This window comes from Miscanthus floridulus, chromosome 1 (genome assembly GCF_019320115.1).
Source record: "Miscanthus floridulus cultivar M001 chromosome 1, ASM1932011v1, whole genome shotgun sequence".
Classification (NCBI taxonomy): Eukaryota; Viridiplantae; Streptophyta; class Magnoliopsida; order Poales; family Poaceae; genus Miscanthus; species Miscanthus floridulus.
This window is the reverse complement of record NC_089580.1, coordinates 24,290,143-24,432,820: the sequence shown is the minus strand read 5'-3', so window position 1 is coordinate 24,432,820 and position 142,678 is coordinate 24,290,143. Positions and strand designations below refer to the sequence as shown.

Sequence of the window (142,678 nt, the reverse complement as noted above, 5' to 3'; positions counted from 1 at the left end):
TCAGAAGAGCTTGAAAGCAAATGACGATGCGGTGCCCCCGACTACTAAAATAGAGTTGCAATCTTTGCTTGGCAAGATTAATTTCATCAGAAGGTTTATTTCAAATTTGTCAACAAGGGTCCTTCCATTCTCTCCCTTGTTGAAATTAAAGAATGATCAAGAATTCAGATGGGGTGACATACAACAGAAGGTGTTTGAAGAGATAAAAGAGTATATGAAGCGTCCACCCGTGCTAGTTCCTCCGTAGCAGGGTAAGCCTTACAAGTTGTACATATCGGCCGATGACAAGACAATTGGATCGGCCCTGATGCAAGAGTTTGAAGGAAAGGAGCGAGTGGTTTTCTATCTAAGCAGGAAACTACTAGATCTAGAAACAAGATATTCTCCCACCAAAAAGTTATGCTTGTGCTTATATTTCTCTTACACCAAGTTGAGGCATTACTTATTATCGGCCGAATGTACGGTTGTTTCCAAGGCTGACGTAGTTAAGCACATGTTATCCCTGCCAATACTAAATGGTAGAGTGGGAAAATGGATTCTCACGTTATCAGAGTTTGACTTGAGGTACGAATCGGCTAAAGCAGTCAAAGAGCAAGTAATAGCCGATTTTGTCACCCGACATCATAAACCAAGCATGAATTATGTAGAGCCGGTACCTTGGACGTTATTCTTCGATGGATCATCTTGAAAGCAAGGTGGTGGTATTGGTATTGTTATCATTTTGCCTCGGGGGCAAATTTTGAGTTTGCCTTTCCAACCGAGCCAATGGTTACCAACAGTCAGGCAGAATATGAGGTTGTTCTAAGAGGGATTCAACTTCTTCATGAGGTAAAGGCCGAAGCAATTAAAATATTTGGAGACTCACTATTAATTATTAATCAGTTGATCAGCCTATATAAGTGCAAGGAAGACACTTTGAGGAGATATTATGACAAGTGTCAGAGGTTGCTCAAAGAGTTTCATCATGTTCCATTTTAGCACATTCTGAGGGCACAAAATCAAGAAGCTATCCATTTGGCTCAAAGTGCATCAGGTTATCGAGTAATTCAAGAAATCTTGAGCAATGAAACCTTGGATAATGACTGGAGAGTTGAGATAGTAGACTACCTTAGAGATCCGTCATGAAAAGTTACCAGAAAGCTAAGGTATAAATCGACTAAATATGTTTTGCTAGATGATCAGCTATATTACAAAACGATCGACGGAGCCCTACTCAAATGCCTGAATCAAGAAGAGGCTAAGGTGTTGATGGGCGAAGTGCATGAAGGGACATGTGGAGCTCATCAATCGGCTTATAAGATGAAATGGATTATCTGTAGAACTGGATATTTCTGGCCAACAATATTAGAAGATTGTTTTGAATATTACAAGGGATGCCAAGACTGTCAACGTTTTGGTAATATCTAGAAGTCGCCTGCATTGGCCATGAACCCAATAATCAAGCCATGACCATTTTGGGGCTGGGGAATTGATTTAATTGGCTAGATCTTTCCACCCTCGAGCAAGGGACATAAGTTCATATTGGTAGCAATAGATTACTTCACCAAGTGGGTTAAAGCAGTCCCCTTGAAAGCAGTAACTTCAAAAAACATGGTTGATTTTATCAAGGAGCATATTGTGTATCGTTTTGGGATTCCTCAAACCATCACTACCGATCAAGGGACCATGTTCACATCAGAAGAATTCAGAGATTTTGTTGCCAGTATGGGGATCAAGCTGCTAAATTTGACTCCTTACTATGCTTAGGCTAATGGTCAGGCAGAGGCGTCCAATTAGATTATGATTAAGCTGATCAAGAATAAAGTTGAGGAACAACCCAGGAAGTGGCATTCAACGCTTAATGAGGCACTATGGGCATACATGATGGCCTATCATGGATCAATTAAAACATCACCTTATGAGCTTGTTGAAAGCTCTAGTTTGGTTTTGGATAATTGATGAAACCCTAAGTGCTAACCTAATTTATCAAGATGATTATGAGATAGGTAGCACTACTCCAAGTGATGAAGCAATGGCGAAGATCATGACAATGGTGATGGCATGGTGATGGTCAAATGCTTAAACTTGGAAAAGAAGAAAGAGAAAAACAAAAGGCTCAAGGCAAAGGTATAAAATGTAGGAGCCATTTTGTTTTAGTGATCAAGACACTTAGTGAGTGTGATCACATTTAGGATAGATAGCCGTACTATTAAGAGATTGTCTCTTGTCATTTGTATTCTCCCGGTGATTGGTTTGATCTTCATCTTGTGATTGGTTCATCCCCTACATGGTGGTATAATCACCCTACTTACTTGATTACATTCTTGCAAACTAGTTGATATAAGCTCTTTAGTGTAACTAGAATTGAGAGCTTGCTTGATTATTTACATTCATCTAGTTGAGCTCTTTAGAGTAGCAAGTTTGTGTGCCTAAGTAATCATTGCAACTAGAATTGTTGGATAGGTGGCTTGCAACCCTTGTAGAGCTAGAGCAAGTTTGCATTACGCTATTTGTCATACTAATCAAATTGCTCTAGTTGATTTATAGATTTTTTAAATAGGCTATTCACCCCCTCTAGCCATACTAGGACCTTTCAAGTGGTATCAGAGCCATGGTCACCGTTTGATTAAAGGCTTAATAACCTCGGTGTCAAATTATGGCTCAAGTTGTATTCAACCATGTGGGGGGCAAACCACCGTTCTTTGATGGCACATGCTATGGTTATTGGAAGAGAAAGAAGAGAATGTATCTTGGTTCAATCAATGATCAAGTATGGGAAGTGACCGAGAATGACTATGCTATCATTGATCCCGATGATCCAACCAATAAAGATAAGATCAATAAGCAATGCAATACAATGGCTCTCAATACCATATACAATGCCATTGATTCCAAGGTGTTTGAGCAAATCAAGGATTGTGATAGAGCAAATGAGGTGTGGAAGAGATTGAAGGAAACATATGAGGGCACACCGGCGGTGAAGAGTGCTAAGTTGTATATCCTCAAGGATAAATTGACAAGCTTCAAGATGAAGGAAGATGAGAGCATTCCGAAGATGTTCCATCGATTGCAAGTCATTGTCAACGACTTGAAGGTATTGGGAGAGAAGATCAAGGATGATAATGTCTCCCATCGATTCTTGACGTGCTTACCTCCAAGATTTGAGATGTTAAGATTACTCATCATAAGAGGAGGATTAAAGGACATTACCCCCAATCAAGTACTAGGTGATGTCATGACACAAGAAACATGCCGTGTGGAAAGGGAGGGGAATGACAAGGAGGACAAGAAGGAAGAAGAGGACAAGAAGAAGAAAAGCATAGCATTCAAGGCTAGTTCATCATCATACAAAAACAAGGGCAAGTCTAAGAAAGAATCAAGTGATGATGAAGATCTAAGTGATATTGATGATGAGGCTATGGCTCTCTTTGTGCGCAAAATGGGCAAGTTCATGAAGAAGAAGGGCTATGGTGCAAGAAAGAGAAGAGATCACACCAAGAAGAAAGAGTATGTGAGAAGATGCTACAATTACAAGAGCCCCAATAATGTAGTAGCAAATTGTCCATATAATAGTGACAATAATAAGGATGAGAAGAAGAAGCACAAGGAGGATAAGAAAGAAAAGAAGGAGAAGAGAATGACCTTCCAAAAGAAGAAGAAGGGTGGAGGCTATGTAGTCACTTGGGATAGTGATGGCTCATCGGATAGTGATGACTCTAGTGATGATGACAAGAAGTCTATCAAGAGAGCACTAGCAAGCATCGCCATCAACGACAAGCCCTCCATCTTCGACACTCCATCAACATGCCTCATGGCAAAGCCTACCAAGGTAAAATATGATGAGAGTGATGATGATGAATGTGAAAGTGACTCTTGTAGGAATAATAATGATGATGATGATGATGAGGAATACTCCAAGGAGGAGCTCCTGGACATGTGTGAGCAAGTGCACGCTTGCAATAAGATGAAGAGAAAGGAGTGCAAAGAATTGGGCAAGAAGCTAAAATCTCTTGAGCAATCCTTTGATGAGCTCAATGCCACTCATGAGAGGCTAATGGAAGCCCATGAGAAGCTTGGCAAAGCTCACTCTAAGCTTGAAAAGGCTCACTCCTCTCTCATTGAGCAAGTCAAAGTGGAGGAAGCCAAGAAGGAGCAAATGATCATAACATGTGATGTGGGACTAACATGCGATCTTATTAATGAATCTATTTTTGTTGCTCCTACTAACACTTCTTGTAGCACTACCACCTCTACTCCACCTATGAATGATACATCACTAATGGTGAAAAATGAGAACCTCAAGAAGGAGGTAAATGAGCTCACTCGTGCCTTAGGCAATGCCTATGGTGGAGAACCCACTTGCTAAAGTGCTTGGGTAGCCAAAGATTTTCTCTCAACAAAGAGGGATTAGGCTATACCCCCAAGAAAGGCAAGGCGGCCTTTGTCACTCCTAAAGCTAGCTTTGTGAAGGGCAATGGTCGGTTTTGCAATAGATGCAAGCAAGTTGGGCATATAGAGCAAAGTTGCAAGACTAACAAGAACAAGCTATCTAATGTATCCTCAATCAAATTTGATTCTTGTTACATGCTTTATAAGGGTGCCAATGGTGTGAAGGCTAAGTTCATTGGTACACCAATTGTGGGCCCAAAGAAGAAGACCATTTGGGTACCAAAGACCTTGGTGACTAACCTACAAGGACCCAAGCAAGTTTGGGTACCTAAAAAAAATTGATCTTCTTTTGTAGGCAAATTATAAAGCCAGAGAAAGGCATTGGGTGCTTGATAGTGGGTGCACACAACACATGACCGGTGATTCAAGAATGTTCAATTCAATCAATGAAAGCAAGAGCAATGGGATTGATAGTATCACATTTGGTGACAATGGCAAAGGCAAGGTCAAAGGGCTTGGTAAGATTGCAATATCTAATGACTTGAGCATTTCCAATGTGCTACTAGTAGAGAGCTTGAACTTCAACCTATTGTCGGTAGCTCAATTGTGTGATCTTGGTTTTAAGTGCATATTTGGTGTGGATGATGTAGAGATTATAAGTGTAGATGGCTCTAACTTGATATTCAAAGGATTTAGATATGAGAATCTATACTTAGTTGATTTCAATGCTAGATAAGCTCAATTGTCAACATGTTTGATCACTAAGTCTAGCATGGGTTGGTTATGGCATAGAAGGCTTGGTCATGTTGGAATGAAATAGTTGAACAAGTTGATTAAGCATGACTTAGTTAGAGGCTTGAAAGATGTCACATTTGAGAAGGATAAGTTATGTAGTGCATGTCAAGCCAGAAAACAAGTTGGTAACACACATCCTAAGAAGAGCATGATGAGCACATCTAAGGCATTTGAGTTGATGCACATGGACTTGTTTGGACCAATCACATACACTAGCATTGGTGGAAACAAATATGGATTTGTGATTGTGGATGATTTCACTAGATACACATGGGTGCTCTTTCTTGTTGATAAGAGTGATGTGTTTGCTATATTCAAATTATTTGTCAAAGGCATTCATAATGAGTTTGAAACAACAATCAAGAAAGTTAGAAGTGACAATGGTAGTGAATTCAAGAACACTAGAGTTGATGGGTTATGTGATGAATTTGGAATTAGACATCAATTCTCGGCCAAGTATACTCCTCAATCAAATGGGCTAGTTGAAAGAAAGAATAGAACCTTAATTGATATGGCAAGATCAATGTTGAGTGAGTACAATGTGAGTCATTCATTTTGGGCCGAAGCAATCAACACGGCTTGCTACTATAGCAACCGACTCTATTGTCACCCATGATGGAAAAGACACCTTATGAGCTATTGAATGGAAGAAAGCCCAACATAGCATACTTCCGGGTCTTTGGTTGCAAATGCTATATATTGAAGAAAGGCACTAGATTAAGCAAGTTTGAAAAGAAATGTGATGAAGGTTTCTTGCTTGGTTACTCCACTACTAGCAAGGCTTACAGAGTTTGGAATTTAGCTAGTGGCACTCTTGAGGAGGTTCATGATGTGGAGTTTGATGAAACAAATGGTTCCCAAGAGGAAGAAGAGAATCTATATGATGTAAGAGGCACTCAATTGGTCAATGCAATGAAGAACATGGACATTGGTGAGTTAAGGCCTAGAGAGGTGATTGATGTTGAAGATGACAAGAATCAAGTGCTCTCTAACTCAAACATGCAAGCTAGTGGTTCTCATGATCAAATACAAGCAAGCACTAGTAATGGCAATGTGCAAGATCAACAAATGGCTAGTTCATCATCTCAACCAAGTGATCAATCAAATGCTAGCAATCAAGTGCAAGTGCTTCAACCAACCAATGTTGCAAGAGATCATCCATTGGACACTATCATTGGTGATATTTCAAGAGGTGTGCAAATAAGATCAAGATTGGCCTCATTTTGTGAGCATTTCTCATTTGTGTCATCCATTGAACCTAAGAAGATAGATGAAGCTTTGAGGGATGTTGATTGGATCAATGCTATGCATGAAGAGCTAAACAACTTCATAAGAAATCATGTATAGGATTTAGTTGAGAGGCCTAAGGATCATAATGTGATTGGAACTAAGTGGGTCTTTTGGAACAAGCAAGATCAAGATGGGATAGTAATAAGGAACAAAGCAAGATTATTGGCTCAAGGTTACACTCAAGTTGAAGGCCTTGACTTTGGAGAAACATATGCCCCGGTTGCAAGATTGGAAGCAATTAGGATCTTGCTAGCTTATGCTTGTGCCCACAACATCAAGTTGTACCAAATAGATGAGAAAAGTGTATTTCTAAATGGGTACATCAATGAGCTTGTGTATATTGAGCAACCTCCCAGTTTTAAAGATGAGAAGAAACACAACCATGTCTACAAGTTGAGAAAGGCTTTATATGGATTGAAACAAGCACCTACAGCATGGTATGAGAGATTGAGGGATTTCCTACTCTCTAAGGGATTCAAGATGGGAAATGTTGACACCACTCTCTTCACCAAGAAGCTTGGAAATGACTTGTTTGTAATGTAAATCTATGTTGATGATATCATCTTTGGATCAACAAATCAAGAATTTTGTGAGGAGTTTGGCAAGATGATGGCAAGTGGGTTTGAGATGTCTATGATTGGAGAACTTAGTTACTTCCTTGGTCTTCAAATCAAGCAAATGAAGAATGGCACATTTGTGAGTCAAGGCAAGTATATCAAGGACATGCTCAAGAAGTTTGAAATGGATGTGAGTAAAGCTATTAGTACACCAATGGGGACAAGTGGAAGCTTAGATAGTGACGCTAGTGGCAACATGGTGAATCAAAAGATGTATCGGTCTATGATTGGAAGCCTACTCTATGTGACCGCATCAAGACCAGATGTGATGTTTAGTGTATGCATGTGTGCTAGATTTCAAGCCTCACCAAGAGAAAGTCATTTGAAGGCAATAAAGAGAATATTGAGGTACTTGAAGCATACACAACATGTTGGATTATGGTATCCTAAAGGAGCAAGATTTGAGTTGATTGGATATTCGAATTCCGATTATGCGGGATGCAAAGTTGAGAGAAAGAGCACATCAGGCACATGTCAACTATTGGGAAGATCACTTGTATCTTGGTCATCAAAGAAGTAAAATAGTGTATTACTTTCAACCGCCGAAGCAGAATACATTTCGGTCGGTAGTTGTTGTGCTCAATTACTTTGGATGAAGGCTACCTTGAGTGACTTTGGAATTAGATTCAAGCAAGTGCCATTGCTATGTGACAATGAAAGTGCTGTGAAGCTCACCAACAACCTGGTTCAACACTCAAGAACAAAGCATATAGATGTCCGTCATCACTTTATAAGAGATCACCAACAAAAAGGGGACATTTGCATTGAGAGTGTGGGCACCAAAGATCAACTTGCCAACATATTCACCAAGCCACTTGATGAGAAGAGGTTTTGCAAGCTAAGGAATGAATTGAACATACTTGACTTCTCCAATATGTGTTGATGCACCCCCACTATATGGCATGCCTCTCCTTTGAGCAAAGCAAGGTAAAGTTGATTGACATGTCATCCATTCATTACTAAGGACGTGTTTAGTGCATCTAGTGATTCCCATCATGTCCTAGGCTCATTCATGAAAATCAAATGAATTTGATACTTGTATGGTACCACTATTGCTTATATATTTGAAATGATCTAGTGGTAGCATATGACCTGTTTGTGGGCTTGTAAACCTAGTGTTTGATTTAGAAAATGAGCTATAAGTATTTAACTCAACATGGTACAAGATAACCCTTATTTGGAGGTGTGAAGAAGCTTGTCCTTGGATCAAACCGAGTTAAATATCTTGTGCAAGTAATCTAGATTGAACCAAATTGGGAAAATGATCCTCATTTCACATGGTTTCACCCCAACCTATCCATGATTTGAGCTCACCTTTTGTGCTAATTGTTGACAAAGGGGGAGAGAAACAAAGATATGAGTGATAGGGGAGTATTGGACATTAGGGGAGAGATATGCTAAAGGAAAGGGATCAATTAAAATTTTGAGCACACAAGTAGGGGGAGCAAGCTCATAAACTTGTATGGTGTATTTGAATGAGCATTACATATGTTTGCTTGCATGGCATAAGTTTTAATTCCAAATATCCATGCTTGTGTGGTGTATGCTAGTTGTAAGTTTGACTGTTGAAATGAAAAACTAGCATGCATAGGCTAAGTAACTAGACTTATGTTCTTTCTATAGAAACTAGACCCTTGCATGTAATGTTGATCTCACGAGGTATTCTAGTTTTTTTGTATATGTCTAGTTACTAATGGTGCTAATGATGGTATATTGGTGCACTCCGATTGGTATCACGCTTCAAAGGCCCATCTCTTATACCTTAGCATCATTTGGTAGAAATTGACTCCTATATTTCCTATCTAAGCATATGTGCAAGCTACAATCCAAACTCTTAGCACATATGTAGGGGGAGCAATTACTACCATTTAGAGTTCATAAAACTTGTCCATTACCTTTACACATGGTAAATATGCTTGGGCAAGCAACATGGATTCAAATGTACTTTAATTCATATCTTTGTATAAGGGTTGTCATCAATTACCAAAAAGGGGGAGATTGAAAGCTCTAGTTTGGTTTTGGATAATTGATGAAACACTAAGTGCTAACCTAGTTTATCAAGATGATTATGAGATAGGTAGCACTACTCCAAGTGATGAAGCAATGGCGAAGATCATGACAATGGTGATGGCATGGTGATGGTCAAATGCTTAAACTTGGAAAAGAAGAAAGAGAAAAACAAAAGGCTCAAGGCAAAGGTATAAAATGTAGGAGCTATTTTGTTTTAGTGATCAAGACACTTAGTGAGTGTAATCACATTTAGGATAGATAGCCATACTATTAAGCGGAGTGAAACTAGTATCAAAATGCGGTTATCAAAGTGCCACTAGATGCTCTAATTCATTGCATATGCATTTAGGATCTAGTGGAGTGCTAACACCCTTGAAAATGTTTGTGCAAAATATGCTAACACATGTGCACATGGTGATACACTTGGTGGTTGGCACATTTAAGCAAGGGTGAAGAAGATAGAGTCGAAGAGGAGGTAGTCGTGCTGGTTACAGAGTGACCGAACACGTCCGGTATGATGACCGGACACGTCCGGTATTCGGTGGCAGACTCAGCGACCGAACGCATCCGGTCGCCACACCAGACACGTTCGGTATGACTCAGAAAAACAGTGTTCTGTAGTGAAGTCGATCAGATGCTGGTAGCGTCCGGTCCGGTGTGACCGGACGCGTCCGGTCGTCTATGGGTGCTTACTGTACTCGACCGGACGCTGAGGCTCAGCGTCCGGTCAGTCTCTACCAGACGTGTCCGGTCGACCCTGGTGCTTGCTGGACTCGACCGGACTCAACGGTGGAGCGTCTGGTCAATTGAGTGTCTGCGTCCGGTGTGAGCGTCTGGTCATCGGCAGTTTGCACGGCAACGGCTATGATGATTTGAACCGAACATGTGGCAACACGTCCAGTATTCACGACCGGAGCGTTCGGTGCTGCGTTCGGTCAGTTGGACTGCAGCGTTCGGTCGGCCCGCGATTTGCCCAGTGAAGGGGTATAACGGCTCTATTTGATGGGGGCTCTATTTATAGCCCCATGGCCGGCTCAAGGGAGAACCTCTTGCACATTTTCATTGACATAGCAACCTTGTGAGCTTAGCCAAAGTACTCCCACTCATCTCCATCATTGATCCATCATCATTGTGAGATTGGGAGAGAATCCAAGTGCATTGCTTGAGTGATTGCATCTAGTGGCACTTGGTATTCGTGTTGCGCTGCGGATTTCGCTTATTTCTCTTGGTGGTTGCCACCACCTAGATGGTTGGAGCAGCGGTGGAGGATCAGCACGAGTTGGTGATTGTTCGTGGCCATCTCCGGTGATTGTAAGGGGAGTTGTACCTCCCCGGCGGAGTGCCGAAAGGTAACTCTAGTAAATTGCTTGTGTCATTGAGTTACCTCACTTGTGGGTCGGTTCTTACGGTGTCCTATTGTGTGGATGAGGTTTGTGAAACACCTCTTAGCCACCGAACCACCAAGTGTTGGTCGACACAACAGGGACATAGCGTGTTGGCAAGCACGTGAACCTCAGGAGAAAATCGATTGTCTCTTGTCATTTGCATTCTCTCGGTGATTGGTTTGATCTTTATCTTATGATTGGTTCATCCCCTACACGGCGGTATAATCACCCTACTTACTTGATTACATTCTTGCAAACTAGTTGATACAAGCTCTTTAGTGTAACTAGAATTGAGAGCTTGCTTGATTATTTACATTCATCTAGTTGAGCTCTTTAGAGTAGCAAGTTTGTGTGCCTAAGTAATCATTGCAACTAGAATTGTTGGATAGGTGGCTTGCAACCCTTGTAGAGCTAGAGCAAGTTTGCATTACGCTATTTGTCATACTAATCAAATTGCTCTAATTGATTTATATTTTTTTAAACAGGCTATTCACCCCCCCTCTAGCCATACTAGGACCTTTCACTTGTGTATGGCCATAACGCAGTCCTTCCTTGAGAAATGCAGACCAGATCGAGGCATGTTATGTTACAAAATTATTTGACAGCTGAAGTCTACAAAGATCTTATGATGGACGACTTAGAAGACTTAAGTTGCATTCGGCTGCGCGCTCTTGAAAATATTGAAGCCAATAAATTGAGGGTCGCAAAATATTACAATAAAAGGGTCAAGAATAAACAATTTTTTGAAGGAGATTTGGTGTGGAAAGTGAAATTGTCTATCGGGTCAAAGGACAGTAAGTTCCACAAATGGTCACCTAATTAGGAAGGGTCTTATCGGATTAAACGTTGTGTGCCCGATAATGCTTATGTTTTGGAGACACTAGGAGGAGAAGAAGAGTTCGGCCGAGCAATCAATGGGAAATATCTAAGGAAATATTATCCCAACATTTGGATTAACACTTAAGTAGCTGATTTGTTCGGTCAACAACTCTAATAGCCGATATCAGAAAGGTATCGCCTCTAGTATAAAAAATGAACCCAACGGAAAAGAAGCCGATACGATGCGTATCGCCTATAGGGGGAAAGCAAACACTAGAATAGCTTTGCGAGCATGGAGAGAAGACTCAGGTGGTATCACAAGACTTCTTCTAGCCGCAATAGCTGATCCTCTTGCTCGATAAGGCGCTAGAATGAGCGACACAATCGCCCTATACATAAGAATTCTTCTAGCCACTCAAAACCTTCATAGCAAAAGATGGACCATGGAGGGTCTGGCAAAGTCAGAGCTCGAGAGGGTAGGTAGAAGAGAAACATAGCTAAATCGTTAAGCTGCTCTCACCAGGGGTGGATAGGTATTTTATAGCCGGCCAGGGAGGATGAATCCAAGTGCCCGTGAAGCGATGATGCTCTCGTAAAAGTTATGAAGCATGGGCTCATGAGCTGACATAGGCAGCGACAAATAGTAGACCCCAGATCAAGATTCTCTACCCATGACTGTAGACCCATCGAAGATGAAGACATGATAATTTTGAAATAAAATTACTTTTATTCCAAAATTGGGGGGCATGTGTTTACACCAGAATTTGGAAGAAGAGTTACGGGGGTTCAAAAGCTCCCAAAAATCATGTCATCATCAAGGAATCAGCTGCGTAGAGATTAGAACTAGTTGATTTGGATGCACTAGAGTTGGCTTTCTTCAGATAGCGCCAGCAGATGACGACAGAGGCTACGATCGGCGCTGGGATGAGACATACTGGACTCTACAAAAAGGGAAAGATTAGAGTCCAAGTTATCTTAAATTAGGAATATTTTCATTATACCAAAGATTGTATTGAGTCGTACTCGAGTAAGGTTCATGTTTAGACTTCGGGTATAATACCAAACCCTGGCTATTGTAAAGAGAACAATCAATCAAATACAAAGTCAATTACTTTTTTCGGCTCCAGCCACCCCTTAGGAGTAGGAGTAGAGTAGATCTCGGCGAGTTCTTTAGTGAGTATGGCTACATCGATCCAGTCAACCTCCACTGCTTGTTTGTAAGTACCACCATGGTTTATACCTCTGTTCGTATGGCTGCATCGATCTGGTCAACCCCCACTGTGACTCTGGTATAGGCTAGTTATCGATTCTTGTCTAATTCAAGTATAGCCTATGTGATTCTGCCTCACACCCCACTGCTTGAATTAGATCAAGGTCAAGTTATCGGCTCTACCTTAGTATGGCAGTCTTTGGTAGATTCATTAAGTTACCGATATTGCTTATTGCTTTCATTGTTTATCTAATTACAGCAATATCACTCTGCCCGATTGAGATTGATCTGGATCGGCCTTATATCTTGTTTAACTCATCGTTTGCTAATCTAAAACTGATCTAATCTATATCTTAAGCGATGAGTTGTGTTTTTTATCGGCTGTTTTGCGTCAATCTTAATCGTGCATAGCGTGCGGTTAAGGCATGTCCGATCTTGAGTAGATCTATTAGTTAATGAAAACCATTCCATGGCCCATCATCATAGCCTGTAGGATTCTACCTCTCACCCCACTATTGGCATCGTGGAGTGGGGATCGTTAGTTAGTAGACCTGTTCCTAAGAAGGTGTGACCTCAACTGTGCGCTATGCCTAAATCGGTTGTTTAGCCGATATCGAATGCTTTCACGAACAGTTCACATTATGAGATCATTGAAGTAGAGATAAGTTGAAAGATACGTTAGCCCCATAATCTTGTTATGGTATTACGGCCTGCATGATTCTACCTCATGCCCCACTGATATTAGTAATGAGTTAGGGTCGTCGAGTCGATTGTTGTTTCTGTGGCCTGCATAATTCTGCCTCATGCCCCACTAGTCATGGCGATAGATGAGATCTAACATATTCATTAGATTTACCTTTATTAAATGGTTAAGAGGTGTTGATTTGTTTCTTTAAATAAAAGGAGTTCGATTACTTGTAATCATTGGTTCAGTATAAACCAATCATCATTGATATCTTATTGCCATTAATTAATATTTGCTTAAATAACATTTATCCTGAATGATAACCGATCCTTCTTATTCAACCCCATGAGCTTTAATTGATTCATTCTTGTGAACATGCTGGGATCAGCTATTTAGTCGATTTCCTCTCATATCGGCTCTCAGAGCCGCACATTCGAGACTGTCTGGCAACACTGACACGTTCCGCCCTTAATTACTGATAAGCTTTCTCTTCTTGTCAATTGCAGGGTTAAATTGACTGACATGTGTCGGGAGGATTATGTAGGATCGACCACCCTTGCGCTGAAGCTAGGTGGATCTGCTCCATTGAGCGGACCCTTCCGGCTTGCTGCGTGTGTCTTCGGCACGGAGGCAAAAATTCTGTGTTGACAGGAGGTCCTTCACCGCACTGAGTTTGGGACTCAGGGGCGGGGGCTTGGAGTCCTAGTTTGGATGGGGACCTAGACACCCAGGATAGGAGGGTGATGGGTTGGTCCTGCTTGTACCCAGGGTACAAGCGGAGCGTGTGTTTTTGAGGTACCTAGCTAGGGGCATTGATTCGTGAATCATCGGACAATCCGGTACGGCTTGTTTTTGTGTCTAGCACCATAGTAAGAACTGAAAGATGAAAGATGGAAGATGGAAAAAGGAAATCTGATTGCTTACCACCTGCTTGAAAGTAGCACAAGTGCTTACATAGAATGGTTAGTTAATGAACCAATGTGGCTATTAATAAAAATCAAATATAAAGACGCACTTTTAGTAATGCTCCTGCATATGCAATAAACCCACAAGCCAGATCGCCTTGCATATCCTTGGAGTCTTTTCTTTCCTCCTATCGGGTAAGTCTTGCTGAGTACAATTGAGTACTCAGGGTTTTATTCCCCCTATTGCAGGTGACAGGTGGAGGCTAGAGCCGACCTTTATGTGTGGATTCCTCCTAGTGGGCTTAGAGAGGATTTCCTTTACGCTGTGATCGTAGTTTTTATTTATAACTCTCTCTAAATGTTTTATAAACAAAAGTTTTTATAATCTGTTGTCATAGTTCATTTATTAAAGTTTTATCATGCTATGAATAGATAGTATTTCTGCTGTAATTCTGATCACATGTTTATATTCTGCTGTTCAATTAAATTGTTTATAACGCTGATAATATGATTACATTCTGTTGTTGTAATAATAAATATTATACTCTGATGTTGTATTAAAAGTGATGTAAGAAATGGTTAAGAATGATGTAAGCTTTATTCTCTCATTTGTGATCCTGATGTAAAAATATGGATTTTTGGGTTCTCCCTAGGGGTGTGCCAGACAGAACTACGTAATTTAGTGTTCTCCCTTGAGTGCTTAGTGTCTAATGGAAGACGAGTGCTCCTAAGAGACATTAGATTAGGTGGTGCTGCCATAGGTGGTATCAGAGCGCAAATGAGGAAATAAGGCTTCGAAAACCTTTTCTAAACTAAAATTTGATAACCTATTTTTGCAAAAAGTTAGGGTGTTCAACTGCGAAGTTATATAAGTAGCCCTATTACTACGGTTATATATCCAGGATAGATGGCACTCTGTTGACTTAGGTAGGCTTAATCAAGTTTTTTGTAGGTACACTGACTCAAGCATAGTCCGATAGTATCGACTAGCTACAAGGAGAGAACGATGTGCCAAAAATCTAAGAATGGTTGCCCTATATGTTGGCAACAGTGAAAGGACGTATAGGACGTGCATTGATGCATATCCTGTTTGTGCATTGTAGCGCTCATATTTCTTGTAGATACGCCATATATAGGTGTCACGCATGTCGTATTGTGCATGACTGGCTCGTTTCTGTTTTAGAGTTAGGTCTGCACTATGGCTTCATGCTCCACACTCGCCCGTGGTTCACGCCTGTCATGACCCATGTTTTCCTCGTACTCTTTTCTGTGCTCTTGTCAGACACCTGCCCTATAGTCATACTAGTCAGTAATGGCAACACACGTAGCTCACCTCGAACACGCAGAATTTAGTCAATTCGTCATAGTGATCCCACGCGGGAACCCTGGTTGACCGCGCTAGGACCACTGAATGCTCCTCCTTTAAAAGTAGATCCTAACTTAGCCCTTAGTACCACCACTCGGTGTACTTTAGCTCGCTTAGCTTTTCCTTTGAGCTAGCTTTTCGCTCAGCCTTCCTCACAACCACCGCTAGAAATGGCAAGAGCCTGGGTTAGTAGTTACTGCCTGAACATTGAGGATTTTCCTAGAATCCTGCATGCCACCCTGCAAAAGCTCGGAGTCAAAGATCATCCTGAGTATGAGGGCTGTGATTATGAGGAGCATGGCACCGAATGGTGTGAGGTTACCGTCTACATCAGGAAGAGTGAAGAGTTCCCTAACCTCATTAAAGCCTAGAGTGTGACCGCAACTGGGTTTAACTTCATCGACACCTACCAGGTTGTGGCCCGCAAAGCCTTACAGTACCTCTACCAGATCTTTGAGGAGCCCATTGCTCGTACCCCCATGAGGTTCTTGCCACCTTTGGACAAGACTCGGTAGGCATGGAGGGCTCGCATGGAGGCCTTGCAAGGGAGGGATACATAAGAAGATAGTCCTACCATGGTGCACTTGACCACGTACCTGCTTCCTCTGGATGAGCAGTATGACCAGCAAGCCTTGGAACTGAGGATCTGCCTCCATCGAGCCAAGGAAGCTGAGATCTTCAACTAGATGCTCTAGGTGCAGCTCGCTGAAGCGCATGCCAGTGCTACAGCTGCTGAGAGCCAGGAGACTGCCATGTCAGAAGCTTTGAAGGAGGTTGAAGATCGGCATGTCCATTAGCTACGGGTGGCCTATCTTGTCACCAAAGCCAAGCGAAGGACGCTGGCTGCTGAAAGGCAGGATGCCCTGATCTTGGAAGGGATCCCTATCCACCCACCACAAAGAAGGAGAATCGGTGTTGTAGTGCCTCCAGCACCTCCACCTTTGAAAGTGTCAGAAGTAGAGCCCTTGATTCCTCTCACTCAGCCATCGCCAAGAGAAGATGCAGATCGATAGCCAGGGCAGTGGAAGAATCCACCACGCCTAGGAATGAAGATGTGTGGCTAGAGTAGCTTAGTTGCCTTAGAATGTTGTACCCGTAGTAGTAGTGTTTTCCGTCGCTGTCCTCCGATATTGTACTCTTGCCGTTGTTGTCATCTGCAGTTATTGGAATCGTCCGACATAGGGAAGGTGAATGATGTGTCATGGATGGGAGCCTAAATGCCTGTATGATATACTCGTATAAGACCATTGGAACATGCATTTTATTTATTTCACGATGTTTATTGCGTTCATCTACCCTAAGTTTCTTTAGACATGCTTAAAGTTGTTAAGGGTGATGTTAGGTGGATTATAAGAGAAGTTGCCATTCAGATATCAGCAAACCAGTCATGATTGGTTGACATAGGACACTGTATCGACAAATTATGGGTGTCTCAACAGAACACTTGAATCTTTTAAAAGCAAATCCATCATTGGATTTAAATTCCTTGTTCCTTGTTATGAAGGAAACCCTTGTTGTTTGAATTTTCTCTGGCAATACTCCCCTTATTCTATGGTCTATGACCCCCACTGCCTTCATGGCGTGCAAGTTGGTAGTAGTTGCCTAGTTAATAGCTTATGGTGCCATGACGAAACCGAGGGCTCCTAGTGGAACAGCTGCCACATGGCGACGTTGCTCGGCACGCGCTGGTATCAAGGTTGTTAACCAAGGACCTTTGCCAAGTTACACCGCCATACCGCTTTTGCTATAAATAATTTCCATGGAAATATTCAGGTGTTCAAATGGGAAATCCACAATGGGTTGGTGAAATAGTGTTCTTACAAGATGAATAAGAGGAGGTGGTTTTGGAGGAAGCATGTATGTCATGATTTCAGTTCATATAGCGGTTGGTATGTATTGTGGACAAGGAAGAGAAAGAAAAAGAAGAGTAGTAAGGAAAGATAGTGATGTAGACTAGGTCCGATCTTTTGAAAGGTATGATAGCGTCGATTGGTGGAGACTCAACATTCACGATCTAGGCTTCGAACCAAGGCTGATTCAGACCCCCACAACTGTTACACCACTGCTCTATTGGTTATTAACCACACGAACACGATTGACCTCGCCGAGAAGGCTTTCTTGCAAGCGAATCGAGAACACAAGCAAGAGCGGGATGAACGCAATCTAAAATTGCAAATAAATATGAAGCTTATGATAACAAAAAGGAGTTCAAGCCTTTATTCAATAGGACTAATCGCCACAGGTGAATAAGATCAAGAACTGGGGCCCTAGTTTACAGCAAGCAACCTTGGCGGCACAGTTGCAGCAAAACGATGTCTGTTTCACAACAAAATCAAGAACTAAACAAAACCCCAAACCCTAAGGAGAGCGACGGCTGCTAATTATAGAGTCTTGGGCGTCACCCCCCTGGACACGCCCCCTAATGAGCCCAAACATGATACACGGTCCAATGGATCAAAAGATGGTGTCGCAGCACCCTGACACATTCTAGATGTTGACTTGTTTTGACAATTTCTGTTGATTCTAAAGTTCTTTTGATGTGAGACCACTTGGATTGGCTTCCTTATTAAATTAGCTTTCCAACCATATGTGGATTGTTGAAAATAGAGTCCGAATACGTCCTGGGTGACCAGTTTAAGGCAGACTGGCCCTGGAGGCTGAGGCAGACTTGAACTTGAGTTGCTTTGGGCCTCCACCTCGGGGACTAGAACCGAATTAGCCTCGGACCTTCTTCTTGACTTGGACACCCTTGCTGGCCTCCTATCCCTCCATACCATGCACCAAACATGGTCATATGCATGGGTGTCATGTCCTCATCATCCTCCCATTCTTGACGAAAAGCCGTCCTCGGCATCGATTGTGCTTGAAACTGATCCTGCACAACACAAAAGAGAACAGGGTTGCGAAGATAAAAGAAACTAAAATAATTGTAAAAAGGAATGTGACCATGTTTCAAGTTTCTAGCATGTCATCTCGCATAAAAATTCCAGCAAACATATAGACTCCATGATCCGAATGTACACGATGTATGTCAACACTATCCTACAAAAGATTAGAACTAACCAAAGACAATGTAGGAATAGATGGTCTAGCAGATATAGATAGCAACCAACAATGCTCCCCTTCTTAAAAGTGAACTTGTTTCTTTGAGGAATATGAGAAAATGTTTGTATTATTATGGCTACCCTCTAAACGATCATAATTTTGTACAACAAAAAGAAAATTCATATTACTACAAATGTATGCTCGATGTATCATATATTGTCCCTTATTGTTATAATTGCCAATAACATGATATGTGTTTAGAAAACCAAGGCAAATCAGCATATTTAAAAAGGCTCTCCTCCAAACAATATAGGTTACAAAAAATATCAAATTCAATGTAACCCAAAGTATGTAAAGAAGACAACAGTTTGAGCTCATCAGTTTTAGTAGCAATATGAATAACACGTTTATTTTCAGCACAAGTGGTTGGTTCCAAAACATGTAAAACTGAAGCATCATCAACCAATTCATCTTTATCACAAGGAACATCAAGCAAATTATCGTGCGACAAAGATAAATCAAGAGAGGGTTCCACTAACAATTGCTCTATGATAGCATGGTTTGTGAAAGAATTTTGTACATTAAAACAATTATCACCTTTCGTGAGTGTAGCACCATGGGCATTACCTATATTTTCAGTAGGAGTAATAGGTGCATTGTGTAGTGATGGTTCTGAATTTGCATATGAGGTTGTGAGCTCCTCATTTTCTTCCATGTCATCCTCTCGCTTATGTACATTATCCTGCAGAAGGTTAGTCATAGCAAGAGGAATAACAACAGACTCTTCCTCTAAATGGTGCACTTTAGCATATGAAGTTAAAATAGGAGGTAGATTAACAAAGGTTTCTTGCATAAGGAGTTTCATAACATTCCAAGTTTAAGGTTTATCAGAAGGATCTAAAGACTCCCACCAAGATAAAGCAGAATGTCACAAAACACTAGCTGCATTTGTTACCTTCCTCCTTGGACACATAAAGCGAGTAGCAAATATGTTATCTATGGCAATTTCCCACTCCATGTACTCATCAGCACCTATACCATCATAAGTCGGTGGATACGAACAACATATCATTGTTAGAAGACAACAAAAGACAACACAAAAGTATTATCCCTATCAACTACTTAGGTTGTGGACAAGGAAAAACAAGGCACTCAACTCTCAAGCATCTTACCATGGTCTTACAAGTGTTCTTACCAAAGCAACAGGCGATGTAATCGGTCGGTGACTGTGATACCGTTGTAGCTTGAGTGTAACAGTTGCAAGGCGAACCTATACTTGGTTAGAAGAAAGTGGAGCTTGGACAGACACAATATAGTAGCAAGGAATAGCAATAATTTAATTCAGAAATTGCAAGATTGAAAAGTAGTCCCAAGCTAGTCTATGTCGCTGGCCTAAACTCGTCCTGGACCTAGTTCAAGCAAGCAATACAATACAACTTAGCACAAGGACACAAAAGGATGCAAGCACTTCTAAACTTTTTTTCACTTTCTTTTTCTTTTCTTCTTTATTTTTCTCTCTCTCTCTCTCTTTTAGGTGCAGGCTTTTTTTCCTTCTTTTGGTTTTTGCACCTCTTTGCCTTTAACTCTTTCTTTTTTTACTCAGAAAAGTGCTGCAAAAATAATTGTAAATAAAAATATCAAGAAGCTGCACTGTAGCATGATCTAAACTCTTGGCCAGCAAAGCAATATTAGTAGTAGGACTGCCTAGGCGTGGACACCCTGACAGGAACTTTCCTTTTGGATTAGCGCAAGGAAAAACCAAAGAGATGCCCAACAATCATCACAACTAACCAACAGTAGAAAATCTTGTGTGCATATTATTTCCAAAGGAGACTATAACTGTTAATTAATGCTTTCCTTTCTTTCTAACTGTGCACAAGAATAATCCACCAGCTATAACTATGGAGATCAGATGAGATATCCTTTTTAAACGTGGAAATAAGGATCAGGATAGAGATTTGTACTATATGTCTCTCTAAACTTGACTTATTCTTTTCCCTCAATTTGCTCACGTAACAACCAACAGGGATGCAAGATTTGGCGAAAAGGAATAAACTATCACTACACTAGAAGACAAGACTTGACACTAGACCAAGAACAAGATTAGAACACAACGAACACTAAGACACGGTGAGGGACGATAGTTCAATAAAGCAAACTAAATTAAAAAATTACAAAGGCACAACGAGGCTATAGGACAAGGAATATGTGGTGGTGTATATTTTTTGGCTTTTTGTGGATGATAGGTAATGCAAAAACAAGTAACAATCTAAAGGGGAAAAACAAAGTTATACCTAACGGACAACAATGTCTCTGATACCACTTGATGTAGACTAGGCCCAATCTCCCGAAAGGTATAATAGCGTCGATTGGTGGAGACTCGACGTTCACTGATCTAGGCTTCGAACCAAGGCTGATTTAGACCCCCCCTTCGCAACCATTACACCACTACTCCGTTGGTTATCAACCACGCGAATGCGATTGACCTCACCGAGAAGGCTTTCCTATAAGCGAACCGAGAACACAAGCAAGAACAGGATAAACATAATCTAAAATTACAAATAAATATGAAACTTATGATAATGAAAAGGAGTTCAAGTCTTTATTCAATAGGACTAACTTGCCACAGGCGAACACGATCAAGAACTAGGGGCCCTGGTTAACAGCAAGCAGCCTTGGCGGCACAGTTGCAGCAAAACAATGTCTGTTTCACAACTGAAATCAAGAACTAAACAAAACCCCAAACCCTAAGGAGAGCGATAGCTGCTAATTATAGAGTCTTGGGTGTCACCCCCCTAGACACGCCCCCTAATGGGCCCAAACACGATATACGGTCCAACGGACCAAAAGACGGTGTCGCAGCATCCTGATAGATTCTGGATGCTGACTTGTTTTGATGATTTCCATTGATTCTGAAGGTATTTTGATGTGAGACCACTTGGATTGGCTTCCTTATCAAATTAGCTTTCCAACCATATGTGGATCATCGAAAACAAAGTTCAGATACGTCCTAGGTGACCAGTTTAAGGTAGACTAGTCCTAGAGGCCGAGGCAGACACGAACTTGAGTTGCTTTGGACCTCCACCTCAGGGACTCAAACCGAATTAGCCTCGGACCTCCTTCTTGACATAGACACCCTTGCTGTCCTCCTACCCCTTCATACCATATGCCAAACATCATCATATGCATGGGTGTCATGTCCTCATCATATAGTCCCGGGTAGTAGGGAGTGCTTGGAAGAAAAAATCCTGAGTGGATGTCATGTCTCAAGCCTATGTTTAGTTGACCACGCTACGTGTGCTGGGTCAGTTCGTTGCGTGCCCTATGCATGTTGTCTATATCGGGCCTTTGGCTTCCCTGTTCTCGCATGGCCACGGCATCGTGCCACACTCACCGTCTTTGTGCATTGTGTGTTTCTCCTTTTCCCAGCATCCGGTCGGCTCTCAACTCTCATGCCTCGTCCCTCGTACTAGACCCCCTCTTCCCTCTCCTTTCTTTCTTCTTTTGGGAACATGGCCGCCCGCACATTTCCCTCATCGAGTGGACCCCCTCTTATCTCCACTCCTTTATTTCCCATCCGCTCGCTTGTGCAGGGAGCGCACCTTGGCCATGTTTATCTCCATTGCATCAACCGTCTGTGTATCCCATTCCTACCGCCTCCACTTATGGTGTGTTGTGTCCCACCTCCAGTTCACCTCTATAAAATGCCTTTGGCCCTTGCTCTTCTATTTCATCCCCATTCATCTCACATTTGGAGTAGAGCTACAAGATCCAGTCGTCATCCGAGGAACTAGGATCGTCGGTCTGAGCTGATGGTGTAATCTGAGAAGAAGAAGGATCTGGTTTTCGAAGAAGTTCAAGTTTCCTTTGATTAGTTGGTCTTAGGATTCATGATGTTTTACTTCTCAGTCGACTGTTTTTGGATCTGTTGGTCATACGCCATATTTTGGATACTCATTATCCTGTTGTTTCTCCATTGCCCTCGTCTATCTCGACTTCTGGATTAAGTCTTGGTTGTATTAGGTTGCTCTTAACCATGTATCTCTAGATCCCCGTGTGGTTTAGCATTCGTGGTCATGTAATCTTTCATGTAAACCCTGATCTATGAAATGTAACCGCATTTCCCCTTTTTTGGTTCTTGCTTCGAATCTCGGGATGAGATTCTTTTTAAGGGGGGTTGGTTGTAACACCCTAGTGTTACGATCTTATTTAGCACTGTGATTTAGGCCTAAGTAAATTTTTGAAACGAGTTTCTTAGAATTTTTGGATTCAAAATGTACTTGATGCGATAAGCGAATTCCATGTGACTTAGTTTTGTGGACTCAAATAAACGCTCAAGTTAAATTACGTCGTGCGTAGAAATATTTAGGAATGTCCGATAACAATTCTAGCGAACAGTTTATTCTATTAGATTAAGCATGAAAAGCAACTTTTATAAATAAAATAAAATCCATTAATAAGTAAATAAAACGATATATATATACATACTCACGTGTTTATTTTGATAAAGCACGCTCAGTTGAAAAGCTTTGGTCTAGTGACATGTTTATGTTTACGTATAGACTCATTTTAGTCCCTAGATAAATTGGTAACGTACCCACGATAGCTACCGTCCTGACCGCTTGAATCACCCAAATTATTGTGTCGCACCGCGCCATCGAGTCGGTTGCTTGCTCTTTCTTTTTCCTTGTCTGCTTCTGTGTCAGTGCCGTAGCGCATGGAGCACGTGGCCCTGCTCCTGCCACGCCTTGTCCACTCCCTGCCTATACGTGCACCGGCACCGGTCCATGCTGTGCCGTGCGTCCATATCCCTTGCCCTATCCTTGATGCCGTCGTGGCCCGCTGCCGTTGTTGTCTCACCGGCTTGTGCACTCTCTTTCTCTCCCTTTCTTTTCTTTAACCAAGAGGAGGCGTTCCAGCTCCTGTCCACCATAGTCGCTCCTCCTTTCCCTGCTCCTTACGAGAGAGCATGCGCCGCCCCATTCTTCCTGTGCTGGAGCCAAGGTCTAGCGCCTTCTTTTTCCCCCACGGTGCCGCCGCTGCTCCTTCCATGTGTAGCCCACAGCCATCTCGCCCTAGAACTCTGCCCGGCTCTCCTTCACGAGCATCCGCGCGTCCCCTCCCTTCACCCTCTGCCTCGGTCTGCCACCATGGCCAGGCGCTCATGCCCCACTGCCTCTCCTATGCACGAGCTCCTCGGCCACGCTGGTCCTTTAGTGCCTGCCTTGGCAAGTTCTCACAGCGCCCTCGGCCCCGTGCGCAGCTCCGCCTCACCGCACCGCCACGTGGTGAACCTCACTGGGGGTCGACTCTTGGTCACGCCCTCCTCTTCGACCACGCCTGCTCCTATGCCTCACTCCCAATGCCATCCGCGCTGGGAGCCATCGATGCTGCCGAGCCGTGTTGCCGCAGTGCACCCGCCGGTGCCGCTCTTCCTTCCCCGCTGCTCGGCCACTGTACATGCGCGTGTCCTCGGTCCTATGCTGGACCCGCTGCTCTGCCCCTCAGTCACACCATTCCATCCAGCTCGGCTGCTATGGTTTGTGGCTACCGCCGTCGATGCCCCCTTGCCCGGCACACCGCGACCACCGCATCCTGGAGCGCCACCGCTCTCCTCCCACTCATCGAGTTGTGCACGGCACCTCCTCCGCACGCCACTGCTCCACGGTGCCCGCGCGTGTCTCCACCATGCTGCCGCGCTGCTATGCACCGGCACCCCTCCTCTTCTTCCCCGCGTCGTGCGTCCCCGCCGTGGCCGTGATTTGTGTCACCATCGTCCAGCCCCCTCATGGGTGCGCACGCGCACGTGAACCCCACAGTGTTTCCCCTCCATGGCTGCTCCCGTTCCTCTGCATAGCACCAGCGCTGCTCCACCTCCGTGCTCAGCCACCGCCGCTGCCGTGCATCCGCTACCATGCCCCACCGTCGCCCCGCGGCTGCCGCGTGCGTGCGTGGCCAGGGTGCTGTGGCCCGCCTCTAGCCATGCCACCGGCGCTCGCGTGCGCGGCCGGGTCCGCCGCTGCCTCGTGGCTAGTTTTCCACCGTCGTCATGCCCGCCCTGGCTAGGATTGACTGCCGGTCAGTGCTCCTCTGTTCCTCCGTTCGTAGAAGAAGAGGAGAAGGTGAGAAGGTTAAAGTAGAAAGCGAATTTTGGATCTAAATGTAAAACCTGTGACTAAAATGAATAGTGTTAATAGTCGTAACGCGAATTAGAAAGACAACGAGGCCTCTTTTGCAAATAGACGTCCGCGTTGGGCTAGCCTGCAGCCGTCGCTGGGCCGTCGGCTATTCTGGCCCTGGCCTGCATGGGCCGCGCTCGCGCCGAGCGCTGGGCCGGCCTATGGCCGCTACGGCTGGGCCGCATGCACCCCACCCGCCTAGGCTGCATTGCCGCTAGACCAGGCTGAACAGGCCACTTGGGCCGATAGGGTGTTGTCACCGGCCTTTCCATTTTTAAATACGTTTCCAATATAGGGTTCTGGTTAACTCGTAAAATCAATATACAATAGTAGAGGAATCCAAAAATTGTGAAAACCAATTTTGTTAGTCTCCTAAAATCATGATCTATCTATTAGCGTAAATGGTTCATTTAGTCTGAAAATATTTCCAGGGTTGCTCTAATTATTTTAGAATGTTTAATATTATAAAAATATAAACTTTTATGAATTGTGGTGATAAATGGGTAATAGTGTTGAATCTAAAATTTTTGCAGTAGGCTCCTAGCAATATTAGGTACTCACTGTAATTTTTGTAGCTCCAGAATAATTAGTTACTAGATTAATAATGATGTCCTATTTCAAATAAAGATTAAATTGATAGAACGGGATAAAGTAACAACTTGGGATTATATAACTAAAACTTTGGTTGGGAAGTAACGCCTGATTCGACAACATGGATACGTAGACTAGCGCATTAGAACTATCTCGCTAGCTTACGAGATGTAATCAGATTTCTAAGCATTTCGGCTATCGTACGATGATGGATCAACGGATCAATTGAAGGATGATTGGGAATCCAAAGATGGTGTAATGGTATTCTCTCTAGGAGATGATGCAATGAGATTTCTATTCAGTTGATGGTGGATAATCGGAAGATGCAGATACTAACTTTTTAATATATATCTTACCCAGGTAAACCCCTGTGCATAACCCATACTTTTCCATGGTTTAAATTATAATTGTGCATTAAGTTTTAAGGAGTTGAATAAAACCCACTTGCATATATATATATATATATATATATACACTATTGGTCTTACTGGTATGACAGGATCGGGTAGATTGTTATGCTACATGACTCCGGTAGAAGTCGTGTGATGGCTGTCACTCACGAGAGATAGGAAATATATTATTGGATTATTATCACTTAGAAAATATAAATGGTGAAAGAAAAAATGATGACCGGGCAGGGATATGATTTGGGTATTGGTGGGTGTAAGAGGTTGTGTCACCGCGGACGTGGGGCATGGCTTGGTTACACTACTTTTTCCTAGTCCATGTCGGTTAAGGACCGGTCATTGCATAAGTCTCGAGGCAAGTCACAGATTTATTATCCTGAGCATATACTTATGTTTGGATGCTTGGAAGACTTGTTGCTCTCTTGTCGTGGATCTAGGCTCTTTTCGGACCGAACTATCTTGATGGTTTTAGGGTTATGAGGTCCTTACACCGCACTGAGTCCGGGACTCAGGGGTGGGGGCTTGGAGTCCTAGTTTGGACGGGGACCTGGACACCCAAGACAGGAGGGTGATGGGTTGGTCCTGCTTATGCCCGGGGTACAAGCGGGGCGTGTGTTTTTAGGGTACCCAGCTGGGGGCATTGATTCACGAATCGCCGGGCAATCCGATACGGCTTGTTTTTGGGTCTAGCACCATAGTAAGAACTGAAAGATGAAAGATGGAAGATGGAAAAAGGAAATCCTGATTGCTTACCACCTGCTTGAAAGTAGCATAGATGCTTATATAGAATGGTTAGTTAATGAACCAATGCGGCTATTAATAAAAATTAAATATAAGGATGCACTTTTAGTAATGCTCCTGTATATGCAATAAACCCATAAGTCAGATAGCCTTGCATATCCTTGGAGTCTTTTCTTTCATCCTGTCGGGTAAGTCTTGCTGAGTACAATTGAGTACTTAGGGTTTTATTCCCCCTGTTGCAGGTGACAGGTGGAGGCTAGAGCTGACCTTTGTGTGTGGATTCCTCCTAGTGGGCTCAGAGAGGAATTCCTTTACGCTGCGATCATAGTTTTATTTATAACTCTCACTAAATATTTTATAAACAGAAGTTTTTATAATCTATTGTCATAGTTCATTTATCAAAGTTTCGTCATGCTATGAATAGATATATTTCCGCTGTAATTCCGATCACATGTTTATATTCCGTTGTTCAATTAAATTGTTTATAACTCTGATAATATGATTACATTCCATTGTTGTAATAATAAATATTATACTCTGATGTTGTATTAAAAGTGATGTAAGAAATGGTTAAGAATGATGTAAGCTTTATTCTCTCATTTATGATCCTGATGTAAAAATGTGGATTTTCGGGTTCTCTCCTGGGGTGTGCCCGATGAAACTGCGTAATTTAGTGTTCTCCCTTGAGTGCTTAGTGTCTAATTGAAGATGAGTGCTCCTGGGAGGCATTAGATTAGACAGTTCTGCCATAGTCGAGCACTCCCGTGATGGAGCCAAGAGGTCTTGCAGTGGTACCGACCACTCCAAGACTGAGGCTGAGCACTCCTACAGTGGTGCTGAGCACTCCTATAGAGGAGTATTGACGAGCTGTCCAGAAGTAGGGCCAAGCACTGCAGCCAGGGTGCCGAGCACTCCAGGTGTTGTGCCGAGCACTTTGGTGGAACAGGGAACTCCATCAACGTCGATCGAGTTCGCCTCACCTCAAGGTGACATCACTGAATTCGTGGATGCCTTCCACGAAGATGACGAGGTGCGGTTCCGCAAGCTGGACAACATCGTCGGTGGCATAGGACCCTCAGGACTGGCTGGTCGATTGCTCAATGACGTAGAGCTACTGCTCGTCAGTGCAGAGGAACCACCCATGTTCACGCTGGCCGAGCTCGACGGAAACTAGCGACGGGCGATGCTGGAGGAGATGAAGACGATCGAGGAAAATGAGACATGGTAGCTCATCGATCCACCTCTAGGATGTTGTCCGATCAGCCTGAAGTGGGTGTACAAGGTCAAGTGGGACGAGCTCGACACCATTGTTAAGCACAGGGCGTGCCTCGTTGCCCGAGGCTTTGTTCAGCGCGAGGGCATAGACTTCGAGGGTCTTTGCGCTAGTAGCCCGCATGGAGTCGGTCCGTTTGCTACTAGCCTTAACAGCAGCAAAGGACTGGCACGTCCATCACTTAGACGTTAAACTGGCCTTCCTCAACGGCGAGCTGGCGGAGACGGTCTTCGTTAGGCAACCTTCAGGTTTCGCAGTCAAGGGAGAGGAGCACAGGGTGCTCTGACTGCGCAAGGCGCTCTACGGGCTGTGGCGGGCCCCACGAGCATGGAACGCCAAGCTTGATGTCACGCTGGGCGAGCTTGGGTTTCAGCAGTGCGCAACCATGCACGTGCTCTACACGCGGTGATGGGGGAAGGAGGAGCTCGTTGTCGGCGTGTATGTAGATGACTTGATCGTCACCGACGCGCGTACGGAGGACATCAACGGCTTCAAGCGCGAGATGGCGGCTCATTTTCGAATGAGCGATCTCGACGCACTCTCCTACTACCTCGGCATCAAGGTGAGACAGGGGAAGGAGGAACTCACGCTTGGTCAGAGCGCGTATGCCTGCAAGCTATTGGAGCGAAGCGACATGACTGAGTGTAAGCCATGTGTGACTCCGATGGAGGAGCGACTGAAGCTGACGAAGGCCAGCACCGCGGCGAAGGTGGATGCAACACTCTACCGGAGCATCGTCGGTGGTCTGCGCTACCTAGTTCATACGAGGCTAGACATTACGTTCGTCGTGGGTTACGTCAGTCGCTTCATGGAGGATCCTAGAGAGGATCACTGGGCTGTGGTGAAGCGGCCATTACGCTACGTCAAGGGGACAGTAGATCATAGGATCATCTTCCCAAAGACCGGCGGGGGTAAGCTACAACTCATTGTGTTCAGCGATGCAGACATGGTGGGGGACATCGACGGACGACAAAGCACCTCTGGCGTGCTCGTCTTCTTCGGGTCGGCTCTAATTTCATGGCTGTCGCTGAAACAGAAGGTGGTGGCGTTGTCTACGTGCGAGGCAGAGTACGTAGCGGCAGCCACAGCGGCATGCCAAGTTGTGTGGCTACGCCGGCTGCTGGGCGAGCTGACCGGTGTGGAAGCTCATCCCACCAGGACTGATGGTGGACAACCAGCCCGCCATCGTCCTCTGCGAAGAATCCGGTTCTGCACTGACCGGAGCAAACATATCGACGTGAAGTTCCACTTCCTCAGGGACTGTGTTGATGGAGGGCAAATCGTAATCGAGTTCAGTCGAAACTGGTCAACAACTCGTGGATGCCCTCACCAAGCCGATCGGAACGTCTTCGACTCACGGAGCTGAAGAAGATGATCGGCATGGATGGGGTATAAGGGATAGCAGTAGGTTTAGAGAAAGAATTGTTAGAATAAACTACTACTTACTTGTATGAACACACAGTAAGGGGAAGACGACGCCGAAAAGGCTCTCTGCTATGATACTGTAGCCGCTGCAGGTGCAGGTACCTGAACGGCCCACCTGCAGCACTAGTAGCCACATGTAGAGGACCGGCGCAGAGTCAGCTCTGCTTTGTTATCTAGTTACTGTTGCAGCATATGCTGTGTACTAGGACTAAATGGATATAGTTGTATAAATAGACTACCACGGCAACTCTCGGTCAACGCTGATGTCTTGTACTGTGTGTGTATGCTCTGTTCTCCCTCTTCTTTAACCTCTAGCCATAGTGTGTGGGGACAGACAACGCTTGTTCGTGGTCGGCTTAGCTAGTGGGTGTTCGACAACACTAAGAGATGGTCAACAAGACTGGAGAGTGATTTACTCACGCCCGTGATGTCGTAGGTAACAGATGCCACACCGTGGCCTCTGCTGAGCTCACGCGTTCGGACCCACGTTTCCTGCACCTGTTTCCTGAGATCTGGGCCCGTCAGAGGGTCCGTAAGAAGAAGAGAACGGTCTTGAGCAAGGACGTTGTAAGCTCACGCCCTACACTGGACACGTATCATGATGATACTGTCTACGTGACGTCCAAGTTGTTTAATTTTCGCGAGCTGAATGGTTGGCTGTTTGCTGTTGACACTAAAGCCAGGAAACTGGAAAAGCTTGTGCCCTTCTCTGAAGAAAGGGAGTCTTGGCAATACTAAACTGCAGCGTGCCTTCTCCAAGTACCTCAACAAGGAAGGTAATTTTAATATTTGTTCTCCTACTGCGCATTTATTTGTAGGAAAATCCATGTCCTGGTTAGTTAGGTTGCTTTTTGTAATGTAAGTATTTAATTTGATCTAAAAGTAGAACTTGGCTTATGCAGGAAGAAACGTATCTACACAGGACCTGGACAATCCAGATCACATACAGCCGACACAACAAGAAAGCAGCCAACAGCAGAGTCAACAATCCAATGAAGGGTTGTGCAATGTCAGCTCCCCTTCACAAGGTATGCTTGTTTCGATGCAGGAACAAGTGCAGCAAGCCCGGATGCAGCAAAGAAGACCACCGGCCAACCATTCAGCAAAGACGACACAAAAAGCACAACAACAGCCCATCCAACAGGGAAGACCTCCGGACTACAAGATCACCATTCCTGCGTTACTTCCAGGTCCTAGATGCTTAACAGATGCTTCAATAGCCACGGATCAAACTACAGCACCACACAGAGCCGCAGGCCTTGGGGTTCTAATCATCAATACACAAACCAACCAAACACAAACTATCACCATTCAAGGCAGCATCGATAACGTATCATCAGTGATTATGACAGAAGCTGCAGCAATGGCTCAGGCAGCGAGAATTGCCCGTGCTCTAGGTCTTCAGCAGGCAAATTATTTGACAGATAATCAACTCCTGGTGAATTTCTTCAACAGCAACAGTTTGTCCACGCCACCAGACCGGAGAATACAACCGCTCACCCAAGACTTCATACATTCTCTTGAAGCGAACCAAATCAAAGTGTACAAGATTGAAAAAGAAATAAATATAACAGCGCATTCTCTAGCTAAGCAGGCACATAGACTTCTGTCTCAGCCTCCATCACAGCCTGTGTTTTCTTGCACAAATCTTGCTCATGTACACCAGTGCCCGGTTAAGAATGCATTGGCCTCTGTAAATATGTCGCCTTTCAGGCTGCACACAGTTCGTTGTGCTTAATGAAATGTCGTTTGTTATCCAAACAAGAACTAGTAGAACTTTGTTGAGCGACTATTTAATTGAACCGAGTTGGGGAGCAGATAATGTTAATGGGTTTGCAATTTCACGCAAGTGTATGCATTGATTCATGGCAAGCATGCAACGCAATCAATGCCCAAAACAATGTGAAACAAAAATGAACCCGCTCATTAAGGTAACATGAGCTCACATGAGCATGAGAACACCTGCACACACACACGAGACACGACCACTTTTTTGATATTTCAGTTTGTAAATATGATATGATGCATTGATGTCAAACTAGGACCGACTGGTCGATCTGGTTGTCGACTAGTCGCCTGGTCGGTACCATGGCAAGTAGGGTTGCCTAGCCGATTCAATAACCTTAGATTTGCAACTTGGAGATTGTTCACATGACCCACCCATCAGCATGTGGTGAAGCTGTGAGAGACAAAATTGGCCTTGCTTGTGCTCGTAGCGCTTTTCATAAGTACGGGAACGTGAATCGAGATGTCTGTTTCTTATTGTTTCAAGGATTATAACAGTTGCTTATTCTTCTATCTTTTTTTATCTTATTATTATTCCAGATAATGACACCATCCGAAACGCTGAACTCAGGGAAGAGACTGCTAAACGCTGAACTCAGGGAAGAGACTGCTGAAAAGTTTGATTTTTTTCAACCAATCCGTATAAAAGAAAATGACCGCCCGAGCGTCAGGTCTAAGCCTATTATCTTTATAACGATGTAAATTGAACTGGGTTTAAGCATACTATCTGGAAATACCGAAAAAATGTCATTCAGCTATAGTTGCAAATATTTAATTTTAAAAGATAAAAGATATCCTAGATTGCTCTGAACTTCTACTTCTTTGTATGACCGTAGAAAAAACGTGGAAAAGAATTGTAGGTCGTACTTTCAAGTGGCCATTGGCCGTTCATCGGATTGATAACCGGTTACATAGATTGTTGCAGAGATGAAGTAGATTGGTATAATAGATGGTAGCTGAAAAGGCTTTTATGCATGTTGTTTGTTTTCCTGGATGTCTATTGAACTGTCATCGTCAATCTCAAATCCAGTGGTCCACCTCCTTGTATGGGTTCACAAGTTTGTGTGTGCGTCAACATTTGTGACTACAGCGTGCTTTGCAAAGATGAAAACTAAGTGATATTTCAGCGCGCGCTTTGAACCTACGTGATACATTTACCAAGTTTTATATGTATCACAGTAGCAGTATGCAGTATGCAGTTTCAAAGTTTATAGATGTATACGACACATCACGATAATTTCGAGACCTGGTCAGTTCACCGGGAGGATTCTGGTTCGAAGTTTTTCCCAGTTCAGGGCCTGTTTGGAATGGAGGATTTCCAAAGGAAAATCAAATGAACGAATTCCATAGGAAGGTTTTCTCAACTTGTTGTTTAGAACAAAGGAAACCTGCATTCCTTTCCAAAGAAAAGACTAACCGTGCTTCACAAAACGTAGGGAAAAAAAGCATCCAAGGAAACCTAAAGGAAAAATTCCTACAATGTTTTGTCAAGTTCTCAAGCATGGAACCTGCTTCTTGGGCACATGTAGCATTTTTGTTTTCCTGTGATCCAAACACCCCAAAGTTTCTATTCCTGTGTTTTCAAATCCTGTAGTTTTCTACTTTTTGCTCTATTCTATTCCTGTGTTTTTTTCCATTCCTTTGTTTTGTATTCCCGCGTTCCAAACAAGCCCTCAAAGTTTTTTCTAGACTGTTGCATATTAATTTTACTCCAAAGGAGGACCTATTAGCAGATCCGTCAAATACAACCGCAGCCATGTCTCGATCTAGTTCTTATGTACTGAAACTTTATTGTGACAGGAAAAAAAAAGGTGGACATCTGATACGCACGAAGTTTGCATCAACATGACAGGAACCCGCCATCCATTTGGATTTGAAAATCGCTCATTTGATGTCACTCGAGCTGAATCATATATCATGCGGTAGCACTGGGCACTGGCATGTGTGTTGTATCGACCCTCTGGATCGTCTCCGGTCCTTTCTTTGTTGAGATGCAACCGGCCGAGAGAGCAAGCTAGCTAACCGCTACTTACCCCTGCAAGTCTGCAACGGTAAGCACGCATCTGCCACCGACCACACAGGATCGAGCACGCATGTGGCGAGAGATTACGCGCGCCGCCGAGCTCTTGCTCGCACCCCGGCCGACCGCATCGGCGAAAAGGGATCTCCGGCTCGTGCTAGGACCGCCGGCCGTGCATGGCAGATCGACAGCAGCGAACGGCAGCGGAGATCCTCCCTCCGATCCCACCGTGTTGGTTAGGCGACAGGGGGTCGCAGTGGGTGGTGAGCGTGCTCCTCACCAGTCCTTCTCAGCCTCATCAGTCTCTTCTCAGTCTCTTCTCAGCTTCGTCATGGTTCCGGAGGTCACCGTCCGGCCACTGTTCATCGATCCATGTCGCGCTGCGTTTGCACGCGGCTATGTGGGCCGACTGACCGGGCCCTCGATGTGTCACGCTGATGTCGACGCTGTAACATGCCAACACAAGAGGGAGGGAAGATAGAAACAGCGTGCACTGTCTGCTAAGGTCTAGAGAGAGAAGCAGGGAGTATCCGATCCGACCACGATGTGTTTTGCCAAGAATGTACTGATGTGCAAGTGGGCGACATTAGAAACATCCAAGTATCAGAACCGTATCGCCGGACACTCGGACCGGGGATTTCACTGACTTTCCGCGATACGATGCATGCAGAGGCAGGGCATATCTGTTCGGTACACCGGTATGGAGCACATGCATGCACTGGTATCCCTACTAGCAGTCTGCACAGTTTTTTCTTACCCGATTGCCGATTCGCAGTCCGCCGAACCTCCAAACCGTAGGGCGTGGTCCGTGTGAACCAGTCGGAATGTATGGCAGTTGGATCCTATGCAGAGAGCACTACCGCTGCTGCTGGAGCTGGAGGCAACATCTGCAACTGCTCGTGCTCTGAACTCAGCAGTCATCACACACGACCGAATCGATCACTCACTTGTCTGCAGGAGCTGCCCGCTGCCCCGTGCTCGGACTAGTAGTCAGCATCTGGCCAGCCACGCGCGCGGGTACTCGACGCCACGCCATCAGACGTCAGCGCCGCCCACAAACCGTTGGATCGAGAGAGACGCACAGCACGGGCCATGGGCCATGGCCTGCCAGCCCGACTGGCCTGGGTATATGGATCACTGCAGGCCAGCAGGTGTGCCAGTGTTCGGTACCGTTGGTACCGTACTATGTGAGCTGCTGCAGCAGCCTGCAGCGATCCAGGTCTCGGGTCTGGCCAGCCGAGAGCAGACGATCGACGCGTCGAATTCTCTGGGCCCCGGCCCCCGGCTGCATGCAGCCAATGCCACCGGATCGGAACGTCGTCTCGTCGCCCTCTCGCTCCCTCTCTGTGGTCCACGGCAAACGCCTGCACTGGCCGGGAGTGGCAGTAGGCAGTAGCCCATGCCCGGCAGGTTATGGTCCATTTATGGACGCACGTGGGCGTGTCCCCTCGCGCCCGCCGGCCGGCCGGCCAGGCCGCGTGGGACTTCGGCTTCACGTGCCCTCGCGCGTCGGCGGTCGACCGCGCCCGCCCGTACGTCGTCGTCGGCTGCGACCGCTTTCTTCGGGCCACCACCCAGCCGTCGATCGAGGATTCGAGGTGGTGTGGCGTGTGGGCGCGCTCGCGCGCGCCGGCGGGGCCGAATCCCAGTTCCATGATCAGTTCGTCGTCTCCGCTCGCCCGCGCGCGCACGGCGCGGCGACTGGCGAAGCGCCCCGCCCGTATGTACGATGCGTCCGTGTGGACGCCGCGCGTCTGGCGCGACGCGGGGCTTGATGAGCCCCGCTTGCACTTTGCATTGCACGCTCGGGTGTTGCTGGGATGGCCGGATGGGTGCACGGTAGGGTCGCGCTCCGGGGGATTGTTCATGTGCCCGTGCTGGTTAGGAAAGGTGCACTTGCACGCAACACGGTCCGGACTCTCCGAAGTCGTCGCGCTCGCCATCGCCGGCGCGCGGTCCCCCTCTACAAAGTTCTGTTCCTGGCCATGCGCGTGCGCCCATGCCATGTGTGGTTTTCACGCATCCTGGTGGAATTCAGGCTCGCAGAATGGCAGATATAGCTGCAGTAGATGAAAGCAGGCCAGCAGTGTCCCTAATCTTGGTACTGCATCGGTTCCAAAAAAAAATTATAGGTTTCTAGAAAATAATATCAACATTTATATATCTCTAAATAGGTCTATTATAAATATGTTACGTGATTAATTTGATGATATTCATTACGCATCATAAATACTCTCTTTGTCCACAAAATAATACAATTATAGCACAATATCGAGTTAGCAAATCTTGAGTTTGTCTAACTTATAAATAAAAATATAAATATTTATAATATCAAATAAGTATTATTCGATTTGTTATGGGAGATATTTTCGTACTATGCTTATTTTGTGTCATAAACATTAATATTTTACGTATATAATTGGTTAAACTTTAGACACGTCAACCAAGAATGCATCTACAATTGCGTTCTTCCATGGACAGATGTAGTATTTGTCTTTTTATACATATTTAATTAAACCTAAGATTGATTGACTTATTGCAAAGCTGGAACTATATCTATTTTGTGATGGAGCGTACGTAACTAGTGGATGCTGCCAGGCATGCACAGGAACTACTCCCTCCGTTCCATTATAAGTTAAACTTTTTTGGAGAGTCAAACAATTTCAAGTTTGACCAAAATTATAAAAGAATTATAAAGATTCATGACATCAAATAGGTATACTATGAAAATATAATTAATGAAAATCTAATGATACTTATTTGGTATCATAAATATTATTATTTTATATAAATTTGGTCAAAGTTGAGATTCTTTGACTCTCAAAAAAAAAGTTAAAATAATTTATAATTTGGAATGGACGAAGTAACTTTTTCTCTTACCGCCACCCAGGAGAGAAAGAAAGTTAGCAAAAAATGATGCAATGGTTATATCTTGCATAAATCCTAAGCGTGGGACCCATGCTACATAAATGAATAAAACAAAAAAACAGTGCCCCTCCTTTTATTGGCCAGCTTTGGAGAGAACTGTAGCAAATAATGTCTTTATTATTCTTTTAGTGCCTTGTCTCTCTGGCACCTGAATTTGCTCCGGTTCTATAGTCTTTTTGTTTCTTATGTGTGCAATGGTTTTAGAAGGGTGTTCGGCTGGCTGGCTGGCCGGCTGGCCCACTCATGAACTACTGTTCACGTGAACAGTATTTTCAAATAGAATAGTACTTTTCTCTCATAACAATCGACCGAAATAGTATGTTGGCTTATTTTTCAGTCCTGCCGAACAGGCTTATAGCCTCTTTGAGGCATGGGCTGCATAAGTTTGTTGTTTGGATTGCAGGAAGAAGAGAGAAAGCAAGATGCTTTCCTTTGAGTTGGACCGGATGTTCTATTTCCTATAAAATGCACATTCCCATGCTTCCTTTCCAAAGGAACAGAAACTAGAGTTCCTCTAATCCAAACGCTATTACAAGAATCCTTTCCAAAGGAACCGAAGATTCCAATTCCTGTGAAAAAAAAACTATCTCTAATAGGCCCTAAGTAAATATATATAATAATGTGTGTTGCACGGTGAAGTCGAACATCACTACTACTAGAAACCATGCGCGGCTTCGCCGCGCTCCTGCCTGTGCTGGGCCAGTCGCCCAATCCGTGATGCGTGCAGAGACTATGTGGAGACCATCAGGGCGGGCGGCAGCTCATGCTCCTTCGCTGCTTGGATGATATATAAGAATATCCAATAATATTTTTTTATTTTGAATGAGAAAAATATTGTGATGTAAAATGGTAATAATTAAAATAACAAATAATTACCTATGACATTACGATGATAAGAATATGCAATTTGCAACTTTCGTAGCAAGTACAGATCTTACTTTGAGTGTGTAAACAAATAAACAATCCAATTCACAGTCCCTTATCCTTGTTAGAGCCCCCAGCCAGATATAATTGTCTTATGAGCCGTATTGTTTCAGCGAAGGAACAATGTTTTTCTCTCACAACAAATCAGCGAACAATACTTTCATGGCTTTTCAGCGAAGCGAACAGGGCCCTTTGATGTTGCTGGTGGATCAATCTGGACTTGAGGACATGAACTCTAAAGTTTTTGGCATATAGTAGCAACAAGTAACTAAATGTAAAAATATGTGCAAGTTGATAATGTTGGCAGCTGAATATTCACTTATGTAGTTCCAGCTTAGCTGGCACACTTTTAGCAATTACATGCTGATAAAAGTTATAAATAATTGAATTTGCACAGACATTGTACTAGCATCGTTTGATCTGTTAACCATGCTTTAGAAATAATCTTGGTGAACTTTAATAGGGGTCACTCCTGATAGATCTCTTATATAGCTAAATTTGTCTTTCTTCAACTCAATCATACCACCAGCAAGATATTGTAAAGCAAAGGATGATAAGAAAGGATTTATGTAAGTAGACATCAAACTTGAATATGTTCTACAACTAAATTTATAATTATTGATCAAGTTGGCTGAGTGTACGAAGATAGCGCCAGCTGCCATGGCACGACACGACAATCATTTTCACAGTGTGCATATCGGCATGGTACACAGATGTGCAAACGGTAGCTGCATTTCCTTGTAATAGAAATGCACATAGTACTCTGTACATTTCAAAAGGGTACAATGAAATGTCATGATGGTTAGGTCATTTAACTGATGAAAATAAAGATAATGGGAAGCATCAGTATAAAAAAAGTGAAAGTTAAACATGTTTGAGCAGGGCTGAGGGGGAAGTGGCACAAATAGAGCTCCATTTGAATCAAGATGTCACATGTTGGTAACTATATCCAAGCTGTACGTGAAAAAAATTAAACATCATAGGCATGGAACAAGGTATAGATATGGATCAGCTAACACTTGGTTACTCCAGCAGATTTATTAGTTAGTTGTACCTATGCTTGAATTCATTGCCCTTGATTTTGTATAAAGAGCAATACACCATACGACACACGCATTGACAGATAAATTTATAAATACAGTTGCCCAAATTGCAAAAAATACGATATTTGGCATTCAAGTTGTTGTATGCTTTACATACTAAATTTGCGTATAAAAATGATAATAATCTTGAATACTGTCTTTTTCTTGGCCCTATAATGAGTAACTAGTCATGTTAATTTTTTTGCCTAGATCCTACATATGTTTAGCAGCACTACAAAATATGAGTATACTAGTTTGTCAGTAATATGACACTAAACAAATGCTCATGCACAAATATCATTCTGTTGTTTTAATTTCTACATATTTTCTTTGATAGTTTAGCAAACATCTGAAGTTAATTAAAGCCTGAAACTAAACACGTCAAAAGGAAAATTGGACCGGGAGCTGAGTAGCTGGCACATGTGCTTGTCAAACTAGCAAAACATATGGATATGTAAGTGTAGAGCACAGATTAAAAAGAGAGAATTCAGAATGGGAAGAAATATGTGTTTGATACCTGAAGTTGCTTGGCATAGTGCAGTAGTTTCTTGGTGTTGTCAGTTGTCACCTTGTCACGCGATGCGCCCTTGATAGATGCACTCGGAGATGACCGGAGAGTGCCAGCCCCTCTACATCACACTGAAAAGCTAGTTCCTTGCATTAGCATGCCGCCGTGCGTACAACTGGTGAAAATAATATTCCAAGCGAAGAATGTCTGTTGCGGCATTTAGTCAAATACCTTTTGAGCATAGGAAGGGGACTCACTAATGATCCAAAATCAACGGTAAGAGCACGGCTCTTCTCGCTGCAGCAGCAGCCATGCGGAACTCTATCTCTCTCGCTCTATTTCCTCTCTCTAGAGGCGGCACGAAGGAAGCATGTGCGAGCCTCGGCGTGTGGAGGCAGAGGAGGTCCAGCGTCGCTGCCCCGGTATGCGACGGTGTACTGGTCTGGTCAAACAGCCGGACATACGGGCGCGGCGACGGTGAGGAACCGGCGGCGCGCGGCCCCGGGGACACGGAAGCACACGGCCCCGGTGGTTTGGGAGCATGCGCGGCCGGCGCACAGCCTAGGCGGGCACGCGAGCGTGTGGATCCACCAGTGCGAGAATCGTGGCCCCGGCACGTGAGGGTCGCGATTCAGCCATGGTACGCGCAGGCTCCGTGGGCGGGAAGCGTCGGCGCCGGTCCACGGCGCTTCGGCGAGGCCCCCCGCGTGCTGCCCCGGTTCGATCTCTTTCTCTCTTGTGGTCCAGGTCCCTGGCCATGGCGGGGCGGACCCGCTCCCTGGCGTGGCGGCGAGATGACCCTGGCCCCAGCGCGACTTCTCCCTGGTGTGGGCGTGGCCAGCTCTCCGGTGTGGGATGCGGCCAGCGGCGACGTGCACCTTGCGATGCGCAGGCAGAGGCGAGGGAGCGGGCAGAGAACTGCGGTACGCGAAGGCTCACGATGGATTGGTCGATGTCTAATCGGGTGCGAGACCCGAACCGACCCGTATTGGACGGACCAGATCGCTTGACTGCTGGATCCAATGGCTGTGAGGTTAACGGGCGATGTGGCCCTATCCATTAGCCCGCTTTGATGTAGGAATCATTTTTAGAGGTACGACTATTGCACTAGTGTTATTACGAGCACAACATGCCTTCTTTGTGACCAATTTACAAAAAGTCGAGCTCTTACCTCCCTAGCAACTTAGGGGGTACAATCTGAGCAATGGAGCTTTTTTAAGTTATCAAAGTGTTCTACTATAATGAGTGAAAAAAATCTCTCCTAATACACTAATTCTCTTATTCATATCCTCTATTGGTTTACAAAAGAGCGTGCCCTCGAAGGTGTTGTATCAAAAATAGGCTATTTGTCATAACCAGATAGAACGAATCACATCTTCCTAAGGAAGCATAGTAGGACAGAAATAGTTTGCTGTGTTCGAGGATAATATGCTTGCATTAGGTAGGAACATGTCTCGACGAACCACCTCTTACGGATCTATCTCTTGTATCTTGGATAAGACGGGGGCAGAGACATGAGTCAAAATCTGATTCTTTTTACTTTTGGGGAGGGGGCAGCAGTACAAATATTCTTAAAATGTTAGTCAAATTTAAAAGTTTCTAATGCATTTGTGGGGGCTTAGGGGATATTGCCCCCCCCCCCCCCCCCCCCCGCCTGCCCTCACCCCTGTCTCCACTACTAGACCAGGGACACAATCTTGTTAAGACTAAATTATTTGATGTCTTTTTAGGAATGATTACTTAGGGTGTAGTTTACATATTATGGCCTCGTGCACCTCCTATTATCGCAGGAAGCGGAGAACGGTGAAGGGGCAGAACAGAACTACCACTTCGCTCAGATCCTTGAAGAAGCAATTCTCGTCGACGATGTTTTGCAGCCTACCAAAACGACTGACGAAGAAAACAAGCCCCCAAGAAGCGATCCTCAGTCTAGCAACCAGCGGCCGGTGCCGGATGCCAGTGCCGACGCTGCCACTGTGCGAGTTTGATTTTCCTGAGTCTCCCGTCTTTGCAAGGAAAGCCCAAGCTGATGCGAATTAATCGAGCGGAGCAGTGGCCCCTTGTTCTCATGCAGATGCAGAGAAGGGCAAACTAGTCCAGATTAGAGAAAAAAACAAAACAAATTCCTTTAGGCACCTTTGGTTCTAAGGCTAAAACGACTTTCTTTAGGAACATGGAGTGAGTACTCTTTTGTTGGAACTATAGTAGCTCAACACTCCTTTGGGATATAGGGGCATATGTCCCCATTCCTAGATTTTGAGTAGACTTAATGAAATCACATATGGATGGATTATGTGCCATTTTTAATAGTGAAACAAAAGTGTCTATCACAACTCCATGACTAAATATAAATTTAACATAAATTCCATTATTGAATTGCTCTAATCGTTCTACAAGCAATTGATTGTGCATGCACTTCAAAGATTTTTGAACAAAACATTGTTGTTTAATAAATAGTAATACACTTGGAAACAAAAAAGAAAGTCAACCCTATTAGCGCTAGGTGGTCTAAAGGTACAAATGAACTAGGTCTGGGTTAAAATTTTAATGGTAAAAGTGCACTTATTACGGGACGACGAAGAAAGTAGGGGAAGAAGACGATACAAAACCTATTTGAAACGTCCACTCACCGCATCCAAATTAGGGACGAAAATCCTACCCACAACTATATATATGATACACACGAGTGTGGTATACCCGTTGGTGCAGGTACATTTATAAGATACTACCCCTGGTATCGTTTCACCCGTTAGTTAGTGGTCCATCTATTCTAGTGATATCTAGCTCGTGGCTGCAAGTATCCACGGGTACATACTACCTGAAAAATATTATCCGCAGTCACATGTTTTGGTATGAAATGTCGTCTATTAGACAATTCATCGCAGGTGGTTAATTATTTTCCTCCACACACATACCTTACTCGATTCAGTGACATCTATAACTCAAACACACAAACCTATGTTTTAGAGCAAACTGATCTAAGCTACAAAAGACCACTGACCTACAGAACATCTCCGACAAACACACAAAATAAATATCATTATGGGGCATCTCTAATTAAACATAACATGACTATTATTAGCGTGTCTCTTCATTCAAAACTACAAAGTCTACGCCGTTTGCTCCATGCCCATGGACCTGTTTTCCTTAAAAAGTTGGTCAGTTGATTGTATTTTTTTGCGTGCAAAAGATCCGGCATCACTGTAACTGGATCACCACCGAAGTGCTGGTTCGCCATCGCCACTACCGCAATGATGGTGGAAAGCCACACAAACCTAGGTTTTAGAGCAAATTGATCTAAGCTACAAAAGACCACACTGCCCTACAGAACATCTCCGACAAACACACAAAATGAATCTCACTATGGGGCATCTCTAGTTAAACATACCAATATAACATGACTATTAGCCTCTCTCTTCATTCAAAACTACAAAGTCTACGCCGTTTACTCCATGCCCATGGATCTATTTTCCTTAAAAAGTTGGTCAGTTGATTGGATTTTGTTGCGTGCAGAAGATCCGGGATCACTGTAGCCGGATCACCACCGAAGTGCCGGTTTGCCACTACGTACCGCAATGATGGTGGAAAGCCACACCCCCCCTCGGCGGCAGCTGGTGGGCGTCGACGGCGACAAGAGGTCCCGTGGCACGGCACGGCCGGCGGTTTTGGCGCTTGCCCGTTGGCCGGCTCGAGTGCCCGCACCTACGCGCGCGTCACGTCGATCGGTGGTTTGCCGTACGCCCCGGTCTCGGGATCCTTCACGGAGTCACGCGCGCCCGAGATCGCGCAGGCATGCGCACCGGCACCGGAATGTGCCATGATATATGGAGTCGCTAGGCGAGGTGCGCGCCGAGCGAGTGCGGACGCGTGCTTTTGGGGTACGCTAGCTATTGGCAGGCAGGCAGGCAGGCAGGGCAGGGCGAGTCGGCCATGCTTGCTCCATTCCACTTCCACGTCTCGCTCCACTCGCTCCATGGTCCACGCGCCATGTTTCTCTGTGGATCGCATCGCGTCGATCAGTTGAGTGCTCCATCTCCTGACTATGTATGTAGTAGCTAGTGGTGTTTCTCGTACCTTCCCATTTCCAAACGGACGGGGATCATGTTTCGGCTTAGTAATGGAGTATTTACGAACTCGATGTTGAATCCAGAATTTTTGGTCGGGTTACGTCTAAAAAAAACCCGAGACTGCTCTTTCTTTGTTTCTGCAATTTGCAAGGAGGATTATATCCGTTGTTCGAAACTAGCACCGGCAGGTAGCTGGTAAAATAATATTCTCTGCGATCTCGACGTGTGTAATAACCAAGACAAGTCTGGTGACCGGCGACTTGGCGAGAGTGAACCGTTGGCGGCTTGGCGCGCAGATGCCTTGTTTTCAGTTGACCTGTCGATCCGAACCACAAACAAATTATACTGCTACTGTACCATCATTAATTAATTACCTCTACTGGCGACGACAGCGAACTTTTCTATATCCAAGTCAATAAGCAAGAGAGAGAAAGACAGATAAGAAAACTGAAGTGGTCATGGTACACACACTGGAGTGTAGGCACGTACGTACAGTATAGTAAATTCCTTCGCGGAAGAAGAAATCCAACAGGACGGTACAAGGCGCGTACGACGTCCACGGATATGATGGAGCAGTGGAATTTTTGCATTTTGGTCTCTTTTTAAAATATTTTTTACAAAAAGATCTCAGCCAAAACTTTTGCTACAAATAGACCATTTTTAAGCGTCTTAGGAAATCACGCCGAGGTATGAAGGTCGGCGTCGACTGACACGACGCCGAGTCCTTGCCACGTCACCGACGAATCCGGGGCTGGCGCATGGGGCCCAGTACGTCGGCGTCGTGTCGGCCAACGCCACAGGCCTAACTTCGGCGCGGTGGGGAGTCACGCCGAGCTCTTGGCATCATCCGGCGCGCGGCCCAGGCGGCCCAACAACGCTTTGTGGGCCAAGAGGTCGGCGTGCGATCAGCTGACGCCGAGACGCTAACCTCGGCGCGTCCCGACTCAACGCCGAGGTTCGGTCAGTTGAGGCCGCGCCGCGGCCCCCTTCTTCCTCCTCCCTCCATTCAGAACCAACAGGTGGCCATTTCCCACTCCCTCTCTCTTCCCACGAACCCTAAATCCTAAATCCAGCTCTTGGGAGGCCAGATCGAGGGTTTTGACGTTTTGCCAAGGTACTCCTCTTTCCTCTCTTTCATTTCATCCATTTAGATTCGGTTGTTTGTGTTTTTTTTTTAACTTGGCATTATAGGTTTGATTCATGTTCATGTCATTCGTGCAATGTATGGTGGTTAAAATGATTGAATGACCCAAATGTATGGTTGTTGTTGTTGTTGTTGTTATATATGTTCTGGTTTATAATCATTGAGTTAAATTTTGTGTTTGTTGGGATTCAAATTTGCTTAGGGTTTGTAATGAAAAGCTTATTTGGGAGGTATGGTGATTTAGTGTTAGTAGCTTTACATTCGTTGCAAGGTACTTTGGATTGATTTTTTTCTACGTAATGTTAGGATGCCAAGGCGTGGTAAAGCTCGTATTCCAAGGTAATCCCAATGTTTATTCATTATTTATGCAACAAATAGAAAACCCTAGGTTTAGGTTTGGTTCTCCGTTAATATGACTAAATTCTTTCAATTGTAGCTATGGTCGCCAGAGGGCAAATCCGTACGACCTAAAGCCTCTCCTTGAAGGTGTTCCTTGACCCATGTGCTTTTGTGGTGATCCTTGTAAGGTAGACATCTCTGAAGATGAGGAAACATATATACAGAGGTACTGGATGTGTCCCAATTATGCATGGGAACCTACAAAGCAACAGCGCCGTGTATCGATTGTGAGAAATTTTTATTGTGTGTTAATTAATTTTATTGTGATATTAAGTATTGCTTATTTATTTGTTTTGTAACAAATTGTTTTTCTTGCAGACCGTTCCATCACTGTGTGACTTTGAGCAGCGGATTGACACTGAGATCAAGGAGTCGGACAAGTAGCATCTAGAAGGCCTAAAGAAGTGGGATGCGGAGGTTAAGGAGAGGTTTGAGCAGAGACGCAGACAGGAGGCTATAGAAAAGGATCATAAGGAAGAGGAGGAAAGGAGGTGTGTTGCTGCGTATAGGGCAGAGAGGGAGAAGAAGCTTGAGCGTGTGCGCCGAGCGAAGGCAGTGATGGAGGAGAATCCCGATGCCCAGAGGAAGGGAAAGTGGCATCGTTGCACTCAGTAGATATTTGGTTTATTCATGAGCGATGTCGTGTAGCCCTGGACTTTTTTTACTATGTTGTAATGTACTCTGCTTTTGTTTCAGATGAACTTATTCCCTGAAGTTTTTTTTATTATATTGTAATGCACTATACTTTTATTTCAGATGGTCTTATGCCCTGTACTTCGTTAACTATCCTAGGACTATAGTGCTACTGTTTGTATCACTGAAAAGGCTACTTGTGCTATTGCAGTCACTGAAAGGGATACAAGTACTGTTGCAGTCAATGAAAAGTCTATTTAAAAACTCACTGAAAAGCCTAGATTCGTTTACTGTTGTATCCGTATACGCAATGAATTAATATTAGAGTGGTGTACTGTATTTAGATAAAGTGACAAAACATAGATGTAACCTTTTTAGATGAAATGACCAGTCATGGTTGTAGGCTTTTCAGATGAAGCATCTAGCCTTTGCAGATTCAATAAATGAGTACGCACACAAGTTTTTTGTCAAGTAGCATTCATGGTGAACCTGCCTTCATCTCTATATATAGTGCTCCATGTCTTGCTCCACATCCACACAACTTATTTTCTGGTTTAGTTTTAGCAAATGTCGAGTGGAGGTTCCTCGAGTGGAAAGGGTTTCGACGGAGGGAGAGGAAAGGGGGTGAGGAAGGCACCTCCGATTGTGTGGGAGGGTTCTCTGGGTCCTGATTCTTTTGAAGAACCAATAGAGGAATTTCCTTTGGAGAGGAAGAGTGACTTCACCCGTGAGAGACCTCTTAGATCATATGACAAGCGCATTGAAGATTGGCCAAAATGCCGCCACGGTTTGGATTGCGTTGTGCAGATGTACAACGACTGTGACGGTGGAGGCCGTCGTTTCTCCTTGAATGAATTGATAACCCTAAAAGATCGGTTGTGTACAATGGAGTACTCTTGCAACCATGTTTTCAACTCATCCATGGTAGCAAACAATATGCCCTTTCGTATGATGAGGCAACCGCTAACATCAGGCATTGTTGTATCACTTGGCCCACCATCAGCTACTGCCCTGTGACCATGGCTAAGGTCCTCGAAATCACCAACTAGTGGATCTCTACAAGGCAAGACCCTAGACAATATCTCTATTTCTCTAAAATTGAGACGACCAACAGGGTGATCGTCATCAGAGTCTTCAGCTATCTCCTCTACGAAGGATTCATCATCTCCAGCTATCTTCATGTCAAAATGGTTCGTAGCCCTAGCATCACCAAAGTCTTCTTCACCACTAAGATCATCTTCGTCGCTAAGCTCATCCTCAATAGAAAAGTCTACGCTAGCATCGTCCAAACCTTCTTCTGCATCACCAATTGCATAATCATCATCCTCTTCATCACTATCATGATTGCCCTCACCATCGGCAACCGCATTCTCCTCCTCATCTCCACCGTAGCCTAGTTATGTGACAAGTATTTTTTCTTTAGACAAAGGACCATAACATATGTGAGCGGGGGAAGATGAGCATGCTTCGAAGTTATCATTTCCTAAGCCGGACTCCTTACTTACTATTAAATTCAAAGATCGCACTTCTGAGGCCAATACAACTGCCTTGTAACCATTCCATTCAGACTCGCTTGTAATTTTGAGTAACCGTTTGATCCGAGGACCCTTCGACGACCCAACATCTATGACACCTTTAAACTGAACATGCACGTCTCCTTCATTCCAGCCTAACTTAACCTTCACTCGCTCCACTAACTGGGTCAAAGATGGTGTTTCAGAAAAAAATCAACAACTCCTCACATATGTCCAGAAATTCCAAACTATCATCTCTTGTCCTAACAATACGGCCTCCATGATGCAACTTCACTAATTTATCCATCTACAGCCATCACACAACAAGTAGTGTCACATATCAATATATCATGCGAGTTTCAATTCAATAAGTAGAAACTAAAATATATCATTTCATCTTTTTTAACCCCAACAACATAATCATTTTTAGTCATAAAAAATTAAAATCTAATGACCAACAAATAACTAAAATACATACTAACCCTAATGACCAACAAATAACTAACCCTAATGACACCTACAATAAACAAAGAACCCTAATGACCAAAATAACTAGAAACCAAACTAACCTAACATGTTCAGCACATAAAACAGTTAAACAACAATGCACCCAATCAACCTAAGCCATACATTTTGCAAATGCAAATACACATATACCAAAACACCATACACCCATGATTCCACATGATCAGAGACAATGCAAGCACATCTACGCGGATAGATTGGAGAAGAGGAGGGATCATTACCTCGAGGAAGCTTCGGGAGACGAGATCTGGGCACCTAGGGTCGCATTTGGGGGCTAGGGTTTCGTGGGGGCCGTGGGGGGGAGAAGAGGTAAGAGCCGGCGCTTTTCGAATGGAGGGAGGAAGAAGAAGAAGGGGGCCGCGGCGCGGCTTCAAGAGTCCAGACCTCGGCGTTGAGTCGGGCCGCGCCGAGTCTGGTGGCTCGGCGTTAAGTGACCCCGTGCCGAGCTATTGGGCCACGAAGCGTTGTTGGGCCGCCTGGGCCGCGCGCCGGATGGTGCCAATATCTCGGCGTGTAGTCCCACCGTGCCGAGGTTGGGCCTGTGGCGTTGGCTGACACAACGCCGACGTGTCGGACCCCATGCGCCACCGTGTCGCCGTCGACCGGGGTCGTCCGTGACGTGGTAAGACCTCGGCGTCGTGTCAGTCGACGCCGACCCTCATACCTTGGCGTCATGTTCTAAGACGCCTAAAAAATAGTCTATTTTCAGCAAACGTTTTGGCATAGATCTTTTTGTAAAAAATATTTTCAAAAGGGACCAAAATGCAAAAAATTTCGCTGATGGAGCATGGGTTCCCTCCTGCTCCGATCTGCCAGCCCGCCGCGACACCGGGACGTGGCCCCTGACGCCGGGGCGCTCGGACAGAGCGCACCTGCGCGCCCCGGCCGCCAGCCGGGTCAGCAGCTAGCCGTGGTGTAAAAAACCCCGTCCGGGAGTCCCCGTTTGTAAATCTGAAACGGCGACACGTTCCCCAGCGCGTGCCGGCCGGCTACTGCCGTGCCAGGACAGCTTCTGCCAGAGAAGTAAAAACTTGCTGGCGCTCTCCCGGCCGGGCTAGCTGCAGCAACCAGCTGGCCATGCCAGTAGTAGGGTTTCCTGTTTCCTCCGTCCCTTGACATTTCTTGGATCGTGCTGCAACTGATCGACCAGTGTGCACAATGTGTAGCCGGCCGCTACCTAGCTTGGTAGGGTAGGAAGAATCGGGCACATGCGATGGACGGGCTGATAGGAGCAGAGCATATTTCTAGACCACGTATAGTATTAGGCCCCGTTTAGTTCCAACCCAAAAACCAAAAATTTTCAAGATTCCCTGTCACATCGAATCTTGCGGCACATGCATGGAGTATTAAATGTAGACGAAAAAAAAAACCAATTGCACAGTTCATCGAGAAATTGCGAGACGAATCTTTTAAGCCTAAATAGTCCATAATTGGACAATTTTTGCCAAATAACAACGAAAGTGCTACAGTAGCCAAAAGCCAAAAATTTTCGGAACTAAACACGCCCTTATTAGATGCGTGGATTGCCTAGGGGCTAGGGCTAGAGGAGCTCGCGCGCTCGAGAGTCATGCAAGTGATAGGATATGCATGCATGTGTCTCTAATCCCAACCACACCGTCGCTCGCAAGTCACAATGAAGAGGAAGATGATGAGATGCCAATCATGGCCATGATTATTTGGCCTCAGGCCTCGTTTAGTTACCCGCGGATTCGGCGCCCCCAAAATTACTGTAGATGCAGTATATACGGTAGTATTTCGTTTGTATTTGGTAATAATTGTCCAATCGTTGACTAATTAGGCTCAAAACGTTCGTCTCGCAAAGTACAACCAAACTGTGCAATTAGTTTTTTATTTCGTCAACATTTAGTACTCCATGCATGTACCGTAAATTTGATGTGACGGAGAATCTTTTTTTGCATAGCACCAAAGTTTAGATTTTGGTGGTAACTAAACATGGCCTGAGTGAGGTTGTGCTCCGGGTTCTATAGGAGTGTCCCCTGTACCAAACAGACTCACCATCTCAACGGTTTGCTTACGTGGTCTCGGTCCTGCGAGATTGGGAGAGTAGTACATGTACACTGTCTGTTGTCACAGAGAACAGACGATAGCAGTCTAGCACATAGCAGTATACCACTGATGGTTAGCTGCTTTCCTGTGGGTATGTTACTAGCTTGTACTACCTCAGTCACCAGGTCATCGCCTGCAACTTAATCAAATGATTAGTACTCCGATCAAAGTAAGTCAAACAGTACACAAGGTTAATTAAAAACATAAAACGGCGTAGTACTCGAGCTGACTGCGGCAGCGAGGACAGCAAGCGAGACGACGACGGCGGGCTCCAAGGCCGCGGAGACGAGAACGGCACGCGAGCTGACTGTGGCAGGTTCAGTTCGACGGAGGCTGCGGCGGCAAGGAGACGAGGACGACAACATTTAATATTCTCAGAAACTGACGAAGAGCAATTAAGGTCGAGCAGTTTAACCAGGGGTATTATGGTCGTTTCTCTGATTCACTAATCTGTCGGTAGGAATTGATTCGATGGAACGAGGGAGTAGTATATATATAAATTCCATTCACCGATGACTACTAGTGTCAAATTGTCACTGATACTATAATAAGAGCATGGTTAATAACCCAGTCAGCAGCGGGCTGCTGCAATGTCAGCTATAGGCATCTTAAGAAACACTCGTATGATAGGCTGATTGATAAGCTGGCGTTTAGCATGTTTTTTTTAAAGAATTAGCTATTTGATACTACCTTATATATAGGTGCACATCATCTGCTGTGGCTATATCTTTGTGGCCATTTCATCAAACATGAGAACAGCATAACGAAATACTGTGTCTCTCTCTATTCTGATTTTTTTAATCGCGATGAACCGATGCAAGAATATGAGTCGACTTCTTCTCTCTCATTCTTTGAGTCGATTAGTGCAGTGGTATGAATCGATTCATGGTGGGACTCATGAGTCGCTTTTGGCTTGCTACTGGAGAAGCCCTAATCTTGTGGTTGTTTGCCCATTCATCAGGCATCAGGTATGGAGCTGACAGGAAGCATCCAAAGAAAATAGGAAAGAAAGAAGAGCAGCTAGAACCTGGAGCAGCCGGTGGGCGGCAGCCGAGCGAGCCTCGGCAGCCCGTCATCCACTCATCCTGCTCCCCGGCTTCATGTACTCTTGCCGCCGTAGAAGAACGACGAGTCGCGTACCCGTCCTACTGTCAGTGCTAGTCTGCTTCCTTGCTGCCGCAAGAGCGCCGCCGGCGGTAGTGCGCGCGGTCGAGCGAGACTAGGGGGTTCGCACGGGATCGTTCGGTGGGGAACGAAGCGCCTTCTTTTCGCCCGCAGCTGGCTGGATGCGGGCTGTGTCGTCAGATTCAGCCCGGCGAAGAGTAGAGCGCCGGCCCGTTTTCTCTCTCCTTTTCTCTCTCTGCCAGATCATGCCTTTTTGCCGGCTGACTCAGCCTTATAATTATAATACTTGCTCTAAGGTGATGACACAGGATCCCTGAAAGACAAGGTTGGAGAAAACTATGCACATCGGGATCTGTTTATATGTATGCTATACATGCGGCAGCAGCACTAGGCTCTAGACCCGTGCAAGCATACTAGCTGCATAGCATAGCCCTAGCATACGCATGGATGCGCGCGGGCACGGAAACGGAAGCCGGGGAGGGGTTCAGGGGTGGTGGGGCGCACCGGCCCGGGGCACATGGCCCTGGCCCTGGGTCTCTCCACGCGCCGGCGCCGGCGACACCGCCTACATGCCGGCACCCCCCTTCGACTTCCCTTCCACTCTTCCACTATACCCCACCCGGCACCGAACGTACCGTGCGTTTTTGTACGAGCCAATGGCCCGACCGTCGCTGCCAATAATCTATACTCGTGTGAGCGCCCATCCAGAGGGCATCCACCGGCGGTGTCTTTGGTCGCTTTACTGTGCGTGATCATGGCCGCTATTATTATGCTAGCCGGAGCCGGCCGGTGTGTGCCTGTGTTAAAGGCTTTCCATCCAGGGGACATCACCATTTCCGCCACGACTTCTTTGCGATCCATCTATCTATCTATATGCTGCTGCCGCTGCAGCATATATTATGTATATGTATGCACTTGATTAGTTGATTTAACCATGCATTGTCCGTACACCTGCTTCATCCATGTGACCATGTCCATGCCATTTTCGCCGTCTGCAACACAGTGATCTTTTAGGGAAGTTACTTAAATACACAGTGATCTTCTAGGTTACGCACCTAAATATACATTGTCTGCATACGTACTAAAAACTATATATGTAGAAAATGCAGAACAACTTATAATTTGAAATAGATGAAGTATTTTTTTTGGGAGGTCTGCTTGTTCGAACTACCCATGTAATTTGAACTAGTAGTGAAGTACGTCGCGTAAATTGCAACTACAATTTGACAACACTATAACCTGAAGCATCCTCTAGGTGTCAACACATTTGGACCTCACATTGAATCACTTTCTTTGTGAGGGCACAATAGTTTTGGCTAGATCGATAAACGAGAATGCTTATATTTTTTCACAATATAGATAGATCATTAATTTTTATATAGTGTATTATCTCCTTTCATTTTTTTACTATATTTTTATTGTTTTGAAATCTCACATTGAAGTATATATGCATTTTTAATATTGTTACATCATTTTGATCTCAGTCTTTTTTTTTTACCAAATCAGCAGGGGAGCCCCCTACCTATATTTTTTGCCTTTTCAATTAAATGAAATAATAAACAGTACAGGTTGAAGATTTACAAGGCATCTAGGCCCAAAGAAGAAAGGAGAAAAATACATCATGTTAAGCTATCTCTCCACAAATTAAGCAAAGTCTATCTTGCTGGCTTGGCTTTTGTACACACATAGCCAAGTTCTTCCTTGAATCTCCTCTTCCATACATTGATATTAATATGTTCATTATAAAAAATAACTCCATTTCTGGTCAACCAGATGACCCAACAGGCAGTGATGAGAACTTCTCTGAAAATGAAAAAAGCATCTCTAGCTTCTATCTCAATCTTAGATGTAAATGCATTAAGTATGACGTAGGTACCTGATTGCCTTCATATTTCTTAACTTTTTATCACCTTCGATTTATCAATAATGGCAAAATGGTTGATAGTGGAATATATGTGATATCTTGGTCTATTTTTTTGTTCCTTTTGTTGGCCAAATCAAAGAGTTTTGTCCATTTTCATAAAGAATGTTGAAATCTGAGCGTGGTTTAGTTGGTTGAGTCCTTGTGTTGTGGTGAAATATGTTCATCTAGTTTCAAGTCTTGACTTAACGCGGCTGTGTACCATCCACGGATGATAGAGGCTGGAACTTTATTCTATTATCTAAAAAAAAGTATTGACTTAACGAGGGTGCCAAGCCTGAATCCTTTAGAGGTGCTCGTAGAAGTAGAGTATGCGTATACATTGTTTGTAAGAGTGAGTGTTTACACGTATGAATGTACTTCCAAGTGCTGCATCCTTACTACGACGACCTTACCTCTTTCAGCAAGCATTCTGAGCTGTGTCAGTAGTCAGTACAGTGCATTTTCTCTGCTGTCTAGCAGGCTGTGATTTATTTTAAAGCTTTTCGTTAGCGCGCGGGGCCTCTGGTGGGCTGGAGAATGATTGGAACCCAAGAAATGCTGCTAATCCGCGGTGCTGCTGCTTCCATCATGCTAATGCCAGATTAATTAAAGTAAACAACCATTCCGGAATATGGTCGCGTGGAGCTGGGGGAATCCGCTCCGTGCCCACATGCACGCCGGCGTGGGGCCGACACCTGAGTTGACCTGCCCCCAACCCTCCCGGCACGTGGGCCCCACCGACCCTGGAGGCCTGGGAATCCAAGCCACTCCTGCTGCTGCACACCCGCCACCCCCCCCCCCCCCCCCCCCCCCGCTCTCTCTCCCACCCACTTGCTGCTGATCGGGAAAGGCGTTGTTCGTTTCACCCTCCATCTGTCACCGTCAATCCGTTGTCTTGGCTGGTTACTGGCAGATCAGATTGCTTGTTTTTTTTTTCCTTTTGCCTTGTTACCAGTAAGTAAAATTTTATTATTTTTAAGAGTGAATTGGAGAAGTTAGCGGCTTTATTTTGTTGTGGTCATGTAACCAGCAGTGTTTTACGGTGACACCGACGGCTACGATATATCGATCAAAGAGCAGTGGAGATAAGATAAGGACGAGCCAATGAGTCATCAGTTTCTTCACCATTTGACCATGGGTTCCATAGCAATGATGGTGATTAAAAGCCGTTTTCCTGGGCGGTGTCAAGTCGTAATGGCCATGTTGACGGTATGGGAATCGCATATCTCGAAGTGGACGGCATAGAACCGAAGAAATTAAGCAGGTTTAGTGAGTGGAAAAATACAATTCAAATACTGTAAGGCTCTGTTTGGTTCCCCAGAACTATGAGGAATTAGAAAGTAATCTAATAATACTAGAATAGGAAGTACTTCCTAGATATTGGTTTCAACTCATGCGACCCAAACAGGCTCTAAGAGACTATTTCTATTAATTAGGGCTGTAACATTTTTTTAGAATTAGTAGGAGTAGCTTAATGCTCGTCCATTTGAAAGTATAAGTCGTTTTAGCATTATACATACTAAGTTATATTTTACTTTTAACTAGATTTATAGAAAAAGCACAAAATAGTAGAACATCAAACAAGATTCGTTCATTGACACACTATGATATATATTTTGATAATGTGTTTTATTTAATATTATACTCTCTCTGTCCCTAAATAATTGTCATTCTCGTTTTCTAAGAAATAACTTTGACTAATTTTATATAAAAAGTATTAGTATTTATAATACATAATTAATATCATTAGATAGATTATTGAATCTATTTTAATAATAAATTTATTTGAAGATATAAATCCTGCACATATTTTTTATAAATCTAGTCAAACTTATGGTGCAGAACAAAAAATGATAATTATTTAGGAGAGAGGGAGTAGATGTCAAAATTGAACAAGATCCACAAACAACTTAGTACAATTTAAAAAGGAATTAGCTGTGCACAACTAAACTCAGAAATTCGTCCAATTTCCCTTCTTCATAGAACCAACCGACCTCGTGGTCGTGGAGCTGATTCGGACGGAGAAAAAGGGAAGAGGTAGATCCTGCTGCGCTGTGGGCCCTGACGGGTGGACAGATCGGCATCACCGAGGGGGCCACATGCCGGGTGGCCCACCAACTCACGCCCGCGGGGGCGGCGGTGAAAAACCATCCAATTTCTGCAGGGAAGGACGGTGACGTCAGGCATCACGCAAGGGGAGCGGAGGAGGCACACTGGCACAGTGGCACAGGTGCCGGGCACCGGCAAAATCGGCTCGGCACCCCAGCATGCAAGGTGGCCCAGGCTCCTTTCACTAGCCAGCCGTGCGTGCCTACATGCACCTCTGTTTCCTCCCCTGTTTTCAGGGGAACCTCTCGTCATCTTTTGCTCATATAAACCGTGCAATTAGCATATGTTTTTGCAAGAGTGCTTTAGTATTCATTGGATCGGTTGGTATTTAGTTTATGGGTTTAATGTTAGCTAAAAATTAGGCTAATATCTTGTAAGTTTGTGACAGAGATATTTTATACGACAGCTGGTTATATGTGATATTGAATGCAGACTCATCTCTTCCAACACAAAGAATGCGCCTTGATGGATGAAAGTTGGGAACAGATTCTTGACACATGCAAGTACTAGAATTGAGAGCTATGGAGTTCTTTGCGTCGAATGTTTGGTCTTTCGTTTACCATATTGTCTTTAGTTATGAACCTATAATAAATTTAAATGATAGGTGTGTGATTGTAATAAACGTGGATTGACACTTTTCATATTAGAAGGTTGAAGCCGTATGTTTTCTATTATCTAAAAAGAAGGGCACCTTGATTTTTTTTTGGTCTAGATATTCAATTTGACTTGTTGTTTTACATGTGTTATATACGATATTTGATAGTGGCTCATACACATGAGCAGTATCTATCCACAAGTACAATCAGTTAAAAATATAAACACCCCAAATAGCAAAAACATCATCATAAATCATATCTTCCTTTAATTGTCTGCGCTTATCACGATTCCTATACTTACTAAATTTCACATTATCTCGCCATGTTGTGAAATGGAGGAAGTTCACTTTATAAAATTCATTGTAATACTTTCTCTACTATTTCAACATTCATCTCGGAAGAAAGACTATTTCAGCCAACGAACAATATTTTTTCAGCCAACGAACAGTATTTTTCTCTCACACCAAATCTTGGGTGGAGGTGGCTTATAAAATTCACTGTAATACATTCATCTTGAGTGCAGGTGGCTTATAAGCCGTACTTTTTCAGCTAACGAACAACATTTTTCTCTCACACCAAATCAGTCAACAGTACTTTCAGCGATGGCTTATCAGTCAAACAAGCCCAAGCGAACAGGGCGTATACTATTTTGTACGGTTTTGGCCTCCTTAGCTATTTTCCTCTCTCGTTTCAGTTTGAGGACATGAATTTAAGAAATTTCACTAAAAAGTGGTTCGATTCATGGAGGAGCTACAATTCTTTCTAAGATCCAAATTAAGGGTTCAATATTTCCCTTTTGGGCAAGTACTATAAAACAAAGAGAAGATACTAGATAAATTAAATAAATGCAACATCATATTTTTTAGCTTCAGCATCCAATTAAAGTTTTACACATGAACTTGTTTTTAAAAATAAATAAATAATAGTACACATAACACATGCAGTGCTAACAAGTTGGCCTCTGCCCATGAATAGGGAATCCAAACGGAGGAAACATGGAAACAAAAATTATTGGCTCCAACCTCCAACTAGGCTCACTCATGCCCTAACTAACTGCTATCGTATAAGTTGCAACCCCACTTCCATCTCCCTCTCTCCTCCTGCCATCTAGAATAGGAGTATTTGCCTCAACTTTAATCTCTCTCTCTCTCTCTCTCTCTCTCTCTCTCTCTCTCTCTCTCTTCCATCCTCCTCCTCCCTCCCTCTATATATACACATCTCCACCCTGTTCCTGGGTCCTCTCTTCCACCCACTGCTACTCCAAATCTCTCCTTCCTCACATACGCGCAGCAGAGGAGCCGAGACCCAAGAAGAAGAAGAAGGAGAAGAAGCGAGAAAGCAGAAGCTTAGCTAGCGTGGAGGTGCCCAAGGCGAGAGGGACAACGACGGCCGCCGCGACAGGCTAGCCAACCAGCTGCTAGCTCCTGCGGAGCCGAAGCCGATGGCTGGCGCCGACGTCGACGTCGGGACGGAGCTCCGGCTCGGCCTGCCGGGAGGAGGCGCCGAGGCGGCCAAGGCCGCGAAGAGGGGCTTCGAGGACACCATCGACCTCAAGCTGAAGCTGCCCACCGCCGGCATGGAGGAAGCTGCCGCCGCCAAGCCGGAGCCGGCAGCCGAGAAGGCCAAGAGGCCCGCCGAGGCGCCGGCCGCTGATGCCGAGAAGCCACCTGCACCCAAGTACGTATACATCTGGAAGCATGTTGATTTATCTGCATGGGTTATAGGCTTAAATTGACTGCTAGTAGTATCAGTTACCGACTTACCGTGGCTATTTAATTACCGCGAATCCGCGATGCTAACCTTTTTAAACTAATGATTAGGAACGTTATTAACCATGAAATTCCTGTGAGTGCCATATAAGGGACTATTTTTTTCCCCTCTTTTTTATGTATGGAATAAAAAAATAAAAAATAGCGTAATGGCATTTGGTAGAAAGCGTGTGCCTGACTTTATGTGCATGTGCTGGTTGTTCTTTTTTCTCCTTGCTTCCTTTTATTTATTCAGGGTTTTGTATTTATAGTACGCCGAGTAATCTTAGCATATCAACGAGACACACTTTGAGCAGGGCAAAATATCCATAGAACAGATCCTCTGGCAGAAAGTGCATACGGAGAAACTATTGTGTATGTTCCTTGTCGCTCGCATAGCGCGGCGCGAATTATCATCACCTTTTTAAAATCAAAACACATACCAGTATGTTCATTTGATGCCTGCCTTTGTCGGTCGATGTCTGAAAAGAATGATGTACTTACTTAACCTTTTGGCAGATTCCATTAGGAAAAAGTGGCCTTGTAGGTTGTAGCTTTTTCCTCCTTTTATACTGAATAGAATGAACGGTTATGATTAATGGAATATCTTGGATATCAGGAGAACCACACTTGCACCCAAGTGATTTCTGAATAATAATGATGGTCATGATTCATGTGGCCTTAACCAAATCAGTGTCATTATACACATTATTAGAGGAAAGCTGAGCTGGTCGCAAATAAGAATACAAATTAAACAAGCATGATCTGGCTGAATCGAACTCTCAATGGATCTTCCAGTTACCATAGTAAAGAATATCAATTTCAAGCTCTGGCTAGAGCAATTGTTATCCACAGAATCAAGTGATCGTTAACTAGAACTCCGTGTTGCATATCAGGGCACAAGCTGTGGGTTGGCCACCAGTCCGATCATACCGCAGGAACGTCATGACCGTCCAGTCTGTCAAGAGCAAGAAGGAAGAGGAACCTGAGAAGCAGCAGTCCGCTGCCAATGCCAGCGGCAACAGCTCCGCCTTCGTGAAGGTCAGCATGGACGGTGCGCCCTACCTGCGCAAGGTGGACCTGAAGATGTACAATAGCTACAAGGACCTCTCCATTGCTCTGAAGAAGATGTTCAGCACCTTCACCACATCTGGTAAATCAACTCGTTGGCATAGGAATCTGCAGCATACAGTTTGTGAATTGATACCAATCGTCTTTACGAATTCGGCAAATGCAAAGTTGACATGAACTCATATAAGCTGCATCCATGATCCATCTTACCAGGGAACAACATGAATGAGGGGAAATTGGTTGATCCAGTCAGCGGTGCTGATGTGGTCACTACTTACGAAGACAAGGATGGCGACTGGATGCTTGTTGGCGACGTCCCATGGGAGTATGTTCTCCATTCTAGTGTGCCATCATCTGCTTTCATATTTACTGACCCATAATTAGGATGTGATCAGGCAAATGTTCAGACTTCAGTTTCTTATATGTTGCCTTGTTGATTGATGTCCCTGCAGGATGTTTGTCGAGTCATGCAAGCGTCTGAGGATCATGAAGAGTTCTGAAGCCATAGGTCTTGGTTAGTGTCTCCAGATAAAATTATCTTCCATAGTTTCATTATAAGATTTACACGTCAACTCTAACAGCCTATGTTTTCTTCATTAAAAAATACAGCACCAAGAACGAAGGACAAGTCCAAGAACAAGAGCTGAAGAAGATGCAGCGTTAAAGATGCTGCCCATTGTGTCAAAAGAATGGTGCCCTTGCAGTGTGCTGCGGTTTTTCTAGAAATATAATGCGTTTTAATTACTAGTTGGAGGGAGACCTGTCTTGTTCAATTTGTTCATGGACCAGAAGCAATAATAATCTATCTGTGTGTAGCTGGATTGGTGTTATGTGATGTCCCCTACGTGTGTCCCAGAATCTACTTGGTGATTTTATTCCAGTGTTGTTAATCAAGCTTGTGTGATTGTTAAGTAAAGGGCATCAATGAGACTATTATTATTATGGTACCTTGTAAGTTAACCTGTTTGTTAATTGTCAATACAATATTTGGCAACCTGTATGTGGTCAAGTGGGGGGGAACAGGCCATGTGCCGGGTGATGGGGAATCCATTAGTATAACCCTAGTCTATCTGTATATTTGAGTTATTGGCTGGGTCTTGAGGCATGATGGCATGATCACAGCATGAAGCTTCCTTGCTCCTGCTAGAGCTGTGGTCATACCAAAGCCAAGTACATTGCATAAACAAACTAAACCATACTTTATTCAACACACATTTATGAGTCGAAAATGTAACCGGTATATAAGATGGCATACGTGTTTTGGTCTGCACGGTATCTAAAATATGATAATATCTTGAAAACGGTATCAAATAATGGGTGTCCTTTTGGGATCACACAACAATTGAATGCAACCTTCCAATGATTATGTGGAAGTTATGTGGTGAGAACGAGAGGAAGGCTATATTATCTCTTTGTGTTGTGCTTAAAGCCTTAAAGGGCATACCAACTAATGAGTCTACAAAACAGCAACTACCCCCCATAAAACAGAACAGTGGTGCCATTGGATATCACATAGCCAGAACAGGAAGAATGCACAACAATCATTTCTGGAGAAAATCCAGCATTCCCAGCGGATAATACCACATGCTATACAAAACTAGTAAAATGTAATTGGCTTACATCAAACTGGAGCTTGAGCAATGTACAACTCAGGGAGATCTAACTCCTCCAGGCAGTAGTAGAGATCCCCAGTATTTGCAAGTGAGCAGAAAATTGCATATAAATAATCCACATGAACATGTTAGTCCTGCGCAACCAATTACTGCAAGTGTACAATAAAAACTTGCAAGTAAACTTCATCTGTGAATATGAAGTCTGGTCCCTCTCAAAGCCATATCTTCAGGATCTTAAATGGACCAAAGTGGAATAGCACAGACATGGTCAGGCTCCATGACTTTCTAGCCCTGAACAGCCAACTCCTGCAAGTGTTCAATAAACACTTGCAAACTAACATCGTCGGTGAAAATGACTTCAGATCCCTCTGAAAGCTGTGTTTTCTGTGTCACAGATGGATTCAACCGAGCGAGCAGGAACCTGGCCTGGCTACCATGCTGGTCACACTTTATGAGTTTTGGCACAGGGAAACGGTCTACAAGTAGTGCCTCTGCATCTACTTCTGGTGCTTCAAGGAGCTTCCTCAAATTTTCATGGTTTGGGTCCTTATGATAGCCAAGCTTCCTCCATTGAGCAATCTTTGAGCCATAATGAATCACGATATAGAAGTATGAATCAAATAGTAAAATGACATCAGGAGAGATGGAGCTGACATCTAACAGCACAGGAATAGGTGGTCCATCGAATGAGTACTGGAATAGAGTAGGCTGTATCATGATTAGAGACCCCACAACTCCCTCCCTATTCAGCATCAACCTGAAGAAAGCAGTTTCATCAGGAGAGCTGTTGAAAACATCAATGAACTGTGATCTCCGCAAGTAGTACATGAACTGCGGATACAAGGAGAAGTTTGTTGACAGCCGAAATGTAGATGGATCTTCAGGAACATAGTTTCCAAACTTAGCAGTAAAGCGGATAAGCATCTTGTCAAGCCATCGTATAACATCTCTAACATGGTATGTCTCTGCCCTGTAAACAGCAAGCCTGGCCATAACAGCTGCAGCAGCTTCCTGATCAAACCCTGAAGCAATTTCAGGAGATCGAGGAGCAGCCCACCTTCTTGCAACGGTCGTTACCCTTAGGCGATAACTACCATCACCATGTCGGTACCTTGTCATGAACTGAATAAAGAAGACAGTCGGGGGCTCAGCTTTATGACTGCAATCAACTCGGAAAAAGAAAGCAATGCTGGTCTTGCTGCTCAGTGAACTAGTTTTCCAATAATTTGTCCCACCTTCACCAATTTCCTTATCACTAACTGAGCTATTTTTCCTGTGGAGGGAAATGCAGGGACCAAGGGCACCACAAATCTTCACCTCCTTTGATGTCACTATTTCAACCGTCGCATTAAAGTTCATATTAAGGTAATTGGTGCCTTCACGCTTGAACATATGCCTAAAACAGCTTTTGAACTGCTCAGACTCAAATGACTCTGTATGCACCATTAAACCCCCTGACACTTCAATTGGATTCCTCAGCTCTGCAGCCCCAACCTGATCAAGAGAGCAGGCGAATAGATCAAGAACTAACGCATGGTCTGTCAACCTCTTTGCAACTTTCTTATAGAAATCACGTGCTTTGTCAGTCAGTGGTGCGTTGCTATTGAATATGTCACGATGAGAACGAATTGCTTTCCCAAGATCAGTTTCCACCACACACCCTGGACCAACTGTTGCAGGACCAGATGTAAAGACCATAATCCGACCACCGGTACTGGGTGAGCAGCAACCCTCTAGAAGAGCAATAGCAGTGGAAATCGCTGTGCCAGTTGCTCTTAAAGGACGATGCCCACGTGGACACGCAGACATGGAGTTCAGGTCCTCTATTGCAGATGTGATGTTAAATTCACATTCAGAAACAGGCAGCAAAAATCGCTGCGCTTCAGTGGACCTTTGCATAGCCAACTTCTTGTACGGTGAACGGTGAACACCTAGTAGTTCTTGTATCTGAAATATAAAAGAAGGCTTATGTGATATACAGTCACCACAATAATTTCTAATACAAGCAATTGCAAAAGCATATCACCAAACTTGAAGACATTCAAAAGATGAGGGAACCAGAGTTTTATATGGCAAGTTTGGACAACAGGAACATAGCAACAGGGACTCTAAACCAAACCCAAAGTTTTAGACAAAGGGAAAAATTCTCTGGCTACGCAGTTTTCAAGTTTCCACATTCTCTCTAGCACTATATATGGACATGAGCATTTGCGAGAGTGCTATCCTACAGTGCAGAGACATTCAAGTTATACATCCAACAACAACTACCATCTTAGAAGACCAAGAACCTACAGCTCCTATAAAAAAAGGAGTACATTGCAGGGATAAAGTGTCCAGGTCACGAAGAATTTTACAAACCAAGCTATTTCAGGTTGCTATGTACAATGTACATTTCACTATTTTAGTAGATGTAACAGCACTCAACTTAAGCAATACTATCAGAAGACAAAAATTATGTAACATAAGATCAAAGATGGCATTGCGCTGCATTTATTGATTGGAAACAGAATACTTGCTGTATTTGACCAGTTGCCACTGGTAGTGGGGTAGTGGGGTAGTGGCAAATGTGAGACAGGTGAATGTGAGAGTGATTAGATGGGTCATGTTAATAGTGGCAGAAAGTTAATACATGCCCCAGAACTAGCATTACAACAAGCTACTTACATTCAAATTTCAAACCATCATTACAGGCATGAGAGATCAGCCAGAGGAGTTTTTAAATGTGATTAGTAGTAGCAGGCTGGCTGCGGCAGGAACAGATTATGCATACTCAGCGAAACTAGAATGCTGATCATGTCACATAGATTGGCGCAGAACCAAATTACAAATTCAGTGTCCTAAGGATCCATTACAAATTCACAAACCTTGTCAGACTCGAGCTCACGCTCGCCATTGAGCACAACCACCCGAGCGCAACCCTCAAATCCAAGATCGTGCATCCACACGGACGCAGCAAAAGTGACGAGCGCCACCCTGATCCCCTCGGGCAGCCCCTGCACGACCCTGCGCACCTCGTCCTTGAGCACGGCGAGCTCCTCGGCAGCCGTGGCCGCGTCGATCACGAACACGAGCGCCGGTGGCCCCGGCCCCCCGGCCTCGGTGGGGTCCGGGGGCAGCGCGTACTCGACGCTGGAGTGGGTGGGGAAGAGCTCGGCGGGGAGCGCGTCGGGGGCCAGGAGGCGCGGGAACGGGTTGGCGGCGGCGCCGCAGAAGGGGCAGGACCAGCGCGCGGAGCCGTGGTGCACGCGCGAGAACGGGTTGAGCGCGGCGCCGCACCCCGGGGAGACGCAGCGGAGCGGCGCGTAGGGGAGCAGCGGGAGGAGGTCGGGCGCCGTGGGGTGCTGCAGCGGCGAGCAGAGCACGGCGGTGGGCACGACGAGGGACGCGGCGGCGGGGGCCGTCGGCGGCCACGAGTGCCACGGCCACCGGAGGCCCTCCACGGCCTCCAGCTCCGCGAAGTCCATCGGAATCGGAGCCCGATCGGGGAGGTGGGCGCCGCGGTGGAGTAGCGACTAGGGTTTTGCCTTCGTCTTCCAGTGTGCAGCCTTTTTTTTTTTTTTGTGCCTTGGGTTCCTTTCTTCCTCGGGAGAATTTTTGGCTTGGAATGCTTCCCTTCCTTTCTGCTAGTGTCATACTCCCTCTGTCCCATTGAGTTTGTCGTTTGAAAACTATGCCCCCTCATAATCCCGCTTCCCGAGCGACAAACTCAATGAGACGGAGTGAGTACAACCTTCGCCAAATGGTGTGCGTTGGATCGTCTTTGAAAAGCTGATCTTGAGACGGAGACGGAGTTTTGCATTGTCAGGTTGGGCTGGTACTGGCCCAATATGGAGGTGGATGGAATACGGGCCAGGCCCAATTGCGAGGAATAAGCTTGGGCCAATCAGGCTGAATACACTTGGTAGTAGGGTGAGGAGCCTCCCAGTTTTTTCAACCCAAACGGAGCTTCTTTTCATCTGTGATATACCGGGCCAAGTCATCATTCAGACGATGATGCCCGGCAAGTGGGATATTTAACTTTTTACCATCATAACGGATGGCCACTCCTCGGATAGCAGGTTTAGAATTGGCGCTACGATTTTAGCAGCTGAGAGAGAAAAACGATACATTTTTACTACAATTGCTGGCGTGGCACGGCACCTCAGCTGGCCAGCGTGGCAAGCGAAGGGAAAGTGACCGTCCCTGCCCCTGCCCTCTCTATCCCTCCCCACGCGCGGCTCGGCCCACTCCAGCTCGCCCTTCCGCTCCTCCTTTCTTCTTCCTCCCGCTCTGCTCGTCGACGCCGCCATCCAACGCCGTCGCACACCCCGCCGCGCCCAACGCCGCCCCCCACCGCGAGCCATGTCCTCCCCGAGCACCTTGGCGTTGGAGTGAAGGTACGTGCCTTCAAGGCCCTCTCTCCCTGGTCCGCGTTTGCCATTTGATTTTGGGGTTAGGGTTAGGGTTCGTCGATTTAATTTGGTTTTTGGGCTTCTCTGCTTCTCAGGTCGATGTGCATTGCATTCTTCAAACAATGGATTGGAGTGGCTGTCCGGTTTGGTAAGCTAAACCAGTCCCTCCCATTGTACGCTAGCTATGCAGTGTAGGATGTACCTTAACTCTTCATTTATTTCTTGTTGATGCATTATGTTAGGATTGATCCTGGCAACGCGTTTAGGCTAGTTGTTAAGGTTTCTAATTATGTCACCGATGGGGAGTATGGGCTAGTAGAAATGGCCGAGCAAGAGCATGAGTTATGGTTGGACAGAACTGGGCGGTATACTCTTGAGAAATTTCATAATGGCATGTCCACAAAGATCATATGGGGGCCATCACAAACTCTATCGGTGTGGGTACTTGACAATGAAAGTGTAGGTTCTCAATGGAAAGTGAGAAGGGATGAACATTTTCAGCAGTTGGTGAAGGATAGATGGGCACAAAGGGTTGCTTTTCTTGTAGTTGATGTTGTCAGTAAACATGCAACCTCGGGTAATGCTAGTTCTTCACGTAGATATGCATCTGGGGTCACTACAGGTGAAGGCAGTGGAATTCCTGGTAATAATGCAGAGGGCACAGGTGATGCATGCAGTTCGCTCTCTCCATCTGTGCCTCCTGATATACCAGAACCAATTAATTGGGCCAATCTGATCATACAACAAGATGAAAGTCATGATGGTGATGCTACTGCAGCTACAAATGAGGACAAAGTATATGAGGCAATGGGCTTTAGGGCAGCAGATGAGGGGGCAGAACAAGCAGCAAGGGAAGCAATACCTATTCCTGCAATGATAGCTGAAATGCAACAGGATATGAGTGAAGCTGCTATTCCAGTGGATGACAATGTATCAGATGAGCCTGTGCTTGATTGGGACAGGGATAATCCTGACCTGTCTGTAGGAATATCATACCCTAGTATGCATGATTTGAGGCTAGCAGTGAAGCAGCATGCCATTGTAAAGAAGTTTGAACTTGGTACTGCTCATTCTGATAAGAAAAGATATAGGACACACTGTGCTGCTCTTGGATGCCCTTGGATTTTTAGAGCTAGGACACAATATGATGGGAGTGTCAGGGTATATTTTCTTATTTTTTAGTACTAGTGACTTAATTTTCTTTCTCAGCTTTTTACTTATGCAGGCTTCTTCTATCCTTTTGCAGGTTCAGATAAATGAAGGTGTACACACTTGTGCTTCTAGATCAAGAGTGGAGGGGTGTACAATGGCTTCTCGGGCTTGGGTGACAGAGAGGGATATACCCTTACTCAAGAAGAAGCCTAGCATGGGTCTAAGGCATTACAGGAAGCCCTTCAGGATAAGTACAAGATTTAGATCAACTATCAGACTGTAGGTTATGGTAGACAAAGGGCAGCAGACAAGTTGTTTGGTAAATGGGATGATTTATTTGATTGGTTGTACAGATTCAAGGCTGAGGTTGAGATGAGATCACCTAGGAGTATATTAGAGATAGACACTGAGACTATGGAGGACAAGGTACATTTCAAAAGGTTCTTCTGTTGTTTTCAAGGCTGCAATTGATGGTTTTAGATATGGTTGCAGGCTGTATATCAGTATAGACTCAACAGCATTGAATGGACTTTGGAATGGACATCTGCCTGCAGCTCAAGCTTTGGATGGACATAATTGGATGTACCCATTGACTTTTGGATTTTTTGACTCTGAGACTAAGGAAAATTAGACATGGTTTATGGAGCAACTAAGCAAGGCAATAGGCCCCATGGACAAGCTAGCCGTTTGCACTGATGCTTGCAAGGGCCTTGAAGCTGCAGTTGCCAAGGTTTTCCTAAACTGTGAACAGAGGGAGTGCTTCAGGCATCTCATGGAAAATATAAAGAAGTACTACCATGGTGATGTTTATGCCAAGAACATGTGGCCTGCTGCTAGAGCTTATGTACCACACAAGTTTACCCATTTCTTTGACAAGGTAATAGAAGCTAGCCCAAGTGTGCTTGACTGGCTCAAAGATCATCACAAGCTATTGTGGGCAAGGAGCAAGTTCAGTCCAGACATCAAATGTGACTACATAAACAATAATTTGGCTGAGAGTTGAAATGCTTGGATCAAGGAGCACAAGGATCTACCTGTTCGCTGCTTGGCTGATGCAATTAGAGAGAAGACACTCAGGCTTTTTGCAAAGAGGAGGAAGATAGCTAATGCTTTGCCTCCTGGAATCCTACCTGCAATTATCCATCAGCTCAATGCAACTTCCAGGGGTTTAGACCATCTTAAAGTGACTAACAATCACCCAGAAGAAGCATAAGTGACTGAGATCTACAAAGATGAAGAGGTTAGGAGGCATGTTGTGTATCCAACACAACATATTTGCACATGTAGAGAGTGGCAAGTGACTGGAAAGCCATGCCCTCATGCATTGGCTTTAATCACAACTCTGAGGCAACCAAATATGGCCATGTATGTGAACAACTACTACTCTGTTGAGAAGTTCCAGGCTGCATACAATGGGATTATTCCCAGCATAACAGATAGTGGACAGTGGCCCCAGGTGGACAAGGGCTTCAAGTGCTACCCACCCGATATAAAGAAGAGAGAACAAGGCAGACAGAAGAAGAACAGGCATCTTGCCCCAACTGAGAGAAGTGGAAAAGCAACAAGACAGGTGAAATGCCTTGGTTGTGGTGAGTATGGCTACAGGAGTGGAAGCTGGAGGTGTTCACTGACTGGCACCAAGAAAAGGTAATGTACTGCCCCTACTGTTAAGTACAATTATAACAGTTAACCATAGACCCTAACAACTACATTACAGGAAAAGGACTAAAAAATTAGCCCCTAAACCTGGAAGGAAGAAGCGACAGACAGACCCTACTCCTAGTGGAGAAAATACACCAAGAACAAGGGCAGCAATGGCTAGAGAAGCAGCAGCTAAGGCAGCTAGGGAGGCTCAGGAAGCTGCAGCTAAAGCTTCTGTAGCAGCTGAAGCAGCAGCTGCTGCAGAGAGAGAAGTCCTAGATGTGGCTCCAATTGAGGTTCAACATGCACCACCCTCAACCAATGCAGCAACTAGAAGGTATGCCCTACTTATAAAATTGCATATTTATGAATATCATCTAACACTTGGTATGTCCTTTAAATAGGAACCTCTTCTGGGATCTATAGGTGGTGAATGTGGTCGATGAAACAACAAGTGCTTCTGTGGACATGCAACCTAAGAAAATGACTCCAAGGAAGAAGCAGCTAGCTACAAAGGTGAGGAAGAGCCCAGCCAAAAAGGGGAAGAAATGAGAGCAACATCTGTGACATGTTCATTTTGGTTGTAAAGGCCTAAAAATTGTCTCTTTTGTGTGACTAAGACCTTCTGATCACTGTGTTTGAGCTTATTTGGTTCATGCTATCTGCCTATTGTGAACTGCTATGTTGGATTTGTTATGGCCAAAATCTGAACACAGATGCATGAAAACCAGACATTTTATTTTCATTCAAACACATTTTTCATTGCCATTCATTCATGCATTGTCACTTCATTACATCATTGCAGCAGCCATACATCAGTAAACATGCCTACATTGTCACTTCCTAACAACATACATCAATACACATCCAACTACAAAGCATACAACACAGGTAATGAACATGTTCATCTGCCAAATCAGTGACTCCATCTTCTCCTCCAATTCTTCCCCTTCTTGTCACCCCCCTTGTCACCATTTGGATTGTCAACTTCCTCTTCCTGTGACATGTTCATCTCTTCCCAGTTCGACGGTCGAACCAGGATAATGCCGTTACGTTGCAAATCCTGAAAATATCCCTTCTCGAATCGGTAGTATCCACAAAGCTTCGGGTACTAGAAATATCAACTAGGATTAGAGGGAGATTTAGAGCCCTAAATGCCAGCGAGGGGAATAGATGAGATTATACAGAACTCATCCTGTTCCTCGCGCATTTGAAGTACAGACGGCCGTGGTTTTCGCTGTCTTTCTTCGTCCGCCCCTCCACCACTCTAACAATACCGCAGTCCGGGCACATGATCAGCGGGAAGCCACTAAGCTCACCAACCGGATCCATGGTCATGGAAGCAGTGCTGGAGCTCCGGATCCCTTGCTGCAGCCTACTCCTGGCCCTTCCCGCGGAGGAGCTGGCTGCGTACTGGGACATGGCTCGCGGTGGGGGCGGCATTGGGCGCGGCGGGGTGTGCGGCGGCGTTGGGTGGCTGCATCGGCGAGCAGAGTGGGAGGAAGAAGAAAGGAGGAGCGGAAGGGCGAGCTGGAGTGGGTCGGGCCGCGCGTGGGGAGGGATAGAGAGGGCAGGGGCAGGGGCGGCCATTTTCCCTTCGCCTGCCACGCTGGCCAGCTGAGGTGCCGTGCCACGCCAACAATTATTGTAAAAATGTATCGTTTTTCTCTCCCAGCTGCTAAAATCGTAGCGCCAATTCTAAACCTGCTATCCGAGGAGTGGCCATCCGTTATGATGGTAAAAAGTTAAATATCCCCCGGCAAGTCGGCAACAACGTAAGAAAGACTGTATTTCTCGTAGAGTCAGCCGGTATTAAAAGGAAAAAGAAAGAAAAAACTTCCTAGGTCGTCTTTACACACAAGACACCATTGATTTTTCTTTCACCAGGTCCACTGATCCTTGTTTTCGTCACTGAAAATGAAGCAAAAGAGATTGCGTCACAGCAGCACCATCTTCTTCCTCCATGCACCCACCATCCTGCCGTGCTGGATCGTACCGGCCGGCGGCAGCGTTGCAGCCTCTCTCTCGCGTCAGTTTTCCGCGTGTTCAGTGGGCAGTGGGCAGTGCACTCATGGTCGTGGGCAGTGCCGTCAGTATATAATCGCATACTCCAGTCATCACCTCAGCCTCCACGAGTCAACGTGCTGCTCCAGTACCCACCTGCTCTGGTCCGCTACATTCCGTGTAGTGTCTGTCTCGTGGCGGCTGCGCGCGGGCCGCAGTCCCCAGAGCCGAATGTCAACGCCCGCTTGTTTCGGTTCCCGAGGCGCCGCACAAGACGACCACTCCTGAGAGCCCCGGTGCTGCTCTGCAATTTCTAGACTACTCCTTTGGAAAATCACGTATTCACGCACGTCGGTCTATAACCAACGTGATAAGTGAGATCATCCGTACGTATGACGTAGACGTGCACCTGCGGCACACCCGGCCCACCAGTTACCACCACACACGCATGCACACACGGTTGCTGTAGGTTCGTTTCTGATATGGGTACTTTATATTAACTTGATTAATTAATGTGGTGTACGGTTTCCGCTCGGATTCGTTACTCTTTATTATTGGTTTTATATATACTACTATATACTGTATATGTATGTTTGCGTGTGAAACTACGGACGATTCCTGTTTCCCTTTCCAAATATACCAAGTACTGTAAATATCTAGCTTTTGTCTGTGGAATCTATGCGCAGAGGTGTTGCTCTCAGAAAGCTCGAGCAGACGTACGTCCACTGGTACTCCTATACTACCAGCTAGCTGTATCTGGCTTTGTTCCCGTCACCATCTGCCTAGTGCCACCACCTATGGAACCTGTCCTGTCTTACCTGGGCCTTCAAAGACCAAGGGCTGTGCTGCCATTGCAGCAGCAGCAGCCAAGGAACATATATTCTACTCCAGCACAATAAGCTTGCAGCCGTTTTAATCACTATCGAACAGGCCCATTTGTTTACGAAAAACTCGAGGACGTGACCACACTACCTTGCAAGGTAATTTACCACTTGAAAAAGGACCTGAGGACAGGATTATACAGTCTTCTGATGAAAAGACCATGGGCGCGACCGCACCCAGGTAACGGGTTCGGTTCGGTCAAATCGCATCGTATCGGATCCGGCGTGCATAGCTAAAGAACGGTAATAATCTAACTATTTGGCCCCGTTCGCTCGGAGAAATTTTAAAGGAATCTGGACGAATCTGGAGGAATCTGTGTGAGAAAAACACTGTTCCGGATGAAAAAAAAGCGGATCAAACCGGATTTAAGGACACACGAACGGGGCCTTTACCGGACACCTCAACCCTGATGCACCAGCTGTGCCTGAACAACGTTGGCTGTTGACGGCGACGCCGTCACACGAGCCACCCATCGTGCATGCTCGCGTATTTTCAGAGAAGGGAAGGAAGGAGACTGCGACTGCGCAAAGTCTGGATAAATTTCTAAATTTGATCAATTTTAGCTAAGCTGACTGAGGAAAAATGATGCCAAGTTAAAATATGGCATCTAACTAAACGCTGACTAGTAAAATAAAACTAGTTATAAAATCTGGCTAGCCTAGTGTGTACACTAAACCAGACACGTCCCAAACACGATGATATCAGAAAGATTTGAGTACCATCCACACGCAAACACTAGGATGGACTGATAGCGCGATGTATCTATCTGCCCGCCTGTCTGTCTGCGGATTCACGGATAGAGCCGTTGCATCCCCTATCCGATCGACACGTAAGCACGGGTCGCTTGTCTTATAATCCGTATTTTTTGACTTATTTTTTCACTCAGAATAGTATTTTTTTCTTATAATAAATCGGTCAGAATAGTATTTTAGTTTATTTTTGCAGCGAACCTAACGGGGCCGTAGTATAGCCTGAAGCCGCGCCGGCGCGCCGGACGCGGTGACGCGCGCGGGCAAGCACCTAGCGCTCGCGGGCGATGTCTCTCCAGGAGCTCGCGGGCGACGTAGTGCCTGCTGGTGGTGACTGCGGCTGCCTGCTGGCGGTGGTCCGGCGCCGCGCGCGTACTGGCTACTACGAGAAAAAGAAAGATGCCCCGGGGTGGCGTGCGTGCGGCGCGCGCCTGCGGCCGGCCCGCCGCCCGCTCCTGCTCGGCGAGAAAGGCGTGGACCAACCAACCGCGTCTCGGCTTCGGCCGCGTGCCCGCCGCGTGGGCATCCCATTCAGTTCCGGAGCAGGCCCCACGGGCGATCCGCGTCACCGTCGTCGCGACTGGACAGCGCAAAACGCAGCTCGCCGTCTCGTCTCGTGCCCTCTCCGACCCGTTGACCGGTGGCTAACGCAACTCACGCGAACCTATCATCGCCACTGTTTTTGTAGTATGTTCGACGGAACTTACATGAGATTATGACAACCCCCGTAGTCACGTACCGTAGTGAATTCTTTTATATGCCTGCTTGCATGGCAGATGACGTGTACAGTGTAGCCATCACTCATGACTCATGAGTCAGGAGTGGTCATAGTATTTGCAACCAAGGTGGATGGCTACAATCTATGTGGCGGAGTTAGTGCTTGTTTAGTTTTTTTAAAAAAATTCAAAAAGTGCTACAGTAGCCATCACATCGAATCTTATGATACGTGCATGGAGCATTAAATATAGACGAAAAAAAACTAATTGCACAGTTTGGTTAAAAATTGCGAGACGAACGTTTTGAGCATAATTAGTACATGATTGAACACTAATTGCTAATATAAAAACAGAAGTGCTACCGTAGCCAAATTCCCAAAATTCGCGAACTAAACACAACCTTATAAAGTTAAAAACATTCCCTTTCATCAAATTTAGGGGTTCAAATCAGTTATAATAGCATTTGGAAGTAATACAGGCCCTCGTATTATAAAATAAAATAATATTAGGAGTCTCACTGAAAACATCCCGTCAACCAATTCATAAAATCATTGATTATATATAACACAAGAGCTTCATTTAAGCTCCGCCAGCATAATTACGATTCCTTTCATCCCGCACCGTTAAGAGACTGATTGCTCTTGCTCGTGCTCGTATTCGTAGATCCACCCATCGAACGAACACACGAACCCTACGCAAGAGAGCAGCCACGCATCTCTCTCCTTCCTCTCCTCTCCTCTGCGGCTCTGCGCTCCTCTGAAACTCTCCTACTTTTCTCTCTTTCCCGTCGTCGCCATGTATTACTCCTCGTCGCGAAATCTTCTGTCGTAAATAAAGGGGTCATCATCCGTCCACCGTCCACGTGGGCGGCGGTTGCGGCCACGGCGGCGGCGGCGGGCGCCGGAGATGTGAGAGCCCCCGTGCCGTTGGAGATGGCTGCGGCGGGGGCGGCGAGCACCACCGGGGCCGGCGAGGGGAAGAAGCGGGGCGCGTCGCGGAGCTGGATCCTGCTCGACGCGGCCGGGGAGGAGCGGGTGCTGGACGCCGATAAGTACGCCATCATGCACCGCGTCGACATCAACGCGCGCGACCTCCGCATCCTCGACCCGCTGCTCTCCTACCCCTCCACCATCCTAGGGCGCGAGCGTGCCATCGTCCTCAATCTCGAGGTGCGCCCCCCTGGTCCCGTCCCGTCCCGTCCCATCCGCCTCGCCAATTCAGTTGTGTCGTTTTTCGTTCGGTGGATGGATGATGCGGGAGGAATCATGGAACAGCGTATGCGGGTGGGGTTTCCTGTGATTTCTCAATTTCGCGTTCCCTTTGCGGATTTTCGGGTGCTAATTGTGTTGTTTGTGGCTACATATGGTGCTGCGAACAGTGTGTTATAACCAAATTGTAGTTACAATGAACTGATCCCCTAGTCGCGGCTGGTTTTTCTTTATGATCCTAACGATTATGTTGGATCGTGCTGTTCTGCTTTTTCATAGTAAATGGTGCCGAGTACTTGATGCAGCTGCTTCATCTGAAAAGTAAAGTAAAGGGGATTTCTAACGAGTTTTCTTTTTTTCTTTTTTGATGGAATCTTCGTCGGTGGCTCGAGCAGCACATAAAGGCAATCATCACTTCCGACGAGGTGAATTTTACTGCTTAGTATTTCCTCCTCCTGATTGTTTAGCTGCTAGGAGCTTTCAAGTCGTTTCCTCCCATAATCTAGAGTAATCACAGATCTCTGCAGGTTATATATGTGCAACTTCACATATGCAAACCTGGATTAGTTATCCATATAAAATTTTGAAGAGAAAGTGATATATATATTCCGAATAGATAGCTTCATTCTGCCCTCAAATCCTCGATTTTAGATAGGAGCTCGCTATACTAGTTCTCAGGTCATGCTGCTATAAAATAATCAGAAAGCCATAGTTTATTTGATTGAATTGAGGATCTTAAATGTCCCATTCTTAGATGTCGCAAATGTGGTTACTCACAACTGTTGTATTTGGATTGGCTCAGGTTTTGCTTAGGGATCCTTCTGATGAGAATGTAATCCCTGTAGTAGAGGAGCTCCGGAGGCGGTTAGCTCCATCAAATGCCACTCAGCATGATGGAAAAGATAATTTAAATGGACAGCATGATGTGGAAGGGGCAGAAGAAGATGGTAAGTTGGGCTTTGCTATTTTGTATCAACTGCTTATGATAGGAGGACACTAATATTTTTGTGTAATGTTGATGTGGTTACTTTGTTTGACATTTGTCCCTCTTGTATGGCCAAGAATTGGAACAAACAAGCAAGGAAATCTTTGTAGATACATAAAAGTATACAGGAAAGAAATGGACATAAAGTTTTGATTGAGATATGGTCACACCATTTTGTTTCTTTCTTTCTTTTTAATCTCTATGTCCTTATCATGGGACGTTCTTTTGGGAGAAATATGTTATATTAGTCCAAAGTATGTATCCATGGCACTTAACTTTGATATCTGATGCCCTATCTGTGTCTCCTTGCACTTGTCCAATAATGTTGTATGAGTCTGCAAACATTCATTTAACTTCCCCTAGGAACTTTGGATAAATGAACATAACTTGAGATATTCAAACTATGATTTGGTTGTGACGTATGTGCCTGTCCTCGCATGCATGTCCATCCCTTTTCTTTTCTCTAACAAAGATAATAATTATGTAGCCAGAGCACAGCAACATATTTCTAAGTGCTGTACCAAATCAATACTTGATATATAAATGAACCTCTGTGATTCATTTCGGTAAACTGTTCCTGGATTTTTTTTTTTACTTTTCTATTGTGTGAAACAAACTATAATTGACATGCCATTTGTAGCCAGATCCCCTTGTGTCAATTGACTTGCAAACAATATATCTGTGTGGTTCATGCTAGATTGAAGTATATCAAAGCCCTCGCTATTGTTTCACATATATTTATTCTTTTTATTTGTCTTGGTGGATTCTCATGATAGCTATACACAATTCATTAACACCTGCTATCTGATTTCATGAACTCCACAGAATCTCCTTTTGAGTTCCGTGCATTGGAGGTTACTCTGGAAGCAATCTGCAGTTTCCTTGATGCGCGCACTACTGAGCTTGAGACCGATGCTTACCCAGCTCTGGATGAGTTGACATCCAAGGTGAGTGCACATGCTCTTATACTGTGTTCCATTAGTATGCACTTGATTTGAACATCCTAGCGTGTTTTAATAAAGTTTGAGCATCCTAGAAACATGACATGAGTTATTTTAAATAACATTCAAAAGACATGCTAATTGCATGATGCAGAAATGTGCTACTTTACTCTTGTTTCATAAGTGAAATTTAAATATATATATTTAGATATTGGATAAAGTAATCTTGCGCAATCGCATTTTAGTCACTTGTGTGTAGGGGACTAGGTAGAGTTATCATTATTCAGTAGGAACTGCTACACAGAATTACAATGAAAGATTGCAACAACATTTACCTTTGTTTTTGATGTACCAAAAAAGTCAAAGCGACTTATAATTTGGAACAGAGGGAGTAGCAATCAAATTTACATGCTGATTTGCAAGTAAGGCTAAAAATATACTAACAATGTTACTTTTGTCGGCATGCTAGTCTGAAAACATGGGCTAGTATAAGTCATGATTGTGGAACACAGTTTTCAGTTAAGTCTAACAGATAATCTGCTGTATGATTAAGCTTCATTCAGTTCCAACATAATATTAGCTATGTTGCATGGAGGCCCTAGAATAAACTAAACTTGCATTGGTAAGTAGTATTGGCAAAGCCTGCAAATCTATCTCCTTGCCAACAACGTATGTTTCCAACTTTCCATAGAGCCATGAAGGCATGTCAGGCTAAGATCTTTCTAATTCCTTGTTGCATCATCTTCATACATTCTATGTACCAATTTCTCCGTATTAAGCCGAGCTGTTGTGGGCATCGCAGATCAGCAGCCGCAACTTGGATAGGGTACGAAAGTTGAAAAGCGGCATGACAAGATTGACCGCAAGGGTTCAGAAGGTCTGGTTCCGGTTTGTCATACCTCATTTGGTTTGCTACCTGATACTTTTCTGTACAGTTTCTTTGGGGGGTATTTTTCTTTAGAATGTGATCATTTGTTTTGTTCACTGTGTTCTGAATGTCATGTTGCAATGTCAATTCTCCTGCTTTGTGCAAGCTTAGTTCTGATCATGAGCCATGCCACTGTAAGAGGCTGGATAGTTGTGACAGAAAGTGCTTTCTCTTTTTGGCCTTGTGGGATTGACATGCTTACAATCGACTTCAGGGGGCATGAATTTTTTCCTAGTAGGTTCAATTTATTGATTTCAATAACAGAAGTTAACATGTAGATGTTGTTAGTTAGTTATCATGAAAGTGACTTGCTAAAGTTTAGCTTTGAAATTGTAGCTATCTAAACTTTAGCTAGCTAAAAGTTCTCCCAGCTGAATTTTAGCTGGGGTGTTTGGATCCTCGAGCTAATAGACTCAGCTAAACTTTAGCTGAGTTTAGCTAGGTTGAAGCAGCTAAACTCAGCTAAACTTTAGCTGGTCTTTTAGCTGGGCTGTTTGGATCCCTAGCAGCTAAATTTAGCCAGCTAAAGTTTAGTTGGTGGATCCAAACAGGCCCAGTTTTGTACTATATTGTTTGCCTTACAATGCTTAATGGGATTGAATCTTTTAGTTTCCTGAAAAATATATTCTTGAAAACTGAACCAACAGAAATTGGTTGAGCCCTCTGAATAAGATGTTCACAATGTTTGTGTATGACGTATGCCTTCTATTGATGTGTTAGATATATTTTTATCTGTACTGCCATTTGAGGTGCACTTTTCATTTATACCACCAGTCCGTGTCAATGATGTGTAGAACCAGACCCCACATGTAATTGACTATCTTGATAGTATAAATGAAAATTGCCTCCCAAATGATGGCATGAATAAAAATTCCCCTTAGTGTTTATTTTATTTCATGACATTAGTATTCTTGGTGGGTAGTGATAGACTAGTAGCACTGTTTCTCTTCGTGGTTTAGCAATCACAAAATGTTCTCTATTTGCCAGGTGAGAGATGAGCTTGAACAATTATTGGATGATGACGACGACATGGCTGATCTTTACTTGTCTAGAAAGTTGGCTGGGGCATCTTCCCCCGTCAGTGGTTCTGGTGGACCAAATTGGTTCCCTGCATCCCCAACTATTGGTTCAAAAATATCAAGAGCAAGCAGAGCCAGTGCAGCTACTGTGCATGGAAATGAGAATGACGTTGAAGAGCTAGAGATGTTGCTAGAGGTTTGTATTTTGTTCCTTTACCTGACAGACATAACTTATCAGTTGTCATTTTCTTGGTTGAGTACTTAAAGTAATTATAATCTGCAGGCATATTTCATGCAAATTGATGGCACATTAAACAAATTGACAACGGTAAGTTGGTGCAACTGATTTTAAGTTTTACAGCATCACAATAGACTAGCAAAGCCTGCCCTTATGCTGCTGTTCACATGGGTATTGTTTAAATTCTAATGCTGTAAGAGAACTGTTAGGATTTAGCTCTGTGTTGACTTGTATTTGTTTGCAACACCTTTTCAGCTGAGAGAGTACATCGATGACACAGAAGATTACATCAATATCCAGGTAATGTTGCCTATTATAGATGCATACTGCATTTATGTTTCGACCATTCAGATTCTAAATACATTTTGTTTTTTCTTCTTTTGCCGTGCAGCTTGATAACCACCGTAATCAGTTGATTCAGGTATAATTTGCAATAAACTGGACCTCATCATGTTACTCTTTGCTAGAGATGTAGAAATTTCAGAATTACAGACTGATTTTAGACAGGTGTCACTTTTAGTAGTTTGATGTGTAATCACTTGGTGTTGAATGTGCATTCCATATCATATCACCCAAGCAAAGTCCTGAGTAATACTTGTTGCATTTTTGCACTCTTTTAGAATAACATATTTTTCGTTTGGTCCCTGCAGCTAGAGTTATTCTTGAGTTCTGGGACCGTCTGCCTGTCGCTGTACTCGTTAGTTGCTGGAGTCTTTGGTATGAATATTCCGTATACCTGGAATGACGGCCATGGATACATCTTCAAATGGGTAAGTTTCTACTCGCAATACGGCACATATAATGATGCGTTGCTTGGTGTAACTTGTTCCTCCCGTGACAGGTGGTTCTTGTATCAGGGCTTTTTTGTGCCTTTATGTTTGTCTCCATTGTTGCGTATGCGAGACACAAGGGTCTCGTCGGATCCTGAATAGCTGAAATAACCGCAACTTGCTTCCCTCAACTGTAAATTTGAGCCAGTGAGCATCGACTTTGCGGGGTGATTCATCTCTTGTACCAAATTGGGTAGTAACAAATTGGGGGTGTTGAATAGGAACTATAATAGAAAGTTAATGCAAAAGAAATATGATTGCCCCCGGTTTCATAATGTTTTCATGGTGTTATTAGCTAGGTACCTCTTTCTGAATTGATTTTCCTAACTATGCACAAGTGCCTGCAATATCTTTTTTTTTTTTTTTGAAAATTTGCCTGTGTTATCTTTGAATTTTCGTTTAGCACATGCTGGCGGAGCTCACTTAGAGCATCTCCAAGAGCCTTTCTAAAATTTACTTTAAATCATCATTTGAAGAGTTATTTAAGTAAAAATCATTTTCTATATATTTATATTCTCCAACAACTTTTCTATATCCCGTGCGCAGTCTATAGAGTCATTCTCGCTCTTCATCTTTGGCTAGCGAGAAATCCAGAATAGTGGATATCTATATTTGGATATCTAATTGAAGAGGTTGTTGGAGAGTTTTTTTTTTCACCAAAATCTCTATTTCTGTAAATTAGAGAAAATATAAAGAATCTCTTGAAGATGCTCTAATTGCATTTTATATGCACTTGTGCATTTTTACCGCTCCTTCTGGATGCTCTATATTTCGTAATGCCGAAGCTCCATTTTCCATGTGGAATCTAAATCCCTGCTAGTTACAAATTTCGAATTAGTGGTAGCAGGCCTCTGGTTTTCATGTAATGCCAATACCAACCAACATACTATAGATTACAGAGTAGGTGTGAATTACATGCGTGAAGGGCAAACACGAGCTGATATACGGCCCAAGGTCCAGAGACCAGAGTGGAAGAAAGCCCATCCGATGTACTTCTACTTCAAGAGCCTTTATTTATCCCCTCATTGAGATTTGCACCCAAACGGAGAGCTAAGCGAGATTGTATTTGCCAATTTGGCAAGAAAATACGGATGAGCTTCTCCTTGGACAGCAAATGGAGAGCGGGTGAGCTTCTCCTTTGACAGCAAGTGGAGAGCTAAACGAGATTGAATTTGGCAAGAATACGGACGAGCTTCTCCTTGGACAGCGGCTGCAAACACATAGGTACAGACGTTATCAGGAAATGATCACCGAGTCCTCTGTTTTTTTCCTTTCCTTTTTATTTTTTGAAAAATGTACTCAGTGTGACAGTGTTCCCTCTACAAGAGTGAAACTGAGTAGTGTCAGTGTGACCTTGGGCGTGAAGTCGTCGGCCCCGGCCTTGATGAACGCGTCGACGTCTGACGGGAAGGTGTCGCTGGACAGCCCCACGATCGGCGTCGTCACGCCCATGGCCCTAATCCGCCGAGTCGCCTGCGCGCGCGCACGCCGCCGCCGGCGGGGGCAGAGCGAGTCAGCCCGGTGCACCAGTTAAATGCCAAAGCGCACGCGTTGCACTTAGCGGATCATCGATCGATGTGAGCAAGTGAATTGTGGCTGTGGGTTAGCGCGCGCCGGCACGCACCTCGTGTCCGTCCATGACGGGCATCTTCCCGTCGGTGATGATGAGATCGTAGGCGCCGGCGCTGGCGCCGCCATCCCGCACGCGCCGCACCGCCTCGGCGCCGGTCCCCGCCTCGTCCAGCTCCACGCCGCCGACGGCCGACCTCAGCAGCGCCCTCGCACGAACCTGCAGCTAGCAGGCGTTGCAGGCCGGCCCGGCTAGTGACCATCGAACATAAAACATCAAGTTTGCCCGTGGACGCGCACTGCGCACACGTACGTACCTTGTGGATCTCCTCGTCCTCGACGAGGAGGACCCTGATCACCTTGCGCTCCGCCGCCGCGCCGGCCATTGAACGACGCTCGACGCCCTGACGAAACCAGACCTCAACCAATCAAGCGCGATGCGGTGGCAGTTAGGCCGGCCGGCAAACGGCAGCAGCAGGCATTTAAGTAGCCGGGACAAGAAACATTGCACGGAGAGTCTCATGGCTGCCGCCTCTACGCAATCTACCGGCGCCCGGCTCGTTTCGGCAAGGCCGCGAAGGCTCCATGTGCCCATGACCTGATTCAGTTCGTCGTCGCGCTGTGCGTGTGGCTCCCAGGACTCAGAGGCGTACACGAGCGAGGACACGGTAGATGCCCGATCCATCAATGGACGCGATGCGAGCTGGGCGTTCCAAACCACACGCGACATGGCGTGGTTACTGCGATCGGCAAGCGCTACCGCTTTGAGGGGGGCAATGGCGATCCAAGCCGCGGGTCACCGGCCTCGGCTGTTTGCCCGGACAAATGCTAAATCTGGCGGTACCTGGATGCGCGAATAATTGGGCGGCCTGCCTGCTCCGCGTCTGCCTTGGCCGATGGCCGCTAGGCGCTAGCAACGGCAAGTGGCCTGCCTAACCCCCTACGGCGCCCGAGATCTTTCGGGGGATCGTGTGTGTGTCGTCAGTGCGTTGATCCGACGGCGGCGGCGAGGCAAGAGGGAGCTGCGGCGTTACGATCGGCGACAGCCGCAGATGCGTGAGTGCCCAGCGTAGGAATCACCGAATCGGCGGCGTCTCTGCTTGCTATGTGTCGCGTACTCGCACCACGCGTCAGACTACAACAGGGCCCCTGCTGGGGATCGTGTGTGTGTCGTCAGTGCGCTAGCTGGGGATTACCACGGCACCACCTACCACATCCGTATACTGCTACAGTAGTATTTATCAATAGTAATAACATGTCAGACAAAATACATTTACCTGCCATATTTACTCGATCAGGCGGCTTCACACAAAATTGTTACACTTGCATTGTGAGCGAGGCCGGCTTTACCCTATCTTGAGGCCTTGAGAGAGCTCAGACTACTGGCTCTGTTGGGTGGTCGCAGAGTACGGGGCTCTCACGCGTTCATTAGTTTCGGTTCTGTTCGGCTGGTTTCGAGCAACGGCGAATTTCTCGTCGGGGGTTACTCCCCATCCCCATTCCCACGCAGGCAAATTTCTCCCGTCCTCGTCCTCACGAAGGCTCATGGGGAGCACTTCTTCCCCATCCCCGTCCCCGCTCGGGGATTTAATCCCCACGGGGATCCTCATCCCCACATCAACTCACCACATGAAGTGCTAGCTTTGTTGAAGGCCAGTAGCACCTGCAGAAACATAGGCCCATGCTGGCCCATTAGTCCGAAATGGAAACCAACGGTCCAGAGAACACAATTTTGCTTTGTTTTGGCTGGGGTGCCCCTTATTTTATAGCTTCCTCCCTTCGCGCTCCGCGCTCCGTAGCCGATGTGGTACTAAAGCTTTGCCTCATCTCCAATTCTCCACCAAACGCAACGTGTTTTTTATTAGGCCTCCCGTCGCATCCGGCCCATTGCTCGAACGGGGGAGGAAGTTGTCAGGCCAGGCTATTGCTCGAACGGGGGAGGAGGCTGTCAGGCCGGCCCAGCTAGCTTAAGCAGGAGCCTCCTTAGTGCACATGGAATTTGGCCTTAAACATTTCGGATTCCCGCGGGGAATGGGGACGGGGGCATGCATACCATCCCCGATAGGATGATTTTTTCCCATTTAATTCCCCATGGAGAGAAGATTTGTACCATCCCCGTCCCCTAATAGGTGAATTCCATGCGGGGAATCGGGGAACGGGCCCCGTTGACATCTTTAGGCTGGTTGGGTTGGTAGCACTGTTGATCAGCCAATAGGGGCCAATCAGTCAGCTTCAACAGAGGAACCAGCCGAGCCATATAATGCTAATGTTGTTCGACTGAGGCGATGCTCACATCAAATTGTGGGCAGCTCGGCGTCTCAGGCAGGGATTAGCACTCGAGTTAAACCCAAGTAAAATGTTATGCAAATACAACAAGTTATCATGAGACATACGCAAGTTGTCCAAGCACTTCCATTCGTTTCGTAGATTGACTTCTAGCCACTATCGCCCGGTCATCTTCTAGAAGGGGAGGTCTGGGTTCACTATAGGAGCCTCATTGGCTACTATTGCTTTGTACTTTGCAAGCAGGACAGCAGCAACCACCAAGTTCAAAATGGGCGGTCCTTCGCTTGAGCTGTCGCTGTTAGCGAAATCCTCAGTGCTGCTCATCTGCAAAACCAAGATTTAGTCCTAAATTATGAGGCAGTGAATATTATTGCAACTTGAAACTAGAAAGCTCAGGTTACAACACAATTTTTACTTTCCAGCTATATTATATGTCCAATCTGATACATTATCACTTCATATGTTGAACACTTGTAGGTTCTTCAGTAATCAGTAACTTTGTTTTTAATCACTTAGTCCAGCTCAATGAAACAGAAATACTTGAATTGTCTACATAAGTTATTTGATTAGTGAACCCGAGACCAAGTCCTAGTACAATGCTTTTAATTAGCAGCATGGGAACATTGCTGCCTGCAGCACCATACACTGAGGTAGCGATGATTTGTAATTGTAGATGAACCTACAAGATCAATTAAGTGTAAGTTAGGAAGCGAGGAACATATGTTGCATATGTGTAAACAAATGTAGAGAAGAATTCGTACCTGGGGACTCCGTGATGGCTGCAACAACTACCTCGTCCTGAACATAAAAAACCGAAATATCTGTTGGACAAAGCAATTTACAACACAGAAACAATTTATTTGGGTACTTGGAAAAAAAACCAGCACACAATGTTCAGGCTACAGGCCGTATTACAACGATGGAACTTCAACAAATGTTCTCAGCGACACAATACAACTCAACATAAACGTAGTAGGAAGTGAAACAACATAGACTGTCGTAGTAGGAGGGCTTGTTCAGATAACATCTACTTGGATCTGGTCCTCCTATCCTCCCAGCACATCTGCACAAAGTTGATGCGGCCTTGTTTTATTTCCATGCTGAGGAAGTTCCTACGGTGCAGTGTGTTCGTGCAAATAATTACAGTCTGAGCATAAATAGCATCAGACTCTTCCAAACCATCTTCTTTCATAATCTTCACCACTTTGTCCATCTCCTCTTCCTGCTTGCTCGGCCCATTGCTCGAATGGGGGAGGAAGCTGTTAGGCCGGGCCATTGCTCGAACGGGGGAGGAGGCTGTCAGACCGGCCTAGCTAGCTTAAGCAGGAGCCTCCTTAGTGCACATGGAATTGGGCCTTAAACATTTTGGATTCCCGCGAGGAACGGGGACGGGGGCATGCATACCATCCCCGTCCCCATCATACCCGATGGGGATGATTTTTTCCCATTTAATTTCCCATGGAGAGATGATTTGTACCATCCCCGTCCCCTAATAGGTGAATTCCCTACGGGGAATCGGGGAACGGGGCCCCATTAACATCTTTAGGCTGGTTGGGTTGGTAGCACTGTTGATCAGCCAATAGGGGCCAATCAGTCAGCTTCAACAGAAGAACCAGCCGGGCCATATAATGCTAATGTTGTTCGACTAAGGCGATGCTCACATCAAATTGTGGGCAGCTCGGCGTCTCAGGCAGGGATTGGCACTCGAGTCAAAATTATTATACAACGGATACCAAAACAATTTCATGAATCCATAACGATTGGGTTTGGCAACGAAGCGTCACCATCCACTGCAGTAAGCTGCCATAAGAACAATGGCACCCCAGAGCAATCACAAAAACAAGTTTAAAAGCTAGTAATTCATGACAACATAAAATTCAAATCGATTACAGTAGACCTTCACTCGGTTGCTAGTTAAGTATAAAAAACTTTGGTGGCCAAGTTATAGACAAAAAAACACTTGTAAGTATCACCAAAAGCACCAGTGTTTTTCACTGTGCTTATAAGAGAAATGACACATTCATCGTTTGTTTTTTATCTTCATCTTTTTACCAGAGATTGCATCTCAAATTACAGTTCATTCCAACTCTTAAGAACACACTATAACTGTGCATAACAACCACCTCGTGCTTACAAGGCATCTCAAATTACAGTCGTTTCGTCCATATCACTAGTACTTGGGATTAGTGGAGACTTTACAAAACTAGTAGCAGTTCCACCATGCATGCGAAACAACTACAAAAACACAGCCATACAAATCTGTTGGTGTACTCCACATACAACAATGTATTTGGGTGCATGTACCTACAGTAGCATACAATCCTACTATTTGCAATTGCTACCATTCCTCTACAATTGCCAAATGACCTAAGTGGCATATGTACAAAATTTATACCCTTTTCAAGGCACATAAGAATGAGCATGAAGGCAGCTCCCATGCAAAGTCACTTACCCATCCATATTTGGGTCTTCAAGCCATCCTCCAATCCTCTTACACCTCTTCTCCACCTCACGGCCTCGCCTACAAAAAAAGACAACACAAGCAAAACCTGCATCCAAACATACAAGGGACAACTATCTTCAATTCAACTACTTTGCATCCTAATTCAAATCACCTTTGCTGAATCAATCTCTCCATAGAGGCACAGATATGTACTCCCTCATTGCTATCATAGTATTACTTGCATTGAGCTGCACCCAGACATACGGTGGGTAGGTAGGCGATCCAAATCCATGCTCCTGAATGAACAAATAATTGTTCAGTGCAAAGCATGACATAATAATCATCTTTTGCTTGACCCTATGGCAGTAAGGTACCCCATGCAGAATGTGCCACTGGTCTTTCAGAACCCCAAATGTCCGTTCAATGACATTGCGTAGCCTCGAATGCGTCAAGTTAAATTTCTCCTGTCGGGACATACTCTCAACAGGTACACCCATAAAATCATCTAGATGCTACCTTGTATTTTTGAAAGGACCCATGTATCCATACTCCAGTGCATATTCAACGTCCACCAGATAGTAGTGGTCTACATCACATGAACCATTTGCATAATTAGTTTTTCTTTTCTACCCAAGCAACTAAAAAAATGTAGGTCAACTAATTGCATGGCAGTTGTCACTCACCGTGTGGTGGATGCGGGAAGTTTGGTTCCTCCTAACATTCTTTTAGGACCGACATGTCATGCACCGAACCCGCCATCCCCACACCGATAGATGTGAAGCACCCATCCATGTCCACAATGGCATAAACATTCATAGTTGCATCTCCTTTCCTATTTATATGGTCAATTTTGGCCTCCTTATTCACCTTACTTTGACATGTGTGCCATCCAAATCCCCGATGCATCCATCCAAGAATGGTGCATATGTGCCAAGTTGCCATTTCACTCCAGCATAACTGCAATCAGCTGGAACAAGAACATAGTGTGTCCACCTACACATAACCTCGGCGACATGACTCATCTTCCTACTAACTGTATCCAAAGACTGTTTGAATCTATCCTTGCTCCTAGTTGCCTGGTTGTGCGCACAAGTCCACACATATATACCTAAACATTCTAGGGATCATGTCTGTCGTGTACCCTTCAGGCCAAACCCAAGTAAAATGTTATGCAAATACAACAAGTTATCATGAGACATACATAAGTTGTCCAAGCACTTCCATTCGTTTCACAGATTGACTTCCATCCACTATCGCCCAGTCATCTTCTAGAAGGGGAGGTCTAGGTTCACCATAGGAGCCTCATTGGCTACTATTGCTTTGTACTTTGCAAGCAGGACAGCAGTAGCCACCAAGTTCAAAATGGGCGGTCCTTCGCTTGAGCTATCGCTGTTAGCGAAATCCTCAGTGCTGCTCATCTGCAAAACCAAGATTTAGTCCTAAATTATGAGGCAGTGAATATTATTGCAACTTGAAACTAGAAAGCTCAAGTTACAACACAATTTTTACTTTCCAGCTATATTATATGTCCAATATGATACATTATCACTTCACGTGTTGAACACTTATAGGTTCTTCAGTAATCAGTAACTTTGTTTTTAATCACTTAGTCCAGCTCAATGAAACAAAAATACTTGAATTGTCTACATAAGTTATTTGATTAGTGAACCCGAGACCAAGTCCTAGTACAATGCTTTTAATTAGCAGCATGGGAACATTGCTGCCTGTAGCACCATATACTAAGGCAGCGATGATTTGTAATTGTAGATGAACCTACAAGATCAATTAAGTGCAAGTTAGGAAGCGAGGAACATATGCTGCATATGTGTAAACAAATATAGAGAAGGATTCGTACCTGGGGACTCCATGATGGCTGCAACAGCTACCTCGTCCTGAACATAAAAAACCAAAATATATGTTGGACAAAGCAATTTACAACACATAAACAATTTATTTGGGTACTTGGAAAAAACCCAGCACACAATGTTCAGGCCACAGGCCGTATTACAACGATGGAACTTCAACAAATGTTCTTAGCGACACAATACAACTCAACATAAACGTAGTAGGAAGTGAAACAACATAGACTGTCGTAGTAGGAGGGCTTGTTCAGATAACATCTACTTGGATCTAGTCCTCCTACCTCCTAGCACATCTGCACAAAGTTGATGCGGCCTTGTTTTATTTCCATGCTGAGGAAGTTCCTACAGTGCAGTGTGTTCATGCAAATAATTAAAGTCTGAGCATAAATAGCATCAGACTCTTCCAAACCATCTTCTTTCATAATCTTCACCACTTTGTCCATCTCCTCTTCCTGCTTGCTCATACAGGCCTTCTAGAGCTTATTGTCTTTAATGATGTCTGTTAGGTCGTTAAGGCACTCATCAATGGAAGCACTCTTCTTACTGCGTGGGCTATTGATAGAGAAATCCCTAGTGGATCTCTTGGAGGACTGATGAAAGCTCTAGTTTGGTTTTGGTGAATTAAAGAAACCCTAAGTGCTAACTTAGTTTATCAAGTGATCATGAGATAGGTAGCACATTCGAAGTGGTGAAGCAAATGAAGATCATGACATGATGATGGTGATGATCAAGTGCTTGGACTTGAAAAGAAGAAAGAGAAAAATAAAAGGCTTAAGGCAAAGGTATAAATGGTAGGAGCCATTTTGTTTTGGTGATCAAGACACTTAGTACATGAGGAGAAAAACAAAGATATAAGTGATAGGGGGAGAGATATGGCAAGAGATATGACAAAGGAAAGGGATCAATTAAAATTTTGAGCACACAAGTAGGGGGAGCAAGCTCATGAACTTGTATGATGCATTTGAATGTGCATTTCATATGTTTGCTTGCATGGCACAAGTTTTAAATTTCAATATTCATGCTTATGTGGTATATGCTAGTTATATGTTTGAATGATGAAATGAAAATCTAGCATGCATAAGTTTATCTAGTGATTTCATTTCCAAGTGTTTCCAAGTGGTATCAATCTAACCATGGTGCTAAGGATAATATAATGGTGCACTCTAATTGGTATCACGCTTCAAAGGTCCATCTTTTATACTTTAGCATCATTTGGTAGACATTGTCTCGTATATTTTCTATCTAAGCATATGTGCAAGCTACAATTCAAACTCTTAGCACATATGTAGAGAGAGCAATTGCTACCATTTGGGGTTCATGAAACTTGTCCATATCCTTTTACAAATGTTAAAAATGCTTGGGCAAGCAACATGGATTCAATTGAATTTCAATTCATATCTTTATGTAAGAGTTGTCATCAATTGCCAAAAAGGGGGAGATTGAAAGCTCTAGTTTGGTTTTAGTGAATTGATGGAACCCTAAGTGCTAACCTAGTTTATCAAGTGATCATGAGATAGGTAGCACATTCCCAGTGATGAAGCAAATGAAGATCATGATATAATGATGGTGATGCCATGGTGATGATCAAGTGCTTGGACTTGAAAAGAAGAAAGAGAAAAATAAAAGGCTCAAGGCAAAGGTATAAATGGTAGGAGCCATTTTGTTTTGGTGAACGAGACACTTAGCGAGTGTGATCATATTTAGGTTCGATAGCCATACTATTTAGAGGGGTGAAACTTGAATCGAAATGCAATTATCAAAGTGCCACTAGATGCCCATAGAGTACGGACAGTCCGATGGTGCCACCGGTGCCCTAGACAGAAAAGACAGAGGTCATTGTAAGTGATCGAACGCTGGTCTCTGAAGGACCGACACGTTCGGTCAGTAGCAGCAGAAGAAGCGCAGCGTCGATCGTCGACCGGACGTTGGCTGGCTGCATCCGGTCACACTGACATAGTCATGCATAGGGGAAACGCCAAGTGACCAGACGCTGGGTGAGTCTGGTCGAACATGACTGGACGTGTCTGGTCGTAAAAAATCGTTTTTGGATGCTTACTAGAAATGACCGGACGCTGGGGGTCTGTGTCCGGTCACTTTGAGCTGCTGCGTCCGGTCATCACATGACCATTGAGATCGAGCGCTCAGTATTTGAAGAGAGGGGACACGTGGCATGCATCGCGTGACCGGATGCTGAGGTCCAGCATCCAGTTGATATGACCGGAGCGTTCGGTCACCCCGTGTTGTGCCCAGTGAAGGGGTACAACGGCTCTATTTCGTTGGGGCTTCTATTTAAGCCCCATAGCCGTCTCAAGCTCACTCTCTTGGCCATTTGCATTGACATAGCAACCCTGTGAGCTTATCAAAAGCCCTCCCACTCATCTCCATCGTTGATTCATCATCCTTGTGAGATTGGGAGAGAATCTAAGTACATTGCTTGAGTGTTTGCATCTAGAGGCACTTGGTGTTCATGTTTCACTGCGGGATTTGCTTGTTACTCTTGGTGGTTGCCACCACCTAGACGGCTTGGAGTAGCAAGGATCATCGAGCGGAGGTTGGTGATTGTCTCTGGCTCCGATCATGGTGATTGTGAGGGGTTCTTGACCTTTCCCTGGTGGAGAGCCAAAAGGTACTCTAGTGGATTGCTCGTGGCTTGTGTGATTTCTCAATGGTTATATCAATGAAGAAGTATATATTGAGCAACCTCCCGGTTTTGAAGATTACAAGAAGCCCGACCATGTGTACAAGTTGAAGAAGGCATTATATGGCTTGAAGCAAGCACCTAGAGCATGGTATGAGAGATTAAGGGACTTACTACTCTCTAAAGGGTTCATGATGGGCAAGGTTGACACCACTCTTTTCATTAAGAAGATTAGAAAAGATTTATTTGTGTTGTAAATCTATGTTGATGACATCATATTTGGATCAATAAATCAAGACTTTTGTGATGAGTTTGGTAAGATGATGGCTAATGAGTTTGAGATGTCCATGATTGAAGAGTTAAGTTACTTTCTTAGTCTTCAAATTAAGCAATTGAAGAATGGTACATTTGTGAGTCAAGGCAAGTATACCAAGGACATGATCAAGAAGTTTGGCATGAGTGATAGCAAGGCCATTAGCACACTAATGGGAACCAATGACAACTTGGATAGTGATGTAAGTAGAAATATGGTGGATCAAAAATTGTATCGATCTATGATTGGAAGCCTACTCTATGTGACCGCATCAAGGTCGGATGTCATATTTAGTGTATGCATGTGTGCAAGATTTCAAGCCTCACCAAGAGAAAGTCATTTGAAGGCTACTAAGAGAATATTTAGGTACTTGAAGGATACACAAAATGTTGGTTTATGTTTATGGTATCCCAAAGGAGCAAAGTTTGAGCTAGTTGCTTACTCCGACTCAGATTATGCGGGATGCAAGGTTGAAAGGAAGAGCACCTCGGGTACATGTCAATTGTTGGGAAGATCACTTGTTTCATGGTCATCAAAGAAGCAAAATAGTATTGCATTATCAACCACCGAAGCCAAATACATATCCGCCAGTAATTATTGTGCACAAATACTTTAGATGAAGGCCACTTTGAGTGACTTTGGAATCAAGTTCAAAAAGGTGCCATTGCTATATGACAATGAGAGTGCAATCAAGATGATCAATAATCTGGCTCAACATGCAAGAACAAAGCACATTGATGTCCGCCACCATTTCATAAGAGATCACCAACAAAAAGGGGACATTTGCATTGAGAGTGTAGGCACCGAAGATCAACTTGCCAATATATTCACCAAGCCATTGGATGAGAAAAGGTTTTACAAGCTAAGGAATGAGTTGAACATATTGGATTTCTCAAATCTATGTTGATGCACCCCCACTTATATGACATGCCTCTCCTTTGAGCAATCCAAGGTAAAAGTTAATTGGTATGGCATACATCCTTGCTAAGGACATGATTAGTGCATCTAGTCATCTTTCAATTTTAATAGGCTCCTTCATGAAAATCAAATGAATTTGATGTTTGTATGGTACCACTGTTGCTTCTATATTTGACTTGATCTAGTGGTAGCATATGACATGTTTATGGGCTTGTAAACCTAGTGTTTAATCTAGAAAATGAGCTCTAAGTGTTTAACTCAACATGGTACAAGATAACCCTTATTTGAAGGTGTAAAGAAGCTTGTCCTTGGATCAAACCGAGTTAAATGTCTTTGGCAAGTATTCTAGATTGAACTAAATTTGGGAAAATGATCCTCACCCTCATTGATTGACATTGATAATCTCAACCTATCTACTTTTTGAACCTTTGTGGTCATTGATGACAAAGGGAGAGAAAAACAAAGATATTAGTGATATTAGTACATGGGGAGAAAAACAAAGATATAAGTGATAGGGGGAGAACTTGACATAGGGGGAGAGATATGGCAAGAGATATGACAAAGGAAAGGAATCAATTAAAATTTTGAGCACACAAGTAGGGGGAGCAAGCTCATAAACTTGTATGATGCATTTGAATGTGCATTTCATATGTTTGTTTGCATGGCACAAGTTTTAAATTTCAATATTCATGCTTGTATGGTGTATGCTAGTTATAGGTTTGAATGATGAAATGAAAATCTAGCATACATAAGTTTATCTAGTGATTTCATTTCCAAGTGTTTCCAAGTGGTATCAAGCTAACCATGGTGTTAAGGATGGCATAATGGTGCACTCCGATTGGTATCACGCTTCAAAGGTCCATCTTTTATACCTTAGCATCATTTGGTAGATATTATCTCCTATATTTCCTATCTAAGCATATGTGCAAGCTACAATTCAAACTCTTAGCACATATATAGGGGGAGCAATTGCTACCATTTGGGGTTCATAAAACTTGTCCATATCCTTTTACAAATGTTAAAAATGCTTGGGCAAGCAACATGGATTCAATTGAATTTCAATTTATATATTTGTGTAAGGGTTGTCATCAATTGCCAAAAAGGGGGAGATTGAAAGCTCTAGTTTGGTTTTGGTGAATTGATGAAACCCTAAGTGCTAACCTAGTTTATCAAGTGATCATGAGATAGGTAGCACATTCCAAGTGGTGAAGCAAATGAAGATCATGACATGATGATGGTGATGCCATGGTGATGATCAAGTGCTTGGACTTGAAAAGAAGAAAGAGAAAAACAAAAGGCTCAAGGCAAAGGTATAAATGGTAGGAGCCATTTTATTTTGGTGATCAAGACACTTAGCGAGTGTGATCACATTTAGGTTCGACAGCCGTACTATTTAAGAGGGGTGAAACTCGTATCGAAATGTGGTTATCAAAGTGCCACTAGATGCCTATAGAGTGCGGATAGTCCGACGATGCCACCGGTGCCCTAGATAGAAAAGACGGAGGTCACTATAAGTGATGGGATGCTAGTCTCTAAAGGACCGACGCGTCTGGTCAGTAGCAGCAGAAGAAGCACAGCATCGGTCGTCGACCGGACGCTGGCGCTGAAACGACCGAACGTGGGCTGGCTGCGTTTGGTCACACTAACATGGTCATGCACAGGGGAAACGCCAAGTGACCGGATGCTGGGTGAGTCTGGTCGAGCATGACTAGATGCGTCCGATCATGAAAATCGTTTTTGGATACTTATTGGAAATGACCGGACGCTGGGGGTCTACATCCGGTCACTTTGAGTTGCTGCGTCCAGTCATCACATGACCGTTGAGATCGAGCACTCAGTATTTGAAGAGAGGGGACACGTGGCACACATCGCGTGACCGGACACTGAGGTCCAACGTCCGGTCGATATGACCGGAGCACCCGGTCACCCCGTGTTATGCCTAGTGAAGGGGTACAATGGCTCTATTTCGTGGGGGCTTTTATTTAAGCCCCATAGCAGGCTCAAACTCACTCTCTTGGCCATTTGCATTGACATAGCAACCTTGTGAGCTTAGCAAAAGCCCTCTCACTCATCTCCATCATTGATTCATCATCCTTGTGAGATTGGGAGAGAATCCAAGTGTATTGCTTGAGTGTTTGCATCTAGAGGCACTTGGTGTTCGTGTTTCGTTGTGGGATTCGCTTATTACTTTTAGTGGTTGCCGCCACCTAGATGGCTTGGAGCAGCGAGGATCATCGAGTGGAGGTTGGTGATTGTCTCCGGCTCCGATCATGGTGATTATGAGGGGTTCTTGACCTTTCCCCGACGGAGAGCCAAAAGGTACTCTAGTGGATTGCTCTTGGCTTGTGTGATCCTCATCTTGTGTTGGTTGTGCGGCACCCTATCGAGGGTTTGGCGTGTGATGGCAATTAGCGCGTGAACCTCCAAGTGAGTGAATCACCACAACGAGGAGTAGCTTGCCGGCAAGCAAGTGAACCTCGGTAAAAAATCATTGTGTTCATCATTTAATTCTGAGGTGATTGGTCTTCATTGATATTCATTCTTGTGATTGATTGGCTCCTTCTTCGACATGGTGGTATAAACAAATTGCTCACTCTCTTTACATTACCACAATCTAATTGTCAAGCTCTTTAGTGTAGCTAGTTGTGAGAGCTTATTAGTTTGGTTAGTGTGGCTCTTTAGTTAGCTTTTGAGAGCATACTAACTTAGTGTAGTGTCATAGCTATTGTGGATAGAAACTATATAAATTAGAATTGTGGTTGGTGGCTTGCATTTTTAGTAGGCTAGCGTAACATTTGCTTCGCCTCATAATTATCTAAATGGTTTGTTAAGTGTTGTTGTAGAAATTTTTAATAGGCTTTTCACCCCCCCCTCTAGCCATTAGGACCTTTCAGTCCTACGTCCGGTCGATATGACCGGAGCGTCCGATCATCCCGTATTATGCCTAGTGAAGGGGTACACCGGCTCTATTTTATGGGGGCTTCTATTTAAGCCCCATGGCCGGCTCAAGCTCACTCTCTTGGCCATTTGCATTGACATAGCAACCTTGTGAGCTTAGCCAAAGCCCTCCCACTCATCTCCATCATTGATTCATCATCTTTGTGAGATTGGGAGAGAATCCAAGTGCATTGCTTGAGTGTTTGCATCTAGAGGCACTTGATGTTCGTGTTTCACTGTGAGATTCGCTTGTTACTCTTGGTGGTTGCCGCCACCTACACAGTTTGGAGCAGCGAGGATCATCGAGCGGAGGTTGGTGATTGTCTTCGGCTCCGATCGTGGTGATTGTGAGGGGTTCTTGACCTTTCCCCGGTGGAGAGCCAAAAGGTACTCTAGTGGATTGCTCGTGACTTGTGTGATCCTTATCTTGTGTTGGTTGTGCGGCACTCTATTGAGGGTTTGGCGTGTGATGCCAATTAACGCGTGAACCCTACAAGTGAGTGAATCGCCAAAACGAGGACTAGCTTACCGGCAAGCAAGTGAACCTTGGTAAAAAATCATTATGTCATCATTTGATTCTGAGGTGATTGGTTTTTATTAGTATTCATCCTTGTGATTGATTGGTTCACTCCTCGACACAGCGGTATAACTATCTTGCTCACTCTCTTTACATCACCACAAACTAGTTATCAAACTCTTTATTGTAGCTAGTTGTGAGAGCTTGTTAGTTTGGTTAGTGTGGCTCGTTAGTTAGCCTTTGAGAGCACACTAACTCAGCATAGTGACATAGCCATTGTGTGGTTAGAAACTATAGAAACTAGAATTGTGGTAGGTAGCTTGCATTTTTAGTAGGCTAGCGCAACATTTGCTTCACCTCATAATTGTCTAATTGGTTTGCTAAGTGTTGTTGTAGAAATTTTTAATAGGCTATTCACCCCCTCTAGCCATTAGGACCTTTCAACTGACCAACACTCTGGACACCTACGGGGTCCGGTGATATCTCGTGTGGACTACCATGGATGGTATTACTGGGTGTCGTCTCGCGATGATGGCCACTAGAAGATAGCAACGAACCCCTGTTGCGGGGAGTGTGTCCCCACAAAGTTATCAGTTGGTCAAGGCATTTGGGCATTTTGGTACGTTCCACAGTAGATTGGCTATTTTCCTACATGGGTGCCATGGATACAAGGGTTAGAATAAATAGAATGGGAACATCCCTAGCACTGGTTAGTGGAGGGTTAGAAAGGAATTAGGTGAAAGTTAGTACCCCATTGCCACCCTTAAAGAACAAGAGGTCAACTGCGACACCTCCTGTAGTCGGGTCTCAACCTAGGCCAGTGTGGGTTTGCAGGTCACGCCAAAGAAAATATGACCGCTTCATTTCGTTGAACTTGTTCTGCAGTTGTTTCTTGTCATACGATAACCCTGTTGCCTTTGCGAATGCTGGATAGACATTTGCCCAGCCTACGGTTGTGAGGCCTCGCTGGTTACACTGCAATAGGTTTTTCTGTTCTATCACTAGTTCCAGAAAGGTCCTCATGGTGGCGTCATCTCAGTTAGCACGATCCGTGGACATCTGTTGCCATGTTTAAAATGTAGGGTATGATGGACGCAGTATAGACACAAAAAACAGCAGCTCTTAGCATGGCAAACAAGAGAGTTAGGGCGAAAGAAATGCGGATGTGCCTTGACAGAACGCTTGGCATATTTTGAACGAAGGTTGTAGTGCCTGGCTTCAGGTGAAGAGCACGATGAAGTGGAGGACACTACTAGTGTGGGTAGCGTTGAGAAGCACTTGCGAGTGGTGCACTGAAAGAAACAAACAAAAAAACACCTTGCCAATGAAAATATATGTGCACAATGGGTAATCATAGATACGAAAGCAGGCCCCAAAAATCGGCAACCTATTTCGTGTTTCGACATAACTAATTGTCGTGTCAAATTTGCATCCGAGACCATAGACACAAAAGCAGCAAGAAAAAAGTAGTAGTAGTTGCTCTCATCATTGAAATGATGTGAAGTGGTGGTGACAAGGTGAAGCAGTACGAAATAGCAAAGCTCATAAGATTTTAAGGTTGACAAATCATAATTTAACAGACAAATATGAAGGTTTTCATCACTGCAGAAAGTAATCAGAGTATGTAATGATGACATGCACCATTGCTAGCAATTAGCAAGCATTGCTCCGCATAGGGATGCCCACTCAGCCATATCAATTTTGCAGTAAAGTTGACTAAAGTATTGTGACTAAACTTTAGGAGGGTGCACCGAACAGGCCCTTAAGCATTGAAGGGTGTATAATCATCAGTAATAATCATAATAATGGCCCCGTTTGGCTTACTCCATATTCGGCTTGTTCGGCTTGTTTTTTTAGCCAGAACAGTGTTTTTCTCTCACAGCAATTCAGCCAGGACAGTATTTTTCAGCCAGTTTCAGCCAAGATTTAGCAAGCCGAACGGGGCCAATATCAAACGATCAACTTAACAAGATGTACTGCTTCTGTTCTTTTCACCTTTTTCAAAGAAACATGAGTATTTTGTTTGGCTTCGAAGGGTATATAATCATCACTAATATCAAAGGTTCAACTAAAGCAATGTGCACTCCCCATCAATTGATCCATTACAGTAGCAAATGACAAGTGTCAGGCAGTACAAGATTACATAGGCAGTACTCATACTACCACAACCAAATTGAGAAATGGTACACTTAAAGAAAAGGGTCCACCACAAGTCTATGCATGCCGCTCCAGGGAGGTGAGACGAACATGGGAGCTTGGATCCCCGTGTACCCTTCCCCCCAGACAAACCCTAGAAAACAAAATGAAACCAAACTACAATTGAACCTACAACCTGAACATGAGTTACAAATTTGAGATGGCAAAACCACATTCAGATCAAACCAAAAGTAGATCACCACACAAAACAAACAATGAATAAGAACAAAAGGGGCGCGAGAGAACATAGGTCGACAAAACCTATGAACCGATGGACGGCTAGGGGTTCGAATCCTGGGAGGCGACGATGGAGGGGAAGGATGGAAGGGGCGTGGGGAAAGTGGCGGCGGGGCGCGGTACGGAGGCAATGAGTAGGGAGAGTTGGGACGCAGGTTAACGAGAACGAACCTAGGGTCACCGGATCTGGCGAGGCGGCAGGCGATTCCGATGATCTGAGATGCAACACTTGCGAGCGGAAGACGATTCCGGGCTGCTGAGATGGAGATCCGTGGGCGGCGGTCCGGACTCACCTGTAAAACGAGAACGTGGGGGTCAGATCCGAAGGGGGAGGGACTACGCCGGACGCGTAACCGGGTTTACCTGTCGTCGGCGGACGGGCATCGATGGCGGCGGGTTCAGGGATGGATGCGGAGCAGACGGTCGGCGCGGAAGGCTATCGACGGCGACGGTGCGCCCTCACGACGTTGCAAGGCGGGCAGGGACGGATCCGCTTATGGCGGCCGGGGCAGGCACGGCGAAGCGGAGGTCACGGCCGACGCGGCTGGCACGGAGGTGAGAGGCTGAGCGGCGCACGAGCAGAACCCTAGCGGCTATCGGGGGAACAGGACGATGAGAGAGAATGTGAAGCAGAGCTGAGGGTTGACTTATAGATCAGCCGCCGAACGGCTGGGCTGTTCAGCCCAGCCAAAACCAGCCCCGCCAGCCAATTAAGCCAGCCGAACACACCCTTCATCAGTGGCCTGTGGGCTGTGAGGCTGTGATCAGGACGAGCCAAAGTAGGGTAGCAGTGTACTGTAGCAGATTTCGAAGTTAGTACGACCAGAATCAAATTCCCGCAATTACTTGCCCAGGCCTTGTTTAGATTGGGGTTAGGAATCAGTATTTGGCACTGTAGCACTTTCGTTTGTATTTGATAATTATTGTCCAATCATGGCCTAACCAGACTCAAAAGATTCGTCTCGTAATTTACAATCAAACTGTGTAATTAGTTATTTTTTTATCTATATTTAATATTCTATGCATGTGTTCAAAGATTTAATGTGATGGAGAAAGAGTGAAAAAACTTACAATCTAATCTAGACCCCAGTCTTAAAATAAAGCTGCTGAGATTGGATGCGTTTCCTCCCGTGTCCTTCTTCCATTGACATCAAATCATCATAAGCGACGGGACCTGACGCAGCCCTTTTTCTTAAACCAGAGACCTGATGCTAGTATAATCCGAGAGCTTCCCAGTACGTCTATCTTTACTATTTTGTATCTGAAGAAACTAAAGCCACGTTATCTACAGCAGTTTCAGAAAGCTGCTATCCGGTCGCAGCTACAGGCCGAGGTTGCGCACAATCAGATATGGCCCATGGTCACTAGCAGCAACGTATTGCCTGCAGCCGTAGCGCGCGCTCTCTTTTTCTCCCAGCATCACTCACCATGAGCTGACGTCGACGCAGGCAACCTAGACACACCAGCCATGGACGTACTGTACGCTGCAGGCCAGCGCAAAGTGTCTGTGCAAGCAAAAGTGCAAAACTGAACTGAAACGACCTGCTCTTATGCTCAGGGCGCGTTTAGTTTGCCCTCAAAGTTGGCGCCGCCAAAAATTCAAGGTACTATAGCATAATGTAGCGTTTCGTTTGTATTTGGTAATAATTGTCCAATCGTTGACTAATTAGGCTCAAAACGTTCGTCTCGTAAAGTACAACCAAACTGTGCAATTAGTTTTTGATTTCGTCAATATTTAGTACTCCATGCATATACCACAAGTTTGATGTGACGAAGAATCTTCTTTTTGCATAGTGCTAAAATTTGGATTCTGGTGTAACTAAACAAGACTCGGAAGAAAAGGCAACAAGAAAGGAGAGCTGCTACTAGAGTCATGTGAATGTTTTCTCGCTTGGATCTCAACCGTCGCACCGAAAACCTCCCCGGCGGTAGTTTATCAGGTCTTCGTAAAAACTAGCTACAGCTAGTAATATGTGATTGCCGTCGACTTGTATGCAGAAGGTTTCCAAAAGAAAAAGGACTAGCATCAATGTCACCTGAAATTGGCGTTTTTGTGAGCAAGTTGACCGATTTTATTGGTATTTTTTGCCTTTTTTTTGAAAGTTTTTCATAAATGTACCTCTGGAGGTAAGATTTCAAAATGTAGACCCTTATCTCGGCGCTGGAGTAATAGGCGCCGAGCTTACATGTCTCGGCGCTAGTGCATATGTCGCCTAAGTTTTGGGGCCACGTAGGTGTCAATGAAAACGTGGCGGTGACCTTGGCGTCACTGATCTTGGCGTCGAGCTTGACGCCGTAGATCTTGTTGCCGAGCCCGACACTAAATATCTTGGCGTCGTTCTGGCCTTACAGGTGGGTTTGTTTTCTTTCTCTCCTCCTTCCTCTCCCATTCTCTCTTATGCCTCTGTCTCCGGCGCCGCCCGACGCTGGCGCGACTTGTCGTTGCGCCGCCCCGCTCCGCGCCAGTAGGCGAGCTTGGCTCGAGCACCGGCGTCGCGGCCAGCCACGCCCATCCCCACCCCGCTCGCCGAGCCGCGAGGCGTCGTGCCCCGCCCACGACTGCTGCGCCGCCCTACCCGTCGTCGAACCCGGACGGTCGCGACCGCACCGGTCCCTGCTGCGCCGCCCTCCCTTGCCCGCTCCTCAAGGGCAGCGGGGTGCCATTTGCCAGCCTCCTGTGGTCGCCCGCCCCCGCCCTCTTGGCCACTCCGGTTGCCGGCCGGGTGCACGCGTGGGCACACGACAGCTTCCCCGCCAGCCGTCTCTGCCTCTTGTCGACCGGCTACGCCTCCCCTACACTCGAGGTACATTAGTTTTTAAATTTTTTTATTTAATAGTGGTTATTAGTTGGTTAGTGTGGTAGTGATTTAGATAGGTAGAAAGATATTTAGATCGATAGGTTGATTGGTGGATACTTTACATAGTTAGATATATAGTTAGTTATATAGTTAGTAAGATAGTTAGTTAAGTAGTTATATACTTAGTCACATAGTTAGATAGTTACTTGACATAATTAGTTAGTAGTAGTTAGTAGTGAATTGATCGTATCTATTTAGTTAGTTATTACATACTAGAGACCTTATACTTAGTATGCTTCATTTATATTTGACTAAAGGAACTGTGCGTCCTTATGTGTATGAACTAGATGGACAACTTAGTGAGCATATATCATGGAGGCACCATGGAAAGAGATCACTATCGATATGTTGAGTTTGTTGAGATGCAAAGCGTGCCTGTGTTATTCAATGAGAAGCCTTCATTTAGTAAGTTGGTTGCAAGGGCTCGGGAGGAGCTACATTGACATGGAGATGATGGCATCACCGTGGAGGGTGTACTTCACCTAAGTTCCCCTCCCAACATCCTAAGGAAGATGATCCCAATTGGGTGTGCAGGCCAGTGGGAGAACTATGTGAGATCGTCTATGAACTGTCAGTTCCAAAGTTTGGACGTGGTTGTGCGTAGGGTGTTAGTTGATCCCATCTCTCATGGGTTTTCCCCACCAATGGGTTAGCAAGCACACTTCGACCCTCCCATCCCGGAACCTAATATGGATGTGGAGGTTGCACCTATGGTTCTCGATGCTCAATCTGCCCCTAGTGAGCTTGTTGGAGATGCTTATCAGACTCATGATGTTGTGGCAGATCCTTCTCATGAGATCCCTTTGACACAGAATCATCCAAGTAAGTGTCTTATCTGTATGGTTATTGGGAGCTTACCCCCTTCCTTACATCCATTTTTTCATTCTTTGCTCATTTTTCTACTTATGTTGCAGGAGACATTCTTGACAATGTGGATATGCCCCCTGTTGTTGCGCAAGTGCACTATGGAGATGGATTCTGTGGCTCTAATAGTGTTGAAATTATGAATGATTCGGAGCCATATGAGATGGCAGGGGCTCTTGATTCTGATAATGATTGCCCTATCGGAGAGCTGACAGAGAATGATATTGAGATACTGAGGCGTATCTTTCTCGGCTGCCGTGATCCAAGAGTTCATGAGTTCAACGATCTTGCTCATTTCGATCAGGTGTGTGTAGAAGGACATGATGATGAGCTCCTAGAAGCTTCTGAGGCCGGCCCTAACATGGTAATTGAGAAGGGTAGGGTATTCAAGGACCTTTCTGCATTGAAGAGGTGGTTACAGGCATTTGCAGTGATACGAAAGAGACCTTACAAGGTCTTGCATTCATATGTGGAGCGCCGTTACATAGTTGTGTGTGACAAGGAACACTGCACATGGAGGGTTTGTGCAAGGAAGCAAAATGTCACTGAAAAGTGAAAGATTATAAAAGTTATCGAGCCACATAATTGTGCTGACCATGTGCTAACACTGAAGCATCGACATTTGACATCTACCCTCATTGCCAAGTGGTTGATGAAAATATTACAGGGAGAACCCAACATGAAGGTTAGGACAATTATCAGGACCGTTGAGGAGTTGTATGGAGGTTATGTGATAACTTATGGTAAAGCTTGGTGGGCTAAGCAGCGAGCGTGGAAGATGATATATAGAGACTGGGAGGATGGGTATGAGCAGCTGCCAGTACTTTTCAATGCAATCAAAGCAGTGAATCCAGGCATGCATTATGAGTACATCACAAAACTAAATGCATGGAAGGATGGGAGGCAGACATTCTTTCGTGCTTTCTGGTGCTTCCCTCAGTGTGTCGAGGCCTTTAGGCACTGCCGTCCCATCTTCTCCATTGATGGTATGTTCTTGATTGGCAAATATCAGGTCACATTTCTTATAGCCATATCCTGTGACACAAATAACAAGTTGGTTCCTTTGGCATTTGCTTTGGTTGAGAAGGAGAACAATGACAGTTGGGGATGGTTCCTAAGGCTAGTCCGGATACATATGGTTGGGCCTAGTAGGGAGGTTGACATCATATCTAATAGGCACTAGGGCATACTTAATGCTATGCGAGAGCAGATAGAGGGGTATGCACCTTTGCACCATCGTTGGTGTACTCGGCACCTTGCCGAGAATCTACTCCGGAAGGATGGTGTGAAGGATAACATTGATCTGTTCTAGGAGGCTGCTCGACAGCTTGAGGACAAGTACTTTCAGAAAAAAGTTGGAGCAACCCATGTCGTGATCTATTTTCTCTTCTTTCTTTGGAACCCACATGGTAATATTTTCCATAGTGAAGCTTACATACGATGATACTATTACGCATGATTTCTTCAATCACTCTGTACCTTTCTTGAGAAGCTTACATCAAATAGTCACGTCATATAGCTTAGGTGCCATCATTTTATAGCATCAATTTCATTCCTAAGAATCTAACATTTTACGTGACATGCAGGTTGGATCGTTAGAAGAACAGGAATATTTTTTATTGGGATAAGCACTACTAGTACTACATTGAACAATGGGAGCTGTTGCATGACAACGTGGACGAGAACAATGAGCCACACACGAAATGTGAGTATAGGCGCTACCAAGCTTGGTACCAAGGTGTGACACATTGTAGGCTGAGGCTATAATGGACAGAAGATGACTATGCCGACATCGAGTCCTCCGACGATGAAGACACGGCGTACGACCAAACTACTTGTGTAGGAAGGCAGGTGGAGGCAGAACCAATCTTAGATAGAGTGATAAGTCAATTGTCTTATTTTTCTATGTTAAGTTATATACCAATACAATCTGTGTTTGAGGTCTCTATTTTAGTTAGTGGCACCTTCGAGTCGTAGCATCCTTATAATTAATTTAATCATGCAACATAATCATGCCTTAAGAAGAGGACTGGATGGAGTTTGATGCATGACCAAATGGATATTGATGACCTGTAGGGCAATACCCTCAAATGCTCGGTTGAAGACATTGAGCGCTTTCGTCCGAGAGTCAGGGACGACGACACACGTAGCTTCCTAAACGTAAGAATCAAAATATTCTTTCAAATATATTATTAATACGTTAAATTCTTTCGGTTAACATAATTTTGTACAACAAAGACTGTCATGTCGGCTACGTCGTGCGGCTGCTCATTGTGGTTGTAGGACAGCCACGATGCAAGACGTGCACGTTCCATCCATAGACAGAGGAGGCTTAGGTTCATCTAGCCAAGCATCTACAGGGTCCATAGGCATTACGTACGAGGACGAGGATGAGGACGACAACGAGGTGGACCAGAGGCAAGAGGAGCTTGTCCCGTCTCAGCTCCATGACGCTCCCTCGACTCAGCCTACATAGCCTTCATGCACTAGGCGACGCCGTCCACCTGACCCTTACACTTCAGGCACCGATGCTCTTGGTCAAAAGGGTAAGGGTAAGACTAGGAGACAGTGAGGGTTTGTGGTAGATGTTATTATGTACTATTATGGACTTTGTGGACTTTTGTTATAAACTATTGTGAACTATATGGATTATTATTATTGACTATGAACTACTATGGACTATAATTATGGACTGTGTGGACTATTAATATGCTCATGTATATGGTTTCAGATTAATATTGCATATATTTGTATGTTTGAACATGTTGTATTAAGGTTAAATATTCATCTCATATTTGTGTATGGATTGCATCAAAAAATAGGGGAAATTTTACCGAAATTTTCTACCTAAAGTACATATTAATCAGCGCCATCAATTTTTCTGGTTCATTAAGCTGATAATTTGTTTTTTTGTTATGAGTATGCATGTATGCCTCTCGGCCTATCGTATTGGTTGAGATTATCTTTTCTTTCATGCAAAAGAATCGAACATGATTATGTACCACATTGGTTGAGATTTTCTTTTCTTTTCTTTCATTTTATGCAAAAGAACTAAACGTGATTACGTACACTGCATGCGTGTGAGCCAATCTTGCATGCGAGTGGCCGAGCACTGAGCCGCTGAGCAGCAGCGGAGTAGACTAGCGGGTAGGTATGTTTATGTCATTGTCTCCAACTGTAGTTAGTAAAATAATGTAGCATTTACAGCTATTTGTCATATCACCATCGAATAGACTTTTCAGTGTCCTTCAAAATAGTGACTGAAGTCTAAAATTGAATAGGTTTTTAGTCATGGAATCTAGGCTCTCTAGTGTCCTACGATATAGGCTTTTCAGTGATTCTAAGTAGACTTTCTAGGAGCATTTACAGCACAATACAACAGCTAGCAAACCTGTCTCCACCTATATATATGCGTTCTTGGATGCATTGCTAACCAAAAGGAAAACCTAACTAGTATTCGGTTTCATTAGAGTAGGAATGTCTAGAGGTTCATCTAGAGGAAAGGGTTTCGGGAGTGGTAGAGGAAAGGGGGGCGGACGAAGGGAACTCCCATTGTGTAGGAGGGGTCTCTTGGGCCTAATTTCTTTGAGGAACCAGTGTATCAGTTTCCCCCCAGAGCAAGAGTGATTTCACTAAAGAGTGTCCTCTCATAGGATACGATAACAGGAAGAAAGATTGGCCAAAATGCATGCATGGTGAGGACTGCTTAGTGTAGATGTTCACCGAGGGGATAGACAAAGGTCGTCGCTTCTTTAAATACCCATGAGCATGGGTAATTGCTATTACATTTTGTTTGTTAAATATGTTTCTCGAATACCCTTACAACTCACAGGACATACTTATTGTAGTCTTTTGAGTCCGAAGAAAACTGTGGGTTCACTAGGTGGGTCGATCCTCGACCAATTTATCTGCATCAGCAGTACATCTACTACATGTAGGACCAAATCTTCGATCTACAAAGGGAAGTTAGCAGCGGGTACAAGGAAGACGAAGACAACGACAACAACAATGGTGCAAGTTCACAAGAGGCACTATGCAATAATCCATATTGCACATGCCCTAATCACAAGAACAAGGGGTCTCCGCCGTCACCCCCACCATCACCACCAATAACAATGGAAGGCTAATGTGGAGAAGGTACAACACAATTTGCTATGTGGCCACACTACTAGGACGACCCTATCTTATTCACATGGCACATCCATGTGTTTGTTGTTTGGTTTAATTACCTAAGGCATGTTAGGTTTTGTCGAAGAAACTATGTACCCTTGTTTGGTACATGTTCTCACATGTCATTTCGTGTGCTTGTTGTTCACTTCAATTACCTCAGGCATGTTAGGTTTAGTTCAGGACCTCTGTACTCTAGTTTGGTATATGTTCTCACATGCCATTTCATATGTTGTGTGTGTTGAATTATATAATGCCCTACTTTGTTAGGTTTTGTTTACAGCATGTGATCGTATAATGCCCTACTTCATTATGACTACAAATAATAAAAACAACTACATAATGAAAAGTTCAATACTATGACACATTAAACAACACAATAATACTAGAAGTACATGCCGACAAACTAAATAACGCAGTACAAGACCTAAGTATGCCCATACTTAAAGTGCATTACATGACAACACAATGAAAAGTCCAACGGTAGACAACATTGTTCATGAATAAACCATAAAACTAGCAAGTAATGAAGACTACTGAGTGCAATAAGGCCACTTTCCCTTTCTCAGGGCATCGGGATTCTCCTCCATCGCTGCTTTCGCTCACCATGCACGCTCAAGCTTCTTCTCCCTCTCCTCCCTATACGCAGCAACACGCCTTCTTTCCTCCTCTTTCTTGTGCTCCTTTTCTGCAGCCTCCTCTCTGCGTCTCTTCTCTATCATCTCCTTGTCCTCTGCCTTCCACCGCAACAGTTCTGTATCCATTCCTTGTCTTCAGACTCGATCTCAACGTCGATCCTCTGCTCAAAATCAGAGAACGGTGGAGAGGTCTGCAACAAATGCAATTGTTATAAAACAAAAAAATCATGCAAGATGTCATATGACACAAAATAATTATTACACAACATCAATTCATCACCATCTTGTTAATGCGACGCTGACGAAGTGTAGGCTCAAACGCAAAATTGGAACACATCCAATACCTCTTCCTATACATATCCTCTTCATCGGACTTGGCTACCTTGCAAGGATCGCCGCAAAAGCACATGAGCACTGAAACACCACTAGGTAGAGACAATGGGTCGAAGACATTTCCGATCATCCGGCCATAACTACAATTTAGCCATTTTCGTTCTAAAAACCGAAAGTAATTAACATTAAATCCTACCCCTAGGGTTTCCCATTTGATCCACAACAATAAACCCATAACACAACAATAAACCGCTGAGGTTACCTTGGTTTGCTAGCTTTTCCATGCCTTGGCATTATACGGTTGTATAATATAAATATTAAAATTACATGAAACCCTAAGTAATGACGATTCTTAAGTTGAAAAATCCGACTAATATATACCGAATCGATGTGAAAAAAACTAGGAGGGGCGATGATACCTTACTCTCGAATATCTATGGATCAAATCAAAGTTTTCAAAGTCCAATATGTCAATTCGTGAGGCAGGACGAGGTGGGCAGAGAAAAAACACGAGAGGGAGGAGAAAGAAGAGGAAGACGGCTCGAGCAGGAAGGTTGGGTGCCGAGTTAAAACACCCCCTCAGCGCCATAGATCTTGGCGACGTTCTCGACGTCAATAACCATGGCGCCAAGCTTGCCGCCAATAACCCCGGCGCCGTGCTGCCTGTCAGGTCAGCGTCCACGCCGTCAATGTGGCACCGACCTAAGCGCTAAACCCTTTGACGTTGAGACTTGTAAGCTCGGCGCCACCAACGATGACGTCGAGCTAAGGGTCCAGATTTTAAAAGCATACCTGCAGGGGCATAATTGTGAAAAACTTTCAAAAAAAAATCAAAAAAACAAAAAAATCGGGCAAGTTAAGTGAAAGCTACGTGCAGGACGTTGAATAATCTATCTGCTCAATCATGTGACGGAACCTAATCGTTTTATACTCCCTTCATCCACGAAATAATACAATCCTCACGTCAGACAGTTAAAATTTTGACTGAATTTATATAAAATGTAGTAACACTTTGATACAAAATAAGTATTATTAGATTAGTTATAGAATATATTTTTATAATAAATTTATTTAGAGAGATATTTTTTTATACTATTTACTATAAATTTAGTTAAACTTGAGTTAATTTGAACTCCATGTATCCTACTATTTAATACAATTTTCTTATAGTTTTTTACAACAATTTTCTTATAGTTACTAGTATAAAGAGTTTCAACAATGTTGAGTGCGCTAGCAAGTCAGCTGGAAATCTCCTCTTTCGATCGATTTGTTTAGCGGTGAGTGAAAGCGTTTTTTTTATAGAGAAAAAAAAAAGAGAGCTCAGAATACGTCTTCCTATGTGGCGCCTACGTGGGCGTACATGACGTCGAGTGGAGCTAAAAAAAAGTCCTGCTAAAAGTATTATTATCTAATTTGTTATAAAAAAATATTATTACGACTTATAAACGTAAAGAACAGGGCGAAAGGAATCCGATACAAACTCAACACCCATGAAAGTACTCCAATACAATTCTCCTGGCCAGTGGCCCCCGGGGGGCTGCGCCGCTACGCGCACCCGGCGACGCCCACACGAAATCCCCCGCTTCTCCTCTATTTATACACACCACCAATACGGCGATATAAAACAGACACAAGACTACTCAGCCCCTTCTCCTCTCCCACCCGGCGCCTCGCCGGAGCTCCGCCGCCGCCGCTGTCCGGTTCTCAGCAGCAGCCACCGACGACGCCGCGCATCCGTGGAATACCCTCAGATACGCCGCCCCGCGCTGCGTCTTCCTGAGGCCGAGGCTCCGACGCCGCCGAACCCGTGCATCCCACGGGTCCGGAGGAGGAAACGGGAGGAGCTGCTGCTCGGCGGCCGCCGAGGAGGAGCCTAGGGGATGGGGACCGCGAGGGGGTTGGCCCGCGTGCGGTGGGAGGCGCTCGCCGCGTGCATGACGTGCCCGCTCTGCCGGGGACTTCTCAGGGAGGCCACCGCCATAACCTTGTGCCTCCACACATGTGAGTGCCTTCTTCTTCTCTCTCTCTCCCTCCCTCCCTCGCGGCCCTGGCTGTCTCTGTCCCGTTCGTTCGTTCGAGCTCTCTATCCGCGCCTGTCTCTGCCCGCGCCCCCGCGTTGGCGCTCGTCTCCTCGCGTTTGCGTCCTTCGTTTTGGTGTCGGATTCTTCCTGTTCTCTTGTTCAGATGCCCCCGGCGATCGGGCTGGTGTCCGATGCGAGTTCTTTGATCCCAGGAGGGTGGCGAACGCGCTGCCTTTCGCGTGGATTGTGGGCGTGGCTTTCGTCGCGCGTCCTGCGTGGTTGCCCGTGGTGGCCACAGGCCACCTCGCGCCGCGCGTTCGCGTTTGCTTCCCCGTGGCCGGCGTTGCTGTTGGAGACTACGAGCTCAGCGGGAGTCGGGGTTTCGTGCCCGGCGCTCACGGGGATGGTTCTTCCCACGTCGCCGTGCATCTAGTGTTTTCTCTGCTTGTTCTTGACGATCCCGAGGTGTCCCGTGGCGCCTCTTGATCTGCACGAGGTCCAAAAGGCGCGGGCTTTCTCCTGAACCGCGTCTGCTTTGTCGGCGCCGAGCTACGCCCAGCTGCCGCGGGAGCTACCCGGGACGGCCCCGCGCTCCCGTCTACGGCACGCTCGCGCTCGGTTTCTCGCCGCCGCCGTGTCCCCTGTCTCGTTCCAGTGTGCTCGGTTCTTGCTCTGCCCGTCTGCCGAGTGGGCAATGCTGCGAAGCAGCAGCGCTCAGGCGGCTCCCAGGTTTCATCAACGCCGCTGCAGGCTATTCGCAGTCTTAACTTGGAACAACCGTTGGGATGCGTACCGCAAGTTATCTTGGCCCTGAGCAGACCCTCGGCGGTGATCGCCGGTGCTGCACATCCTCGTGCCTCTGTCTCCCATCCGCGATTCCTGACGGGGTGACTGAACAACTTTCGGTGCATTAACGCTTGCGGACCGCGGAGCTTTTAGTGCTACGGGAAAAGGCTGTAAAGCGCTGGCACTTGTTGCGGAATGTTTGAGTGTCATGCATCGAGGCATTCGAGTAGCTTCCTGTGAGTTCGGTAATGGTCGGGAAGTTTAAGAAGGGTGCCATTCTAGCCTGCTTCTGATAAGAAACGTGGTCTCCGATTAGCTGGAGTCCTCATGCTTATTATTGATAGAATGGGAAATTGAATTCAGTTGGATGCTGTGATTGTGTACTGCCTTCTAGTAGTTATTTGTTGAGGGAGTTGGGACTTGTATAAGGAAATTACTTGTAGTGCTCATGCTACACGGTTTGATCTGCAGTTCTGCAGCATTCTTGTGATGTCAACCATGCAGCATAGTGTGGCACATATCCTTGTAGGAACCAGAGACCAAAGGAAACACTTCGGCAGGAGCTTTCAGAGTTTGTGTGCCAAATATTGCAAGTTACTAGTTGCTGTGAAAGAAGTTCACGCGTGTTGTTACTGTTATCAGTTGTTTTAAACCTCTTTCTGAATCTGGCTTCCTTGTCTTATTAGAATTTCTCCTATTACTATGTCTTTGACAGTTTGTCGGGAGTGCATTATGGAGAAAATAAATTATGTGGAAGTTGACTGTTGCCCAGTATGCGACATTGATCTTGGCTGCGATCCTGAAGAGAAACTCAGGTGAATCAGTTGTTCTGACTTTTGAGTTTCTGCTGTAAAACATAGTTTCTACTTTCTCCTTACCCCGTTCTGGCAATGCCTTCTGCGTTCAATTTTTTTTGTACAAGTGCAACCATGAAGATGAAGCATTAGTATGATGTGAAGTCCTATACATCATGCTATTGCTAATGAGTAATAAAACCGTGTATCTTGAAAACTTCTCTGACAAACTCGGCCAGTAATGGCGCCAAGATCAAGGGATGGTCAAAGTGCAGAGAAAGGATTACAGAGATTATCATAATGGATAAAACCCATATGTAGTGCTATTTGCCTAGGATATCTGCAATTCAGAGTTTCAGACAAACAATCTCTGTTATAAATATAGCTTGGGATTTTAGGTTTAACGCTTAAAGTACTTGGAGTATAAACATCCACTTTCCTTCTACACTGTCACATATTCGCATATAGCATTTATTGAAGCAGCCTTTAGTCCATGTCCTATTAATAGTTTGGCTATGACATGATCTATTGTTGACATATCATATCTGATTGAAAATCGTTTCTTACGATTATCACTTTAGGGAGGACATAAGCTTGTAATACACCTTTACGTATCATGTTTTTTTAATTTGACAAAAGTTGGAGAAACCAGCCTCTCTTGTGCTCACTGCCTACGTTTTGTACTGTAGTTCTTTTCTGAATACTTTTTTGCCTCAAGTACCCGGGTTTTTTTTTAATTATGTAAACAGAATTTGGGCCATAGTGTTGCAGCTTCTTATTTATTTCTAGTGCATCGACTGATCAACTACGAATTGATGCTACCTAACTGTGATGATTTCCTTGTTTGAAGGCCTGACCACAACCTTCAATATATCAGGAATAAGGTATTTCCAATTAAAAAGATAAATGTTGATGCCCCAAAGGCTGTAACAACATTGCCAGCAAAGAGAAAACAGAGGTCCCTTTCTTCCTTGGTGGTTGACACTCCAAGGGTAGTAAAGCGGACTGGTTTGACTGGAAAGAGAACCAAAGCTAAAAGGAGGGCAGCAGCTTCTCGTGCAACTTCTCCCGTTAATAATGGAGCCATGAAATTACCAACTAAATCTGAAAATCGAGATCAGAAGACTGAGAAAAGCTCTGCATCACAATGTACCAAGGTGGCAACAACTGCAAACGAAACTGAAAATCAAGATCAAAAGAAGACCAGGAAAACTTTGGCAAAACAGTCGACCAGGGCAGCAACACCAGCAAACAAAAAACAGGTAAATATGGAGAACCATATGATGTTTGTAACATCACATTATTTCATGTGAAATTTCTCTGTGGATTCTCTTGTTAAAATGTCTTGTTCTCACACATCATTATGCTGCAAAACAGCGAAATACAGATGTAGAAGTTTCAAGTAAGGCATCTTCCGAAAATAGAAAGAATGGCAAGACAGCTGACAAGGATGAGCTCCGTAAATCTTCAAAGGTACCTAGGCCAACTCCCAAAATCCATGCCATCAATGAAGAGCAAATAAAAGAGAAAGAGAGTGAACTCCCTACAAGGAAAGGAGAGGCAGACAACAAAGTACCTAGGTCAACTCCCAAAATCCATGCCGTCAATGAAGAGCAAATAAAAGAGAAAGAGAGTGAACTCCCTACAAAGAAAGGAGAGGCAGACAACAAAGTGGTTATTCCTGGGACAAGTGTGAGAGAACATTCAAATAACTCAAATCTTAAAGAGAAAAATGATGGCAGTTCTCCAGAATCTTCACCATTGAAAGATAAAACAACAACAGCGGATGATTCTTACCAAGGATCGCTTGGTTCTGCAAGCGATTTGCATGATCCAATAACTACTCCGGTGTGGTTCTCGTTAATTTCTTTGCCTAACCAGTAAGTATTCATAGTGAACTGTTGCTTTCTTAAAAGCTGAGGAAACTCTGTAAAAAAATAGTATTCATAGTGAACTAATGATTGTGATGATAATCTTATGTCATTTTCTGAGTTTTAAGTCAAAATGCTAACTGGTTTTCAGGAAAGAAGATCCACAACTGCCTCAGTTATCAAAGACTCACATGAGAATCAAGTGAGTTCCATTTAGTCCTGTAATTTCTTTTGACTCTTGCCATTCTCGGAATCTCTTGTTCATAGTTTAGAGCTGTCCAATTCTTTTCCCTATTAGTCTGCTCCAGGCTGTTCGACGTACCATGGTGCTAATAATATTTCTTCTCAAGACTACATGACTGTAGTAATGTTACCATCCTGGCATCTCCTGATTAGTTTGAGCTCTGGTATTTTGTTCAACGTACCATGATGTAAATGTCTTAGGAACTTCTTTGGGCCATTCTACTAGCATGTGTTCTTCTCCCTGACATTTAATTCCTTTCTTTGTTTTTAATTTTTGTCGTTGTTTCAGAGACAGCAGTTTGCAGATTTCCTCGGTACAGAGGTACATCATGAAGAAACTGGATCTAGCTAATGAAAATGAGGTGATTTACTCAGATGTTGCTACACTTCCATTTTTGTTATTAATCACAATAAAATACTGAGCTGGCCACTTGTGGACTTGTTTTAGAGTACCGGATCCACATAGACAATTAGACATCAACCATGCAAATGTGAAAGACCACTAGCAATACACTGAGTCAGTTTCAGAGTAGCCCTGCCATGGATAGAGCCACAAGATTCGAATGGCGAATTGTGTTCTCCTGTCCGCTGCAAATTAGCCTTTTTGTCACCTATTTCACATTCCTTCTGCGTGACATCCATATACTTGAACGCCTTAGTATCTTTCTGTTCTTTGCACTGATGCTTTGAGTTCATGCAAAGAAGGCGCTAATAATTCTGCTGTAGATGACAGTAATTCTGATTGATTCCATCCTTTTATTTTAATTTGATCCCTGTTCCTCTCCAATCCAACTGCAGGTGGAGATCATTTGCCATGGCGAGCCGATCTGCCCCTCGAGCACGCTGCATGGGCTGATGGAACTGTGGCATCGTAGACAGTCGACAGAGCCCGTGGAGGCGTTGGTGGGCACGCCAGCCAACGAGTTCGTCATGGTGCTGGGCTACCGTCGCCGCCACCGCCCTAATTCGGTGCCTAGCACCGTCGCCGTGCCTCCGGAGCCCTCCTGAAGCGGTCTGCATGGGTGACTGCACCGCCGTGGAGCCTTGAACTGCACTGCTCCGTCCGCTTTTGTCCATCCTCAATCAGTCTAGCCGTTTAGGATAAAACAGAAGAAAGAAATTACCACTACAGTTTTTTTTACTCATTTCTTAGACTTTCCTTTGGATCGTACTCATTTCTTAGACTTTTGTAAAGAGGGAGAGGGGAAAGAAGTTAGTCTACCTGCAGTCTGTGGTAAATGATGTTATATTAAGCACTTTAAACAACCGTGTTTACTCGACATTTCTGACGGAAAAAGTTACTAGGGTGAAATCGATGTCGTGTTGTTGCGCCGTGATTCTTCGTTCGCCGATTGCCGTGCCAGGCAGCGCACAGTGCCTGCTAGAAAGGGTGAAGTCTGAGGGCTGCTGGCGGCTGGCCGGCCGGCTCCGGCTGTTTCTATCTCGTGGTTTGACTTTGAACGGTAATTGTCTCTACGGCAACGGCAAAGCATAACCTGCTGGCTGCTGCACAGCATGGCTTGCATGCCAAGGTGGCGCACACAGTTCACAGCCATACTGCGCGGCTGTGAAGCTGGAGCTGTGCGTGCAGCAGAAACGCTTCACGAGCTTTTGAGCTTGAGGCTTGAGCTCCACGCTCCACGTCATGCCTGGAGCCCTGGACTGCTTCCCGACTCCCGACTCCCGTTGCTGACGCCTGACGGACGGTGACGAGCAGCTGGCCCAGCGAAAGGACGTGCCTGCGAATCTCTTCGCTTCGCTCCCAAGAAAGCGAGGCGGCCTTTGTTCTGAGCGAAGCAAAGCCGAGGCCGCGGTGTTGACTTTGACCATCTGCTGTTGAACGTCACTTGATGCTTACAGTAAGCACGGATCCCACAAGCGTATAGTTAGATGCCAAAATTAGCTTTAGTGGATTCAGAGCTCCTGCAGGGGCTTCAGCTCCGGCTCCTGCAGGAGCTGTGCCAAACGTCTATTTTGGAAAGGGTTTCGCATGGGAAGTCGGTTGAGAGCCGGAGCCATTTTTTGCCTGCGCAGGAGAAGCCTAAAAAACAAGCTTCGCGCGGCTCCTGACTGTGGGTTCACGTCGTCTAGTGCGAAAGGAGCCGTTTTGACAAACGTTTTTCAGAACGGCTTTAACTCCTTTAGAGGAGCTGCTCCTTCAGAGGAGCCAGAGTCGGAGCCATTTTCAGAGGAGCCAGAGCCCTGCCAAACAAGCCCTTAAACACCTCAGTTAATAGCCCAGCTAATAGCTCCAAATGAGCTGTAGCTAATAATGAAAAAATATTAGCGAGATTATTAGCTAAATAGTATTAATTATATTAGCTAGATGATCCAACGGAACTTAGCTATTAGGCTAGCTCATTAATAATCCAGCTAGTAAAAATCTATTAGCTAGTTTCCTTCTGCTATCAGCTAAGAATTAGCTGACCGGATCAAGTAAGAATATACCCTAGAACTAGAAGCGTGGTAAAATTAACCAAAGGAAGCTTCTTTTCGTTGACTCCGACGAGAAACCATGGGTACGTACTCACTGCAGCTTTTTACGGCTGCAGTTGCAGTTGCAGCTCTGGCTGCGAACAGCAAATTGATATCCTTTTACAACGTGCCGCCAAGCTAGGGCCTGTTTAGTTCGCCTCCAAAACGTTAAATTTTTCAAGATTCTCCGTCACATCGAATCTTTAAACGCATGCATGAAGCATTAAATATAAATAAAAAATAAAACTAATTACACAGTTTAGACGAAATCCACGAGACGAATCTTTTAAGTCTAATTAGACTATGATTAGACACTAATTGTCGAATAACAACGAAAATGCTACAATGTCGTTTTGCCAAAATTTTCGGCAACTAAACTGGGCCTAAGAAAAATCACACTGGGCCTAAGAAAAATCACAGACGAACATGCTGAATACGTGCAATACAGCTTGTTGTCCTGGCAACAGTTGTTTCATAGGCTAACGGCTGCCCTTAAAGCACGGCTGTCACTGCTGCCGCTACATCTGAACATCTCCTTGTGACTTGTGAGAGCAAAATTCTGTAGAATGGCTGCACAGCAGTGCTCTGACCAGCAGCCGAACATGTGCCCCAGCAAACCACGGGACACAGAGAGAATGAGTATAACGTGTGCAGGATAGAGAAATTCAGCAAAACCAGGACAAAAGAGTTGCTGCTAGAGATCGACATATCAGAGCATTCAGGCAATAGAGACTATAGAGAGATCTACAAATTGACAAAAAAGTGAATAGCATTTGAAAATGAAATCCCACCGTGAGTGCACCTTTTGCCTCTGGATTATGCAGAAGGAACACGGAGATTATCCCACCGTGAGTTCAGAAATAGATAACTGTCACAGCAAAATGTCACCAAAACTGATGATATAGTTAACTGCTACAGTACATATAAGAATGACCCAGTTGGGCAATGTCGATGTTTTCCTTCGTTTTCGATTATTACTGCTTCTCCAATGTTATTCAGGCAATGCCAATCAGCTATTCAGGCAGCATTCAATCACACAAGGGAGAAAGAACCCAGGTTGACAGAAAATACATTACAGATGTAGTCTCAAATTTAGCGGCACCCATACAGAACTACAAAAGAGAACACAAGATCAAGGAAACGACGGGATTTTCACATTACCAACAGATACAGTTCATATATCGATATAATAGAGATACAGTGAAGGTCAAAGGTGATGGACATGCACATAAACATGCACTGCAGGATTGTAGAGGATGGATCTATGGCAAGTCAGATACATGAGGATGTACATTATACACCACTCAAAGTTATTGAAATTTAACTAACTCACAGAGAATTGAGCACTAGAATGTGCCGGCAAAATCGCAGTTATCATTCTGAGATATAACAGATTCGAACACCACCATTCCAAACACCAACTGAATCCAGCAATGATTTCACATGATCATTCCACTTGTTTCACCACAAATATAGAAAAGCTTAACATGCTTACACACCCACAACCAATATTAGACATCGTGATGGTAACTACAAGGAAAATTGCTACTATCTGCAAGCAATAACATCAAGATTGCTGAACTGCATAAAGACGGCAAACCATGGTGAATACACCACGCCCAGCTGCGCGGATCAACCAATGCGGACATAGGTGGGCAAGATGGGCCCGGCGGCGCTCATGCCAGTGGCCACCAGGCCGTCCCCGGCAGCCTCCTGCTCCGTGAGGAAGAGGTCGTCGGTGGTCCTTAGTGCGGCGTGCGCGCTGACCAGCGCGCCCCCGATCATGACGGAGCCGATGACGTTCCAGCCAACGCTGGTGAAGAGCATGGCGACGACGGTGACCCCGCAGAGCGCGGCGAGCACGGTGCCGTCATCGAACTCCATCCCGAGGACCCTGAGTGGCTGCCCCCCCTGCGCGGGCCGCGCGAAGTAGAGGAAGAACCAGGCGGCGCAGAGGAAGAGGAGCACGAAGAGAGTGCCGGGGTGCCAGAAAAGCGAGGCCGCCACGACGGCGAGCACGGCCAGCGCGTAGTTTGCGCGGAAGTAGGCGGTGTTGCGGCGCATCCGGGCGAGCGCCTCCCCGAGGGAGGGCGGCTTGGAGAAGGCCGGCGCGCGGAAGACCTCGGCCCAGGGCCGGCGCGCCGCGATGAGCGCCTGGCCCTGCTCGCGGAGCCGCGTGACGAGCTCGCCCGCCTTGGCCAGCGGCGACGGAGGCGCCGTGGGGTCCTGGACCGCGGCGGCGTGGGTGGAGACTTGCGTCGGGGGAGGGTTGGGGTTGGGGTTAGGATACGCCGACTGGAGCGCCGGGTAGGTTGGGATCTTGGCGTACCCGGCGCTGCTGCTGCCCCCGGAGGAGGCGGGCGCCGGGTAGGTGTATCCGCCGCCGGGGGCGGAAGAGGCGGGCGCGACGTAGGCGGCGCCTGAGCCGTACATGGCGGCGGAGGAGGAGGCGGGAGCGACGTAGGCGGAGGAGGAGGCGTACGTGGCCGTAGAGGAGGCGGGAGGAGGGGTCTGGGCGGCGGCGGAGTTGCGCATGATCGCGGGGAGATCGGATTTGCAGGAGGGAGGAGAGGTTGGGGAAAGGTGGGGAGGGAAGAAGAATAGGACACGCTTCGCTGGTTGAGTTTGAGTTACCCACGAGCCAGGAAGCCGAAAAGATGATTGCGCGGGCCCGTGCTTCGCTGGAAAACTGGGAGGGGACGGGCTCTCTATTTGTGGGGAGGAAACTGGTTTTGCTTCGTGGCAAAGCACCCCGTTGGCCGTTGGACTCGTTTTCCTCTTGTGTGCAACCCAAATCGTGTTGACATCATGCTTATAACCCTAAGTCCCTAAGCCATCCAATCGTAATCAATTGGTCTAATCTACCGGAGCTCGGCTTATACATGTTATAAGCTATGCTAGCAAAATTGACCGTGCGTTACAACCATGTTAATTAAAAACATATACTAATTTTATTCGACTAAAGATTTAGGTGTAAATGAAATAATTGTTTGTATCAAAAGATCAAATTTTGTTTAGTGTATGAACATCCATAACAGTTGTGATTCGTTTTCTCCGCCTCGTCGACCTCTCCTCAAACACCTCTAGCTCGGCCATGCAGGGCACGACGTCCTTCATCCGTATCTTCTAATGTGTGCACGCCCTCCACGCCACTGTGTTGTTGCTTTCAGCGTAATGCGTGATGGAGGACAGGGTGCGACGTGGTCGGAACGCCAGCACCGCACCTAATCCACTGCTGACGAGCAGTGTCCTAGATAGAGCCTCATCGTGGACACTGGCCCCAACAGGATGCTTCACATATAGCAGGACCGATGAGCTTGCAGAGATTGGAGCCCCAGTTGCCGAGCTTGGCTTTGCACCGCCGCTCTATGGTATCGCACTCCGTGCACACCATGCAGTCGCCTCGCCGTCGTGACCTTTCGAGCCATGAAATCCTGGTCTTCCTATCAATTCCTGTTTCTGACGCCGATGCAATGAGGCGCCTCTACGCCGTGGCAGCAAGACCAAGCGTAGGGCTGAGCCATGCATATACACAAGTTTTATAAGCGGCTGATGCGGCATCTTGCGGGCCGCCTGTAGGAGTATTAAGCCCGCTTGCATCACTATTTGTAGGGAGATAGACTTGTCACCTATGGTAGTGTGGCCTCGAGTGCTTTTTGCTCCTACGTTGTATTTTGGAACGTTTTTCTTTTAACTTTAACTCAGTCAATATGCGTCCATTGTACATGAAATTTTTACCATAGATTCTACACATCAATAGAAGATTTTCGTAAAAATTTCACTGCAAAAGAATTAAGGAAACACCCTCTATCAGTTTACGAAAGAAAACATAGATCTATAACTACACCAAATATTTTATTCTAGAGTGTAGACCTAGTCAATAGGAGTTCAAAAAAAGTTTTGCTATTCTTTATTTTTCTATTTCTATAATTTTCCACATAACTTACAAGTTTTGTTGTTTTATCAGAAAAAAAAAGAAAAGAAGTTAGGCCATGGCTCGGCACAGTCCACCGGCACAAAAGGCCTACGAGGCGGATTCCAGCCCAATAGCAGAGGCCCACGTGGGCTGAACTTTTACATGAGGGATTCCGAGTTTGTCGAATTCAATTCAGATCCTTTTACCGTTTCTACCCCTCTTGCACTTTTGCACCTGGAACCCTTCCTTGTCTTCTATTTTTTTTCTTGTCCTCTTCCTTCAACCCACAGAACCACCCGATCTCAGGGTGATCCGTGCCAGTGGTGAACAGATCGGACACGGATAGGCTGGACGAAAATTTATAGGTGGCAGAAATTTTACCTCTTTATTATTATTAGGTATATGTATATAGAGGTATAGAAGTGCTAAAGGTTAATATATCAAAAAAATTATCTTAGAGCTAGTAACTAGTTTATGGTGTCCCAAGGAGAGAGGCTGAGAGCCAACTCGGTGTGGGCAAATGCTTGTTACGCGCCCGGCATCTCGGACTCTCGATTCCTCTTTGTCTAGTGCATGTTTCCACGCCACATGGATTCTTACGGATACGGATTCGGATACCACTATTTATCACATTTTAATTTGAATTTGAATACTGATATGGATATTGTCGGGTACTTATGCAACACGGATATCTACTTGATTTTAAAGATAACATATATCTATTTGCTTATCGATAATTTCATAGTATAATAAAATCATTATGGATGAAGAGATTTAAAATATAGGTATATAACACTGTGGATAAAAAAGACAACTACCAAAAAAAAGATATATTAATCAATATTTTGATAATTAAATATATAAAATATAAGAAATTATAGATAATATATATTAATTACCAACTTTAAATAAATAAAACAAAGGATATATAAATAAAATAAAATACTAATTAATATGATTATCCATGTTAAACTTAACTAAACTTAAGATTTGTATAAAATACTAATTAAGATTTGCAAGGTGGGGGTGGCACGACGGACGACGCAGAGGGCGGGTGGGATGATCGTCGGGCGCTCGGACGCCGTGAAGAACGTCGAGGTGGCATAGTCGCGGTGGAGCCCAGTCGTGGCACGGTCGCAGAGCTGGGTGGCGGCGCATAGAGGGAGAGGTGGGGGTAACGCGACGGCGGTGATGACACAGTTGGCGGGTGGGATGAGGGCTGACGGGTGCCCAGACGCCGTGGAGAACGCCAAAGCGACACGGTCACGGTGGAGACGTGGAGGGCAGTCGCGACGCGGTTGTGGTGGAGCACGGTCGCAACTCTGCAGACTTGGCGGGCTAGACGAGCGGATACGATTGGGGCGTGTGAACGAGCGGATACGAGTGTTGCCCCGTTGCATGTCGTGGTCCACGCGTCCACAGGCCCGGTAAGCCAGCGTGGATGGATGCCCAGCATTTCTGATTTATTTATTAAGTATGTCCACGTGCCACGGTATAGATATACTATTTCCAATACTTTACCTATATAAGAAAAAAAGGCTTGTGTTTCAAATTATGGCCCCGTTCGCTTGTCTTAAATTTGGCTTGTTCGGCTTGTTTTTTCAGCCGGAACAGTGTTTTTCTCTCACAACAATTCAGCCGGAACAGTGTTTTTCAGCCAGTTTCAGCCAAAATTCAGACCAGCGAACGGGGCCTATAAGTCTAACTTTTATAGATTAACATCTACAACATATAATTAGTTTTACTGAGTATTCTATGGAGTATAGCTTTATATATAGGACATTTTTTTAATGTATATGTGTTAATATATATTTTTAGAATTAGTTAAATTTAGATAAGTTTGAATTAGATCAAAGCTGTGAATTATAATTTGAAATGGCGGTGACGCATTCATGACTGCTTTGCACAATACTACTACTAATATATACCAAGATTTTTTTTCCAATAAAAGAAACTTTTTACTAATTTATCAAGAGCTTTGCCCACCGAGGTGATAGAAAATATAGACACCCAGAAACATATAGGTCCAAATATCCCAATCGTTCGTGGAGCACTTCTCATTAAATTATCATTGTTGCACAATAACGTCTGCCGGGATACACTTATTTCGTGTACTACAGTACCTACGCGTCGAATCAAAGAGTACCACATTATTATTAGTACACCACACGTACGTCGGCACTACAGAAATACACGTACATATACGCAGTAAAAACGAAACACACGCGCATGGTAGTTGATCCGTACGACTGCCAGCGTTTGCATGCATGCAGCCATGCAGGCACTCCTACATGCATGCCGGGACGAACGGGGTGGCACATAGCATTAGCGGCGAGCTGCGGCGCACGCCGAGGCCGGGAGCCTCCTCCATGTCAACGTCCTCGACGCCGTCCGGCAGCGACCAGTCGAAGTGGTAGAGCAGGCCGACGAGCGCGAGCTCCATGCTGGCGAGCCCGTAGTTGAATCCCGGGCACATCCGCCTGCCGGAGCCGAACGGCAGGAACTCGTAGCTGCCGCCCGTGAAGTCGACGGCGCCGTCCTCGAAGCGCTCCGGCTTGAACTCCTCGGCGTCGTCCCAGTACCTGGGGTCGCGGCCGATGGCGAACGCGTTGATGATGACGCGCGACCTGGCCGGGATCGTGTACCCGTCCAGCTCGCACTCCTCGATGCTCTCCCGCGGCACCAGCAGCGGCGCCGGCGGGTGCAGCCGCAGCGCCTCCTTGATCACCAGCTTCAGGTACCGCAGGTTGCTCGCCTGCAGGTCCGCCTCCGTCACCACCGCCTTCCCCTGGAACGCCTCCCGGGTCTGTCCCTGGAGCTTCTTCATCACCGCTGGGTTCCGCATCAGCTTCGACATCCCCCATGCACTCCAACGCCGACGCCGACGTCCCCGTCCCGCCGGCGAACATGTCCTGGCAAAATGTGATTAAGTGTTAACTACTATGACTATGAGTGACACATGATGATTGCTAATACTCGTGTAGTTAGTTAAACTATTACCAGTATGATGGCCTTGATTCTGCTGTTGCTGAGGTGGAAGCCGAAGCCGCCTTTCTCCTGCAGGGCGACGAGCACGTCGACGAGGTTCTCCTCGGCGTTCTCGGCGCCGCTCTTGATCTTCTCGTCGCGGATGGCCTTCCTCTCGGCTATGGTCTCCTCCAGGATGGCGTCCACCGTCATGTGGATGTCCTGGAGGCTGCGCGTCATGCCGGTGACCTTGGCCAGCACGGTGGTCCACGTCGGGAACAGGTCCGGGATGTTGAAGCCGCTCGACAGGCCGACGAACTCCGGCGCGTTCTTACGCTTCTTCCCGAAGGCCGCCCGCGACACGACGCTGTTTGTCAGGCTGTGGAACATCACGCTCAGGTTCACCGGCGTCGATGGCCCCGCCGCGCGGATCTCCTCAATCCGCAGCGCCACCTTCGTTCATGCATGCGTACAATAATCTTGTCAGGGATCGGAGGGTGACATCACATCTTTTCCTTTTCTTTTTTTTTTTTGCCAGATTTTTGTTTTTGTTTTTGGCGGTGCATTCTTATAGATAGTGGAGTACGTAGTATATGCGTTACGTTAACACCGCTGCCTTGTTGTGTTTAACTGTGCCAGCCGGCCGTTAAGGAGGTGGCCAGCAGTGCAGCACAGCACTCACCTCGTCTTCCCTGATGTGGCGGAAAGAGAGCACGCGCTTGGGGCTGAGGATCTCAGCGGCGCAGAGCTGGCGCAGCTTGCGCCAGTAGTCGCCGGAGGGGGAGAAGAGGATGTCGGCCCAGTCGTAGCCGACGATCTCCCCGGCGAGGAGCTTGGGCCTGGTGGCGAAGTTGGTGTCGTGGGTCTTGAGCACCGCGCGCGCCGTCTCCTTGGAGGATGCCACGACCAGCGGCGTCTCGCCGAGCCGCAGCATCATGAGCGGGCCGTGCACGCGGGCCATGTCCAGCAGCGCGCGGTGCGGCAGCACGTTCACGAGGTGGTGCATGCTGCCGATGACCAGCAGCCTCCACGGGCCTGGCGGCAGCCGCGGCCTCGGCTTCAGGGCTAGCTTCACCAGCTGCAGCAGAGCCACGGCCACGATGGAGAGGAGGAGCGACTGGTTGAAGTACTCGTCCATGGCTGCTGGCTACGTACTGGCCCTATATTCGGTTTGTTCGGCTTTTTTTTTAGCCGGAATAGTATTTTTCTCTCACAACAATTTAGCTGGGCCCTGTTCGCTGGTCTGAAACTTGGCTGAAAAACTCTATTCCGGCTAAATTGTTGTGAGAGAAAAACATTGTTTCGACAGAAAAAAAGACGAACAAACCAAATATGGGATAAGCCCCGAACAAACTAAATATGGGATAAGCCGAACAGAACCCGAAACTTTTGTTGCTTGCTTCACTCAACACTGTCGACTGTCTGACTGTGCTCGTTGCTTGCTGGTTCGGTCCTGGGGGTGGGTATTTATAGGCCCAAAGGAGGGGATCACGTGGCACGTGGGATGATGCCATTATTGGAGCATCTGCACGTGACAATGATCTCCAGTTGATCCTTTGCAGCAGTCGACACAGAGAGAATAAACTGTTGATCAAGGAATTATTTTAAGCAAGTGGATCAAGGACTCAAGACTGAAGAGCATGCAGGAGGAAACAGAACAAAAAACAGAAAGCTGCATTGCTTTCTGACCACCTAGCTAGCTATCAATAGTCATGTTTGTCTACCAGTAAAACTGCATTGGTAGGAGTTTTAGCTAGTTATTACTACTTACTGCTAGTACATGTGTTACACATGTGTGAGACAGAGAGAGAGCAGTGTCAGCAAGTTCACCTAGCTAGCATTCAATAATCATCGGTCTGTTCGGTTGGCTGATTCGTATCGTTGCTGGTTCGTGAAGAAGTACTGCTGGCTGGTTTGTGTGAGAGAAAAATACTGCTCCGGCTGAAAATTTACGATCGTTTACGACATGCCACAGCCAAACGAACATGTTGCATGTTTGTCTACTAGTAAACTTGCATTGGTAGAGGTGTATTAGCAGCAGTGGCGGATGCACGATGCGGGATAAGGGGGGCTAAAACAATGAAGATGTTGATTTGCATGAAGATTTAATGGTGAAATCAAGCTTTTGCTACAGTGATTAGGCTTGAAATCAAGACATTAGGGGGAGCTGGAGCCCCCAGCCCCCCCTTTGGATCCGCCACTGATTAGCAGTACTTACTAGTATATTTTTTCTTTTCTTTTTGAGGCATGTGTGACATTGTGTAAAAGAGCAGTGTCATCATGTTCAGTAGTGCATTATTCTTGTCGTACTCCCCCTCTGCCCTGCATGCTTCACTCCTCCTTTCTCCTTCAGTCATTCTCCAGCTCAAAGAGCGAGCAACAGCTCTACGCCCAGAATCCAAAGCAGCAAAACAGCAGGACCTCCATTCAGCTGTTGGTTTCAGCCAGCCCAAACCAGCCAGCCAACAGTGTTTTCCTCTCACAACAAACCAGCACCAGCCAACTCAAACCAGCCTAGAAACCAACCAACGAACAGGCCGATTGTCTCATGCACTCGTCCTGCTGCTCCCAATGCAGCACTCGTCCTTTTTTTTTGTTTTTTGGGAAGCCACCTCATCTCCTAAAAGTTACCTAAAATGAATTTCTTCTTGTTATTAGTACATAACCACCTAATAAATTTTGGGGGGACTATTCAACATGTGGTCAAATCATTTTTCTTGTGCCTAAAGGGTGTGGTGGCCAAGGCTCCTCACAAGACGCCATCTTCGCAAAGTGGAACCAAACATACGTACTCCTTTCGTTCTAAATTTTCATTCTAAATTATAAGTTATTCTAGCTTTTCTATGTACGTAGTTTGTTACATATTTAGATATACATCACGATGTCTAGGTAAATAGTAGTAAAAGCTATGTAAAAATAAAAGGCAAAACACCTTTTGTAAGTGAGAGAGTACCTCATAAGTTTATCTACCTTATATTACGTCGCTCGTTGTTCCAGATGAACAACTCCGCAACGGCATGCGGCCGCATGCCTTATCTTCTACCGCCCAGTATGCTTTGCGATTCGCACCGGTCAACAGCAACCCGATTCCCTCCTCCTTTCCCCTCTCCAGCTTTTCCTTTTCGCGGTCTCCACCACACATCGCACAGTCCATTCTCATCCATAGATTCCCTTCATCCCCCTTATTCAAAAAGTTCCTCCATCTCCCTTCCCCTTCTGTCATGCTTCCACTGTTGTCGCCGTCGTTCGTTTTCAACGTCCGTCCTCCGGCGGCGTTCCTGTCTCCGTATTCTCCATCTCTCCTCTCCTAGTCGCCTTCTACCTCCGTCTTCTCCCTCTCCCTCAGATTCTCCCCACCCCCCTCTCTCTCTCCCTCTCTCTCTCCTTCCCTCTCTCCCTCTCTCTCCTTCAGATCCGTATCCAACACTTCTCTCTCTCTCTCACTGATTGCTCAAGCTCGAGATGAATTTGTGATTCTTTTTCAGTGCCCTTTAGTTGTTGGTTCTTCAGTGCCCTTTTATGCCCCCCTGTTCTTACTGTTTTTAATTTCAGATGTTTCTTTGTATTAATATATATATTTTTTGCTTAACTATTTGTTTTATTAATTTTTATTTCAGTAGAGCTGTTAACTAGTATGCACACGTGTCAAAATTTTTAATTTTTTAATTAAAGGATATCCATTATCTAGTCTTCAATCTCATTCCCAGTTTGCATTTCACATGTTTTGTTTTTATACTGTATATGCCATGGCCACCTCAATTTCCATTTTGCCCATAGTATCATTTGTTTGTCGTTGTCGGTCTCCAGCACAAAGAGAAGGTAGGGAAGGAATCGCGTGATTGGAATTTGGAGTTCGGAATGGGGAAACAGCACAAAGAGAAGGTAGGGAAGGAATCGAAGCAGTTTGGGAGTTAACATTGGAAACAAACAGGCTTCGGATGAAGTTGACCAGCACCAATCTTGAAGCGATGCAAGCCGCAGGATAAGGCAGGCGTCCGCATACGGTTGTGAGAAAACCGGGTTGCTCATAGTTCTACTAGATACGACACGGTATATATGCACATGTGTCCTGCGTGACGTTCTGCAGCACGTGCGTGCGTGCGTGCATGCATGTCTCGCTCGTGAAACACATACCGTACGTGTCGGCATGTTACGGGATTGCGGGTGGATGGTACGTGTCGGCATGATAGGGGATTGCGGGTGGATGGCAAAAGAATAACCTAAACATTTGATTGGCATATTCATCGTGTTTTTTCCAGCACTACTTCAACATCAGAAAAAAAAAAGTATTTTTCTCTCACGACAAATCAACCTAAACACATCTAAGGCTGTGTTTAGTTCGCGAAATGAAAATTTTTGGATGTCACATCGGATGTTTCGGGATGTCGAAAGGGGTTTTCGGATACTAATAAAAAAACTAATTGCATAGCTCGTCTGGAAACTGCGAGACAAATTTATTAAGCCTAATTAATCCATCATTAGCGTATGTTAGTTACTATAGCACTTATGGCTAATCATGGACTAATTAGTCTTAAAACATTCGTCTCGTGTTTTTCAACCAAACTGTGCAATTAGTTTTTTTTGTCTATATTTAATACTCCATGCATGTGCCGCAAGATTCGATGTGATAATTTAGGTTAAAAATTTTTAGGAACTAAAGCAGGCCTAAATTTTAACAAAACAAATAGAGCCGGGGTCATATCAGAGTTGTGATCGTGCATGTGCATATGCCGCGGCCGGGGACCGCCGTATAGTACGGTGACGACGTACACGTACTCTCCTCGATATGATCGCGGGCCTACAAAAGTTTTGGGCTGCTCGATCCCGGCGCATTTCTTTCCATTTCATTATCCGTCCATCCCGTTGTAATCTGAACAAGGGGCTGGAACTGGAAGTGTGCAGTACACTCAAAACTCAGGCCTCGACCGTACATCCTCCCCGTGCGACGGCAAGACTGGCTTGACGGACGCTCCTTTGGCTTGACGGACGCTAAGGAGCGAAACCAGCAACTTTCATTAAGGGCTCGGATAAACATAATGACACTTCGAGGTGTCATTATGTTTATCCGGTTATCCGGGCCCTTAATGAGCTCATATGTGAAAAATATATACACAAATGTACTTCTCAATGGATTTTTCTATACTTCTACGTATGTACTTAGTGTTCGTAACAAAAAAAATCACAATATTTTGATAAAGTATAAGTCAAAATAGGCAAAATGTGCTTTGTATTGTAATATTTATAATACTATTAATTTTTTTGGGGGGGGGGTGGGGGAGGGGGGGCCTGGTTCCGCCACCGGAGACACTGTTGTTGCGCAAGGAATGGTAGAACTTTCTACCGTTGTGGCTTCAGTGCCAGCCATGTTTCAGGCTTTCGACGATCCACGGCGCGGAATTTCCATACTCCAAGTTCTAGCATCGCGCGTCCCTTTTGTTTTTGAGTGGCAAAAAGAAAAAAAAAATCACACCAAATTTTACTACTTGCTCAACATAGGGGCACACAGATCATTTCACATGACAGCAACTAATAATTCTAAAATAGACGGAAATGATATTTAAGGCACGAACGAAGCGATGGCAATTGAGAAAGAAAATTAGTTTTTAATACCTTTTCTATTTTAAATTATAAGGGTGTGTTTGGATCCATAGGAAACTTTAGTCCCTGTTACATCGGATGTTTAGATGCCAATTATGAGGACTAAATATGAGCTAATTATAAAACTAATTACAACTGGTTAATTCGCAAGATGAATTTATTAAGCCTAATTAATCTATGATAGGCCATGTGATGCTATAGTAAATATATGCTAATTATGAATTAATTAGGTTTAATAGATTCGTCTCGTAAATTAACCACAACTTATGCAATTATTTTTATAATTAGTCCATGTTTAGTACTCCTAACCGGCGTCTAAACATCTGATGTGACATGGACTAAAGTTTAGTCCTGGGATAAGTATTTTTAATTTTTATAAGAGATATATTTTTTATTATATATATCTAGATATTTATATATCTAGTTATATAAATAAAATTATTATCTAAAAAATCTGGAACAACTTATAATTTTGAAATTTATATTTCGAAACTGAGGGAGTAGCGAATAAAGCGTCATCTTAATTTTCAGAAGTACACTAGAACCTGGGCCAAAATTCTTTAACTACTCTTGAAGGCCCAATCTCAGGAAAATGGCCCAACAGGCAACAGCCAACCCCAGCACTCTACTCAGGATTCAGGCTGTGTTCCAGACTTCAGTTCCTAAAATCCGCGATACCCGTCACGGCGAATCCCCGTTACCCGACGTAGGCTTCCTGCGTCCGCGGCTCCGCGCAGCAGGCCGTCGCTAGCTGCCTATCGCAAAGGAAGAAGACGCTCCGCCTGCTGGTTGAATCCCGATTCCAGGTCGGCAGTCCAGGCAGGCGCCAGGGAAAGGGAAGGATCCAGGCCTTCAGCTGGCCGGCGCCGGCCGACCCGTCCGCCCCAACGCGACGTCGTGACGCGCCTCCAGCGTCTAGCGCAGGCCGACTGGTGGTCAGCTGGTGAGTCCGACTGTAATCCTACCAAAAATGCCTGTCGACGAATAGGGATTGTGAAATTGGGATTAGGGATTGTGCATTGTGAAATTGAGGTGTGATTCAATATTTCAGTGCTAGGGTTTTGCTCATTTGCATAGCTTAGCATGAAATCTGAGCGCAATGCATGACTATTTATAGTCCTGTATGCAAGTTTAAAATTTAGCTTTTTATTTTAATTAATCCTTTTTAATAAAAGATATTTTATTTTTAATCTCACCATGTTTTTTTAAAACTAACCCCCTTTGGCTGACAGCATGCTGTGCTGTGCCGTGTGCGGGCTCCCCCTTCCACGGCCCAAATCCCGCGTTTTGGGGCCAGCTTTCGGTGGTAGAAACCCCCCTTGTAGATGTGGTGCCTTAGTTAGGGTTTATATGCAATTTCGAATTGCTAGCTATGCAAAGACCTAAGTCAAATTGCTGATAGTTTAGTTAGTTTCATTAGATTAGATTACTTTCGATCGAACAAGATACCTGACGAGTGGAGAAGTATATTGGTATCGATCTACAAGAATAAAGGGGATATTCAAAGTTGTACTAATTACCGGGGAATTAAGTTGATGAGCCATACTATGAAGCTATGGGAGAGAGTTATCGAGCATCGCTTGAGAGCAATAACGCGGGTCTCTATGGATCAATTTGGTTTCATGCCCGGAAGGTCAACCATGGAAGCCATTTTCTTAATAAGACAAGTTATGGAGCGGTATAGGGAGAAGAAGAAGGACCTACATATGGTTTTTATTGACTTGGAGAAGGCTTATGATAAAATACCAAGGAATGTTATGTGGTGGGCTTTGGACAAACATAAAGTCCCAACGAAGTACGTCGGGCTCATTAAGGACATGTACAACAATGTGGTGACTAGTGTTCGAACAAGTGATGGAGACACGGATGACTTCTCGATTAGGATAGGACTACGTCAAGGGTCAGCTCTGAGCCCTTATCTGTTTGCCTTAGTGATGGATGAGGTCACAAGGGACACACAAGGGGACATCCCTTGGTGTATGCTTTTCGCGGACGATGTAGTGCTAGTTGATGAAAGCCGGACAGGAGTGAATCAAAAACTGGAGTTATAGCGGGAGACTTTGGAGTACAAAGGTTTTAGACTCAGTAGAACTAAAACTGAGTATATGAGATGTGACTTCGGCACTACTACTCGGGAGGAGGAAGATATTTGTTTGGAAAGTCAAGTAGTGCCTAGAAAGGATACCTTTCGATATTTAGGATCAGTGCTACAGAGAGACGGGGATATTGATGAAGATGTTAGCCATAGAATCAAAGCAGGGTGGATGAAGTGGCGCCAAGCATCTGGTGTCCTATGTGACAAAAGGGTACCACATAAGCTAAAAGGCAAGTTTTATAGGACGACGATTAGACCTGCTATGTTGTATGGTGTAGAATGTTGGCCTACGAAAAGACGACATGTTCAACAGATAAGTGTCGCGGAAATGCGTATGTTGCGTTGGATTTGCGGTCGTATAAGAAGGGATCGAGTTCGGAACGATGATATACGTGATAGATTAGGGGTAGCACCAATTGAAGAAAAGCTTGTCCAACACCGGTTAAGATGGTTTGGACATGTCCAACGGAGACCTCCAGAGGCACCGGTGCGTAGTGGAATCATAAGCCAGGATAGTAACGTGAAGAGATGCAGAGGAAGACCGAAGTTGACTCGGGTAGAGGCAATAAAAGGAGACTTGAAAGGATGGAATATACCTAAAGACTTAACCTTAGATAGGAGTTCTTGGAAAACAGCTATTCACGTGCCTAAACCTTGATTGCTTCTGCTGGGTTTCAACTCTAGCCTATCCCAACTTGTTTGTGACTTAAAGGCTTTGTTGTTGTTGTTGTATTAGATTAGATTAGATTACTTGTAATCACCTAGAATACTTGAAGTAGTTTGGTCATCTATGTGTACATTTGGTTTAACATGCCAAATGTAGTTTGCCTTAGAATATTTAGAAATACATATAATACTTATATAGTTTAGCATTGCCATTTGGTTTCATTCTTAAGTACTTTAGTTTCCTATCATCTATGTGTACATTTACTTTAGAATTTAGATTACCAACAATACTTAATATAGTTTGGTCAAAATCTTTTGTAGATGGATAGTTTAGTTCGTTTGTTTCATGGAGGAAGAGTCAAAGCGGACGGCGAGTTTGAGAATATGGAAGATGAAGTCGAATTGTTTGACACACCGCTTAGCCTTTGGGATCTCTTGTGCCGTGTTAGGGAGAAGTTTGACGGTGATTTCACACTGAAGGGAAAGTTTGATTGTGGGAGGATTAGGGCACATTATGTGTTGATGAGATTGCCTAACGAGGCACATTGGTTGCGCTACAAAAAGGTAGTTGAAGGAGCCAATGTTTCATGCCTTGAGGTCGTGGTCGAGAATGGACATAGGAAGAAGGATTTGCAATCCGTTGATGGCATTGGAGGTGATGAAAGGCAAGCTAGGTATGATGTTGAGGCACCGGGAAACCTGGTTGAAGACACCAACTTGACGGAGGAGCCCATTCAATCTTTGCCGTTGATGTGTTCTCCGGTGGCCGTGGAGGATTGTAGGAGGTATTCAAATGCCGTTGTAAACAATGACTTTGATGTGGGTACATATGAGAACGACGAGTGGGAGCAAGAGGAGGAGGACAATATTGATGATTATGATGCAACAAATTCTGAAAATTCGGATGAGGAAGGAGACCTAGCTGGTGATGATCTTGCTGAAATAAGAGATGTTGATGAGGTGGAAGACGGTCCTGAAGAAGAAGGTAATCGTGTTGAAGAACGAGATGATGAGAGAAGAGGCGGAGATGAGTTGGAAGGTTCACCTACACTAGATCCGACTGAGGATGGTGCATGGATGAGGTTTAATGAAACATGTCAGTTCATGCCACCAGATAGTTACACAGCCAATGAGATGAGGCAACTCCGGTCGGTTCATGTACATGTTCCTAGTGTTCCTAACTACATGGACATTAGCATCACCGATAAGGCTATATGTGACACCGGGTTGAATTTGGCTAGGGAGTCAGTTTATGATCCAAATAATGAGATCATTAGTAAGGGTATGATATTCAATACATTGAATGAGTTGAAGTTGTTCCTTCAGGACTATGCGGTGAAGCACCATAGGCCATACACTGTTATTCATTCCGATCAAAACAAGAGGTATACCATAATTTGCAAGCAAGGCTGTCTTTGGAAGTTATGGGCTCGCAGGAAGACAAACGATGGGAAATGGAAGATAAGAAATGTGGTTCAACCTCATACCTGTGGTACAAGTGACACGAAGCAGTACCGTGGTGTGTACCGCTAGTGCGACTGCTCCGACGCGGGGTACACTCCCAACGCGCTCCCCACAAACCCAAAGAGGCAGAGGCACCAGCAGACCAATACACTCCAGGGAACTAAAGTGTTCTGTTGATCTGTTCTCTTTGTGCTACACAAGTGTATGTTATATGTAGAATGACTTTCAGTATTTGTTGAACTTAAACACCTATCTTCTGTATGAGTTGTGTAACAATGGTGATGCTATGGACTTAATGTTACACCTACCTTTTGTAACAATGGTGATGCTATGGAATTAATGTAATGTAAAACTTAATGCTATCAAGTTAACACCTATCTTGTTTAGAATTTTTTTTATTGTTAATCCTTTTGTGAACAATGGTGTATGACTTGTGAATGGCTTGTGTAGCAATGACTTAATGTTATGGACTTATTGTGTATGTCGGAGAATATTCTAATGTGATGCTATGATTAGTGAGTGCATGTCTGAGAACACTCCGGAGTGAACGGATTACAGAATACAGGAAAAACTGTTGATAGCTGTTTTGTCAAAAACAACTCAAAATTGACTTAATGTTATGGACTTATTCTGCCTACTTGTGCAAATGATGGCATGCCACCCGCCTGGCGCGACAATGCAGTTTTGCCACGCTAGGGGCGTTGACACGGCCAAAGGGGTTAGTTAAAAAAACAGGAGCGGGTTCAAAAATAAAATATCTTTTGAAAAAGGATTAAAAATAAAAAATCCAAACTTATTGGTTATTATTATGACCATTTAAATATGTTTTTGTTATTTTCTACTTGTAGCTGTTTTAAAAATTTAGTTGTATACTGTAGGTATACCCTGGGTTCGGTCTGCTACTGGCTAGTTGCCAGCGGCAGCTGCGCCAGGCGTGTGGTGGTTGACTGGTGGCCGAACGAGGTTTTCACCTGCGCTTTGACGACAATGATCAGTGACTAGGTACGCCATCCTTTCCCTTCTCTTGCTGTAGAGAACCGAGCACCCCCAGGCTATATGCGTTCTAATTTGTCTTGGTCACTAGTATTTACATGTATCCTTCCCTGTTCCCACTAACTTCGATTTTTTAGGCAGAGTTATCGGGTGTACACCACTGTCCTATACTGGGCCCGTCCTATACGTAGTGTGTTTGCGGAAATGTCCCTGCGCCTCCAAGTGCGGTGGCAGTGCTCGCCTTAGACTCCTCACCTTCCGGGACTCCTCTTTCTTTGCCGCGCGCTCTCCATCCTACCGTCCAAAGTCTCAGCCACACCATCGCAGGGCCGGTCTCTAGATGTGCAAGTCCGGCTGCCCCAAAGCTCACCTCGGTCCAGTTCTATCCTCCGGCTTCCAAATTGATGTGGTTGACTCTGGCCTCTGGACCGCGTCCTTTCGTTTCTCTTCAGAGGCTGCAGGGGGCAATGAGTACCTGGATGACCTCCACCGGCATGCCACCAAAGAAGTGCAAGACTTTGATGTAAGATCCATGGCATGCAGCATCGCAAGAAGCTATTTTACAAGCTGGACCGGCAATCCAAGGAGTATGAAGAGAACATCCTGCCCTTGTGCCGAAGCAGGAATATGGACAAAGCCAATGCCAAGAACGCAAGAAGGTGGAGCCTGACAAGTCTGTTTCTTCCAATGTTCTGAAGCCAAAGGCAAAGCGTGCAGTTAGAGATGACAACATGTTGAAGTGAAGCGGGAACGGATGCCAACGTTCAATCAGATGACTGATCCTTACCACCACCCTCTGCCTCGATATACATGTCACGAAGGGATCGGTGCGTGCATGCTTCGTGCACCGAGTGACGAGCAGGGTGGTGGCAGTTGCACATTCTATATCAAAGGATATGAAGTTTGTTCTTGGTTCAAGGAAGTGTAAGGGTATGAAGGCATGTACCGCAGTTGGTGCATTGCTTGCAAAGCGTGCATTAGAGGATGATATTCACAATGCACTGTATACACCAAGGAAAGGGGATAGGAGTGAAGGAAAAAATGAGGTTGTGTTATGTGCTATTATTGAGAATGGAGTTGATGTCAAGGTGAAACTGAAACAAAGAAAGCCGATAAAGGTATTCCATAGCATGTACTATTTTTTTTCAGAGCTTCAGAGTTCAAGAGTTTTCTTTAGGTTTTATAATCGTTTTTCCTTCAGGTGCAGCATATCAAGTATGGCATATATCAGTACTTTATCAAAATATTAGTTCATTGATGCTCAAATGTGTTAACTCATAATCTCATACACAACTGATATTTGGAGCGAGCTCATCATTAAACCTTGAAATGCAGAGGTGAACAAAAGCAGTTACCTAGTGAAAATCTAAATACAACTTCTTTTGAAATCACATTGACATATGTGTTTTTTTGTATGTGTACATAGTAAGATTATTGATTTGTTCATCCTTTTTCTGACTTCTTTTAAAATTCAGTTTTTGCTAAAGTAACAAAAGGACAAGGTTAGGTCTGTAATTTTTTTTGTGAGACTAGTAACCAATGCAGTAGTAAACATTATGGTCAAAATTTGTTACGTGAACTTTCAAGATTTTGAAAAAGAAAAGATGAACAAAACTGGTTTTCTGTGTTCCACTCAATAATGCATTTGTGGCTTCCTGGCTTTCAAATTCTTTGATCAGGGGCTCAGGGCCTGCGTTTATTGATGCAAAACTTCCATTAGAGAGGTGTGCAGCGTGACAGTAGAGAAAGTGTGCAGAACTCTTGTGCACCTGTGGAGAAGTCCTGGAGCTTTTGTGGCCAATTTTTTTGCTGCAGAACTGAAGATATTCACTTCGCTTTTGCTAAATTTACTAGCTGGCAGTGGTGGTGTTATTTGATTGAATGCTTACTATAGAAAATACTCGACCATATAGAGATACAAAATGTTCAGTAAATCAAAATTTCTCTATCCAATGTTGTAGTGCTGAGGTCTTTTTTTTTTGAAATAGTGCTGAGGTCTTTGATTTACGGTACATTACCCTGCTTGCTTTATGGTCAGTTGGTCACCAGTCACAGCTTTAACAGAACACATAAAATTCAATGTGCCCTCCGCAATTGGAGTCTAATTCATCAGAGTTGAATTTCTATATGGCTACACGCTGTCAAGAACTAACGATGCTTGGCCTCACTATTTCTTTTACCTTCACTTGCAGAATACAGCGGGTGGCACAGCATGATTGGTCCGTTTCAACTATTGTTCAGCACAACTCCTGATTTGCATGAGCATGACCCGATGCTTCAGAGCCCGTATAATTTCATCTGCAAAACTGATAGACAAGGGGGGCACAAGCAACTGAAGGAAATGTGGGCATGGGGCAGTCCTCCCAGGTGTTTCTAGCGGTATTGTTTGGTGTGTAGCTCGCATTCTCAATCGTGGAGCCTTAGACACACATACTCACGCATCAGCGGAAGTCTGTGTTAGTAGGGTTTAGGCATGTGATGGCACAACTCAGATCCCTGTATTTGACGCACACAACAGTCACAAACGGCTTGCATTTGTGCGAAAGTGAGTAGTTCGGTGAAAGTAATCTGCCGATTGGGATAGAATACCCCATCAGGCCATACAACAGTCACAAACGCACACAAGTCACAATTTCAGTTATGCCCAGTTGAAACATAACCATTGTAACATAGCGGTTATAAATATATTCACTCAAATTGCAGGTGTTCAAATTGACGTCGTTTAAAGAGAGAAATATATTCATTCAAATCATAGGTGTTCAAATTGATGTTGTTCAAATTCTGGGAGCCAGGCCTGACGGTTTCACCAGCGCCTTTTACAAGATATCCTGGCATGTCATCTGGGAAGACATCGACGGCAGGGAATTCGGGAAGCTGAACAACGGCCTTGTCGTGCCCGTGCCAAAGAAGTTAGGCGCGGCAACCCCAAATGACTTCAGGCCAATCACGATGGTATACCTCCGCCAGACTCGTCTCTAAGCTGCTAGCTCAGCGACTGGCTCTCAGAATGCACGAGCTAATATCCAGCAATCAGAACGCCTTCATCCATAGACGTACCAATGCGTCCTACGCAAAAGGAAAATCCCAAAGCTACCACTGCAACTAGACATTTCCAAGGCGTTCGATTCGCTGTCTTGGCCTTTCTTGGGGGTCATGGACGCCATGGGATTCAGCGCACGTTGGCGAAGCTGGATCGTCTCGCTGCTCAGCACCGCTTCTTCTCGTGTGATCCTGAACTGCAAGGGAAGCCAATCCATCACATGAGAGGTGTGCGCCAAGGAGACTCTCTATCACCCCTCCTGTTCATTCTCGCAATGGAGGTTCTATCCAAGCTCTTTGCCAAGGCTTGCTCGGTCAGGGTACTCTCAAGCAACCGGAGCTGGTGATGATCAAATTCCAATGCAGCATTTATGCCGACGATGTGATCCCCTTCGTGATGATCAAATTTTTTGATGCGCAGCCGGCCTAGCGACCAACCTCGCCATGTGCTCCATCATGCCAATTTTTAGAGGCGGATACTCGATCGAAGAGATTAAGCGTATTTTGGGCTGCCAGCTGCAACCATTCCTAATCAAATATCTCGGCCTTCCCCTCAGCATCAAGAAAATCCCCAAGACGCAGGGAAGTAAAGAATATCAATATTTATGATATTTATATTAATCGTTAAATATATTTTTATAATAAATTTATTTAGAGATACAAATGTTGCTAATATTTTTTATAAATCTACCCATACTTAAGAAATTTTGATCTGCACAGAACACACAATGACATTTATTTTTGGAGTGAGTAGTTTGGAGGAGCTCTCTCTCTCGGATAAGACTCTACTGTAGCTAGGAGCTGCAGTTGATTTCTGATCCGGCTGTTAACTCCAAACATACTTTACTGTAGCTACGAGCTATGGAAGCTGAAGTTGCAGCCGCAACAGTCTATCACACGTGTCTATCTCTATCATGTCACGCGTACGAAAGGTATGAAAAAACTCACTAGCAACAGAGAAGTAGCAGGCCCGTGAACCCCTCTGAGCCCACCGAGGCCACAATCAGAACGTCTGAACCCGCGACATGAAGATGTCATACTGTCGAAAGCATCGTCAGGATTCAGACAGTGGAGACACCGGGACGGGTACACGCAGACCGCAGGGAACCCGGCCTCTCAAACAGTCAAACGGCAGACGTCCCAGTGCCAGTACAAATGCCGCTGCGGTTGCTGCACCGTCAGAGCCGGCAATCCCATGCATCGCAGCATCACAATCGCGCTAATAAACAAACAACACGCGACAGACCAAACCACTGCGTCAACAAGATTGTACCACTGCACTGAAGACGATTGTACATTCTGTTCCTAGGTGTAGCCACTTTTACAGGCACTTTCCTGCCTTATGCCTTCTTCTCCGATCCAATCCCCCTAACACCATTCTCAGACATACAACTGCAGCTCAATGTTACTACACTGCAACCACAGGATGAACGCAAAAGAGAAATCGAAACTACAAAACTAAAGTATTTGATGAGGAACTCTCCCTTTCTCCATCGACGCGATAAGTTTCCTTCTGTCACCATTGATTCTTCTGAAAGAGCTAGCTAACTGACTCTCTCCCCGCAACTGTTAGAAGCAGAACATATGTACAGACACTAAGCTCTTCTTCTTGATGTTGTTGTCCTCCCTTCCTCTAGGGAAGGAGGGTGACTATAGAAGCGATCTTGAATTGATAGCCTGAAAGATCAGGCTGGCTGGGCTAGAACTCGGTTGTGGTTGTGGTCACCTTCATAGGTAACAATCAGCATCGAGGGGTCGTCCACACACCTCTCGACATGCTTCCTCGCGGGGCACCCTCTCACGCTGCTACACTTGTAATAACCCCTGCAAGGCAGCCAGCTTGTGAGTATTTGTAATCTGCATATTTGACAAAGGTACAAGACAGTGATCTGTGTTGCAGAAGCAGTAGCCAGTTGTAACCTTTCTTGGATTGCAACAGGTGTGCTACCATAATTAGAACAGGTTTCTTTCAAACCACATGTATGCTCAGTGACCAGTATGCTTATTGTAAAATAGGAAACAAAACTGAATAACTTGATTAGAAGCCAAATGAGCCAATGCTATAAGCAGCATCTAAAGAGTCGGGGAACACTTGTTCAGATTTTTCATATCAGTGATCCTTTGTGGTGCGTGCTACCATGCGAGATGATGCATTCTAGAACACGGAAAGGAGAAATACTAACTTTAAACTCAACAGAAATGGTGGTCTCGTATGCAACTAAAATAGCATCAAGTCAGTGGGTACGACTACACTATAAATTAGCAAGTACCAAATCGATATAAGCAGATATCATTATATATGGACCGCATATACTCTAGTAACAAACACTTCAAATTAACACAAAAAGATTTAAAGGGTCACAGATGGACAAGTATTCAGTACCTAGGATGTGGGGATCCCTTAATTGGCTTCTGCCCATACTTCCTCCATGAGAACTCATCAGCTGGGATGTCTGCAATCTTGTTGCTTATTGCAGGGACTTTGATGGACCTCCTTATCCTTAGCTTCCTGCAATTACATACAAAAAGGTGATTGTTAGAAACAAATAAAAAAAAACATAATGCAAGTAGTTAGCTATCCGTTCATAACCAAGAATTCCAACCTTTTCTTTGAACAATGGCACCGGCTCCCGGTTGTGCACCGACCACTCCCATCCTCCCTACCAGCACACGTTCTCCTGTGCACCAGGCCCAGCTCTGGTGTGCTAGATGTCTGAGAGCCACTAACTAGCTGGAACGGCCTTCTGGCCCGACTTCCATCCAAACTGGCAAGACTCCCTTCCATGCTCAGAGACGAAAGGAACGAGCGAGACGATGACGCCGTGCAATTCGAGCTGTCAAACTTGAGATTCACACCCTTACCACCACCACCACCACCGCTTAAGCTACCACCCTGATCACCAAGATTGCTCCTCTTCATCATCTCATTCTGAATCTTCATCTGGTGCATGAGCTGAAACCTCTGGTAGCTCTGGTTCTGCTGGAGGAAATGAAGGTGAGCGGCGGGCAATGCCGGGCTGGGCGTCCCTGCAGGAGGCGCAACGGACACCGGCTGGACCATCTGGACCGGAGGGGCCTTGGACGACGGCCCCTCCAGACCGGCAGCCGGGTTCTCTAGCAGCAACCTCTTGGGGAACTGGGCAGGGATCCTGATAGGATCCTTAGACGACGAGCCCTCCATCTGGTGGTACCTCGGGAACAGCTGGAGGCCAGTGATCGGGCTCTGGCTGGGCGTCTTGGCCACAGTGGCGGCGGCGGTGGCGGTGGCCAACGCAGAGCTCTCGAGGAAGAGGTTGCTGTCGAAGATGGGCAGGGGCTTCTTGATCTTCCTGACCCTAGCGTGGCCCTGCAGCTGCAGGCCATTGCCGTTGGTGTTGGAGTTGGAGAGCTTGGCCGTCAGGGAGCCGAACTTGGCGACGGCCTCCCCGGTGGCGGCCACGAGGTCCTTGCTGGGGACGAGCTGGCCGTGCGGGTTGGAGAGGAGCGCCAGCACCCGGTGGCAGCTCTGCACTGCCGTCCTGTTGGCCTCCTCCATCCCCTCCATGGACGGCCCCACTCCGCCCTCCCTGCAACCAAACAATCACTCACTGAGTCACTGAAATCAAACCACTGCCTCAGCCGCAAAGCGCAATTTCTTGCGGTGACAGCACAAGCATTCCGCTCCGTACACAAAAGTAAAATACAGACACACAGGTTGATACGCGAGCGGTGGCTCTAATCATTCCATGCCATAAAAGATTTGCAAGCCTCCCTAGATTTGCAGCCTGAATAAATATAAAAGTAGCAGCAGATTCCCACAATGATGAGGCACATGAAGGCGGCATTTCAGCGACCGGGTAAGCTAAAATTGGGCATTCGAGCACGGGAACATGGCGCTTAAATGGTCCAAATCAGTACTAAAACTAGGCAACATGACAAGCGAACCCAACAAACACTTGAGACCTACACGACGCCGCTAGCAGAAAAACCCCAGGCGCCATCGCCGCCACCACCACCCTGCTGCTCTTCTCCCTCTCCCCCTCCGCCGTAAAAGACAACCACTGGAAAATATCAAGGAGAGGAAACCCTACGCCAGCCAGCAAGCAATCGGCTGCTTCGCGCCCCCATCGATATGGGCACAAGGCTAAAGCTCGGCGCCAAATCGGCAGGGGAGGGAGCAGCAGAGCACGTACGCGCATGCGAAACCAGAGGAGGAGGAGCAGGAGAAGAAGGTCGCAAACCTCGCCGAGCGAAGCCCGGCCTCGCCTGGTGTGGCGACGACGAGCTCGGGGAGGGTGGAGGCCTGCTGGAGGAGGACAGGGACGCTCTCGCCCTCGGCTGGTAGCCTGGCTACAAGCGAAGGAGGAGCAGCAGCAGCCCCCGCCCGTGGTCCGTCTGCGGAAGTGCGGAGTGGTATGAGAGTCCAAAGCCCGGCGCTCGACAGAGTGGAGTGAGCGACGATTTATATATATAAATAAACAAACAAACAAATACTGGTAGGGCGGCTGGCGGCCTGGCGCAGCCCTCGCTCAGCGGGGAGCGCAGCGCAGCGCAGCGCAGGCAGTGCCCTCGCTTTTCCGCCTTTCTTTATTCCGCTTTGTGTTCGCTCTCCCTCCGTCTCGTATTCCTTCCTCGGGCCGGGCGTGCTAGACATACTGCTGCGAGGGGCGGTGGGGCCCGGGGCGATCCCGGCCGTCCATCGCGCCCGTCCCTAGGCCTGTCCTGCGCTTGGACTTTTTCTTTGTCTCCGAATTTTTTTTTCCTTCGGGAGGGTGGTGGTGGGGCTGGGCCGCTGGCCTCCGGCCGGGCTGCCGTTTCGTCAAAGGTGTGAGCTGTGTCAGAGGCCAGCCACAGTGGACAGTGGTGGTCTTGTGGGCCCGCGGTTTCTCTCTCTCTTCCTGCTCGTGAGCGTTGGGCGTTGGACTCGCCCCTCTCTCGCCCGCCACCTCGCCGGTGCGATGGACAGCGGTGTGGTGCGCTGTGCGTGAGCCAGTGCTATCTGTAGTAGTAGTGCTGCGGCTGCTGTTTTTTGGCTGGAATTAATTGTGCTAGAGAGATATGCTATAGATAGATCGAATCCGGAAGATGTCCAGTTCATAATTACTACTGATATGTTTCTCTACAAATAAATTAAATCTTAGAGATATTCCGTTTCATATATCACTATGTAAATTTAATCGTAGCATATCCTTCTTAGAGATATATCATTCTGCAAGTTAATTACTACTAATATAAGATATATTTTAAAACTACTAGATATTCTGCAAGTTAATTACTATTGATACAAGATTTATTTTAAAACTACTATATCTCTAACACTAGTGAAATTAGCCAGGTTGGCACGGAGTTGTTCGGCCTGTGCTCATGATACATACACCCATAAGACACACATAATTTTTTTTAGAGGGAATCTATATTATATTATTATTAGTTGTCTAGCTGCTCACACCATTGCGTGGCGGTGTAGTTTTTAGATAAAATTAATTGTGCTAAGAAAATAAAATATAAATGTTGGGTTCAAAAATCCGGGTTCCTCATGGATCTGCTTCCCAGCAAAAGCTCGGCCCGGCAGACGACGTTGCGAACGACGCATAACTTCTGGGCGAGCCCAAAAAAACCTAACAACAGGCCAGAAGGGCGATCCTGACTCGCTTCCGACTCCGGCCCGCCTCTCCGACCGGAAGGCCTGGCCAAGGAGGAACGACGCTCGCTTTCGACTCCGGCCCGCCTCTCCGATCGGAAGGCCTGGCCAAGGAGGAACGACACTCGCTTCCGACCTCGGCCCGCCTCTTTGATCGGAAGGCCTGGCCAATGAGGAACGACGCTCGCTTACGACCCTGACCCGCCTCTCTGACCGGAAAGCCTGGCCAAGAATAAACGGCGCTCGCTTACGACTCAGACCCGCTCCTCCGACCGAGAATACACCAAACCTCTGCTTACAACTCTTCTTCGACCGGGAGGCCATAGCCGACTGGGGAACGACCGACCGGAGACACCCACTCGGTGAAGACCTAGGAAACGGACATAGCAAGTAAGGCAGGGCGTTCCAGTCAACCGCAATATCAAGAACCGTACCCTGCGCGTCTGTAGGACAGTACTGTCAGGCCGTGTCAGAAGGATGCACCGTAACCTTCCAGACATGTCAGAACACCAACAGTGTTGTGGGCGTCGACATTTATCCTACAGTATGGTAGACGCCGACATTGGCCATACCAAAAGATCACGATGGAGCCTACCACATGCATCCTGACATCAACAGTGTTGTAGACGTCGACAAAACCACCTTGTACCCGACGACGTGGGCAACGAGACTAGAAAACACACACACTCTCTTTCTCTCACACTCACTCTCTCTCTTGTAAAGCCGTCACCTTCATCTATAAAAGGGATACGCTCTCTCCAAAAGGAGGACAGACGATTCGACCACCGGAGGATCGATTCACGAACGATTCGAACTACCTACGATTCGAACGATTCCAATAGAGCACACGCTCAAATACTTAGCGCACGTAGGAGCTCCCGTCTCTCTCGGCCCTTCGGTCCCAAGTCCGACCGAACCTCTTGCACCCTCATCTTACCCCCCTTGTTTGTAACCCCACAACAAACTTCGAGCACCTAGGCTCAGAAATAAAGTCACCGACCGACTTAGACTGGATATAGGGCACATTGCCTGAAACAGTATAAACCCCGCGTTATTGAGTGCTAGGCCACATCTGATCGGTAAAAATACAAATATTTACGTGTTGGTCACTTTCTGCACCGATAGTTGTCGCCGTCCGTGGGGAAGACGTCGTACGTTCACGCTTTTGGTCATCGGATGGCCCACCTTTGTACCACCTTTGCCATGGCGGGCTCAAGCGATACGACTCACTTTGGCTCGCTGGAGTTTCCCGTTCTCCCACCTATTGAGATGTGGGTTCCACCTATCTTCAAGCCGTCCCAGGCCTTCCTCATCAGAAGCCTGGATTTCAACGCCGACCGGCTCGACGTGCTTCACCTCTACGGGGAGGCGCCTGTCCCAGCGCCCGTCGGAGGAGGAGCGCCCTCCGATGGCTCCAGGCCACCTGGCGACCTCAACAATGAGGCGCCTACGCTTCGCTCTGAGCCCACGCTAGGCTCAAACCTCACTGTGAGTAACGTACATACTGTTCTTTACTCGCTTTTTAATATTCTCCGCCGACTCTCCGTAGGGACCCCGTTGTCCCTGCCGCGACCGCCATGCGACTGGTTTCCCTATGGTCTCGCGTCCCCCATGGACACGGACACCCAGGGGCTCCGAAGGATGCTGGCGCCGCCCCCTCTCACATCCAAATTCGTGGGGATGGTGAGCTTTGCTCCCGCATCTTTTCATGACCTCATGGATGACGATGTTGAGAGCGACGGCTCTAGCATCGGTGATGTCATGGCACCTAGCCCCTTCTATCCTGGGAGTGCGCTGTGGCGGATGCTCCGGGACAGCCGTCGGTGGTGGCAGAGTCTCAATAGACCCACACCCCTCTGGACCCTCACGCGGAGGCCCTCGCATGTGTGTAGGAGCACGGTAAGGAGCTACGATAAAGGTGGTTGAACCAGCCGTCACCTATGTTGGCGCGCTCGGCACAGCACGCTGCACCCCGTGCGTGTGACCCGGCGAGCGGTGCCCGGGGTCACGCCCGCCAGGTGTCGGATACCGTGAGGAGGGGTACCCTAAGCAAGATCCAAAAAACTGCTTAGACCCTAAAACGAGATCCAATAAGGCAGACGAGGTCCCAGCCAAAAATCCCCGATTCGCCCGAGGCCCCTTCGCCCGAGGCCTCCTCGCCGAGGCCTCAGAAGAAGTACCGATTCTCCGATTCGCCCGAGGCCTCCTCGCCGAGGTCTGCGGTTCTCCGATTCGCGCGAGGCCGGCTCGCCACCAGCCCCGCGACCACCGCTTTGGCTAGACTATTCCAGCTGGACATCACATCGAGGCGCTCAACCACCCCGACAACCACACGACGGCACAGTACAGCGAAGTGGCAGGCCAGCACGTCAGCGCCCTGCCACCCACGACGGGATCGTGCAGGGGTTACCGGCTACTGTGCTGCCTAAACTCCTGCACCAAGGACAAACACGACGTGGGGAGTCAGAGCTGGGTTCCTGTGACCTCGGGACCAGCGAACCGACCGAGTTCCGCCTCGCCCGAGACTCCCAGTAGGGCCTCGGGCGAGCTGGCCATGCTCCGCCTCGTCCGAGGCTGGGCTCGCAACCTCGTCGCCTCCGCCTCAAAAGTCGCTCGTCGCATCCAATTAATGCGCCCGGCTGCACCCACTACGTAAGCCACGATCGGCAGTACGCCGCGACAGGAGCGACGGGACAACGGTCAAATCGCCTTTTTACCATCCCTTACTGACAATACAGGGTACCATATCTTGTAGACGCACGTTCCGCACTGTTCCGCCTAAATCAACAACGACGATGACCGCCAAGACCCCGCATTGCCGCTTGCAAAGGCCTCGGCACAGCAGGCCTCGGCACAGCGGGTCTCGGCCTCAGCACGGCGGGTCTCGGCACAACCGACTACAGCAGCCACCAGGTCTCGGCACTTCGCCAAGTCAACAAATGAACAGGAGCGCAGCATGTCGCCGGCCTGGAGACCATACCGACTAGACACCGACAGGAACTCCCACGACGCCGCGCTGCTCCGGGAGCAGAATGCGTCAGCAAATAGTAGCCTCCTCATGTACTTCTGGCTTCCTCCTTGTGGGTATAAAAGGAGGTAGCCGGTACCATTTCTAGGGAGGAAGAAGGAAGAAGACGAACACACCGATAGAACCACACACTTCCACGCTGCTTGGGAGCAACGTCCCAAGCAGTTCGCACCACCCTCGCCGAGACCTGGGGCTAGCTCCCTCTCTCACCTAGCTTGTAATCCCCTACTATGAGCACTCCGGTGCAAGGAATACAAGATCGATCTCGCAGGCTGGACGTAGGGCCTAGATTGCCTGAACCAGTATAAACCTTGTGTCTCTTTGCATCACCATCCGGGATTAGGGGCACGCAGCACAAATTCACTCGTTGGTTGAGGGACCCCGGTTCCAAAACACCGACAGTTGGCGCGCCAGGTAGGGGGCGTTGCGTGTCAGCTTCGTCATCCTAGCAAGTTCCGGATGGCAAACCACATACGACCACTGCGTCTCGGCATCATAGTTTGGTTCGGGAGCCTAGAGTTCATGTCTCTAGGGCATGAGTACGACATGGTGCTCCTCACTCCTCGAACCCCACCGTCCGACCACGAAGTCGCGCCCCGGCAGCCCAGGCGCAGGCGGCGCCCGGGCGGCCGCTCTCGCCACGCTCGCCAGGCACGGCGCGAGCAAGGCCACCCCGATGCTACGCGAGCCTGGGGCGGCACGCCACTCCCCGCCGATATCCTACGACCAGCTGTTGGTACGGGGTCCCTGGCTGGGGACCCGTCTGACCTGAGCCTGGACAAAGGAAAATCGCCGGTGGCTTACGGCGATGCCCAGTCATCTAACCCCGCTCCGCCACTCCCTGAAGAGCTGACCCCAGCGGGGCAGAATCTGGAGACGGCCCCGTTCCCATACCCCTTTGGGTTGAGAAATGCCGCCACCTCTTACGCCTACGCTTACGCTGCCACTCACGAGCGCCCCTCGGAGCGCCGCCAACGCTTCGCTCTCGACCTGAGCACCCACTCCGACCCCTCGGACGAGGACGAGGCGTGGCCCGGGGTGGATTTCTCCGAACTCCACAACCCTGGGGCTGTGCGCCAATTCTTGGCCGCAAGCGACTACTGCCTCGGCTACTCCGACTCCGACGATGAAGGGACTTACGATCCGTCTCGTGAGTGCTTCCATGTCGGGCTCGGGATGCCAAGGGCGGGCGAAGAGGAGGAGAGGACAGGCAACCATTCCCCGCCCCGGGCAGGGGCGGGCGACGCCACACCTCCACGTCTCGAGGCCCCGGCAGCACGGAATGAGAACCCCGTTCGCGGGGGGCATCGACGCCCTGACCTGGAGCAGCTCCGCGAGCTTCAAGCCAAGGTCGAACAAGATTGACTCCTTCTGCAATAGCTTCGGGACACTCTCGAGCAGGAGCAGCGAGGGCGCGGTGAGGGCGGAGGGGCTCGTGGGTAACGCCTTCCGCCAAGGTTTCTATTGGCCAACAGCGGTGGCCGACGCCACAAAGCTAGTACGCACCTGCAAAGGATGCCAGTACTATGCTCGACAGACGCACCTCCTAGCCCAAGCCCTCCAAACCATCCCCATCACATGGCCATTCGCTATGTGGGGATTGGACATGGTTGGGCCTCTGCAGAAGGCACCCGGGGGCTATACCCATCTGCTGGTAGCTATCGACAAATTCTCCAAATGGATCGAGGCTCGTCCGATCGCTCAGATCAAATCCGAGCAAGCGGTGCTGTTCTTTACGGATATCATCCACAGGTTCGGGGTTCCTAACAC

General features: G+C 45.6%; 9 protein-coding genes and 2 pseudogenes across 10 annotated transcripts; 6 read left to right on the top strand and 5 right to left on the bottom strand.

Moving 5' to 3' along the window:
• Positions 1–28,188: 28,188 nt before the first annotated feature.
• Positions 28,189–31,489, top strand: LOC136453338 (uncharacterized mitochondrial protein AtMg00810-like). The gene is made up of 4 exons (XM_066453911.1): positions 28,189–28,968; positions 29,791–29,887; positions 30,014–30,139; positions 31,437–31,489. The coding sequence occupies exons 1-4, from the start codon at positions 28,189–28,191 to the stop codon at positions 31,487–31,489; spliced, it is 1,056 nt and encodes a 351-aa protein (XP_066310008.1).
• A 24,161-nt stretch (positions 31,490–55,650) lies between these two features.
• LOC136459921 (auxin-responsive protein IAA13-like) lies at positions 55,651–58,201 on the top strand. The gene is made up of 5 exons (XM_066459798.1): positions 55,651–56,117; positions 57,085–57,341; positions 57,473–57,584; positions 57,712–57,773; positions 57,869–58,201. The coding sequence occupies exons 1-5, from the start codon at positions 55,882–55,884 to the stop codon at positions 57,904–57,906; spliced, it is 705 nt and encodes a 234-aa protein (XP_066315895.1). The 5' UTR covers positions 55,651–55,881; the 3' UTR covers positions 57,907–58,201.
• Positions 57,573–62,470, bottom strand: LOC136459837 (protein transport protein SEC23 G-like). The gene is made up of 3 exons (XM_066459705.1): positions 61,737–62,470; positions 58,880–60,819; positions 57,573–57,705 (listed from the first exon to the last, which is right to left on the bottom strand). Exons 1-2 carry the CDS (start codon positions 62,334–62,336, stop codon positions 59,158–59,160), a joined length of 2,262 nt encoding a protein of 753 aa, XP_066315802.1. The 5' UTR covers positions 62,337–62,470; the 3' UTR covers positions 57,573–57,705; positions 58,880–59,157.
• Positions 62,471–71,012: 8,542 nt separating this feature from the next.
• On the top strand, positions 71,013–76,886 carry LOC136459654 (magnesium transporter MRS2-I). The gene is made up of 11 exons (XM_066459526.1): positions 71,013–71,576; positions 72,011–72,040; positions 72,418–72,562; positions 73,426–73,547; positions 74,344–74,418; positions 75,457–75,684; positions 75,772–75,816; positions 75,982–76,026; positions 76,118–76,147; positions 76,377–76,496; positions 76,568–76,886. Exons 1-11 carry the CDS (start codon positions 71,340–71,342, stop codon positions 76,652–76,654), a joined length of 1,164 nt encoding a protein of 387 aa, XP_066315623.1. The 5' UTR covers positions 71,013–71,339; the 3' UTR covers positions 76,655–76,886.
• A 130-nt stretch (positions 76,887–77,016) lies between these two features.
• On the bottom strand, positions 77,017–79,357 carry LOC136459741 (two-component response regulator ORR41-like). The gene is made up of 4 exons (XM_066459612.1): positions 78,443–79,357; positions 78,181–78,345; positions 77,910–78,029; positions 77,017–77,766 (listed from the first exon to the last, which is right to left on the bottom strand). Exons 1-4 carry the CDS (start codon positions 78,509–78,511, stop codon positions 77,713–77,715), a joined length of 408 nt encoding a protein of 135 aa, XP_066315709.1. The 5' UTR covers positions 78,512–79,357; the 3' UTR covers positions 77,017–77,712.
• A 25,586-nt stretch (positions 79,358–104,943) lies between these two features.
• LOC136459497 (E3 ubiquitin protein ligase DRIP2-like) lies at positions 104,944–110,329 on the top strand. 2 transcript variants are annotated; one of them, XM_066459437.1, is made up of 7 exons: positions 104,944–105,333; positions 106,855–106,954; positions 107,811–108,195; positions 108,311–108,813; positions 108,956–109,006; positions 109,337–109,409; positions 109,846–110,329. In XM_066459437.1, exons 1-7 carry the CDS (start codon positions 105,213–105,215, stop codon positions 110,053–110,055), a joined length of 1,443 nt encoding a protein of 480 aa, XP_066315534.1. In that variant the 5' UTR covers positions 104,944–105,212; the 3' UTR covers positions 110,056–110,329. The 2 variants fall into 2 exon arrangements, with proteins under 2 accessions (XP_066315534.1, XP_066315475.1); XM_066459378.1 differs by having other exon boundaries at positions 107,784–108,195.
• Positions 110,330–112,656: 2,327 nt separating this feature from the next.
• Positions 112,657–114,230, bottom strand: LOC136476305 (PRA1 family protein B6-like). Its single transcript, XM_066474090.1, has one exon. It carries the CDS (start codon positions 114,055–114,057, stop codon positions 113,155–113,157), a length of 903 nt encoding a protein of 300 aa, XP_066330187.1. The 5' UTR covers positions 114,058–114,230; the 3' UTR covers positions 112,657–113,154.
• A 3,495-nt stretch (positions 114,231–117,725) lies between these two features.
• Positions 117,726–119,650, bottom strand: LOC136476299 (premnaspirodiene oxygenase-like; annotated as a pseudogene).
• Positions 119,651–124,671: 5,021 nt separating this feature from the next.
• Positions 124,672–128,703, top strand: LOC136476284 (uncharacterized). The gene is made up of 2 exons (XM_066474058.1): positions 124,672–124,946; positions 127,086–128,703. Exon 2 carries the CDS (start codon positions 127,086–127,088, stop codon positions 128,295–128,297), a length of 1,212 nt encoding a protein of 403 aa, XP_066330155.1. The 5' UTR covers positions 124,672–124,946; the 3' UTR covers positions 128,298–128,703.
• Positions 128,704–128,821: 118 nt separating this feature from the next.
• LOC136476290 (uncharacterized) lies at positions 128,822–131,933 on the top strand (annotated as a pseudogene).
• A 1,570-nt stretch (positions 131,934–133,503) lies between these two features.
• LOC136476278 (protein WRKY1) lies at positions 133,504–136,835 on the bottom strand. The gene is made up of 4 exons (XM_066474049.1): positions 136,481–136,835; positions 134,864–135,826; positions 134,644–134,769; positions 133,504–134,084 (listed from the first exon to the last, which is right to left on the bottom strand). Exons 2-4 carry the CDS (start codon positions 135,802–135,804, stop codon positions 133,946–133,948), a joined length of 1,206 nt encoding a protein of 401 aa, XP_066330146.1. The 5' UTR covers positions 135,805–135,826; positions 136,481–136,835; the 3' UTR covers positions 133,504–133,945.
• Positions 136,836–142,678: the final 5,843 nt, after the last annotated feature.

Excerpts from the sequence above, each read along its gene's own strand:
- LOC136459654 (XM_066459526.1), top strand. The coding sequence starts at position 71,340 with ATGGCTGCGGCGGGGGCGGCGAGCACCACCGGGGCCGGCGAGGGGAAG. Across the intron at positions 75,817-75,981 it reads CATTAAACAAATTGACAACG|CTGAGAGAGTACATCGATGA; the intron begins GTAAGTTGGTGC and ends ACACCTTTTCAG. Across the intron at positions 76,027-76,117 it reads AAGATTACATCAATATCCAG|CTTGATAACCACCGTAATCA; the intron begins GTAATGTTGCCT and ends TTTGCCGTGCAG.
- LOC136453338 (XM_066453911.1), top strand. The coding sequence starts at position 28,189 with ATGGCGGCTCATTTTCGAATGAGCGATCTCGACGCACTCTCCTACTAC. Across the intron at positions 28,969-29,790 it reads GTGTTGATGGAGGGCAAATC|CCAGGAAACTGGAAAAGCTT; the intron begins GTAATCGAGTTC and ends TTGACACTAAAG. Across the intron at positions 30,140-31,436 it reads TGTCAGCTCCCCTTCACAAG|ATAATGACACCATCCGAAAC; the intron begins GTATGCTTGTTT and ends TTATTATTCCAG.
- LOC136476278 (XM_066474049.1), bottom strand. The coding sequence starts at position 135,804 with ATGGAGGGGATGGAGGAGGCCAACAGGACGGCAGTGCAGAGCTGCCAC. Across the intron at positions 134,770-134,863 it reads TGCCATTGTTCAAAGAAAAG|GAAGCTAAGGATAAGGAGGT; the intron begins GTTGGAATTCTT and ends ATGTAATTGCAG. Across the intron at positions 134,085-134,643 it reads AAGGGATCCCCACATCCTAG|GGGTTATTACAAGTGTAGCA; the intron begins GTACTGAATACT and ends GCTGCCTTGCAG.
- LOC136459497 (XM_066459378.1), top strand. The coding sequence starts at position 105,213 with ATGGGGACCGCGAGGGGGTTGGCCCGCGTGCGGTGGGAGGCGCTCGCC. Across the intron at positions 109,007-109,336 it reads AAGACTCACATGAGAATCAA|AGACAGCAGTTTGCAGATTT; the intron begins GTGAGTTCCATT and ends TCGTTGTTTCAG. Across the intron at positions 109,410-109,845 it reads ATCTAGCTAATGAAAATGAG|GTGGAGATCATTTGCCATGG; the intron begins GTGATTTACTCA and ends ATCCAACTGCAG.
- LOC136459741 (XM_066459612.1), bottom strand. The coding sequence starts at position 78,511 with ATGGCCGGCGCGGCGGCGGAGCGCAAGGTGATCAGGGTCCTCCTCGTC. Across the intron at positions 78,346-78,442 it reads AGGACGAGGAGATCCACAAG|GTTCGTGCGAGGGCGCTGCT; the intron begins GTACGTACGTGT and ends TGCTAGCTGCAG. Across the intron at positions 78,030-78,180 it reads CCGTCATGGACGGACACGAG|GCGACTCGGCGGATTAGGGC; the intron begins GTGCGTGCCGGC and ends GCGCGCGCGCAG.
- LOC136459837 (XM_066459705.1), bottom strand. The coding sequence starts at position 62,336 with ATGGACTTCGCGGAGCTGGAGGCCGTGGAGGGCCTCCGGTGGCCGTGG. Across the intron at positions 60,820-61,736 it reads GTGAGCTCGAGTCTGACAAG|ATACAAGAACTACTAGGTGT; the intron begins GTTTGTGAATTT and ends TTTATATTTCAG.
- LOC136459921 (XM_066459798.1), top strand. The coding sequence starts at position 55,882 with ATGGCTGGCGCCGACGTCGACGTCGGGACGGAGCTCCGGCTCGGCCTG. Across the intron at positions 56,118-57,084 it reads GAGAAGCCACCTGCACCCAA|GGCACAAGCTGTGGGTTGGC; the intron begins GTACGTATACAT and ends GTTGCATATCAG. Across the intron at positions 57,585-57,711 it reads GTTGGCGACGTCCCATGGGA|GATGTTTGTCGAGTCATGCA; the intron begins GTATGTTCTCCA and ends ATGTCCCTGCAG.
- LOC136476284 (XM_066474058.1), top strand. The coding sequence starts at position 127,086 with ATGGATAGTTTAGTTCGTTTGTTTCATGGAGGAAGAGTCAAAGCGGAC.
- LOC136476305 (XM_066474090.1), bottom strand. The coding sequence starts at position 114,057 with ATGCGCAACTCCGCCGCCGCCCAGACCCCTCCTCCCGCCTCCTCTACG.